Here is a 120,045-nt window from a genome sequence, read left to right as displayed (position 1 = left end):
GCTATATACTACTATTCCCCATGCTCAGTTGAAAGATCGACTACACCATCTCATAAAACAGAGCTTTTTCTATAAAAATGGAAATCGTAGATACAAATTTCTTGTTTTGGGTTACAATAATTCATATTTTGTGAAAAATCACACTGAATCTCCCAGAAAATATACAGAAGATGATATTATCAAAATGCTGGACTTTTTGATCGACAATATATTTGTTGAGTTTGGAGGATTTATATTTCAACAGACAGTCGGTATTCCAATGGGTACTAATTGTGCACCCCTGCTGGCTGATTTGTTTTTGTACTCGTATGAAGCAGAATTCATTCAGAACCTTCTAAAAGACAAAAAGAAAAAGCACCTTGCGAAATTCTTTAATTTTACTTTCCGATATATTGATGATGTTCTATCATTGAATAACCCATATTTCAGCCAATACTTACATCTCATATATCCAAGTGAACTTGAAATTAAGGATACCACTGATACTAGAAGGACTGCTTCATACCTTGATCTTTTCCTCAATATTGACGTAGATGGACGACTTCACACGAAAATCTATGATAAACGGGACGATTTCAACTTCCCAATTATCAATTTCCCATTTCTCAGCAGTAACATACCCTCTGCCCCTTCGTATGGTGTTTACATATCACAATTGATACGTTATTCACGTGCTTGTTCACACTATACGGACTTCATATACAGGAGTGTGCTCCTTACGCAGAAACTGCTCCAACAAAGTTATGAGGAGGACAGATTAAAATTGACACTCCGTAAATTTTATGGACACCATCACGATTTGGTGGATCCATACGATGTTTCGTTGACCAAACTAGCTAAGGATATTTTTACCACATGGTAGATTGTGTTTTGTCATAATGTCGTCTAATCTTTTAATTACCAAACGTGACTTATTCCCGATTGTGACTGTTTTGCCGAATGTGAACTCGCATTACTATAAGACGTGGTACGGTACTTATCCATCCCAAATTCATGTATTTAGTTTAAATGTTTAAAGTTATATTTGTAATTCTCATCGGATTTTGTCAAATGTGTTGACGTCTTTTCTATTATATTTATGTGTTATGGTAAAGAAAATTAATCACCGCCTTCATTTATCAGATTTGATTTCGTTCAAAGTAATCAGTACGATATTTTACGTTTGAAGTTAGATTCATAACAAACCTGACATAGTTTTATAATATAGTTAATTGCTACCTCAGTTTTATATTAATAAGAATTAAAATGTGCTTTGTTATTAAATGCAATATCAGTATTTAGTTCAAATATATAATCTTAAATTAATCCTAATTCTATCTTATTCATTCTTATGTGACGTCATTTTTCATTTTTTGATGCTCTGTTTTACTAATTCAAATGACGTCATTTTTTCGTCATTTTTCAGTTTCAAATAGGACGTCAATTGGCGTAGAGGTTTAAACGTATTCGGATGTGTCTACTTTTGTGTTTCAAATGTCTGGTTATGTAAATGTATTTCAGTTGTTTCCTGTAATTAGTTAATACTTCAGCTTTATCATGTACATCTTTTGAATATTCATTTTATTAAATTTACTGTTTGCAAAAGTATAAATTACTCTAAATTATAGGGATTTTCTGGTAACTTAACAGAAAACCCTTGCCGTTTTTGGCACAACCTTTTTGATCTTTTGGTCCTCGATGCTGTTCAACTTTGTACTCGTTTCGGCTTTCAAACTTTTGTATCTGTGCGTCACACATAGGTCTTGTGTGGACAAAATACACTTCTGGCGTATTAAAATTTTGAACTTGTTGCCTTTTGTTGGCTGTTGTTCGTGTGATTCTTTGTCAATTGTGTTCTCCAATTTATTTATATTGTAGTCCTGTGTTGTCATTTTGATGTTATATTTCACATGGCCATAAAAGTGCGAGGTTTGGCATGCCACAAAACCAGGTTCAACCCACCATTTTTTTCCTTTAAAAATGCCCTGTACCAAGTCAGGAATATGGTCATTGTTATATTATAGTTCGTTTCTGTGTGTATTACATTTTAACGTTGTGTCGTTTGTTTTCTCTTATTTTTGAGTGTAAATTCACATTGCGATAAGACGTGTCACGGTACTTGTCTATCCCAAATTCATGTATTTGGTTTTGATGTTATATATATATGTTATATTTGTTATTCTCGTGGGATTTTGTCTATATGTGTTACATTTTAGTGTTATGTCGTTGTTCTCCTCTTATATTTAATGCGTTTCCCTCAGTTTTAGTTTGTTATCCCGATTTTGTTTTTGTCCATGGATTTCTGAGTTTTGAACAGCGGTATACTACTGTTGCCTTTATTTATAGTTCGTTTGTGTTGTATTGTCTTTTGTTTTTTGTTGCACTTCAGTGTTTCTGTTGTTTCGTTGTTTTCCTCTTATAAGTGATGAGTTTCCCTCGGTTTTAGTTTTTTAAGCTATTTGCTTTTTCTCAATCGATTTATGACTTTCGAACAGCGGTACACTACTGTTGCCTTTATTGATTCCGAATACCTACTTCTTATGGCATTGCATCGCCAAAACGGATTAAATGATATTATCAAAAACGCATTATACAATATTTTGTTATATAACTTACTGCTAGTATCATCTGAACTGCGTCTGTCTTTACATCCCTCCCCAGTTCCCGATGAACTGCTCTTTCCTTGTATACTTTGTCTGGCTTGTATGAACTCTAAACATTTATTATGCATGTATTATTATGAATAAATATAAATAAGTAGATCTATGGTAAAGGGTAAATCATAAGTTCTTAACCATAATGAAACCTAAAAAAGACACAAGAAATTTAGCACAAGCGCTGACCAAACGTCCTTCCTATCTGGATCTGGAATTGTAACGGTATTTGAAAATAGTGACGAAACTATACTCGGAATTATCCAGAGACTAACCAAACTGTGAATGGAGTTAATATAGATAGATCTGTCACCATATACAAAGACGAAAACATGGACTAATATTTTACTTAATCTGCAACAGGAAGAAAAACTAAAATTTTAGAACTATTACACTGTATTTACTCTAGCTATAAAGAGATTGACTACATATTTTCATTTAACAATGCCTTTTCTATAAAAATGGGAATTAAAGATACAATTTCATTGTTTGAGGTTATAGATACTTTGTGAAGAAAAATATTTCCAACAACATAATATATACAGAGGATGATATCATCCACATGCTGGAAATTTGATTGACAACATATGTGTTGAGTTTGCTGGATTGTTTTTTTTTAACACATAATCAGCACTTCATTATGTTAACATAACTATACCATGACAATCTTCTGAATGATTTATAATATGTAGGCTTGCCTCCGATTGTATATAACATGTTCTGTTCTGATATACATATACATATTTATGATATACCTATAAGCTGTATTGCTTTTGGTTTGAAATAAACTATGTAACTATTAAAATCATAGATTACACTCTTGTGCATGTACAAATTACGCAAGAGTGTGTTCCTGCCACATCCACTGCCCCTATACGGTTACGTGGAAGAACAGCCATAATCGCCAATACATAATATTTACAATCACCATCCTAAATTTGTTTTCTAATCAATGTTTCTCTGTCTCAACTCACTAGCAATATGGAGTCTAAGATCATAATCTACCAGAATATAATTGATATATTTTACTGAATGTGGTTTGCCTTTTAATGAGGGACTTTTCGTTTTGAATTTTCCTCGGAGTTCAGTATTTATGTGATTTTACTTTTTGGCATGGCAGCTGATTCATGTATGGCCGACGACGCGCTTTATCTGTCGACGAACAGGTCTCGCTCATTATTGGAGTGTGAGCGATTTCTTCATCCACGTTTTGTTTTCATTTTGATTGTTTGTCCTGAATGAGTTCATATACATCGGCGAACTACTGTTATCTTTTATTATCTATTAGAGTATTATACAATGAAAAAAAATGTAACTTAAATACATTACGAATAAATTGTAAAAAAGCAATGACTTCTTGTTTTATATATATTTCTTTTTTATTTTGCCTGTACATTTTTTAATACAATATGTATGATTTAAAACTTTTCTAGAATGTGTCTTTTTAAATTTAATCTTGTTGACAATAAGTATGAACTAAACTGGTCGTAACTAAGGATTCACTATTCAATTGTTCGTTGTTGTTAATATTGGAAGCTAATTTGGCAATGATAACACTAAATACCTTCAGTAACCTTTGGCGATTTAAACGTTGACTCCTCCATTGAATTATAACATTGCACGTTTGGTTCGTTGCATACTAAAGTAAAACAAATAGCATTTATAAAGATGAGTGAATGGTTGACCTTTTCATTCATGAAGATAGCACACACCTCATAAAAACAAAAACAACAAATTACTTATTCAAAAATTCAGATTTGAAAGATTGAAATCGGTTGTTAAATATCGATGACCTACTGTTGTTATTCATTTATCGACATTATATTTTTCAAATGATATTTGTGAAACATAAACTACGAAAAATATTATTTAAAGCACCTTTTTTACAATCATTATCCTTTTCACTTGGACTCATACTGCGCTTCTTGCTTGTAGATGGTTCTGAAACATAGAGAAAATAGATTAGGAATGAAAACCGTATTCATCACAAATTCTTACTTGAAAGTAATTTCAATAATCAGGGATACATATATACTGGCTAAGAAACATTGCTGTTGAATTGTTCACTTGCAAGTTAATAATTCGACCTCCTTGAATCCATATTCGCGTGATCTTCAATTCAAACCCTCAGCTGGGTTACGTATGAATTATGCATGTTCAGTTATTGAAAGGAAAATATATGTCAACAGTGAAAGTGAACAAAGATGAACCATTTGTTTGACTGATTTAGACTACAAAAGAAAACCCTTCTTAGACAGGTAACAATGCTGAAAAACATACTTTTTAATTTACAATTTGAAATCACACAGAATAAGAACAATCCAATTGCAAGATGTCACCTTCTGTTTAAATTTGTATTTATATGACTGTCGGTTGTGGTTTAAAAAATGAGGTCCTGACAAAAATACACAGAAAATGTTAAAACATGCTATCAAGTCCATGCATTGTGAGTTGTTTATTTAGACTTTTCGTAATTTGGATAAACGTTTTGGTATGTAATAGATTAAAAACGAGAATTTGAGTAAAATAGTGGAAGATGAATTTGAAAGCTAAAGGCACTTTAAGTCAAGTATATTTACTACTTTAAGCTACACATTAATTGCCAGTCACTTTTCACTACATTTAAGGTTTAACTGAATAATTATAAACGTTAGTTATACATTCCATGCGTTTAGTTCTTTATCGTTAGTTCAATAACAACAATAAAATTAGAATGTAAATCAAATCAATTTCGGATCTGAAGTGAACTTTAAATGTCATTAATATACTATTAGGGACAAAGTAATAGGTTGTACCTAATACGACATTCGAAATGTGTTTGCCCTCAACCTGATCAACTGCGTTTTCATAGCACAACAACTCATTCATGGTTATGTCAATATGTTTTGTTCACACATTGTTGTCAATTGTGGAATTTACAACTGTCCAACAAGTGAGAGCTTAGGAAAGCTATAAAACCTTTAATCTACTATTTACTACATACAGATATGGAATATGACAGTTGTTTTCCATTTCATTTTTATGATTGAACTTTTCATTTAGCCATTTGATGAGAAACTTTCATTTTGTAATTTTCTTTGGAAATCTGGTCCTCGGAATTCGGTAGGTCACATTCATGAAAGGGAATATCATGCAAGAGTAAGATTATCAAATTTAAGGTCGTGGTATATATAAGCATACGGAAGGGTAGAAACTTATACATTTGTAATTTCGTATTTTTGATATATAACCAACAGAAACTGTTTACAAAATGGGAATCTTTCACGATTAATTACCAGTAATCGTACTATATTCTACCTTCCAAAATATTTAAACCCTTGAATATGTTTAATAAAAATTACAGTAAACATATAAAATCAGATTAGTCCTACCAGAATCATTATCGCTTTCCTCCATGTCTCTCTATATCCTGGATCTATAAATTCTTTAATAATTAAACATGAACGATTTAAAATACTTGTCAACAAACTATTGTAGAAATCGGTTAGAATGTCAGTTAACTCATGCGGAAATTTAAAAAACCTAATGATATTAAAGCTTTTGAAAAATTAATAATTAGTTTAGTCTTGACATACGATTGACGTATGATTTAAATATATATGTATGTGTGTATACTTGATCTTGAATATAGATTTTTTCATATTGACCTTATATTAACACTGACAAAGACTTGATCCTCTTGTCTATACATGCATGTATTGTGGATAACTCCGAAGCTTCCATATTATATTTTTCTCTTATTGTATTCTATCGAGGAATATATTTGTTCAAAAAATGAGTGAACATACTATTTTGGTCAAATACTAGTTTATTTATGGTATCAATTTGTACCATTCATAACTTTTTGGTGATATTGATATTTTCTGAGAAAGCTCAGAGGCAATAAATGATGAAGCGATCACTGGCAGAAATGCTTTTTTTAATTCTTCTAGAATTACTACGCCCATAGACTACCCAACTATAAGCACATAAGATTAATAAAAACCAAACTAAAGTTCAAATAGAATACCCACACGAAAGTGCCATGTGCTGAATCTTGAATAAAATACCAGTAACTTGAAATTGTGGTCAGAGGCAAACCAATCTACTTCATGCGGGCCCCATAAAGATTCTATCAATTGAAAAATGTAATATGATATTCCCCAATCATCATGATCAACGATACGACTCAGAAAATCAGCTTTTTCGTTTAGTGTCCTAGGTATCCAAACTATATCAATGTTGACATTGTACTTCAAACATGCGCTAAATATGTCCAACGTTAAATTCTGTAAAATAGTTTTTGTACTACCTTTGCTAACAATGCTCACAACATTTTGGTTATCTGTAAACCATTTAACCTTTTTTCCAGATATAATGTTAATTAAGGACAGCAAAACTTTCTTTACCGCTGAAAGTTCCTTCCAAGTGTAACTATTACTACGTTCTGATTCAACCCACATACCATGTGCAATGTTTTGTGGTGTTTCTACAATATATAGTTGTTGATATGTTTTCATCCGGAGGAAAATATTTCACTATAGTTAATAAAAAAAACTTAATCTTTACAAAAACTAAGGAATAATAATAGTTTATTTGAATATAAGCTAAATTAGTAAATATATATTATGATGGGGAATAATTTTACAAAGTATAATTGAAAATAATATCCAAAAATATTAAATTAAATATCGTTCTTTTAAAATGATAATTATAATGAAAGATATGCAAGAAAAATAGAAGTAATTTCACAGATCTTAATTGTGAAATAATATTCAGATGCAGTTCTGTGTCATGCCACATTGGGGAGGGCGGGCGGTTACTGACTGGCTTAGTGAGAAACATTTCAAGTCATAGCTTCAGTGATTCCCTTTATAATCAACAACAAAAAATCCCACAAAAGGGGGCACAGGGAACCCTGTCCCCTTTATCTGCCTCTTATTATTTCTTGTCCATCGTGTAATTCATTCTGAACTGGAAAATTGCTTTTTTATGTATTGTACTGAGAAAGTCATGATTGTAAGACTGTATAAGTGCTGTTACTTCTTCGGCAATATGCCGGCGTCACACATTGGCGTATAGACCAGCGTGCACTAAACCTACAGAGAAAATTGTCAATGTTGGTATACGTAAGTTGCACCCCAAAGGAACGCTAAGCAATCTTTAAACAAGCGTTCCATAAGTTTGAAGTACGTCGAAATACAAAGGTATACGCTTGGTGAACGCTGCGACTCGAAATTTTTATGCAGCATAAACATTTTTCATCCAGCCCAAGCGTGTGTCTAGCGTATACCTGTAAGCTACACACACGAAATACATACGCTACAAGCGCGTTGAAAACACTACAGATAAGTTTGAGACACGTTTAGGGTACGTTGTATACGCTACAAGCTCGTTCGACTTTAACTAAAACGTTTGAGGGTGTTTGTAACAAACACCCCATGATAGAACGTCCAAGATACGATCTGGACGCGTCTCAAATACTTTCAAGAAACTTTTTTCCTTGGTGGCGTGCATTCCATCTATGTTAGACAAACGCCAGGCATACGCCAACATACGTTTCTTGAATGCCCAATAAAGGCTTAGGTACACTTTACGTACGCCCAATACACGCTTAAAGGTCGTTATGCACACGTTACATATATGATTGACAGGTTGAATGCATCCAAAACTACTAGCGTATTGGCAGCGTACATGATTTTTTAACACGCCTGGAGTACGTCAGAGCTATATATACACTGATGTGTGACGCCGGTATTACACCAGGGCCGTAACTAGGGTTCGAATTCAGGGGAGGCAGGGGTTTATAGGCCGCCGATTGAGGCCCCCTTAGATAGGGGGTTGTTTTTTTCTCTCAGTCATTGGCTGAAAATGACCCGTTTCCTTTCGATTTCCTTACTTTAAGAAACATCAGTATTGCTTGAACCTGGAAGCAACTTTTATGCAAAAACAAGCTGAGATTGCTGTTCGGGGTGAGCCAAGGCTCCATCTTGAAGGCCGTACTTTGACCTATAATTGTTAACATTAAATACATTGTGACCGCGGATTTTTTTCTCACATGATAATCATATGGCTAAAAATTACCTGTTTTCCTTCGATTTCCTTACTTTAAGAAAGATCAGTTTTGCTGGATCCTTGTAGCAATTTTCATTTATTTCAATTATTATCTGTATTTAAGGATATTTTTTTAGAAACTGGTAAGTTCAAAAAACATATAAAGCAAGATTATAGAACGCAAGATAATTTTTTTTTATCGAGGATCTTGAATTTCAATATTGTTGAAAGCTGAACAGACATTTATATAACTACAACCAGGGACTTTCTATACTAGTCTAGTATATCTGTATCTGTATCTGTATTAGGAAATACCTCCTTCAAAGGAGCACTTCACAATGAATATATATGTCTATACACACTTAGTTTGAAAATATAAAAAATAAAAATATAAATGTACGCCCCGTGGGGTGTACGTTGGCTACAGTCTTTGACTCTTGCTCTTGCTAGACGGTAAGGTCTTTAAGAGTTCGTTTCTCTTGGCATGTAAAGCATAGCATAATTTTCTGGATATGTATTCTACCATAAAACAATTGTCAGTGCATTTGCATCTACAGCCACAAGCACATAATAAGTGACTCGGATCTAAAATGAGCTGTGCGTCTATTACAACGTTGGTAAGATTAAAGCATTTGGTACAGTTTCTAAAGCTACAAAGAAAGCTTTCAAGTTCATGCAGGTATGGTATGCGGATATCATGCAAAGTCTTACATTCCAGAAGGAAGTGATCTACCGTTTCTGCGGATTCTTTGCATAGTAAGCAGGTTGGATCTACGCTATTTTGATTAAATGAAGCTTTGTTGCTTTGAAGATAGTAGGTGACTGTAAGAAGCTTTAGTTTTGTTTGAAGACGACTTATATCCTGAGATGATGTGCCTACACTTGCAAGACAATGATGAGTGTTTCGCCAGAGTATATTGTTAGTGGATAGATAATTGAGAGAACTATATAGGGATACTTTTGTTCTCAATTGATCATGCCAGACACTGTCAACTGCTTTTTTTACTTGTGTTTTCCATCGATTTGTGTTGAGCGGATTGAGCATTAGATCATGAGCTGAAGGTAGATTATATTGGGCTAGAATACATCTTGCTTTTGAGAACCAGCTTTGAGAGTTGAAACCAGACATAAGTAGTTGTCGTTCAGCTAGATCCTTTTCTATTGAGGATTCCATTCCACATATTTTGTTATAGATATTTATGACAGCTTTGTGTATTGTTCCTTGTATTGGAATTACTCCTGTCATAGTTTAGACAGCTGCATTTGCAGTATTATTGATAAGTAGACGTCAGCGTGTGTTAATTTGTAATTCTAGAACCAATTCATGTCTTATTACCATACATATAGATACGGCTACTAAGAACCAAATTGTAAACAACAGGTATAAAACGTTGTTATTGGTTTGGTCGAGAAAGCGTGTTTGTATGTAAATATAATCATTGGTCTAGTCGGTATATCACTTTAGATGACTTACGAAAAGAAAATTATATTATAAAAAAACAATTAATGATTTTGAAGAAAAGTAAACAAAATACGCTTGGTGTATATTTGTATAAAAGTGTTATCTCCCTTTCACTGTTACTGTTACATGGCTTCACCTTTGTGATTTTCATTGTTTCATTGTCGTTTCCCTATTATTTACCAGTTAAAAAAGATCTTGAAAATAATTACTGATTGACAAACAATTTTGTTATCTGCTTGACCACAATATTTTTTCTCTCCATCAAAGAAAAATGCCCTAAACATTTAAAGAATACAGAAATTTAAGAACCCTATCCATACCATTTTACTTGGCTTCGTCCTTATTTTAATTAAGGGGACGGGCATTTGGTATTCTTGGTTTTTGTGGAATTGGCTATTTATTTACCACTGTTGGTAGGTATATGCAATTTTTTTTAACGGATTTCCTCCCCTAACTCTCCCCCGAAAATAAAATAGTCGTCCACTAAACAGAATTTAATAAAAAGTCGCTTTCGTTTTGACGTTTTAGTTATGTAGACATTACGTAGATAATCATATTATTTTTTTTGTCATTTAAAGATTTTAATCATTTACATGCCTACATAAATAAACTACGTCAAACTAATCTTTCTCTTTAAATTCCAACCTCTGTTTTACTCATATGCCAAAAAAAATCTGGTCGATAAAAGTAATTTTCACATGGGAGAAAATGCTTGTGTAATTGTAATCATATTTTGATATTTTAGAAATACCCATCATAAATGTAGTATTGTAGATCGTTGTACCTGATATCTATGAAAAAACACATATTACATTCTAATATTGAATAACTTATGAATATTTTAATATGTATGAAACTGGAACTAGTAAATAAATGTATTAATTAGTCCCAGATAAAAAATAAATACACATATATTTTTTACTTTACTGGCACAGTGAAGCGTTCATCAACACTAAGCTTTCAATAATTTCTTTTTCTTACAATTTTATCTTCAAAATTGAGGTCAACAAGCGTTTGTAATTAATTACGATAGAACTGGAATCAAATTCATGAGGGTCTGGATTGAAGGGGAGGGGCTTTTTTTTATGTCTTTATTCTTTGATTTTGAGTTCATTTTTTTCTAATATTTATTATTTATTTTGCATGCCCATTATTCTTTATTCTTTGTAAGTGTGCACCATACACTTGTTTATTAATTTTATTATCATTTTTGCTAATATTCTATATTTTTCATTCATTTTACCCTTTATTCTGCACTTTTTTTTAACCATTATTCCCTTTTCTGTAAACCCCATCCAGACTCCCATTCACGCCAAACAGATTATAAATTTATGTGCCTTTAACAGAGAAAAATATTTAAATGTTGCCATTTTATTCGTACATTTTATTATTATCAGTTCAACAGTTTAATGATGTCCAATGATAATTGTATACAAATGGTGTTGATTTCAGCTACTTAAAATTTGATAATAAATCCGGTATCGTGACAGTTCACATCATCTTTTGGGTAGATATATATATGTCTATTTGTCCATAAATAAGGACAGGTAGGATATATATTTGAAAGATATGTAGACAAGTAATTGGGTTGAGCCCATTCTTTCCGTGAAGACCAGCACCCATTAGGCTATACATTGTCCGTCTGGCTTTAGATATATTTCCTTCAATATGAATGTTGATTGTTTTCTTTAAGTCAGAGCTGTGTTTAATTCCTATATGAGGAGCCGAGCTTGGCTGAAGCATAGCTGTATTATTGATCTCAAATTCAAAGTCTTGTGGAGGGCACATTTTTCAGTACAAGACTCTTGGTGGGTTGGAGTTTATATTTTTCCTGAATACTGTAGTTTTCAACTGTACTTATCATTGACTGGAGATCTGAAGGTAAATTTGCAACCAGGGCGACATCATCAGCGCAGGTCGGCGAACCACAATATATATTCCCAATGTAGGAACCCAGACCGCTATTTTCCAGTTGGTCTAGAATGTCGTTTATATAAACTTTTTAGAGTTCGGTACTGATAATTCCACCTTGTCGTACTCCTTGGTGAACAGGGAATGGATTTGATATTAAACCATTCCATTTGATGGAGGTTATGGCATAAGTACTAAGTTGGCGTATTAAGAGCCAGAGTGTTCCACCTACTCCTGATAAGAAGAGTTTACGATGCAAGCTATCATGGTTGACGACATCGAAAGCAGCCTTAGCATCCAGTAGAGCTACAAAAATAGGTAGTTTTTGGTCCATGGATTCTGCAATTGATTCTAATAGTATGAGAGCACTGTATAGTGGAGAAACTCTGGGAGTAAAGCCTCTTTGTAGACGATTTTGAAGAATATCAATAATGTCTCTGATCAGCTGTCTGAGGAGTATTTTTAGTATTTTCCCGATAATTGGAAGTACAGTGATACCTCGGTAATTTTTTGCATCTGTTGGTAACCCTTTATTTTTGAAGATAGGGGTTAGTATTTCATGTTTTAGGCAATCTGGAACTGAGGCTTCCTTGCAAATGTTGTTAATAATTGCTGTTACTCCTTGTAGTAAAGCATCACCACCATATCTGATGTGTTCTGCTGTTATGCCATATATATCTGGCGCTTTGTTGGTGTTAAGCTGGTTTATAGCTTTGTCAACTTCTTCTGATGTAAAGACTAGAGGTTCCGCATTTTCTTTGCAAATTTCTTCAATGATATCAATATCAAATTTCTTGTTGGTATCAGATTTGAGATCAGTAGTTTCCGGTGTTGCAAGCTTGCTAAAATGCTCATTCCAGCCTTGGAGTATCTCTTCTCTTGTAGAATAAGTTTTATCTTCTACGCATAGATCTGATATGCCATTTCTTTTCGACTTCCTCTGTGCATTAACTAGTTTGTGGAAGATTTTACTGTCTTCTGGCTTTTCGCAGTTGTTTCTTGGTTCTTTTTCTGACTTGCATTGTTTCACCAATCTGTGGTTTCCCCTCCATTTTCCATTCATAGAGTGCTTTTTTGTTCGTTTTTAGGGAATTTTCAATCTCATCATTCCATATATGTTTGCTACGTTGTGATGACTTTTTTGATGTTGGTACAATACTTTCTTGAGTAGCTATGACGGTATCCATTAGTTTAGTTATTGCAGTTGAATCATTTTCGAAATCAATTATATTCTCTTGGAGGCTTTTGGTTAAACATTCTTGATATTGAAGTAAATCAATTTTATCCCATTTAATTTTGTTTGAAGTAAAATTTTTATCTTTTTCTTTCCCCGAATCCATTTCTATTTCAATTTCCGTTAATAAAGGATAATGGTCAGAGGTATTTTGTGGTAACATGTCTAGCCTAATGGTGTTGTTGATTTTGTCGGCCAAGTTGCTATGCACAAAGATATAATCAATTGTAGATGACTCATTGCCATTCGGATGGATGAATGTTAGAGGAGTAGGTTTAAATGCAAGTTTTTTAGAGTTGATAAATTCTTCCATCCAGATTAATCTTGCCGGTTTCTTTGAGGATTTCATCAAATCACAGTTCCAGTCGCCACATAAAACTGGGGTACATGTATCTGAGTATTTGGTAATTATCTCATGAAGTTGATCTAAACATTCTTTGAAATGGGTGTTTGCTTGTTTTGATCCATTACAGGGCATATAAGCACATATCAGTAAAATTGGTTTTGGTTTAACTTTCAGTTTAATACATATGATTCTTTCTAATCCATCCTCAATTTTTTCTACGAGATGATCCATGCTTTGCTTCCAAAGAATAGCTACTCCGCCATATCCTCTTGGTCTTTGTGTTGGTGGTATTGGATTGTTTTCATCAACAGATTTGCATGTCCATGAAGTTTTGCTAAACAGGTCACCAATATTTTCTTGTTCAAATTTAAACAGCCAATGTTCTTGGATACATATAAAATCACTAAAATCTAAAATATTCTTTATACACGCTTGAGAGTTATATACATTTTTACAGTTGAACGTAGCTATTCTTAGAAGCGCAGAATGTTCATGTGCTATGGGATCATCGGAGGTTTCTGGCAAAGTTCTAAAAAACAATTCGACTTAGTATCGGTAACATTTTCCAGTAAATGGGTATCGGACCTAGTAGCTTCTCCTTGAGGTTGTACCTCTTCCATATCCGAGTCATCAATAATGCAGATAGGTTTAGGAAGGTCAGGGACCAAGATATAAGACTCTTTTTTAGAATCTGTTTGGAGAATTTGCGGTAACTGAGCTTCTGATAGAGTCTTTTCCTGTTCTATCTTATTTAAAGTTATGATGACTTCCTTATCTAGGCTTGATGATGTTTTCTCTGTATAGGGTTTAGTTTGGATAGAAATTTCTTGATTCATGATATGACTGGATGGTGTAGAATGATCTAATTTGTGTTGAGTACTACTGTCGATGTTTTTGACACTCTCTTGTCCATATTGTAAATTTGCACCTTGCAAGTTTTGATGCGTTGAGTGCTGTTTGTTTGAAGTATCAGTTGTTTGTTGTCTGTACTGATAATTTGGAGGTGGTATATTCCATACATGTGGTGGTATTTGTGATTGGAGTGGCCTGTGTAGGTAAGGTTGATGAGTTGGCACCAATTGTGGTGAACCTGGCCAATATGGATGCATAGGTCTATGATTAGGAAGATGACTTGGCATTCTTGTCATGTATGTAGAACCAAGAGATGTAGGATGCTGCATTGAAAATGGATTGAAGTGACATGGTTGATATTCTGGTCTAAAGGATTGTTGCTGTAGAGATGCTTCTAAGTTTTTGAGTCTTTGCTGAATAGATTGAAGTTCCATGTCATGCATCTGTCTGTATAATTGACGGGTATTCTCTATGTGAGTTATACGATCGTTAATAATATTGTTCTCTAAAGTTGAGATATGTGTATTAAAGTTGGATGCATGCCCATTAGCAAAATTGGATGGATGTCCATTAGCACATGATGATGGACCATTGTCTTGTGTATTTGATGGTTTTTGTCCGGTTGTTGAATTGCTTACATCTAGTGGTTGTGTTCCTACAATCTTCATTCGTAAAATACGATTGGAATTTTCAAGTTCTTTTGCCTCTAGATTCAGGGAATAAGATTTGAGATGCGATTGATCTTTTATAGCATCATTAATTATGACCTTCTCCTTTTTCAGCTCTTCTTTCATTTTACGAAGCTTATTTTCTTTTTGTCGTAATTCTTTATCTGATTGAGAGCTTGATATATCTGTTTTATTTCTGATATTAGAGATCGGAGCTGCTAGAGTTGTTTTTGCTGCTATTGTCAGGGAGCAGCTCACGCTCTAGCCTGGCTCCTTTACTATCTGCTAGTAGTACTGGGGTTCTCCTTTTGATACCCTGGACCAAAGGTTGTTGACGAGAAATATATTTTCTTAATTTGTTTGATGTCATATAGGTGATTAGGTTTAATCAAAATTAATTGAAAGTTAATTTAGTTGTAGTATTCTAGTATGAAAATGTTCAATATAATATTCAAATAAAATGGCGCCAAAAATATCTCCACGGACTCTCACTGATCAGCCATATTGGATTTCCACAACAAAAGTTTGTAAATTAAAAGTTGAAAGAGTCACTTGAATTAATAAGCACACAACAGCACACCAATATAATGTTAATAAAAAGCAGCAAGATTTAAATATATAAGCGGAAGGGCAGACCAACTGTAGCCAACGCTCACTCCACGATGCGTGGATAAGCAAATTTACATGGACATAAATATTCGATAAAAAAGATGATTTTAACGCAAATGAGTCTATATACAGTTCAAGTAGTTGATTAAATCTTAATTAAAACTAAAACACTAGACGATTGTGAAACACTCAAAAAAATCAAAATCTGTGCAGCTAAAAATTCCCATCCACCATTCTATCCAACATGTGACAGTATATACTTAGTATAGAAAGTCCCCGCTACAACGAATGGAAGTGTTCACCTACTAAGGCATTGACCATAATGTTCTCGTACGATCGGGAGACTTAAAAAAAACGATCCAACAGCTGATTCAGCCGGTAACGAATTTCCGATACCTTAAAATATTCACAATACAAAAGGAACTTCCTCTGCTTAATTGAGCCCCCAAATAAATGTGAATAGTTAAGTTTTTATTCAAAATTATCGAAATCAAAGTTTCATATGTGTTCTCGTTCGAATACTGACCCCCTCAATACTGAATAACAGACGGACGGCCACACGAAAAAAAAGAAATACTGAAACGGTTCACTTTCGATCAAAAATCAGAAAAATGACAGACATATCACGTATCATGATAACACTGTTAAAACTGTAATCTTGTGTTGTTTATAATATAAATTCAAGTTTCTCGTGTACATACAGGGGCGGATCCAGCCATTTTAAAAAGGGGGGTTCCTAACCAAGGACAAAGGGGGGTTCCAACTATATGTCCCCATTCAAATGCATTGATCGTCCAAAAAAAAGGAGGGGTTCCAACCCTGGCACCCCCCCTCTGGATCTGCGCCTGACATATTGTCAATATTTTATTGTATTACTTCAAAAAAAAGTTTGGTGTAGAAAATTCAACTGCCTCCCCTGCCTCATAGGTAGTTACGGCCTTGTACACAGTTGTTAGTATTATTGAAGACTGAATTGATAATAAAATTTATGTCTCATGAAAAAAGGTAAAGAAATTTGTCGGACTTCCATTTTTTTTTAATTGCAGATTCAATTGGATCCATCCAAAAGGCATTTTGGACCTCCGTTTAACCCGGACCCTGTCGAATACCATAAGGTTATTGGGTAGAACTTATTGCTCATTGTTATCTTTTGACAAAAAATAAATTTAGCTGGGTAATTTACTAGACTGTTGCAGCGGTACTCTATTTTAGTTTAGAGATATCCTACACAATGTGTAACTGCTAAATGATATTCATCTTTTTTTTTATGATTAATTTTCGTGGTTTCGTAGATCCAGGGGAACCACAAAATCATATGTTCAATAAATAACAAATTTTCTTTTGGTTTTGCAAGCAGAGAATAGCAATACCACCAAATCAAATATCCTGGAAAATGTTTTTCTCAATCCAATAAAACTGATACCCACAAATACATTAATCCACAGTATTTCATGTTATGGCGTAGACTGTAGACTATGTCGAAGGTTCCCTTTGTTATCATATTTGGCTTAATTCCTTAATAGATATAGGAAGATGTGGTGTGAGTGCCAATGAGACAACTCTCCATCCAAATACCAATTTATTAAACCTTAAAACCTTTATCGGTAGGTCATACCACTTTACTCAGTACTCATACATAATATACCAAGGATTGTATAGCATGTATAGTAAAACTTAGATTCAAGCATTACTGATGAGTCTTTTGTAGACGAAACGCCTGTCTGGGGTAAATACAAAATTTAATCCTGGTATCTATGATGAGTTTATTTACTATACAAATCCTAAAATAGACATAATTGAGTTTCACTTTTTCATTGGAAGTATTGTTCAGTTGTCAGCCACATAAGCTGAGAATTGAAAGAGCAATATTTTTTTTTTATGATTAATTCTTAAACTTTACTTGGAATAAGAAAATATGTACAGAATACACTACCAACAATTTGACTAGCGTTTACATGTACATTAAATGCCGCTATAAAAACAGTACTTTTAGGAAACATTACTAATCAGTACATTAAATGCCGCTATATAAACAGTACTTTTAGGAAACATTACTAAACAGTACATTAAATGCCGCTATATAAACAGTACTATTAGGAAACATCACTAAACAGTACACTAAATGCCGCTATATAAACAGTACTTTTAGGAAACATTACTAAACAGTACATCAAATGCCGCTATATAAACAGTACTTTAAGGAAACATTACTATTCAGTACATAAATTTGTATATCATTTTCAGTAATGTTGAGAAAAAGTTGTTTACAGTACTGAAAATTTCAGTCATTTATCAGTACTGAAAATTTCAGCCATTTTTCAGTACTGAAAATTTCAGCCATTTTTCAGTACTGAAAATTTCAGCCATTTTTCAGTACTGAAAATTTCAGTCATTTTTCAGTACTGAAAATTTCAGTCATTTTTCAGTACTAAAATTTTTTGTCATCTTTAAGTACTTCTACACATACAATATAAGGTCAATGTCAGAAAAATATAAAATGTTTTTATACTGCAACTAGTTGTGTTTATTTTATATAAAATATTGTAACAAAGCTCTATTGTGTACGATGTCAATTTCATCATGGCACACTTTCTCCACAATCAGGGGTCCATGAAGGGATGAAAATAAGTCTTTCGTTTGTGTTACGATTTGAATAGCTATCAATTTATTAATTTATGTTGCAGTATAAAAGCAATATTAGGTCCATGACAGAAAAATATAAACTTTTTTTGTGCTTGGCGCAAAACTGGGGAAGGGCTCGGCAGAACCTCGTCCTTCCCCAGTTTCTTAGCCTCATACAAAAAATATGTATGAGACTGCGAAACTGGGATAGGGCAAGATTTAAATGCGCCCTTCCTTTCCCCAGTTTTATTCAGAATACTAAAAATTTTATATCTTTATGACATTGACCTAATATTGTTTTTTTCTTACTGCAACCTAAATTCAAATTGATTTTTAAATCGTAACTGTTATATATTATTAGCATGAATATCAAACTGTTTGTATCCCTTAATGAACCCCTGATTGCGGAGAAAGTATTGCATGATGAAATTGACATTGCATAAAATATAGAAATCAACGACAACGGAAGCCCACAATGAACGGTGTTTTAATCTTTTGCTGACGACAACTTCCAAATCTACATAGGACCAGGATTTTTTAAGGTAAAAAGTTACGAAATATATCAATGTAGTTCTCATTTCATTTGGTTAGTTTGGTGATCACGAAATCAAATAACGTGTTCAAACTTGGGGCATTTTAGTTAGTTGCAGAACATGTCCGTCCTGGGACAACTCGGACCGTCTAAAAAAGACAGCTAGGACCATCTATAATGACAACTCAGACAAAGACAAAAGGAACATGTTTACTTAGTTTCAAGTTGATTGGACTTCAACTTCATTAAAAACTACCTCGACCACAAACATTTACCTGAAGTGGGACAGACAGATGGAGGAGTGCACGCACAGACCAGAAAACATAATGCCCATAATTGAGGCATAAAAAATTGTAAAGTAACAACTTTAGAAAATTATGTATCAAGTATATTGCAGCAAAATAGGCTAGAAAGGGCTAAAGAGAAAAACAGTATCAGCGAATACACTGGTTGACAGAAAATTAGACTTTGAAATAAATAAATAAATAAATAAAAGATTTAAGGAAAAATAACGAGTCTGATGAGAAATATCTAAATTGATACTTCTTTTTTATTCCAATTTTGAGTATATATAAAATTATAACGTAAGCATAAAATTTGCCTCAATGTAGTTAGTGCCCTGTAATAAAAGTGAGGTATGTGTATCTGACACAATATAGCTCAAGTTAAATGAAACCTTTTTTCAGACATTTCAAGTATATTTTAAATAATATTAATAATTTTATTATATGAACTTTTCGGAAGTGTTTCACGACTTTTTTTAGGGAAAAAATGAATTTTATGAAGTATCTGTTGCCATCTAATACTTTCGAATAGACCTACAGAGTTTATTTTCAATGCATTGTAAGTCAGGTTATGTATTTTGAAACTACCACAGAACAAACCATTTATTTTTGTGATTATCAAGCCCCCCCCCCCCCCCCCCCGAATATTAAACAGTTGCCTCCTTAGAAGGACACTATATGGACAACTAGCTGGATAAATAATAAAACACACGGACAATAACAGTAAGGGTACGAACTTTTGTTATTCTAAGGATGGGAATGGGGCAGCACGATTTTTTGCGGATTTTTTTAATTATTTTTAAAGTCTTAACTTGTCGCTAAGCATGCCTATTGATTCCAGCTCTTACCAGGCCACCATATTTACATTCAAAGACCTCCTGGCACCTCCCCCTTTTAACTCCAAAAAATAATTGATTTTCTACTTATTAAACACGAGTTTAAATTGATTGATTGTTAGTTGTTTGCTTTTAATGTCAAGCGACTAATATTTCATATATAGTTAAGACAGGACGCGAAATTTAAAGTCATTTACGAAAAATGTATACAATATCATAACAAGTAAGGAGATGTGGTATGACTGCCAATTTGGCAACTATCAACTGGAGATCAATGAAGTAGTATTATCAATTATAACCAACCGTGCGGCCTTTGACAAAAAATGACAAAAACCCATACTGTATATCAGTTATAAAAAGCCACGACAAAAAAATGTGAAACAATTAAGACGAAATAAACTAACGGCCTAAGGGACGACATCAAAAGTTCAATGAAGTATAACTAGAGGCTCTTAAGAGCCTGTGTTGCGCACCTTGGTTTATGAGTGTATTAAACAAAGGAAAACGATGGATTCATGACAAAATTGTTTTTTGGTGATTGTGATCTGTTCGTAGATCATACTTTACTCATCATTCTTGCTACTTACAATTTTCTCTATCTGTAAGGAACTTGGCCCTTTAGTTACAGAGTAACACATTTTGTAAAAACTTACCCAAATTTACAAAATTAATGAAAATTGTTAAAAATTGACTATAAAGGGCAATAACTCCTAAAGGGGTCAATTGACCATTTCGGTCATGTTGAATTATATGTAGATCTTAATTTGCTGAACATTAATGCTATTTGCAGTTTATCTCTATATATAATAGCATTCAAGGAAATAACCAAAAACGGCTAAATTTCTTTAAAAATTACCAATTGGGGGACAGCAACCAACCAACCAGTTGTACAATTCATATGAAATTTTTTAGAGCAGATATATAAAAATATACTTTAATAATGAGTTTGGCTCAGTTTGGTTGAATTTGGTCCAGTAGTTTCAGAGGAGAAGATTTTGTAAAAAATTTACGAAAAATTGGTAAAAAAATGACTATTAAGTGCAATAACTCCTTAAGGGATCAACTTACCATTTCAATCATGTTGATTTTTTTGTAGATCTTACTTTGGTGAACATAATGGCTGTTTACAGTTGATCTCTATCTATAATAATTTTCAAGATAATAACAGAAAACGGACAAAATTTCCTTAAAATTACCAATTCAGGGACAGTAACCCAACAACCCATTGTCCGATTCATCTGAAAATTTCAGGGCAGATAGATCTTGACCTAGTTAACAATTTTACCCCTTGTCAGATTTGTTCAATGCTTTGGTTTCAGAGTGATAAGCAAAAATATACATTTAACCCCTATATTCTATTTTTAGCCATGGAGGCCATCTTGGTTAGTTTGGTTAGTTTGGCGGGTCACCGGACACAATTTTTAAACTAGATACCCCAATGATGGTTGTGGCTAAGTTTGGTAAAATTTGGCCCAGTAGTTTCAGAGGAGAAAAATTGTTTATAAGTTAACGACGACGGACGCTCAAAATTCGGATTTGTGGACATATTTTTCCTGTCGACAGGAATACATAACTTTTTTGTATTAAAAGATAAACAGATAAACATTATCTGTTTTATGTTAAATTATTTGTAAATTCTGTTTTATATATAATAAAATCAACGGTACCAATTTTGTTGCACCAGATGCGCATTTCGACAATATATGTCTCTTCAGTGATGCTCGTGGCCAAAATATTTGAAATCCAAAGCTTATATAAAAGATGAAGAGCTATAATCCAAAAGGTCAAAAAAGTATAGCCAAATTCGTGAAAGGAATCAGAGCTTTGCATGAGGGAGATACATTCCTTAATTTATAATAATTTCTAATATTTTGTAACAGCAAATTTTAATAACACAAAAAATCCGTATTTTCATGCCAGTACCGAAGTACTGGCTACTGGGCTGGTGATACCCTCGGGGACTAATAGTCCACCAGCAGAGGCATCGACCCAGTGGTAGTAATAAAATCAACGGTACCAATTTTGTTGCACCAGATGCGCATTTCGACAATATATGTCATAAAATGTTCTTTAAATGTGTGCAATTTGTTGTTTTTTTTTCTTTTCAAATAATCCATATTTTTTTAACGAAAGTTTACTTTTGAACACTATTTTTATTTGTTTTTTTAAACTGAAAAAAGTTTTAAATGTCTGAATATCTATATTATTTCTTTTTATTAAACATAATTTGGCTAATTTATAAACTCTGCACTTTCCCTCTTTTTTGCCAAATTGAGTCCTGTTACCAGGAAATGGTAAACATATGGGGCTAAGGGAAGTAATATTTTTTTGTTAAGCTCTTTAGCTCTATTCAACTAATAAAGTTTAATTCTGCGATCACACTAGGCAACGATCGCACTACGATCTGTGAAAAAATGCAAATATTGACGATCTTAGCGCGATCTTGAAGGTCACAGTGAGGTCGTATCACGGTCGTGGCGAGGTCTTCAAGTTCGTAATGAGCGTATACAACTTTGAACATGTTCAAAGCAATCGTGGTGGAATCAGGTATTAGTGAGTTCGCACTAAGGTCGTTGTAAGATCGCAAAGGTCGCTGTATCATTATAGCGAGATCGTAGTGAAAGCGTGATTCTATTCGAAATGACCAGTACCATAGTGTGGAAACGGAACTGTACGGTTTTCTTATAATTTGGTCATTCGGGAGACTGTCAAAAGGGGCCCCGACATTTGCAAAATAACAAGTTGCTTGAAGAAAATTGGATGAACTCTTATGTTACTATATATAGCTATGTAACGTTTCTGCTTCAGGTTTTGGTAGCTTAAATATTCTCATAAAGAACCAATAAAATAATAAGAAAGCTATGTGCATCCAAACGTTTTCCTTAGAATGATGGAGTTCCATGATGTGTGAAACGATCAAATTTGCCACACAACAGGGATCAAAAATGTATAAAAAAACCGACGAAAAATGTCTAAAAAAACATCGAAAAATCAATGTTTGCTACCTGAATTTCCACATGTACCTTTTCTGATATATAGTCGTACCTGTCTGAAAGTTTTGAAGTCATTGTTCCAGTAGAAATCCAAATATATTCATTTTCTCCATGTCGGATATTTTTATTGACTGTACAATCGCTTGCAAGTTTACTGTACAATCACTCTGAGCCTTCCTGGACAATATCAATGAGAAGAACATAAACCGTGTACTATCTCTTCTGCCACATTCATGATTAGTTTATGTTTTCCATGATACTTCTGTCATATAAATATTTATTAAAACTACTGTAATCCAATGCTGCAACACATGTCTGGAATGATTTTCTCTCCTTTTTGTGTTACAATTTAATATCAGTCATTTATTTTGTATTGTAATCAATTTTTTATACCTAAATTACACACTCAAAAGTTGAGTCTGACTGAGCGGATCCGGCATGAGGGGAGAGGGAGTGTTGGTGATTGAAACCCCATTCAAATTTTTCGATTTTATTTTTATTTTGTGGAATTTCAGGGTGTTCCGTGGTTTCGATCCGGCACCTGATCTGATATCGTCATTGATAGTATTGAATGATGATCCGATCATTCAACTGATTTTTTTTATAGTTTGGTCTTGTGTTGTGATAGGGTTTTTTTTTTAGAAATTGAGCGCAAACAGACATTTTTAACCCCGCCAAATTCTGTATGTACCTGTTTTAAGTCAAAAGCCCGTAGTTCAGTGTTTGTCGTTTTTTCGTGTATGTCATATATGTTTTTCGTAAATTGTTTTATTATGAATTAGGCCGTCAGTTTGTGTATTAATTCTTATTTTTCATGCCGGAACCTGTTATTGCCGACTATAATTGCTTAAATCCATTTATTTTTTTAACTTTGAAAATCCTATCACATCTCCTTCTTTTTATATTGAAGAAATAAATAATTATGGTTTGATAAAATGTTGTTCTCACTAAAAAAAAACTTTTCCGTTAATTTGTCGGATTCTATTTCCGTTAATTTGTCGGATTCTATAGTTGGGAATATTGAAAAGTTCCCGATATAAAAAAAATCATGTTGTTTTCTCTGTCTTTCAGATAACAAGGCCTCTCCAATCCTTGATAACATTTAATTTTACTTGAGCTTTTTCTTCCAGTAGTTATAGCTTGTAGTAAACAGAAATCTCATTGGAAATTATACCACATCTTCTTATTTTAATATCGTGTTTATTGACATATAATACGTGTCTTTTCTTGGATCCGTGGTTAGCTACCATCATTTCACATTCGAATTCCTTTATCAAGTTACAATATCCCGATCCTATGATGAAAAATTCTTTTTTTTATTGTTCAAATATGTATTTTTTTATTTTTAAATTGCTGGTCAAAAACATATTAAGTAAAATTCGAAATATGCTAATTACCCTTGCAGAGCATCTAGTTACCTTTTTTATATATAAATATTTATTTTGTACGAGGATAATTTCATTTTTATTTTAGATTAGATTCTTAACATATTTTGTACTGTCCTTTTCTTTTCGTCTTGTATACTTATTCAGTGGTTGTTTGTTTATGTGTTCAATTTGTTTTTCGTTCATTTTTTGTACATGAGTTAGCCGTTAGGTTTCTCGTTTTACATTGTTATTTCGGGGCCTTTAAAGTTTTATAGCTGACTATGCGGTATGGACTTTGCTCATAGTTGACGGCCGTGCGATGACCTATTGTTGGTAATTTCTGTCATTTTGGTCTCTTGTGGAGAGTTGTCTATTTGGCAATCATACCACATCTTCTTTTTTTATATCTATTGTATACATTTTGTTTTTGTCTCTGATATAGTCACATTAAAAGGGTTCCTTGATAGGATCTTAATTGTTAAAATGACTGGTTTTGTGCTTATTTTCATTTCAAATACCATATATGAATATAATAGGACAGACAAGGAATATGGAACGCCATAGCTGTGTCACAGTGGAAAAATGGACAAAAATTTATTTTGATACTTTTTGGACATTTTGTTAAAGATTTTGTAAAACCAGTGATTTTGTTATATTTGCAATATTTCACTAGGGATTTTGATATTTTTATTGTGCAAGATTTAGGTCAAGTTTAGAAGATTAAGCTAATATAATTTCATGTTTTAATTTGTTTTTTTTTCAAATGGCGACATTTTACTTCAAAATGATCTATTATTCCTGAGACTACTATAACAGTGTTATAGTAGTCTCAGATTATTCGTATTTGACAAGCCAAGGCTTTAATCCCATAAATAAGTCTGTATGTTCTATAATCGTTAATTATTATCTGCATGTATGTGTTAATTTTTCTGTTATCCCTTATTTGAATTTTCTCACTCATTTAGAGAAATATTTGTCAAGTACAAGTAGTTTTGGTTTGTTATATAAACTATGTTGTTATTTTGATGTGGCAAAATGGATTTAGTATTACACTGAGCAGTCCCAACTCTACTTCCATGCTTATTATACATCGCGCTAACCAGAGTCGTCTTTTGTTACAAGAGCTAGTCCCAGAGTCAGAGTCCGTACTGTTTATTGTGTGTGTGTGGTTCCAGACCAACACATTTCCCAGTCACAGATACACCCAGAATCTATTTGTGATAGCTGTCTTTCGTTGTTCATATTTAGTATATGCTGTGAAAGTTTAATTATTTTCAGCGTTTTTTCTCGATTATGAGTGCCCTTTTTATTATGTTCACATGGTTCAGTAGTATAACAATTATGTTGAGCAATAACATCATAATGATCAGTAGAATAATCATTATATTGTGCAGATCTGGTATTATATTCAGCTCTTTAATCAATATACTTTTGTCTTTATATTCAGTACTTTTGAAAATATCTTCTGTCAACATATTATTATATTATGTAGATTTCTCATTATGTTGATTACAGAAACCGAAATATTCAGTGGTCAAACACACTTTTTATACGCCCGCCGTCTTTAGACGGGACGTATTATGGTATACCGTTGTCCGTCCGTCTGTCCGTCGTCCACACTTCGGACAATAACTCAAAAACGCTTTCACCAATTTCCATGAAACTTAAGTGAATTGTTTATATCTATTGACGTAAGCTCCCTTTCGTTTTTTTTAATTTCAAATTTTAAGTTTTGGATTTATGGGGCTTTATTTATAAAAAAAGGGGATCCGTTGTCCACACTTCGGACAATAACTCAAAAACGCTTTCACCAATGTCCATGAAACTTTGGTGAATTGTTTATATCTATTGATGTAAGCAAGCTCCCTTTCAATTTTTATAAATTTCAGATTTTAAGTTTTGGATTTATGGGGCTTTATTCATAAAAAAGGGGGATTTTTAACACTTCGGACAATAACTCAAAAAGGCTTTCACCAATGTCCATGAGACTTTGGTGAATTGTTTATATATATTGATGTAAGCTCCCTTTCAATTTTTATAAATTTAAGATTTTACATTTCCGTGTTACGAATTTTTATTCTTAAAAAAGGGGGGATTTTCCAATTTTTGGACAATAACTAACACTTTTAAAAACAAGTTAAAAGAGCAACGGGCGTATCATGCGCTAAAGCGCAGCACTTTATTATCAGTACTGTTATCATTATGTTGAGTGAAATAAATATTTTGTTCTGTAGACTGATCATTATGTTCAGTAAAATAAATATTATGTTCAGTTCAAACAACTTTATGATCAGTGGTCAAAATGTTTTATGTTTGGTTCAAAAAATATTATACTAGGTGGTTAATCAATTACTTTCAGTGCTTTTTTTCATTATGTGGTGGTGGTAGACTTCCGAAAATAACCGAAAACATGTATATTTTTTTCGGGTTTATTTTCATACTGGCAACATGTCGTCTGCTATACAACGTGCTCTTGTAGAACTTAATCTGCAAATCTTTCAAATTAAAATTTTTAAAGATGATAGGATAGAAGATGACTCTTTTCAGCACCTTACTGATCAAGACTTGATCAGATTAGGTGTTGAAACTATTGGTGATAGAATAAAGATTGAGGGAAGCAATGAGGATGACTGTGACTATGACACAAACATTAGCAACTATAGGTCATCATAATGGCCCCAATAATTAGAAAAAGCCCCCGCATAGTCAGCTATAAAAGAGGGGGAATGATACCAGAGGGAGTGTCCCCGAAATGCTGTGTGGTAGACAGTGTTATTAATTAATTATTAGAGCCCTTGGTAAAACTTCAAATTTCATAATTAATGTATTTCATTGTTAAATAATTTACATGAAGCATATAAGTATATATTTGTTAATTGCATAGCTTTTGCTATTTGAATTCGTTGGTTAAAGATATTTATTTATATTGTAAAGTTTAATATTTGCATCGTCGCAAAATCTTTGGTTACCCTCTTTGTATATGTTCCGGACCATATGAGTATTTGGACCATATGCGTATACTCATATGGTCCGACCATACGCGTATGGTCCGACCGTACGCGTATGGTCGGACCATATGTGTATAATACTCGTTTGGTTATTAACGGGCCGGACCATATGAGTATTTGGACCATATAGGTATATTTATTTTTCCAAATTACATTATAAACGTTTCAATAATACAAGAACTTTATCTAAAAAAAACAGTGATGGTTTAAAACATGACAATTTTTTAATTTTATACATTCAGTGAGAAACTTATATATTTTATAGATCATACAGACACCAAAATAGGAAATTGATAATTCTTGTCTATCCTTTTATTGATGCGTTTTGTTATTTGATTTAGCCACGTGATTATGGATGTTCCGAATTGAGTTTTCTCTTATACCCCAGTCCCACTAAGCCACGATCGCACTACGATCTGTGGAAAAAATGCAAATTTTGATGATCGTGTAGGTCGCAGTAAGGTCGTACCACGGTTGTGGTGAGATCTTCAAGATCGTGAAGAGCGTGGCCATCTTTAAACATGTTCAAAACAATCTTGGTGCGGTCGTGGCGAAATTAGGTCATGGTAGAAGCGTAGTGGAAGCGCATTAAGATCGTATAAGATCGCAAAGGTCGCTGTACAATCGTTGCGAGAGCGTAGCGAAAGCGTGTTTCTATTCGGAGAGATTGCGCTACGATCTCACAGCGACGTTATCACGACCTTAAGTTCAGTATTTTTGTGATTTTACTCTCTACTCTGTTACCGGCCACAAAAGAGCTCATCAACCAGAGAATTAAGTTAATAAACACAAAGCTGTAATAAATTCCAGTAATTTTAAGTTTTGGAAGCTCTTTGGTATTGTATTAGGTACTTTAAATGAAAAGAAAAGTTACAAGTAACATGTCAAATTGATATTAGTTTAAACGAGTAAACACTAGGGACTATATTCGTGAACAACGAAGCGAAGAAGAACAGACAATTGTGGTCTCGGTCGTATATTGGTATGACGTTGCCGTCGTCGTCGTCGTCGTCCGAAAACATTAAGTATAAGTAAATAGAAACATGTGAAATTTAAACAAAAGGTTTATGACCATAAAAGCAAGGTTGGGATTGATTTTGGGAGTTCATCAGTTTAGGAATTAGGGACAAAAAGGGCCCAAAATACCATTTTACTTGGTTTTCGCACAAGAACTTTCAGTAAACAGAATTCTATTAAAGGAGTAGGTACCGGTAAGACTCCTTTTTGGCCCCAAAATATAGCAGTTTTACAAAATTGTGATAATGTAATCGTTAAGCCATTTTTTGGAAAGTAGAATGATTCTGGTACATAAATATGGGCTGTGTTTGACAATACAATGCACATATATCGGGTACTAGCATCATAAAGTCACGCTAAATTACTGAAATCTTCACAATTTCAGCATTTTAGACAAATTTTAGACGGTTTCTGTCTAAAATCATCTTCGCTAGCCAAGGGTTACGAAAGAGCGGGAGTGGTTCGTAACCCTTGGCTAGCGAAGATGCCTAAAATGAAAGTGGTCGCATTCGTGTTCATCCATAATATTGAAATGTAAGTTGTATTTGATGATAATACTATAATACTAAAATTACGAGGTCCAATTTATCAGCCAGCATCAGGTAAAAACGGCATATCAAAGAATTCAACTTTATATATAGCTAATATAGGACAATTGTGTAAATTAAAAATTACACCACTTCAGACCCTTTTGTTTTCCACATAATTAATATTGCCAATAATTAACAAGTTCCTGGTCGAATCCGGTACCGACACCAAAAGTATATTCACCTGTTACCCATTACCTTATCTGTACGTTCTGCATCTAACAGGCGCACCACCAAATGGTGTATTTGATTTTACTATATACACGGGTCATAATCACAAAGTCGACACAACTAAATTCAATCATTGTCAAATTGTTCCCTATTGTAGTTTTTTAATTAGTAAAGTTTCTAAGATAACAATACGAATACTAAAAATTTGGACTAAGGCGTATAGGTACAGTTTTCAATTTGTTAGCGGGCATGAAGCAAAACAGCGAATCAAAGATTTGAACTTTATTGGACAATGCTGTTGATTAAAAAATACTCAATTCCAGGACCTGAATATTACCAATTATTGAAAAGTTCCAGGTCGACGGGTTAAAACAGAAAGATTTGAAAGCAGAGAAGACTGTGTATCTTATAATCGGCACGACTTTATCAGATGACAATACCAATACTAAAATAAGGCTTACGCATAGTTATATACTTTGATTCAGTCACGGACCCGCGATATCACGGGTGTGTTCTAGTGATATATATATATATTACTATAACAAAGTTTCAAACTGGTGTACAGGAGTTCTACACCTTCGGGGCTATGGATAACACAGTCCATCGGGGAGGACGCCACTGTCTACCCTTTGTCTGGGAAAGGTTGGTACTTGTACTATATATAAAGGTTGAGGATGAACACGGATGCGGCCACTTTCATTTTTGACCAAAACCATCTGAAAAGTGACGATTTTTGGCGAATTTGATAGATTTTTCATGTTTAAGCTTGAATCAGAGCGTTTTTAATGACTTAATCAGTTGAAATCTTTCACAAAAACTAATTGAATCAATTGAAATAGACACTTAAGTGTTTAAAAAGTGTCTTAAATATTTCGTCAGATGAACTTGAAAATTGAGGCCAAAATCGGCCCTTACCGGACCTACGTCTTTTAACATAAGGTTTATGACCACAAAAAGAAGGTTGGGATTGATTTTGAGAGTTTTGGTCCCAACGGTTTAGGAATTAGGGGCCAAAAACGGTCCAAAACAAACATTTTTCTTAGTTTTTGCACAATATCTTTAGTATAAGAAAATAGAAATCTATGAAATTTTCACACGAGGTTTATGACGACAAAAGGAAGGTTGGGATTGATTTTGGGAGTTTTTGTTTTCGTATAAAGCTGCGCCCTGCGGAGCATCTGGTTCTTTTAGTGGCACAAAAGCGTGGAATTCATTATCCAGTGAAATAAAAAAAATATACTATAGGTGTTTTTTATACGACCTCAAACATTTTTTTGGATTGTATAATGGTATGATGTCGTTGTCGTCTGCGTCGTCCGAAGCCCAATTGGTTTCCGGACAGTTTCTTTAGTTTAACAAAATAGATCTTAATGATTTTTTTCTAAAGGGTCAATACCACAAAAGGAAGGTTGGGATCGATTTTGGGGATGGTTGTCCAACCGTTTTGGAATAAGAAGCCCAAAACAAGGATTTTTCTAGTAAGGATAATAACTTGTGTATAAGTATTTCATTTGCTCTGAAATTGTACCACAATGTTTAAACCCACAAGTAGAAGGTTTGGATTCGTTTACGGGGTTATGGGTCAAAAGTTTAGGAATAAAGGGCCAAAAAGGGACCAAAAGCCAGCATTTTTCTAGTTCCAAGACAATAAATTGTGTGTAATTGTATTGACTTCTCTAAAATTGTACCACAATGTTCCACATAACAAAGGGGAGGCTAGGATTAAGTTTTGGAATAATTGTCCAAAATATGTAGGAATTAGTGGGGCCAAAAAAGGGCAAAAAAGAAGCATGTTTCTAGTTTCCAAACAAAAATTGTTTAGGTGAATGAATCTCTCTGAAATCGTAATACAAGGTTCCATACTACAAGGGAAATGATGGGATTGAGTTGAAGGGGGTTTCAATAAGTTTTTTTTAGGGGGGGTTAAATTTTTTAAGGGATTCCTTTTTTTCAAATATTTTCGAAATTCGAATTTTGAAAAATTTCAAGAAGAAGCCTTCAATTGCACAGTATTGTATAGTAGATTTGTTAGATCTCTGGCCACATTTATTTTGTGACAAAAACCTTAATTATGACAAAAATTCGATCACAATCCAAATTCAGACAGTATGAAGCTTCAATATTGTGACCAAATTTTCCCCAACCGTTCAGGGTTGCACCACTGCGGTCGTATACAGATGTGCCCTGCGGAGCACCTGGTTGTTGTTGTAATTATAGTTTGTTTATTTAGATCTATTGTTTACATTTGTATATAAGTAAATTATTCATTTATGTAGTTGATATTTTATGTAGAGCGCCTTATTGAAATTTGGTTTAATCCTAATGAGTTTTATTATATTATTATTATAACTCGGGGTGAGGGTCCAGCCTCCCTTTTTGGGAAAAAAATCCTGCTTGCTTATAAAGGGAATCACCGAAGCTTGACTGGAGCGAGGCCCCTCTTAGACAGTCAGCGGGGCCCCACTCATGAAAATTACTGAATCCGCCACTGGATGTTGCCATCAAAACTGTGTCACTTAAAATAATTTGTCTCCGGGTATATTGTTATGCAATCTGTAACTTTACTACAATGGTTCTTTTATGGTTGCCATGGTTATGGTTGTTTTGTTTTAAGGGGACAATAATTTGATGGTTTTTTTTTTTGGGGGGGGGGGTTGACGAATAGATCTAATCATTTTGATCTGTTGCTACGCAAGTTTATATTTTACTACAGCAAAGCTTCATTTTGAGTCAGTTAAGTTGCCTTATGCGAGCACTCTGGATTTGTGTGCTACCCAATAAATGCTGAAATACGTGCCATATTGTTATAATCTAGCTGGCTACTATATTATTTGTAACTTATTGGACAGTTTTTTTATACTTTTCATTCTGAATTACAAAAAATATAACCAGAAAAACCTTAAATGATCGTCGATTTTCCCAAAAGTTTTGAAGTTGCACATAGGAAGTAGAGCACATTAGGAATCCTTATGTAGTTTATTATCCTCTGAGCTTTTGGCTAAGATGTCAAAGAACAAATGTATGAAATATCTAATCGCCGAAAATCTCTAAAGACAAGTAGTTAAGATTTCCCAAATTGCAAAAGTCGTAGGAATATTGTTTGTCGACAATACGTAGTCAACTACGTATACAAGTTCAACTGTTGGCGGCAAATTGAATTTAAAAGAAGACGAAATTTTCGTATCTTTTCAATTTGGACGCAGGGGTTTAAATTAGCGGTGGTCCAAGGTCTGTGACCTTCCACTTTTGCAGTCGGACTTTCTACTTTGTTACTAGCTACGCACGACATGCCCGACGGACCTTGAAATAATATAAAAAAATAACTTTGCAAACATTTTTACCAAAGTTTCCTAATAAACGATCTCAAACTTATATTCATCATTACTATTCATGACAGCCATGTTCAATTTGTTCTACCGCTAGCTTTATACATAAAATCGCCGATAAATAATGTGTAAATCCGAGTAAAATCGTATCTCACTATCTGTCAAAAACAACATTGAAACCAAAATGGCTGCCACGAGATTACAATATCGGATCCGATTCCGGAAGCGGATGAGGGTAATCCCGGATTTGGCTACTAAAAAAATCCAGACAGGTTACAAAATACATCTATGCATCTATGCATGTTAATAAATATAAACACTAGAATTAAAAACCAAAAGACTTATATGAAAAAGAAAGAAAAAGCAGAAAATATTTTGTACACCAATTTTAATGTGAAAATCCAATACATTGTGACAGCTGGGAACAGTTTATCTAACAATATATATGTTCCTGGTAACAGTATAATATTTTTTCATCAGTGATAAATGTTGGTAATGCATGTTAAATGCTTTTCAAGTTGAACATATTACTGCAATTTCAAGGGGTATTTTTTCCTTCTCAATTTTGATAGGTCAGTTAAAATAGCTGGAAGTTTCTGATATAAAAAAAAGATGTGGTATGATTGCCAATGAGACAACTATCCACAAGAGACAAAAATGACCAAAACTTGGTAAAGGACAAGATCCCACCCCTAAACCATATATATATATTCATGTATGGGACAATATAACAAATCATATGAAATATAGGTGGAGTTCGTGGGGCCACTCTGTTTGAGAATATATAATGGTCGAGATCCACAATCTTAAACAATATATATATTTATGTATGGGACAATATTACAAATCAAATGAATTATAAGGGGGTCCCTATGGTCACTGTACCCCCTCCTGTTTGAGAACTTGGAAACATTCGAGATCATCACCCCTTTACCATATATACTCATGTATAAGACTATATAACAAATCAAATGAAATATAGGGGAAGTCCCTGTTGTCACCCTACCCCTCATGTTGAAGAACTTTGAAACAGTTGGGATCCCCAACTCTAAATTAAATGAAATATAGGGGGAGTCCCTGCAGTCACCTGATTGAGAAATTGGAAAGAGTCGAGATCCCAACCTTTAAATGAAACCATATATATTCATGTATGAGCACTAATCAAATGAAATATAGGGAGGGTCCTTAAGGTACCCACTCCTGTTTGATAACTTAGAAACATTCATTCATTCATATCTTTATTTCCTTTATCCCCACCCCTCAACCATATATATTCATATATTGGACAATTTAACAAATCGAATGAAATATAGGGGAAGTCACTGGGGTCCCCCACCCCTCCTGTTGGAAAACTTGATAACGGCCGAGATCCCCACCCATAAACCATATAATTATATTCATATATGGGACAATATAAAAAATCAAATGAAAAATAGGGGTAGTCCCTAGGGTCACCCCACACCCTCTTGTGTGTGTTTTTAAAACTTGCAAAAGATTGAGATACCAACGCCTAAACCATATTCATTCCTGTTTGTCATTTCAGAAAAGATTGAATGACATACAAGGTCAATCTCATATGTGACACATATGCATATCACGTTGTTAGACCCTAACACCTGTCATTTTATTCCAAACTTAGACATCGTTGATTTGGGGTGAAGGTGGGAGTCGTTTACATTTACTATGGACAGGTCAGTCAGACCTCACCATTGATCCCTGTAGTAGTAAACATTTGTCTGATTTGTGTCTCATAACCTTTGTACTGTACAACACAAACTCAGTTTGCTTTCCAGGGAAGCAAGTCCATTCATACTTTTACAAGCTCGTACTAAAGTCATCTTGAACTACTAACAGTCAACTAATACGAACAATTACGATCAACTAGAAGAACTGCAATCATTGCAAATTTGTACCACTGCTGACTCATGAAAGACTCATGACCACGAATGGTCATGTGCGTTGCTAATGAAAACCTTAATAAAATATGAATTATTTGCCTTAATAATTAATTCATTAAATGAACATAAATGTACAATTATATATGAATGTTTAATGTTTGTTCTTTTAAATCTTTAAAAAATGTTGAAGCAACATTGCCACAGTTTTCGTAATTATGTTTGCCTTGGTTTTTGGTTAACTGCCTACAGTGCTTACAGCGCTTTGATTACTTTTTTATACGCCCGTCAAAATTTTGACGGGACGTATTATGTTATACAAATGTCCGGTGTCTGTCCGGCGTAAACATGTCGCGCCGTAACTTGAGAACGACTTATCCAAATTTCACGAAACTTATTGTAGTTGTTTCTTATGATAGTCAAATGATCTGTATACTTTTCGGTCAAAATAAGATGAAAACTTTTTGAGTTACGGCACTTTTTGGTGATGATTTAAAATATTGTTTTTCAGTTATTTAGTATTTTATAAAAAAGGGGAAGGGTATTTTTACATGTCACGCCATATCTCAAAATCAATTTATGATTGTTGCTTAAAACTTTACACACTTCTTTGTTATATTGATCTCAAGATCTGTATACTTTTTGGTGATGATTTAAAATTTCATTTTTCAGTTATTTAGTATTTTGTAAAAAAGGGGGAGGGTATTTTTACATGCATGTCACGCCGTATCTCAAAATCAATTTATGATTATTGCTTAAACTTTACATACTTCTTTGTAACATTAATCTTAAGATCTGTATACTTTTTGGTTTTAATTCAAAATTTTATTTTATATTATTTCATATTTGTTTTAGCCCACTTTGCTATAGTCATAAATTTTTATCCGTTATCATTGTCCGTTAACTTATCTAGAATTGTAAAAACTGGTTTCCTCTGCATACTAATGAGCTTAATTATTTTACCAAACTAGGGAACAAGAAATCTTCATAGGGATACATAGATTGAACATTTTCTACTTGAATCCACAGATCTCTGTGTCTCACCTGCAGTTGCTGCTGTTAGTGTAAAAGTGTGATGTTGACTATAAAAGTGAGTATATTTATCAGTAAAATACAGAATTTAAAAAAATATATATGTGCATGCATCATACTCCATCCATGAACTATGGATAATAAAAACAATGTTATAGCAATGACTAAAAAATATTCATAAATCTAATTTTAAGGGTTAACTTATTATAGCTCTTCATCTTTTATACACGCTTTGGATTTTAAATATTTTGGCCACGAGCATCACTGAAGAGACAAGTGTTGTCGAAATGCGCATCTGGTGCAGAAAAATTGGTACCGTTAATGTTATTATTAAATTTTTGTCGAGCCTGCAACTTTTGTTGCAGAAAGCTCGACATAGGGATAGTGATCCGGCGGCGGCGGCTACGGCGGCGGCGTTAGCTAACTTCTTAAAAGCTTTATATTTTAGAAGGTAGAAGACCTGGATGCTTCACAAATTGTATATAGATGCCTCATGCTACGAACTTTTGGTCAGTACCATGTCCAATGTCCTTGACCTCATTTTCATGGTTCAGTGACCACTTGAAAAAAAAGTTAATATTTTTTGTAATGTTAAATTCTCTCTTATTATAACTAATTGGATAACTATATTTGGTATGTGCATACCTTGCAAGTTCTTCATGCCCGTCAGACAGTTTTCACCTGACCTCGACCTCATTTCATGGATCAGTGAACAAGGTTAAGTTTTGGTGGTCAAGTCCATATCTCAGATACTATAATCAATAGGGCTAGTATATTCGGTGTATGGAAGGGCTGTAAGGTGTACATGTCCAACTGGCCGATGTCATCTGACCTTGACCTCATTTTCATGGTTCAGTGGTTATAGTTAGATTTTTGTGTTTTGGTCTGTTTTTCTCATAATTTATGCAATAGATCTTCTTTATTTGTTGTATGGAATGAATGTAAGGTGTACCTGTCTAGCGAGCAGATGTCATCTGACCATGACCTCATTTTCATGGTTCAGTGGTCAAAGTTAAGTTTTTGAGTTTTGGCCTTTTTATCTAATACTATATGCCATAGGTCAACTATATTTAGTGTATGGACATATTTTATGATCTATATGTCAGTCGTGCAGGTTTAATTTGACCTTGAACTCATTTTCATGGTTCATTGCTCAGTGTTAAGTTTTTGTGTTTTGGTCTGTTTTTCTTAAACTATAAGTTATAGGTCAACTATATTTGTTGTATGGAAGCATAGCTGTACATGTCTGCCTGGCATGGTTCATCTGACCTTGACCTCATTTTCATGGTTCATTGGTCTTTTTTTAGTTATCTTGGTTAATGTTAAGTTTATGTGACAGTCTTTAATAAAGCTTTATACTTAGGACTATCAACATAATATCAATGATAAGTAAAGAAGGCGAGATATTTCAGCGTGTGCACTCTTGTTTATCTTGTTCTAGTTTATCATGGAGACTGCAATGATAAATTATAAATCACAAAAAATCCTTAATCTCACCCTTGCACGTGTCAGAAATGCTAAATATATGGACTCATCTTAAAATTCCTTAATAATAACCCTGATTGGTAAGGTTACCGTAGTATTTGATGATTATTTAAGAAAATTGTACCCTGAATTTTATTTTTAGATTTCAGCAACAGAATGAAGAATTCCAAGAGTCTAATACGGTTTATTAAACAGGATTTTATCATTGAATCAACATCCTACAAGAATATAACATACAAATAAGTAATTATGTGCAGGGAAGAACATTTAAACAAAACTGTAAGAGACATACAGTGGTGGTGTATTTTTAAAGAGACCGAAAGAACCTATAATAACTTGCCATGAGTGTATATTTTCAAAACCAGAAGCTCGTTCATAATAATATACAATTTAAATTAAAATTATTGTATGAACATTACAGATAAAGTCCCAAAAGAGAAAATTTAGTTTTAAATGAAACATTTAAGTACAAAACATTGAAATAGTCCTTTCCATGTTGTGTGACATGTAGAAATTTTATGCTTTCACCATTCATGTAGCTCCATATAGAGGAATGGGTCCCTGTCCCCCTCCCCCCCCAAAAAAACGGATTCGTATCCGACAGCAATCAATCGATAAAAAACACCAAACAAAAATCAAAAGGGAAACATACCATCGACACTTGATACATGTAGCATGCTCTGCATTGTGAATGAAAACTAAATCAACAAAGATTTTTTTTATGTCTTTTTGGACATGAGACAAGCAATGAGAAGGTTCCTACCTTGGTACAGGCGTTTGAATAAATTATTTTTAGAATATTAAGTTGATAAATGGATTAGAAAAAAATCTTTCGTTCTGTCTTTTGCAAGTAAGACCCTTTTCCCTGAGTAATTTGTTTCAAAGTTGATCAACAAATACAACTAAAATCCAGGATTCGAGTCATCGATGTACATGACTTTGCTTGTCTTCTTGCTTTATTGTCATGCCTGTGACATGCGAAAGATACAGATAACAATCCTACGGCGTTAGCTATTTGTATTGAGCTTGATATTTTATATGGTAATTGACTTTAACTGGAGGCTTCATACCTTGTGGCTTATACATGTATAACGAAAGTCTGTATTATGTCTGTTGGCCTTGACCTCATTTTCATTGTCAAGCAACTGCTTGAAAACAAATTTCTATTTTTATTATGTTATTTTCCCACTTACCTATTAATGAACTACCGAATTGGACTATTTAACGGATTTGTAATAACATGAGCAACAGGATGGGTGCTACATTTATATGTGGAACAGGATCAGCATACCCTTCAGGAGCACCCGAGATCAAACCCATGGTGGGATTCGTGTTGCTTAGTCATTAGTTTTCTATGTGTCTTGTGAACTATTATTTGTCTAATTTGCACAGGTCATTAGTCAATGTTAAATTTAGTTTTTTTTGTCTATTTCTTTTAGCAATACTAGTATATAAAACTAGATATAGTGTATGAAATGATTTTAGGATTTAAATGTCTTGTCTAGCAGGGGTCATCTGACGAGTCACCTTGACTTTATTTTTTTCATGGTTCATTGGTCAATATGTAATTTTCATTGTTTTGGCTGTTTCTTGTATGAAATAAGCAATAGAAAAACTATATTACGCGTGTATAATGATTGTCAGCTATACATGTCTTTCTGACTTAAATTGGTTTATCTCACATTGACTTCATTTTCATGGATCTTTGACAATGTGTGATGTATGTGACACCTGTACTAAAACTAACCTTGGTCTATCAGCATAAAATAATTCGTGAATATAAAAGCAGGCGAAACGTTTCAGCTTGAGCATTCTCGTTGCATCTTATAAGTTGTATTTGTCTGAGACATTATTGGTTAGAGCTGACTGACTTTAATTGTTGAGGACCAATAAATTTGATCAACAAGAAAGAAATAAAGATAGGTTGTATAAAACATGCTCACGACCAAAAAAAGTCATATTTACTTTCTATAATATTATCTACAATATGTTCAGTTACCGTTAAATTCTTGTGAAGACTCGATTCGTGTTCATTTCCAATTAAAAAAAATCATGTGATAGATCGATTCATTTTGGGTTCATAGGTAGAAAATTTGTCTGTAGTTTAGATCTTTTACACTAACCGTGATTTTGAAAGTGCTTTAGGTCAAGGACAAAAAAATCATTTTTTTTGCACTTGAACACTCTTTTACTTGTAACGTAAAAGATGAAGAAAACCTAATAAGACTCCAATTAGTAATAGACTGAAATATCTTTTGTAGAAGTGTTACTGTTTGTGGAAATTTAACTAACATTTCTTTTCATATTTAGAATTATGTATTTTAATTGGATTCTGCCTTACTACCCTAAAAATTAGTCCAGATTTTCATTCAAAATCTACTGCTGTCAAAATTCTTATGCTATATTAAAACCACACAAAGAACAAATACAAGCAAAGTTCTATTTTCTTGCCGTTGAATAGAAAATATCAGTGTTGGTAAAAATAAGGAATGTTGTTATAATTTTCAATGATACAACTATAATAATTCACCAAAGTTTTAGGTAGATATACGCAATTGTAGTCGACTGTACGACCTTCATAGAGTGAGTAAAAGTCGCTATAAAAGGTTTAAACATGTGAAATATGAATATGAAACAATTCATATCAGAATATTAACTGCCTAATGTACATGTATAACAAAACAATTTACAAACAACAAATATTACCGAAATGAACCAACCACAACCACTAGACTACAGGTTCCTGACTTGATCCAAGCTTAATGTTATAAAAATATCTTGAAACGTGTGCTTATTCTTTTGAATTACTTTTAAATTATTACTGATAACAAACTGTCATGGTATCAACAGAATCTTTTCTATCTATAAGAGAAACGTGAACTATATTAAAGACGTCATTGCATTTCAAGTGCTACAAGAAAGTATGAAAGAGCAACAGTTTTAATATAGACGACTGCATATATATAATCTACATATTTAGTTCTATTAATAAAACAAGGAGATGTGGTATGCCTCCCAACGAACAACAACAGAACAAGGATACTATATAAATAACCATAATGTTCAACGTCAGACGTCGACAAAATCGGTTTAACCCACCATATTTATATGCACCTCTGTCCCAAGTCGGACGAAGTCATGTTATAGATATGTCTTTGTGTAGTTATACATTTAGTTTGATGAACGATATTCTGACATTGTGTTTTACATCTAGATGACATCTATTTTTTTTTCTCTCGGACCTATTCAGAACTTCTTGTATAGTGCTGACTGCTTAATATTGAAAAACTGTATTGGTGACCCCTGTCTGATAGTTTTGTATTTGTTGCTAATGTGATTGAATTTGACTGTTTTTATGACAGCTCCTTTTCCGCCTTTCACATAAATCATCAATGAAAACATCATTGCGCATGGAAAGCTGTAAAAGTCATCTTGATAACTAGCGAAACTAATCGTCAGGAAAAAAAACCCGCACTGGTTTACGCCAAAAACATTGAATAACACCAGTTATGACATACAACAAATAACAACAATCAAAAATGAGAAGTCGTGGCTTGAAACAGGCACATAACGAATGTGGTCATAAAGTTCATCAAAAGAATCCGCTTTAATGTATTAATGTGTTGAAATGAAAGATTAAATATAGCCATGGAGTTTTAAAATAAAATTCTTGTTTTTATCCCAAACCAACTTATGATATTTGTTGATGATTAATTTTTATTGATTGTTGATTGCTTTATGTCCAGTGGCAAATATTTCACGATGGTTCTGGACGAGAACAAGTTAACAATAAATACAACAGGTACTAGTAGGTCTTTTAATAATAGAGGCCCATCCCGATGATGATCAGGGGGAATTTCGACTTCCACTGGAAAATAAAGGTATATAAGTAAGGGACAAAAATTTTGCCATGCAACAAGAAGAGTTGTTGCAAGGGTTCTTAACAGAGATCTTGTCACTCTATTTACTCGAGGCATTGGATTAAACCTCGATATATGCATTCTGACAGGACGTAGCTGCAAATTTAATACATCTTTCACAGCCAGACGGACGCCCCACTTTAACAAGCTTTTTACTGCCGATCGGGACAGGACCAAGTGAGCATATTTCTATTCCCAACTCACCCTTGGGGCTTATGATATTTGTGATAGGGCCCCTTGTGATAGCATAACCGAGTTTTTTTTATTAGGTCTTGAATTTGACTACAACTTTCTGTACTTAAAAATGATTGAATTTTCAGTACTGTAAAATAATTAAATTTTCAGTACTGAAAAATGACTGAAATTTTCAGTACTGAAAATGACTGAAATTTTCAGTACTGAAAAATGACTGAAATTTTCAGTACTGAAAAATGACTGAAATTTTCAGTACTGAAAAATGACTGAAATTTTCAGTACTGAAAAATGGCTGAAATTTTCAGTACTGAAAAATGGCTGAAATTTTCAGTACTGAAAAATGGCTGAAATTTTCAGTACTGAAAAATGAGTGTAATTTTCAGTACTGAAAAATTACTGTAATTTTCAGTACTGTAATCAACTTTTTCCCAACATTACTGAAAATGATATAAAAGTTAATGTACTGAATAGTGATGTTTCCTAAAAGTACTGTTTATATAGCGGCATTTAATGTACTGTTTAGTAATGTTTACTAAACTTACTGTTTATATAGCGGCATTTAATGTACTGATTAGTAATGTTTCCTAAAAGTACTGTTTTTATAGCGGCATTTAATGTACATGTAAACGCTAGTCAAATTGTTGGTAGTGTAGTACCTGAAATCACTCCATTTTTTGTGAGATTTGTGTATAGTTTTTTATGTTCTCATTTTTTTTGTATACTGTTTTTCGTTTCAGTCATGCCATTGTCAGTATGTCATTTACATGATTGTGTGTTTTCAGAAACTACCTATTTATTGCATTAATTGTTAATTTGTTCTCATCCTGAATCTGCATGAACATTTGCCACTGCAATAACCAATCAATGAATCATCATCAAACAGCTTTTACAACACTTTTTTTTGTGCATCTGGTGCAACAAAATTGGTACCGTTGATTTTATTAAAGGATGTTGGAACAAGGTCAGGAATGAGAACTGCCAAATTATGAACAATCTTGACTAATTGACTTATACAAGCTTTAGAAATACTACATAGATCAACATTTCCTCAAGGGATATACCAACAGTTTTTGACAACAAGTTCAAACTTTATTTGGGTGTTTGTGTTCTATGTAAATTCAGCCAAAATATTCCTAAAACAGACCTTTATTTTGCTGTTGAAAATTTTAAATAAAGTTATCATTTAAATGATGTCCTAGACAAATCATGTGATCAAAGGTTGGCTAATACTCACATTTTGAGAAGACTTTTACTAATGCTTAAACCATGTATATAGTTATAGTTTCACATAAAGGCATGTTTTTAAGGAATTACCAGGGCCAAATAAGCACCAAAAGGTTAGACAAAAAAAGTAACAAACTGATTTTTTTAATTTTCTATTTCAATTATTCAATTTACATAACAATCAATGATTTTGTTTTATGAAATATATCATACAATAATAGAGATCTTAAAATGAATACACATGCTACATAGATAAATTAACTACGATAAAAAAAAACATGTTAATGGTAAAATTAAAATAACTCATTGTAATGTCATATTGACAAAAAGCACCTACACAAAGAAAAATTATTCCAGTTTTAGACTTTTGGATACAACTTTTATCTCATTTTATAATCAAATTAAGAATTATCATTTTTTTTTTTATAGTTATGACTAATGAACCATTAAATTTAGGTCAAAGTGTTCTTAGCCCTATATTTTAAGTCTATTCATACCTATTTGAAAATTAAGGCCTGTATTTTTGGATACCATGGATTCATTATCATTTGTTGGATACTAATTTTCGTGGTTTTCTTGGATCCAGGTGAGCCACAAAATCATATGTTCAATAAATAACAAATTTTCTTTTGGTTTTGCAAGCAGAGAATAGCAATACCACCAAATCAAATATCCTGGAAAATGTTTTTCTCAATCCAATAAAACTGATACCCACAAATACATTAAACCACAGTATTTCATGTTATGGCGTAGACTGTAGACTATGTCGAAGGTTCCCTTTGTTATCATATTTGGCTTAATTCCTTAATAGATATAGGAAGATGTGGTGTGAGTGCCAATGAGACAACTCTCCATCCAAATACCAATTTATTAAACCTTAAAACCTTTACCGTTAGGTCATACCACTTTACAATTTGTGTTCGAAAAACCAAACTTAGTGTTTTGATGGGTTGATTTCTGAGCGAGTCAAAAACTATACTCGAAAATTATATGACATTAAGGCCAGAAATTAAACCATTGTCTAAACAAAGAGATTAAATTAGGAATGGATTGACATACTTAAACAATATATAAACTATTGTTGTAGCTGGTCAGGAATGAAAATTATGCAATATTCGTGCTAGTTATCAAACTACAAAATATTCATAAATCTACATAGTCATTAATTATTATTATAATACAAAATATTTATAAATCTAACAGTAAAAATTATTATATTAATATATGTATCACAGTTAATATAAATATAAAATCTTTGTTCTTTACAATTAAAACTATGTTAAAATATGTCTAAAAGTAACAAATTAAAGATATAACAATTTATACAACTAATATTTTATTGCCTTTGGAAAACTAAAACACATTACATACAAGTGCCTAGTTACTACAACAAATAAGTGGAATGCTAATTCGATGTTGGAAAGTCAGATTTAAATTCATGAACATATAAATGACATATTTAAGGGGGTAGTCCTTGGTTCAGGGAGATAAATCTTTAAATCAGTTAAGCGTTTGTAAAAGTCAAGCTCATCAATGTTTTTTAAGCATTTACCTGAAACAGATTAAATATAATCTATGTAACCTAGAAGCTTAGAATATGTTTTTGAAAATGGTTGACACAAATGTACTGATGATTTTAAGAGTTATTTCCCTTAACCTGGTCTACCTCCTTAACCAACAATTAAAAGTTTAGATTGATAAATCATTTGTCCTCCAAATATGATTCACTTTTTTATTGCATTGTTCGTTCTGTCCATTTTAGTATTGAAAAAAAAAATGCATTTATTTCTTAATATACCTTTATTCTATTTTAAAATTTTTGTTTCTTAGAAACAGACTTTAGGTATCTAAGTCTTAAAATTAAAGTTAGTATTTATTTCTCAAATTTGTTTTTTCCAAAAGTTCTCAATAAACAAAAAGAAAACCGACCTGAAAATAAGTCCCTCTTACAATGATACGTCACAAATAAATAAACTTATAATCAATAGCACTTACATCAGATAAAACAAATAATGACATCATTGATCAACAATTAAATTTGGTATTTCTAAAAATAAACCAATTTTTTTTTTACATATATATAATATTTAAAACAAAAAAAATAAAAAAAAAAGTCATTTAACAATTCAATCAAGACAATATAATCACTTACGAACTGTTCATACAAATATGCTTTTACTTGAATTTACTACAAAAAGACAAAACTTACTTTTAACAAGGATCCTTCGGAAGGTTAGGGTTTGTTGTCATCAATTTGTAACCTAATCATATTTGTGTCAATATGATAAGTACAAATCTACAAATTCCTTTTTTCTAAACTCATCAAAATTAAGTATTTGTTCTGTTTACTATAATATTTACATTTTCTAAAATTCCAAATTGTTATTCAATTTTGATAATACATTTTATTTTTTTATTTTGACTCAATTGCCATGGTGTTTAATAAAAGGGAAAGTTTTAAAAAAAAGATATGATAATGTTGTACTACAATGCATAAGGCATCCTTCAGGAATTCAACTCTTAATGACAAGAATGCACAAATCCATAGTCTAAGATTATGACACTTAAAACAAAACACATCATGCTTATGGGAGCTAAGAAAATTAAAAACTTAAATTTGCTGGGGACTAAGGACAATGAGACAAGAATACCTCAGAAACAGTAAGTTAATGAACAACTCAAGAGATGTTTTTTTTCTGCTTTTTGATATATCATAACCCAAGTCTAATATATCAACTTCTTCATTCAAACTATTGTAAAATTTATCAAAATATGCTAATAAAGATGAAGCATACAATCCACTGGAATTAACAACAAATTAATTAAATCCTATAATTATTCATTTTCAGTTTTTCATTATCTTTAAAATGCCTAGATAATAAAAAAATATTTACAAATTGAAAAAAAAAATGTTTTGAAATATATCAGTTCATTATGTATTGACAAAATTCAACTCAAACTTTTACCAAATTTTACAGGGTGTCCTATGTTTTCATTCTCCCCCTATCAAAAAATAAAACAAACGATCAACATATTTAACCATACATAAAGTGATGATCCAATTTTTCACTGATTTTTTTTCAAGATGGCAGAATGCTGGGAATTATTCTTGCCTTTGTCACATGTTTTGTTTTGGATAACTCATGTGCTGTTGTTTTTTGTTTTTTTGGGGTTTTTGTTTGTTTTTTGTTTTTTTGGGGGGGGCTTTATATGAGAACAAGCTTCCCTGAATTGTTTTAAATAATAATTGTTCATTAAGCATGACACTGACCAATAATCATGGCTTTATGTATGACACATATTTCTCTTTGTGAATGATGCTTATTTAATGGCAAGACTTTGGCATATAAAATCATATAAATTCAATTTAATATTACTCACAAATGAAATGTAAAATTACAAAATCACTGAAGCATTATTAAGATCTGCAAAATATAATTATTTGTACTATTCTAGAAGCTAGAAATGCTGAAGTTAAAGTAAAATGACATCCCTGAAACTTTAGAGTCTTTTAGTACACTTAAAACTTAGTACACATGTTCCCTATGATATGGTCTTTCTAATTCTAAAGCCAAATAAGAGTTCTGACCCAAATATCATGGTCCACTGAACATAGAAAATGATAGTGCGAGTGAGGCATCCTTGTACTTTGGACACATTCTTTTGTTTAAACATGTAATTTCATACCCCTACTTAATATTACTGTTTCATGCATAAAATATAAAAAATAATCGTGAAAAGTTATACACTGTTTACGCTGGGTACAATATTTGTAGACAACGAAAACCAAAGGGCCATGACTGAGTCCTCAGAACTTTTGGGGGTATTAACAGTGCAAACTAAGCTCCTAAATTAAATAAAAATAAAAGCAACAAATAGATTATTTTAATTTGATTTTAATTATTTAATTTACATAACAATCAATGATTTTGTTTTATGAAATATATCTATAATGATACTGCAATAATAGAGATCTTAAAATGAAAACATATGCTACATAGATAAATTAACAACGATAAAAATACATGTTAATGGTAAAATTAAAATAACTCATTATAATGTCATACAGACAAAAAGCACCTACACAAAGTCAAATTATTCCCTTTTTGGGGATTTTTGGATACTACAACTTTTATCTCATTTTATAATTCAAATTGGGAGTCATCAAAATTCAGTTGTTGATAATAATGATTAAAAAAAACCATTTAAAAATAGTTCAAAGTGTTTTAGGCCCTATATTGAGTCTATTCATATCTAGTTGAAAATTAAGGCCTGTTTTTTGGGGAAAATGTGTGGATTCATTATTATTTGTTGGAAACCAATTATTGTAGGTTTTGTAGATCCAGGTGAACCACAAAATCATATGTTCAATAAATAACAAATTTTCTTTTGGTTTTGCAAGCAGAGAATAGCAATACCACCAAATCAAATATCCTGGAAAATGCAAGTTTTCCTCAATCCAATAAAATTGATACCCACAAATACATTAATCCACAGTATTTCATGTTATGGCGTAGACTGTAGACTATGTCAAAGGTTCACTTTGTTATCATATTTGGCTTACTTCCTTAATAGATATAGGAAGATGTGGTGTGAGTGCCAATGAGACAACTCTCCATCCAAATAACAATTTATTAAACCTTAAAACCTTTACCGGTAGGTCATACCACTTTACTCAGTACTCGGGAGTACAAAATTTGTGTTCGAAAAACCAAACTCAGTGTTTTGATGGGTTGATTTCTGAGCGAGTCAAAAACTATACTCGGAAATTATATGGCATTAAGGCCAGAAATTAAACCATTCTCTAAACAAAGAGCCTGACTTAAGGAAGGATAGACAAACTTAAACACTATATGAACTATTGTTGCAGCTGGTCAGGAATGAAAATTATGCAATATTCATGTTAGTTATCAAACTACAAAATATTCATAAATCTACATAGTCATTAATTATTATCATAATACAAAATATTTATAAATCTAACAGTAAAAATTATTATATTAATATATGTATCACAGTTAATATAAATATAAAATCTTTGTTCTTTACAATTAAAACTATGTTAAAATATGTCTAAAAGTAACAAATTAAAGATATAACAATTTATATAATTAATATTTTATTGCCTTTGGAAAACTAAAACACATTATTGCTTTCAGTATCATACAAGTGCCTAGTTACTACAACAAGTAAGTGGAATGCTAATTCGATGTTGGAACGTCAGATTTAAATTCATGAACATATAAGTGACATATTTAACCAACAATTAAAAGTTTAGATCGATAAATCATTTGTCCTCCAAATATGATTCATTTTTTTTATTGCATTGTTCGTTCTGTCCATTTTAGTATTGAAAAAAAAAATGCATTTAATTCTTAATATACATTAATTCTATTTTAAAAATTTTGTTTCTTAGAAACAGACTTTAGGTATCTAAGTTTTAAAATTAAAGTTAGTATTTATTTCTCAAATTTGTTTTTTCAAAAAGTTCTCAATAAACAAAAAGAAAACCGACCTGAAAATAAGTCCCTCTTACAATGATACGTAACAATTAAATAAACTTATAATCAATAGCACTTACATCAGATAAAACAAATAATGACATCTTTGATCAACAATTAAATTTGGTATTTCTAAAAATAAACCAATTTTTTTTTTACATATATATAATATTTAAAACAAAAAAGATAAAAAAAAAAGTCATTTAACAATTCAATCAAGACAATATAATCACTTACGAACTGTTCATACAAATATGCTTTTACTTGAATTTACTACAAAAAGACAAAACTTACTTTTAACAAGGATACTTCGGAAGGTTAGGGTTTGTTGTCATCAATTTGTAACCTAATCATATTTGTGTCAATATGATAAGTACAAATCTACAAATTCCTTTTTTCTAAACTCATCAAAATTAAGTATTTGTTCTGTTTACTATAATATTTACATTTTCTAAAATTCCAAATTGTTATTCAATTTTGATAATACATTTTATTTTTTCATTTTGACTCAATTGCCATGGTGTTTAATAAAAGGGAAAGTCTTAAAAAAAAGATATGATAATGTTGTACTACAATGCATAAGGCATCCTTCAGGAATTCAACTCTTAATGACAAGAATGCACAAATCCATAGTCTAAGATTATGACACTTTAAAAAACACATCATGCTAATGGGAGCTAAGAAAATTAAAAACATAAATTTGCTGGGGACTAAGGACAATGAGACAAGAATGAACAACTCAAGAGATGTTTTTTTTTCTGTTTTTTGATATATCATAACCCAAGTCTAATATATCAACTTCTTCATTCAAACTATTGTAAAACTTATCAAAATATGCTAATAAAGATGAAGCATACAATCCACTAGAATTAACAACAAATTAATTAAATCCTATAATTATTCATTTTCAGTTTTTCATTATCTTTAAAATGCCTAGATAATAAAAAAATATTTACAAATTGAAAAAAAAATGTTTTGAAATATATCAGTTGATTATGTATTGACAAAATTCAACTCAAACTTTTACCAAATTTTACAGGGTGTCCTATGTTTTCATTCTCCCCCTATCAAAAAACAAAACAAACGATCAACATATTTAACCATACATAAAGTGATGATCCAATTTTTCACTGAATTTTTTTTCAAGATGGCAGAATGCTGGGGATTATTCTTGCTTTTGTCACATGTTTTGTTTTGGATAACTCATGTGCTGTTGTTTTTTTTTGTTTTTTTGGGGTTTTTTTTTTTTGGGGGGGGGGGGGGGGTTAAAATGAGAACAAGCTTCCCTGAATTTTTTTAAATAATAATTGTTCATTAAGCATGACACTGACCAATAATCATGGCTTTATGTATGACACATATTTCTCTTTGTGAATGATGCTTATTTAATGGCAAGACTTTGGCATATTAAATCATATAAATTCAATTTAATATTACTCACAAATGAAATGTAAAATTACAAAATCACTGAAGCATTATTAAGAGCTGCAAAATATAATTATTTGTACTATTCTAGAAGCTAGAAATGTTGAAGTTAAAGTAAAATGACATCCCTAAAACTTTAGAGTCTTTTAGGCACAATTCTAATGAATAAAAACAAATTATTTAAAGCATATATACAGGTATGATAAAGACCTTGATGAATGTGAAATTAATCTTTTAAAGATTCATCAAATGAAATAAATTAAGGTTTGAATGAATGTGGAATGTTAGAAAAGCATTGATGAAGCTTCTTATTTACCAATGTAGTACTGATTTAAAGTCATCTAATTTAACCACAGTCTAATCATATGCACTAGTAAAGCAGAACATCTGTTCATGGAATGTTACAGAAACTAAACTTCTTTTTTTTCCATAATAGTTCAAACAACACATCTGAAGTAAAGCAGCCTTATTAAACTGCTTTAATTCCACGTTCTTTGAGGAGTAATCCAGTTTCAGTTTTCACAATTCAAAACTATTAAAGTATATACCTCTCCTTTAGAAAGACATGGTATAATAACATTTCATGTATAGTAAGACCTTTATAAATGGGTATCATTTGACATGAATATGCATATGTATGCTAGTGCAGTTCAAACTCATCTATGCAAACAAAAGGTTTTTATTTGATCATATTTCAAAATTAAAAACATCTTATAAGTATGTGTACCTACTGAATAAAAAATACATCTGTAATCTCTATGGTAACAATAACAAGTTTGTGGTGTAAACAACTAAACAGGTGCATACAAAAATTGAGTAGTCAATAAAAAATATTACATAAGAGAAATTTGGACAGCTAACTTAAGATTCTTCTAATGAAAGAATATAACATTGACAGAAAGAACAAAATAGATGTCAATTATATTAAGGATGTACTTAGGTGAGGTTTTGGAATTTGTGTCAAATGTTCGGACTCCTTGTTGTTTTTTTCCATATAATACAATGTAAAATATTTTGCCCCATAACACCCATTTATTTTTTCATATAAGGCTAAATAGCTCATGAAAGGTCATTTTCCAAATATTTATAATATTCTTAATTTTCTTTCTTTTGTTTTGAGACCCAAATAATACCAATGCAAATATAATGTAAAAATCCGAGTCACCCTTTTCCCGCCATATTTTAAACCTCAAATATCTCGAAAAGGAGGTCCATGACCTATCAATATTTTTAGCTCATCTTTATCCTAAATTGATGCTCTACCAGCTTATAGTATCAATTTTAATTTCTTAATTTCTTAATTTTTACCTAACCTCACCTAAGTACATCCTTAAACATTACAATTTATTCTGGGATGGAATCTACAAAAATATTACACATTGTGGTTAATACATTTAAGTGATGTCCTATTTAGGCAAATTCGACATAAAATATGAAAACTTTGCACTGTAAATATTTGAAATTGTGCTTAGAAAAAATAACCAAATTTCATATTTTATGATTTTCCTGAACAATAATAATGTTTGTTGGAATAAATTTACCTGTACTCATTTTAGAGAAAATTTAAAGAAGCATATATTTATTTGTATGCGGAAATAATTCAGTCAACAAGCGAGGATTGAAACAAAACAGAAAAGCCAGCTATAGAAGTAATACTAACAAGATTCTTAGAAAAATATTTGTATAAGACCACAGTGGACAATCTCTAAAATATCTTGGCAGCTGAACTGAATAAGACAAATATGTTGCAAATTATAAAGATCATGGTCTTGCTAATTGTATCACAAAAAAAAATATACTGATCAATAGATCATTCAAATGAGGTCAAAGACATTTGAATCCTTTTTGTCTGATACATTGTATGAACATCTGACAATAGGTCAAATAGTAAGTAGACCTTCTACTTACAATTAATATATAAGAAAATGATCTGTTCAGGAAGCTGAACATTTATCAATGACAGAAAATAAGGTTACAGTCAACTGAACTCTGTCAGATAGACATGCATATCTCTAAATTATTTATCAGAAAAATGTATTGTTGACCTACTACTTAAAGAAACTGTGAAACTGACCTCATCACACAAACTTAATATTAATTAAGGAACCTTCAAACTGAGATTATTGTACAAATAGTTCAGACACCTTAAAAGCATTTCTGCATGCAAGATAATAGCAGGAAAATTACAGCTATGTCAAGGTCAAAGAATGTAGATCAACAGACAGTGTGTATTCAATCTTCAAAGATAAATCACAAATCATAAAACTTGATATAGATTATACCATTATTACCAGAATTAACTTTATAAAAAATAACTTTTTGGTAAGGAAAGTTTGTATTTCTAATCAAAACTTATAAAGCCAAATTATTAAAGCAGCTTCTAAATTCTTAAAAGCAGACAAAGATTTCTTTCTCCAATCAATGTAACCATCCCCTCCCATTACAATCATAACAGAGTTACAGCCCCTTTTTGATAATGTATCAAGGGCACGTAACTTAGGCTCGTCTGTTGATACTCTGACTGAAGCATGTTTAGTGCTCCTGTTTTTAGAACTTCCTAGTTTAAAAGAGTTGAAGGAAGGTTTCCTCATAGACGATCTGGTTTGTTTCTCAACAACTGGTTTGACCGGTGATGTCATCGATTCATTTCTCATCAAGTCTCTGTAAACTTCATTGACATCGTCATCACCAGTACCCATAGATGGATCTAAAGTTTTCATTATATTTTGCCTTGAGGCTAATTTTGTAGGGTATTTTAATGTTTTCCCCCTTTGGCAACTCACTACAGCAGTTTTAGAAGGCAGCAGTGTTGTTATATCGTCTGCCGACCTTGACAATCTGTTTTCCTTGTCAACTCCTCCTAAAGTCTTGTCTCCTGTTTTTGAATTTTTTGGAGGTTTTTCCGGTGGCGTTGGTTTATGTGTCATTTTTATATAGTCACCTTCTAAAGAGATTTGTGATACTGTTTTTTCCAAATCACTACTGGAATGACGTTTTGATTCACATTGTTTCAAATCTGCTAATGGTTTCTTGTCAGATTCCAAATTAACCTGTCTCCTTAAATCAACAGTACTGTAATCCAGTCCTTTGGCTTTATGCCACAAATTTACAGTCCCACAATAAATTGGAATTAAAAATTGGACTGGTCCATTATGGCCATGATATGACACAAAAGGCCTGCCACTAATTATTGGGACTCCATCTTTGAGACGTGGCAGTGGGAATGTCAAAAGTATGCCTGAACTGGTTCCAACCCAGAGGAACCCTTTACTGACCATTAAACTACTAATAACACAACTGCTTTCCTGTCCTAATGACTGGTCAGTGTTGGCTGAAAATAAAGGATCAGTCTTTTATTGTTTTGAATAAGTTTAGAAAAAAAACAAATATTTCTAATACAAATCATTGCAACATGTAAATACAAATGTACCAATTTCTGCTAAAGTATTTTTATAATTTGGTCAAAAAAGATTTTCTGTTAGAAATGTATATTTAAGTTTAGACAACACAATAAATGCGTTGGATTAAATTTTAAATGCACCACTCACATTACAGGTAAAAAAAAAACATAAATTTATTAATCTACAGTAATATTTTCAATAAGTTTCACAAGCTGTGTCCAACTCTACAATCATAACAATTCATGTTACAAGTAAAAATCAGCAGGTGCAGCGAGTTATCTACCCTTCATTATAACAAAAGACTTAAACATAAACTAGATGACTCCTCCTAAATCAATTTTTTTTCGTTCTGAATTCTTTGAAGTTTAAGTCGTGTCAGGGCCTTTCACAGCTGACTTTACGGTATGGATTTTGCTCATTGTCAGGAGACCATACATTAACATGCTTAAATCCACAATATTTGGACTTTAGAAGACAGATAGCATTCATATCACATTTCCTTATTTCATATTGAGTCAGTCTCAACATTTCTTTACATGCAAATGTCTGACAAAGCCAAGTATAAATAAGACAGTTTCGTTCAATAACAAAATCGCATCATGCATGGTACTCCATCGCAAACCCTAAATTACCTTGGACTAGAACATTAACAGACTGAGCCACATTAATTTCCTGTATTTGTTTCTTGGTTTCTATATGATAGAGATGTATAGAAGAGCTGCCTTTGTGACTTATCCATAGTCCCACTCCAGATCTGACCATGTGGGAAATGTCACCACCATCTTTACAAGACATTTCTATCTGTTCCTAAAAATATAGAAAAATTGTCATTACTAATAATCATACATGTCATGGCTACAAACTATGGTCTTAGTTATTTTGAGTTTGATTAATCAGAAATATTATTATTAAAATGTAGATTTCTACACTATAACATTATTTATTTCCTCAAGTAATTAAAAAGTTGACCAGTACGTCTTTTATTTGAACTTGTTTAACAAGATTAATAATAGGGTGTAACGATGTGTGGCTCATCCTAGTCAAATGGCATCTTGAACAATGGTCAATCTCCAAAATTACAGACTACAATTTGTTGATCATTTTACTGTTCACAGTTTCTCTTTTGATGATGTTTGTTGTAAATTTAACTGAAAACTGACCCTAAGTGTAGAGCAAAGCTCATTTGCCAACTTGTCCTATAATGGTTTACTTTTACAGGTTGTGAATTGGATGGAAAGTTGTCTCATTGGCACTCATACTACATCTACTATATCTAATTAAAAGAAAGGAATATCAAGGTGACTTACCAAATAACAAGATTCTTCCACAGGTATAATGTATATGTGTGGTCCACATGCCACCCAGACCTCCTCATCTAGTGTAATGATACTATTTATAGGACTGGAGGCCAACTGTACCACATTGGGGGATTCAAAATTCCATACACCCTCTGAAAAATAAAGCAATACATTAACAAAGTTTAATGAAGACTATTTGTTAAATACCATACTACACAATAAACTAGAATGGTTCATTCCTTTTATATTAGCATAAACCTATAAAATCAATGAGAAAATCTAATTTTAGCACTTTTAATTGATTGATTGATTAATTGATTGATTAATTGATTGTTTTTTCCTTTAATTTACGCTGAATTAGCACAAAGAGGCTATATCGCGGCAAAAGCTAATTCGATTTAATTTAATTTAATTGTTTCTATTTCATACTTTGAAAGTTTATTTAAAGCAATCAGCATTATGGTCTTTTTCATTTATTTAGAATACAGTTTTTGTTATCTTTTCTTCTTTTTTTCAGTAAAAAAGCGCTGATTTGTTTTTATGCATTAATGGTTAAAACAAGATAAGACTTTATTTGATTGAGTATTTAACAATTGAGATAATTCCTAGCACACAGGCTGAGTAATTGTGTATTGATAGAAATTTTATTTTATATTTCTTCATATGTGACGTTTACTTTTTATGACGTCAAACAAGCAAAACAATGCATGTGGTTTTTAAAATTGATAGATGCTTTTTTTGTTTTTTTTGTTAAATATTTGTTTGTTTTGAGATTGTGACACAGTGATGACTGCTGTACCCATATTTTGACTATTTTACCTATTATGTCTGCTTTGTTCACGCATCGTTGTAAATAAAATGAAATTTGGTGCGACTGTCATACAAATGAGAGGTTTAGTGCTATAAAAGCAGGTTCAATCTACCATTTTCTACATTTGAAAATGCCTGTACCAAGTCAGGAATATGACAGTTGTCCATTCCTTTGATATGTTTTATCATTTGATTTTACCATTTGATTTCGGACTTTCCTTTTTGAATTTTTCTCGGGGTTCAGTATTTCTAAGATTTTACTTTTTGCAAGAATATTCTAAAACAAACACATCATTTCTATTTGGTTTTACACACTGGTTTTCAAGGTTCTTTAACTTTCAAGTGATAAATTCAAAGTATTTGAAAAACAAGAATGTGTCCTCAGTACACGAATGCCCCACTCGCACTATCATTTTCCATGTTCAGTGGACCGTGAAATTGGGGTAAAAACTCTAATTTGGCATTAAAATTAGAAAGATCATATCATAGGGGACATGTGTACTAAGTTTGAAGTCGATTGGACTTAAACTTCATCAAAAACTACCTTGACCAAAAACTTTAACCTGAAGCGGGACAGACGAACGGACAGACGGACGGACGGACGCACAGACCAGAAAACATAATGCCCCTCTACTATCGTAGGTGGGGCATAAAAATTCCCCAGACAAATGAAGATCAAGTCTACTGTGTACTTAAGTTTTTTTTCTTAAATAAAGTATTTTTACCAGACAGTAATAAATTATCATAGAAAACAATTACCAACACACAAACTATCTACTTGCAAACCCTTTTCCCATTTCAGAAGTCATTTTACTCACTATATTAAATATCATCTTAACCTACAACCAATATTCAAATAAGTGTAAAGTTATTGGTCTTCATTGGAATGGCTTCAGCAAAATTGATAATTTTTTTTTTTATTTTTCATCTTAAATGCTCTTTATAATATGACAAAAAGTTATTAAAGGAGTAGGGGCATTTAGCATGTTTAGGCCCAGTTTTGGCCCAAGAAAATAAAACATTTGACAAACTATTTCAAATTTGCACATTGTTTGGAAATACATAGAATCAAGAAATATAAATGAAAAATTTAAGATTTTTTATCTGATAACGTCACAAATACATCATAATAAGTACTGTTTTCATGAAAATGATGAAAAATACAGAATTTATGTGCAGTTTTCCATCTTTCTTTCCACTGTGGAAACATCGTGCACAGCCAAGAAACAACAAAATAATTTCAGAGAAGCTTTATTATAACTATTGACATAATCATACCAAATATAAAGTTGTTTCTTGTATTGCGCACATACTTTGCCAATCTAAAATATACTTAAAATTTGATGAAAAACAAGGAAAATCAAGAAATTTTGCATAACATACAAATTTCTTCATGTAACTTGTTAAACTTGACATTTGTTTTTATTTTCTGAATACCTGGTACCTTAGTCAAGTTATGACACATTTAAGTACATCTATGATGACCTTTAAATTTGAAGTAATATTTAGGCCAAACAAGGGCATTATTGCCCCTTCTTAAATTTTGAATTGCAAAAATTGGTCATACTTAGTGTTCCATAATAACAACTTGGAAAGTTATCTACTGATTTACACCATGTACAGCTGTTAGAACTAATTTTTTTTATGAAAAGCTGTCAATAGACATAAGATGAGAGTTTTATACATGGAAACTAATTTGGATTATTCTTGACCAAGACATACCTTGATCTCTGTCATAGATGACCAGTACCCCTTCATCTGTTCCTATAAATACTCGCTCTATCGTATAATGTATCTGTTGACCAATACCATGGCAGTGAAATTTTTTCTTTGGAACACGATTCAGTTTTGTCTGATCTCGTAATCCTTGTTCATTGAACACACTAAATATCAACACTCTGAAATGACAAAAAAATATATTGCTAATAGTCCATTTTTTTTTAAGAAACAATGTCAGTTTTGTTTTTTAAGGTTTATTTATCAGCAAAGTAATCATGCACCTAAGTATTTGTTGGGACAGTAGACTATGTAAAACTATAAATGATACAATAAGGACGAGCAGAATAATCGATAGAAGGAATGTCGACAAATGAAAAGACAAGGAAATATAATGCCTCCTACTATAGTAGACTGGGCATAAAAACTTATTTAAGAATGATAATAAAATCTTGTAATTTTGAGCAGAATAAAAAGGAATTATAATGAAATTTTGAATTTTGAGCAAAGCAAAAAAGAATAACAAAATCTTGAATTCTTAGCAGAACAAAAATATATTACTGAAGTGATAAATTTCCTGGCATTGCCTCATTTCAAAATCTCTTCTTTGTTTGATGATTGCTGTATATATTGCCCTTTTCCTTTTACCAAACTAAGCATTGTATCAACTTTTCCAGGAACTCTTATTTCCCTCATCAATTGACCACTTTTCAGTTTGTCTGTCACTGGGAAAGTTTGTCAATTATGCGTGCCTTTATGACGTCATTTACCAGATATAGGGGATCGCCTGTATCCCTGCACTATTAATGTTCATCAAGCATCTTAGTGATCTTCATTGTGCAGGATAAACTAGAAATAATATTTCTTCCGTAGGTACCTAATCACAATTCCCTTATGATAGCAGTGCTGAATATCAATTATAAGAATTTAATTTCCTGAATAATTCTTGCAATATAGCATTATCTTTTTTTCCACCAATCACTCAACAAAGGAACAGATGTGACGACGCCCATAAACTCACAAGTTGTTCATTAAAACAAATGTTTTAGACAAATTTGCAATGAACTCGAAAATTGTCTATTACATTTTTAAAAGTCCATCGTATATTAAACTTACTCTTTTTTGACTGTAGACATCCAGACAGTATCTTCCATGAAAGCATCACCACTCTCCTTGACAGCATAACCTGGAACTGTTTCTACTGCTACCACTTCCTCACTGCATGCTTGAAAGGACTCAACCAATGATGGCCTTGTATTCTGTACTGACACTAGCGCCACCTGTGTCCTCAAATCTGTTGTCATAACAACCCATAAATGTTGTATGCCAATATCTGAAGATCCATGTGAGGCTAAATACACAGGAACAGCACACTTCATCTAAATTAAGTTGAATTAAACATAAAAATCTATTGGGGGAAATATTTATTTATTGTTTTCTATTCAATGAGTCAAAAGATTGATTAAAATGGTTTCTAAATTAAATATAGCTTGTAGTGCTTATTTGATGACTTTTTATTTCAATAGTTTTGGGGGTCTCGGTTGCAGAGTGGTTGAAATAGTTCTTCTGCAGTATCACTTGCCTTTCTTCATTGAGATTGTGAGTACAAATTCCATATATTGAAGGGGCATTCAACTTTCAATTAAAATGAAATGAATTGCAAGTTTTCATGTTTTGATCACTGTGACTCCCTCCATCAATAAAAACGTTTCTGCAATGATATAGCTAATAGTGCTAATAAGGGGTGTTAAACACGAAGAAACAATCAATCAAATGTGTTTCGATAATCTTCAAGACACGAACTTACAGTATAATACAGATTGAGTATAAGGTTTTGATAATTGGGACTATCTAGTATTATATTTAATGTTATTTCATGAATATCTCAGAGAAGGGGAATGGGGGTTGTTTTCTTTTTGTTGTTATTTTTTTGTGAATTTGCAGAATAAGAGAAATAAAGGGCTGCGCTTGAGCGCATGATACGCCTGTTGCTCTTTTAACTTGTCTTTTATGCTTTAAATGAATTTATATGATCAACTAGAAATATATATACAAATCAAAAGGGATGTTACATTAATATATTCACCAAAGTTTCATAAAATCCCCCTTTTTTAAGTATAAAAATTCATTACTTAAGAAAACGTAAAATCTAAAATTTATAAAAATGGAAAGGGAGCTTATGTCAATAGATTTAAACAATTTATCAAAGTTGCATAAAATTTTGTGAAAGTGTTAGTTACTGTCCCAAAATTGGAAAATCCCCCCTTTTTTAAGCATAAAAATTCATAACACGGAAATGTAAAATCTGAAATTTATAAAAATTGAAAGGGAGCTTACATCAATAGATATAAACAATTCACCAAAGTTTCATGGATATTGGTGAAAGCCTTTTTGAGTTATTGTCCGAAGTGTTGAAAATCTACCTTTTTTTATGAATAAAGCCCCATAAATCCAAAACTTAAAATCTAAAATTTATAAAAATTAAAAGGGAGCTTACATCAAAAGATATAAACAATTCACCAAAGTTTCATGGACATTGGTGAAAGCCTTTTTGAGTTATTGTCCGAAGTGTTGAAAATCCCCCTTTTTTTATGAATAAAGCCCAATAAATCCAAAACTTAAAATCTGAAATTTATAAAAATTGAAAGGGAGCTTACATCAATAGATATAAACAATTCACCAAAGTTTCATGGACATTGGTGAAAGCCTTTTTGAGTTATTGTCCGAAGTGTTGAAAATCCCCCCTTTTTTATGAATAAAGCCCCATAAATCCAAAACTTAAAATCTGAAATTAAAAAAAAACGAAAGGGAGCTTACGTCAATAGATATAAACAATTCACTGAAGTTTCATGGAAATTGGTGAAAGTGTTTTTGAGTTATTGTCCGAAGTGTGGACGACGGACGGACAACGGTATACCATAATACGTCCCGTCTAAAAGACGACGGGCGTATAAAAACAGTAATCTTTTTTACAGGCAAGGGTCTATCTTAAATAAGTTATTAGAGAAAAATAACATACATGTTGTTATTGTGGGCTAAAATATAAAAAAACTGTGATAACATATGTATGTTACATGTAGCAAAGGGAGTATATACAACCTTTATTTTGTTAAATTTTTCTCAAATTATATTGATATTATAATTTTCTTTATGCATGTTATGTATAATAATCTTTGCAAAGATATAACAGCTCATAGTTTACTAATCATGCATAGTACACCTATGTTCTTACAGAAAATATATTCCTGCAATAACAAAAGGGTGTTATTACAGCTTCTCTATATCTCTTTAAATGCTTTGCCCTGACTTGCATAACAATTTCTTTCAATTCATTGTAAGAAATGGAATAGGATCCCAGTTAGGGCAAACCAGTCCGGTACCCACGAATGTAGTTCTTAAAAAAAATATATAACTTTCGTTATAAATTGTGTAGTGTTATTATTTCACTATTTCTGTAACTGAATGTAGATTTATTTGAAAGGGTAGGCTTTCTAGTTTGAATTTCTGTAAAAATTTTGATTGATTTAAATGTAATCTGGCGTCTGTACATAAAGTAAATTGCCTAAATTCTAGCCTTTATTCTTCCCTGGAAGTAGACAGACTGATCCTGTTGTCAATAAAAACAAATTTTTGCAACAGAATGCTGGTCATTAGACACTTCAAAATGAATGCTTAACATGAACCAGAAGTCCCAAGGTGGCTATCAAAACTATTAATTGAACAGGACCCTATGTATTTACTATGATTTTCAATGCGTTCCAATGGGGCAAATAATTGGGTCCCCGTTTCAAATGATGATCAGAGCTTGTAATGAGGCACTGCGCAAGATTCCAAGTGTCTCATTTACTCTCATACAATTAGTTACATGCTTGTAATAACTTAAGCCTTGTTATTACAGCTAAGTTTGCCCTTAAATGCCTTGCCTCATTGATTTACCATGGTTGATCAAAATTGTATTAATAGAATTAGAAAATTAGTTATCAAGGTAATATATTAAGCTACTGCGCAAAGTTTTAACAATTCCCAAGTGCCCATTAAAGATAAAACATTTATGATATATTTAACTGATAACATTCATATGTTATTATAGATTAAGGAAAAAAGAGTAGACAACTCATGAAAGTGTCTGTAATAACACATGCATGTTATTTTTCTCTGATAACTTATTTAAGATAGACCCTTGACTGTTTTAAGATTGTTTAAATATTTGTGCCTTACCTTAGTAAAATATCTAGGCATATCTACTGGTAAATGTTTCATAAACAAAGCTGGTTGCATAGTAACATCTTCTCCAAGGCTTAATGATGTCCATGACGGATTGTTGATAGGATCTGTCAATCAAATATTGGTTAATTAAAAATCATTATTTGCAATTATAGCTTGGTTTAATGTGGTTAATAATGGCAAAATCTTAAGTCTGTTTTGGTAAGTATTTTTTCTAGTTCTTTACAATTTTGACTGGAGATTGGAACAGGTTTAATGCCATGTTAAAGACTGTACTTAAATTGGACATGGAAGAAAGTGCACAGAATATATCTACTGTTTTCTTTAATGCATGCCAAACAATAATAATTTTTCTTTGATTGATAACTGTTCCAATTTGCTGTTTTATAATGTGTAAAGAATTTTATCCTCTAAATCTTTCAAATGGCATTTTAAGATTAATTATCAATAATTTTCTGTTTTGAAACCATGAACAAAATGTACAGTATAATAAACCTATCAGATAATATGGCATTTGAAATGTGATAACAGTATTCTTTTATTATTTACCTAGAGCAAGCTTTGATAGTAAGAAATCTGTAGACCATTCTTGTTTAAGTTCTGGAGAAATGGTCTGGAATGTATATCTTTCTTTCCTGTAAAATATAAGTAAACAGTATTGTACATACCAATGTGTTTCAAACATCATTATGTGTTTTCTTATAGCATAACAAATGTCAATTAAAAAAGTACAAGTAAATATTGAACAAACACTGTAAATCAACTAATTTTCACAAAAGATGCAAGTAGAAAAATAATGTGAACAAAATTTGTAACACTTGTGTCTTCCCATATATAAAAACCCAAAGAAAATAAGAAAACTGTAAAAAAATAAATCATCAAAAGTTGGACCAAAATGATGGAATAAGTTGATTGATACTATTCTAAATTTAACTTTTCCTTCATGTTTACTTCATACCCAATTTCAATTGATGTTTGTACTTTGACTTTCTGTTTTAAAGCTTAATTTGCACTCTAAATCTGGTCAAGACAAATAACATTTTATCAATTGTTGCAAACAATCAAATTAAAAGAGGCAGGACTTATTCAGAGATAAACAATATAGGATATATTTTTCAAACCTTGAACACAAAGCAAAATTAGAGACAAGGAAGGACAGACAGGGCTAAAACAGTATAACTCCCCTCTTTCAGTAGCTGTAAAGGTATAAAATAGTGCTGCTTTACATGCAATACCCTAGAGGTGTTTTAAAAGAATAAATATTTGCTGCAAAAAAGTTAACTTTTAGACTTAGAAAATAAGTTGTCTTTTTGTATGTCCCGACTTTGTAATTGAAAGTCAAAATGAGGAAATAAAAGTTAATGGACCTTGTATCTGCAAAATTTTCAACCCCTGACCTTGTAACATGTGACTTGTTTCTTTCTTTTTTTTGTGTATGTACTTTTTGTTCTTCCTGCATTCTATATACTTACTTATTATTGGTACTATTGGTATGTTCAACAACAACTGTACAACTATTGATAATCTGTAATTGTTGGTTTTTAACTTGTATCTTTCTCTGTAGGTCACTGATAACTTCACAACACGTTTCTTCAGATAGATTATCATGGGCACATTTCAGAGTAGACACCAATGATGATATCTGGCTTAATATATTGTAATCGTAAACCATATCATCTAGGTCAGTCTGAAGGTTCAGGGGATCAGTTTCTTGGTAAATAGACTCTGAAAAATAGCAAATATGTATTTTATACATGGTTATTATATTAAGAATATATAAATATTAGGTTAATATAATTTCATAAGAAATGAAAACACAACAAATGGTAAAGCATGGTCACATAAAGTTTGATAAATTTTATTTAGGAATCAGTGATTTGTATCTCCTGAGAAAAATTGGTGCAGTCCTTAACGGGGGTCTCATTGGGGGATTCTGATCCCAGATCCCGCTTATTGTTTTGTCAGATTCCTGTATCCTGCTTACACTATATACGTAAGCAATTCTCATTTTTTGTAATTTCCTGTGTCCCGTTAGACTTCATTTCCCATTTTCACGGCACAATAATTTGACTTTCACCTGTCGCGCTTACAAAAAATCGGCAATCCCGTGTCACACTTAGACCCCAAATGAGACCCACCTTAACTAGTTTCTATTTTTTTATTTTTTAAGTCTTATCTGAATTTCACATAAAGCCTCTGTTAATATAACATAAGGAGAAGTGGAATGATTACCTCCTCAGCATGTAACACAACATGTTTTTCTTTATTTGTGTGTGTACTTCTAGTTCTCCCGGTATTTTTTATACCTACCGGTACCTATTATTTGTAAACCGAGGTAAACTAGTATACCATTCTGTCCGTCTTCGGAATATACAATTAACATCCCTTGAAGAATTGATCTTATTCATAAAGTTTAATATAATATAACTTTTTATTTCTTATTATATAATTATATTCAAAAAAATATGTTTTAAATCAAGCGCAGTTATTTCTTTTTTTACCTTTTCTTGTATGTATACTTAGTATGCCCCCATTAGACTTGACAGAACAGGACATTTCAGGAGATATAGCATTGTCCTTTAACTCCAGTTCTGATATTGGTATAGCCCACTTTGATCTTATCCTATCCACTGGTCTGCCATCTTGCTCCCTTTAAAAATAAACAAGTAACAATAATTACTAATAGAAATAAGAAGATGAGGTATGTGTGCCAATGAGACAACTCTCCATCTAAGTCACAATGTGTAAAAAGTAAACAATTATTTTATTACTAATGACCTTTAAGAAGAATATCATAATTTTAAAAAACAAAACAAATAAACCTACTGTATAGTACTTATGTTTTTGTGTCTATTGGATTATCTTTCATATACAATTTGTGTTTTTTATTTTGTTGTTTATTGTTTGTTTAAACTTGTATTACCACAAACATTGTAAATGTTTAATGACAATTAATAAAATAATGATAAATTATGTTACAATATTCACTATCCGTTTTACAATAAGACCTCTGTCCTCAGTTCTAATGACCTTTTAATAAAGAAGCCAATAATTCTAACATGTCTAAATGTGGTTTAAGATAGTACAGTATATCTTTCATGTTTTGGGCAAGACACAAATGTAGGCAGACATTTATATTTATCAACTGACTCAACTGTAATCTTCACTTAATGCATTATATGACCTGAAAAACCACAAAGATGTAGCTAGCCCACAAATTTATAAAATTATTTTTTTCATCTTTGAATTTTCTCTGCAAACATCAGAAATAACTCAAGTATACAATATAAAAACATTATAATTTGATATTATTATGAACTTTTGCAGATGGCATATTGACCTATATATTGTGGTTTTTTATATGGATCTCATAGGATTGCTATATCCAGATACAGGCATTGTCTTTGATTTTTATGCCACAAAAAAAGTACCTTATCAATGATTCACAACATAAAGTTTATTAGTGGGAGTTATTAGTGGGAGCACTAGATACTATAACAGCATTACATTAATACTTTATTACTTTATGAAAAATAAATATACAATATTAGGTCAATGTCAGAAAAATATAAACTTTTTTGTATGAGGCTGAGAAACTGGGTAAGGGTGAGGTTGTACCGAGCCCTTCCACAGTTTTGTGACGAGTCCAACAAAGTTTATATTTTTATGATATTGACCTAATATTGTTTTTATACTGCAACTTAAATAAATGCATTGATAGCTATTCAAATGTAAAACAAATTTCAAACTTATTTTCATCCCTTAATGAACCCTGATTGTGGGATAAAGTGTTCCATGATGAAATTGACATTGCACAAACTATAGCTGTGTTATATATTTAGGAAATAAACACAACTAGTTGCAGTAAAAATAACCATTGATCCAGCAATTGTCAATTCCTTCTTTATTCCTTGTTGCCAATGCATCAAAATTTGCCAAAGCAGGACATAGCTACTTGATTCCCTTATCTACTCTGTTAAAATTCTTAAAATAAAATAAAATATCAATAACTTTTTCAAACTTTCATGCAATTTCTTTAACTTTATCGAGAGCAAAATTTCTAAAATATTATTCAGTTTTCTGTATTTTCTGCTGAACCTTTTTTATCTTTATTACTGATTCAAATCTGATATGCGTTATTTTCCCCGGGTGTAAAATTTTGCGATTTTCATTGAATAAGGTATAAGAAATATTTTAGCGGTTATTATTTTGGCGGATTCAAAATTTTATCAATACCTTTGCACGTACACTTATAAATTGGTGGAATTTATTTTTGTGATTTTATTCTATCTGTGAAAATAAGCAAAAATTTACACCCCGCGAAAATAACCCGCTATATGGTAGTTTTAAAACCAACAAACCTGGTTGTTACAGTGGTACAGATAAGATAAGCATCTGTAAGGAACAGTCTTCTGACCTTTGTCCTATTGTTCCCCGTTTCCTATAAATAAAATTTGATACATTTAGTTTCTCAAACTTATATAAATAGATTAATAAAATTTTTAAATAGATGAAGGCAAATCCAGATCATATTAATTTTGATGAAAAAGCATACTTGTCTGTTTGTGGACTATAAAACTCAGAACTGGAATCTGAAGGAAAGTTAGATCACATGGTATAATATGTAATACATACAGTAGAGGTGCAGTTTGTTTGCCATAATTTTTCCAAAATTTTTAAATAACATATCCATGCAGCTTATAACAGGGTTGCCACTCTTTTTCAGACATGAAATTCCAAGTTTTATCCAGGACTATCAGTAATTTTCAAGGAAAGCAGTTTTTGCATTGTGGTTGAAATTGAACCTCATAAATAACATTTCAAGACCATTTGCATCAAGCGTTATCAAGACCAGAATTCACTTTCATCTAGTGGCCCCATTCTTCTTGTCCAACAAAATTCACTAATGAGTACCTGTTTCAGATACTGATATCAATTTTTGAGGAGCTAATCAACGAGCACAAGAAACTGTTTTCTAACTTCTGGTATTACAACTTTCAAGGATTTTTCCTTGATTGTTATTTCTTCCAAGTTTTCCTGGACTAAAGTACCTGGAATTAAAATCACAGCTTTTTCCAGTTTCCTGGTAGCATGCCATCCACAAATTTCAATACAAAATTGAAACATACATGTTAGAATCATCCAGACCTTCAGATGATAGTAAAATACATCCATAATTTAGGCCTGAAATTGCTTTAAAATAAAAAAATCCTGCCAAACAGATTTTTTCAATGATTTCAATTATCAAGACTATTCTAAAATTCTATATTGCCTTTAAAAGGAACTCACTGCGATAAACTTTGTATTTCAAACCTTTAGGGAACTAACTAGGTAGAATTTTAGATTTCAAAAAACCCTACTTACACAGATCTGATCTAAGTCATCTTGTCTCAATAATCTTAGTGTTGGTCTGAGGTTCTTGATGTTCAGTTCTTTCATCACCTTCTTTGCCTGAAGTTTCTGTTCTGCCAGACGTTTTGACTCATTTAATTTGTGTGCCACATTTTCAAGATCAGTCAGGGCTGTCTGTAATGATGACCTGTCATGGTGTTGATGTGGTGTGTACTTCAGTAAATCCTAAAAGAAAAATATTAATGTGAATAATATGTACATTTATGGCAACATTGATCATGTTAATTTACTGATGTTGAAATTCTATAAATCCTCTATGACGAAACAATCGAGGAAAAAAATTGTTTTCATATAACCAAAATCAACCATTTATCTGCTTATAATTACTTGTTTAGAAAATTTACTAAAACGGCTTTCATTCACAATCATGTTGTAATTCAACAGTATATGTATTTGAATAGTCAAAAGCTTCCTAAATAATATAATTGTAAACTTTGTAACAGTATTTTATCATATGGCATTCATATTTTATTCTCCCCACAAGATTAAGTTAATTTTTTCAAGTTTTTTAAGATGTTTTTTTTTTTGCCTTTTGTAGTTACCATGACAATTCCCTAGATAAGTGCACTGCAACACTTAAAGCAATCACAATACTGTGTTTTATAGTAATGCTGACCAAAGGGACATAACACTAAGGGATATAACACTATCCCTCTAACAACACAAAGTCAATAAAATTTCAAGAAGTAGTAGCACAACATACCACCAACTCTTTTGCATAAGTGTGGTAAATTTCAGAATGATAATTTTTAACTTTTATATACTTTGCTCCAGCTACATGTATATGGAACCTGTCTAAACCAAACCTCTTCAGGACATAATATTTTGTTTGGTTTTTGCAGTTGTTGCAGTTTTATCATGTCCACAATGCATTAAATATGATACAATTTCACCAATGTGTGGTTTCGACAGGTTTTTGGTATCTGCAAGATCCAGTTTATACAGGTTTCACTTTATTTCAAAATGCTACTCATATAGTACCAACCTGCATCATTGTGATGAATTGTGGGAATCTTTGTACTGGTTTGACCAATAACCCAAAAAGTGGAAGTCTATCTGGACTCTTCATTGCTTTTTCCTAGTAAATAAATACATCCATAAATGTAAACATATGTTAATGTAAACTATCTCCATTTTCACCGATACTTTATTTCACATTTAATTCTTCTAGCCCACTTTGCGACCATTAAATTTCAAGAATTCCAAGTTTGTTTGGATGTATATCATGTATATATATAAGGAATTATCAAAGTTTTAAAAAATTTATGAAGATTTTATTTGCGTTATTTTTTTCTACTGGCAAAAGGCAAAAAATGAAGTGCGTCAGATATTTTTTGGTTTACACTATGCAGACAAAAATTCTTGTCAAATGACGTTAAAAGTAATTTTTGGTACATGACAATAAAATTTACACTTCTCTTTAGAAGGTAAAGGGTATTAATACCCTCAAATAAATTTCAAAATCATAAAGATTGAATATGAAGACAGCATATCATTTTTCACTTGAAACTTTGATCTTTCAATATTATCATTTCAAAAATAAACTAAATATCAATTGATTATATTTATTATACTTGTTATGGCATTACCCCAGTCGGAAACCAGGTTGAAATAGAACAAAAGAATCGAAGCTCTCTATTAGAGAAGGCGATAAATGTTTACTGTATTGTTTACTATAGTGACAAATTTTTAAAAAGTTAATAGAAACAAACAAAACTGTAATTTTCTTCTCAATTACGAGGTGTTTTATTTCAAAAACACCATTTGCATAAGTTTTCAATTTATCTAGTACATAGTTAAGCAGAACAATTAGATATCAAGTCGACGACATGGGTATCTTTCAAGTTGGATGACAAAAATGCATAACCTCCGATTTTTTTGAAAAAATTACCACGGACGGAAAAGATATCAATCTATTAGTTCAGTAATTTTCGTGTCTGCCCTTCCATTATGTGACTGAAGAAAAAATTCCAAAAAATAGGTAACAATTGTATCGAAAAGAGAAAATCGAGTGCACCTTTTTATGTTAGGGCGTGTTTGAGTTGAGTATTTTGTCTTGATATCGTTCAAAGTAAGAATATTTCATATATCGTCTCGCTTCAGATTCTATCATTTTTATAAATTAAAGCTACAGGTTGACTTTATAGCACAAAAAAATAACAGTACTAAAAGATGAAATATATGGGTCAAGTGAAATACCTATCTAATGAGTCACACAAACAGGGAAGGTGTGTTCGAATAGCTATTTTTTTACTGAAAGTACTTGACGACAGTCTTACAAGTTGGATGATGAAAATGCATATCTTCGAAAAATTCTAATTTTTTGTGTTTGATAACTAGGGTTTATAGTCTTCAACCACTAAAAAAATCTAGTCTGCCCTTCCACGAAATATTTAATTAGATTTTTTTTAAATGTTTATGATTTTTCGAAAATTCCACCTAACAACCGATCAGACAATAGTTTTAAGTTGAATCAATACAGACAAGATCATTAACTGATGATCATTAGCTAGTTGATACATTTGTCTTTTAAAATATAACTGACATATAAGGATCGTATTGGTGCAATGTGGATAAATTTATCGGTTTCCAAGAGCAAAATTGGTAGCGCGTCATCGCTACAATGGCTTCCATTTTTACGATTGTGAAAATGAACTGGCGTAATGGGGAGATAATTTTGACGAAGTAGGATCCTGACTGTACCCTAGCTACTGTGGGTTCATTAATTTTCATTTGATACAACTTTTGTGGGTTTTGTGGGTACAATGGAACCATAAATTTAAATGTTCAATCAATAACAAATTTTCTATAGAAATATATGTCATCTTTGACAAAACAATGAAAATTAATCATACACGAAACTGCAAGTTTTCCCAATCCTCAAAAAACCATGAAAAATAAATGAATCCACACTAAGGAAACTAAACATTTGGCATAATAATCACCGGCAATGCCCACACAAGAAAAATAAAACAACAAAATCTTTGATCTGAACCAAGGGTTCGGAAACGGTCTTATATGCCAGACTTGTCCTGTACTGAAAGGGTTTGTTCTAAACGTGTAACTGGGATATGGGACAAATTTTATTTTTTAACAGAAATAATTTCGGTCATATCGTTGAGATCAAGTTTCTAAATCGCCATTTTGACCTTGTTTTTGTTTAGATATCCCTTTAAATTTCCTGTAATAAAAGTGCCACTCGAGTGTTGTGTATAATCCTGAGGGCCCTCCTAATAACTATATTAATGCCTCTGGGAAATATTGGCTAATGATGGTTTATCTCTTCGCCTGTGTTTTTAATTCACACCTGGCTATAATATTGATAACAAGTTCAGAACTAATATTATAAAGAAATTAAAATTCCATAACAACTGTCTTCATTATTTAATTACAATTGTCAATTCTTATTTAAAATTTAAATTAAAATTTGATTTAATTTATGTAGAACTAAGTATTTTGTCACTACTAACACACTGCTTTGTTTTCTATGTAATACGCATGTCGAAATTGTCTTCCGCAGATAAGACACTAAATTGTAAATTCAAAATGATTTCATGCTAAATTAAGCAAGATCAACTATTATCATTAATATTCAAACACTATCAAAGTTAAAAAAAATAAAGGGCTGATGATTTTCTGTGAATTTGATCATCAAAACTAATTCCAGAAACGAGTCTGGAATTGCTTGTTTAAGTATTTCGCAAAACATCTGGTTTTAATTTGGTCTTCAAAACAAAAACGAAAGAAACGTTAGCGATGTCTGAGAAATTCATCGTTTTGAGTAATCAAAATCATTTCATTTTTAAACTGTTGCCTTCCCTTAATTGCTCTTGATCAATTTTAGAAAAACTATGTTCAGTGGACCATGAAAATGGTGTCAAAAGTCTAATTTTGTTTTAAAATAAGAAAGATCATATCATAAGGAACATGTGTACTAAGTTTCAAGTTGATTGGACTTCAGCTTCATCAAAAACTACCTTGACCAAAAACTTTAACCTGAAGTGGGAAGAACGGACGGACAGACGGAAGGACGCACAGACCAGAAAACATAATGCCCCTCTACTATCGTAGGTGGGGCATTAAAACCTGATTATTGAGCTATAAATGGTGACTTAATATTCAAAGGTACCTCAAAGAACATGTTCTTCAAATACCCAACCATGTTAAAATGAATGCTATTGTTAATTGTGGGTGAACAATGAGAAAGGGCATGTAAAAGATTGATGTTATATGTTATCCACTGCAAATCAACACATTAAAAGATATTATTGTGTCAACACAATTTTAGGAAATAAATTCAGAAAAGAGTATATTAGCAAACTGAGTGTATTTCTTGAATATTTAAAAACTAAACTAACTAATAGTATGATCCTGTTTGCTAGCGAGTAGACTGTGAATAGTAAGTTTAATACAAGTGAAAAATACTTGCATATACTGTGGATAAAAAAGATACAAAATTTCAAACATAATTTAATAAATATTTAAGGATTTAATAGAGTTATATATAATGTAACATTATTAAAATTGATATTTATGAGTTTGTGGAATAATCACCTTTCATACATTTCTATATGCAATATTTCTGATTGATTTGTTATAGAAAATTTGAACCACTTTTTTTTAGTTTTAAACACAACAATTTCCAAGAATTTTGCAAAAGTCAAAACTTTTTATGTACTTGCTTTTTTGTTCTCATATACTTTTCATATTTTCTATATGAAAGGATGTCTTTTAAAAAAATTAAAACTCCAACCTCATTAACACAGAGTAGGTGAGACCTTGTGGACTTTAATTTTTTTTCTTCTGTTTATAACTTCCAATCATTCTTGATGGAGAGAGAGTTCTATTTTGAACTAAAGTGAGTGTTTTTGTCAATACTTCAATAATATATATTCTGTAAAATCAAATATTCTGAGAATACTGACAAAATTCAAGCTTCATTCAAGTAGATGTTAATTTTCTAAACTTCCAAATATTTTCTTTTCTTATTTAAAGAACTGTTTAGTATTGTAAATAATATAAATATAGGCAATGAGAGTCCCATTATAGAACTAGAAATTAGGATTAAGACTTTTGGTTCCATATGAGGTGGTATTAAAGGACTGAGCAATGTTTACTAAATCTCTATTGATGTATGTGTGTGCAATGAGAAATGGCATTTTCAGGATTTAAAAACAAAACTTAGAATAAGGTTTTATCTATTTTACACTCCACCACTTTCTACATTTGAGAATGCCTGTACTAAGTCAGAAATATGATAGTTGTTGTTGATTCGTTTGATCTGTTTTATTATCTGATTTTGCCATTTGATTAGGGACTTTCCGTTTTGAATTTTCCTCTGAGTTCAGTATTTTTGTTATTTTATTTTTTACACAAAATTTCACTCAGAGCAATATGTTGACTGCATCTCCGTTCTATAAAATAATGGTGTTCCATTATTTGCAAGATTGAGGAATGATTAATTCATGAATATTTTGAAGTATGCTATCTTCTAGTAACCAAAATATTGTTTTTTTAACTAATAAAACTTACAGTAAGAAAGTTTGCCAATGCAGGCTTGGTATTCTGCAAGGCTTTTAGTTCTTCCATAGCACTAGAGAAGTTGTTGACATAGCCACTGTATAGTTCTATCACCATCTCCCTGGAAAACTACAATAGCCAATTGCATTTGATTATTAAACAAGAGTGCACACGCTGAAATGTCTCGCCTTCTTTACTAATCATTGATATTATGTTGATAGTCCTAAGTATAAAGCTAAGCTTTATAACAACTGTCACATAAACTTAACATTAACCAAGATAACTAAACATAGACCAATGAACCTTGAAAATGAGGTCAAGGTAAGATGAACCATGCCAGGCAGACATGTACAGCTAACAATGCTTCTACACAACATATATAGTTGACCGATTACTTATAGTTTAAGAAAAATAGACCAAAACACAAAACTTAACACTGTGCAATGAACCGTGAAAATGAGGTCACGGTCAAATAAAACCTGTGCGACTGACATAAAGATCATAAAATATTTCCTTACACCAAATATAGTTGACCTATGACATATATAGTATTAGATAAAAAGACCAAAACTCAAAAACTTAACTTTGACCACTGAACCATGAAAATGAGGTCAAGGTCACATGACATCTGCCCGCTAGACATGTACACCTTACAATCCTTCCATACAACAAATATAGTAGACCTATTGCATATAGTATGAGAAAAACAGACCAAAACACAAAAATTTAACTTTGACCACTGAACCATGAAAATGAGGTCAAGGTCACATGACATCTGCCCGCTAGACATGAACACCTTACAATCGTTCCATACAACAATTATAGTAGATCTATTGCATATAGTATGAGAAAAACAGACCAAAACGCAAAAATTTAACTATAACCACTGAACCATGAAAATGAGTTCAAGGTCAGATGACACCTGCCAGTTGGACATGTACACCTTACAGTCCTTCCATACACTGAATATACTAGCCCTATTGCTTATAGTATCTGAGATATGGACTTGACCACCAAAACTTAACCTTGTTCACTGATCCATGAAATGAGGTCGAGGTCAAGTGAAAACTGTCTGACAGACATGAGGACCTTGCAAGGTATGCACATATCAAATATAGTTATCCTATTACTTATAATAAGAGAGAATTCAACATTACAAAAAATTTGAACTTTTTTTTCAAGTGGTCACTGAACCATGAAAATGAGGTTAAGGACATTGGACATGTGACTGACGGAAACTTCGTAACATGAGGCATCTATATACAAAGTATGAAGCATCCAGGTCTTCCACCTTCTAAAATATAAAGCTTTTAAGAAGTTAGCTAACGCTGCCGCCGCCGCCGCCGGATCTCTTTCCCTATGTCAAGCTTTCTGCAACAAAAGTTGCAGGCTCGACAATAAAAATTGAATACAACACGTTTAATAATTTCTTGCGTCTGAAGCGCTTTTCTGGATTTACCTTCATCAGGAACGCTCAAAGCCAAACATTTGAAATCCGAAGATGTATAAGTACCGAAACCGTTGAAGAGCTATATGTCAAAAATACCTAATATAGCCACTGTATAGTTCTATCACCATCTCTTTATAATCATGCTACTACCTTTCTTGAAAACTGCAAAAACCAATGACAGGGAATCTTAATTGTCATTTTCTTATATTGAAAAATCAAATGCATACACAGTATATATTACTCAAGGCAGATCACTTCTTTTGTAAATAAGACCAGCCCAAATATTGTACAGCCCTATGTTCTCTGGTGATAACAGGAGGACCCTTTAAGAGATGGTATTAGAAACTGGCTTGATAGAGAAAACTCATAAATAATCTAACAAAAGTATCACTTTAAACTTCTACATGTATTATAAAATCTCAAAAAAAGATGTAAAAAGAATTAAGTGTTTCAAAATTAAAATACGAAACATATACATAATACATGATTGTAGTAGATAAACCATTTTTAAGACGTTTCCACCATTCCCCTTATTCAGTATAATTATCCTTCTTAACTACATGGTAATTTTTTTTCTTTCACAATCATTTACAGTGAGTTGACTGTTAGTGTTGCTCTCCACCAATTGCAACTCATTCAAAATTTTGACCAAATTGCAATTTGTTTTATTAAACCAAATTGTTCAACTGGTCAGAAAATTGAACAAATTGTTCAGTCAAAATGTTTAATTCACATAATGTCTGATTCTTATAAATATAGAATACTTTTTTGAATTGCTATTAAATTGTCGAAACTAAGCTTTCATATAGTTTTTCTTTCTAAAAGTATTCTATATTTATAAGAATCAGACATTATGTGAATTAAAACATTTCATATTCAGTAAAATATGTGTAAAATTGCTATATATGTTTGTAGGAAGTTTCCATTGGGGGAGATAATAACTTTTCTTTCAAAAAGTCTTTATTCAAAAGAATAATATTTTAGGTTATCTCCCCTGAAAATTTATCAATAGCATATTGTTATTTCACACATATTTTACTGAATATATGATGTTTTATTTAAAATGATATCTGATTCTTATAAATATAGAATACTTTTAGAAAGAAAAACTATATGAAAGCTTAGTTTGGACAATTTAATAGCAATTCAAAATAAACAGTTCCCCTTCAGCATGGAAATAAATATAATATAACTATACAAACTGATAAACTAATTTTGTCACAACATCATTAACACTGGTATTAAAGAGATAATAGTAACTACAATTACGATTATCCCAATATGGCGACGGTAGATATAGGTAAAATCTTTACACTCATTTTTCTTAAATGTAGCATGCTTTTGTCAATAGTTACTCAGCTGCAAGGTTTATCTATACCAGTACATCATATTTGAATCGTAAAGGTGCACTGGATTAGTCTAAGCGCTTTGAAAATTGCCGTCGAAAAATTCGGGATGATAATCGTAACTCGGAAAAAAGATAATCGTAATTATGATATTTAAAAATGGAAAGATAATCGTAACTGGAAAGTGTTTTATTGATATTGACACTTAAAACATATATCTAATAGCATATAATGAAGTTATGTCGATGAATTATTTACGAAATGTTCCAACATCTTATGACATTTCTTTTTATGCATATATTATTAACAGTTCTTAGGAAAACAGCTACATATGTGTATTAATTTATGTTTTTTGATTGAGTTAAGTCTGCCAATTGATATTTTAACGTGTGTTTTTCTATGTTGTGATGTTATGCTATTGTTTTTTTACACTAGTAATTTTGGGGCCCTTTATAGCTTGTTGTTTGGTGTGAGCCAAGGCTCCGTGTTGAAGGCCGTACATTGACCTATAATGGTTTACCTTTTTATAAATTGTTATTTGGATAGAGAGTTGCATGTCTCATTGGCACTCACACCACATATTCTTATATCTACATACTAGTATATCATAAAATTTAGTTTTTTTAATAAATAATGCCGTTAGTTTTCTCGTCTAAAGTGTGTTACATTGTCATTTCGGAGCCTTTTATAGCTGTCTATGCCGTATGGTCTTTGCTCATTGTTGAAGGCCGTACGGTGACCTATTTTTGTTAATATCTGAGTCATATTGGTCTCTTGTGGAAAGTTGTCTCGTTGTTAATCATACCATATTTTTTTGGCATTTTAGCTACTTCATGACTGTCACTGAAATTTCGATATCTCAGAAAATAACTATAAACAACACAAATTTAATTTTGAATTATAACAATATGACATCCTTTAAACAGTTAATGCTATATAAGAATAGGGAAAGGTTGGGATTTTTTTGTGTATTATGAAATTAAGTAACGTGGAGTTCTTTGACAAACATGGATTTGTGTTCTCTTATAGTTTGGCCAAAAGCCCGAAAATGAAGAATTGAAGTTGATGTGGCTTTAAATTGTCTTACAAGGAATACTTATTCAAAGAATGACTGCAAAGTGGAGAATAAAATAACGCATATTCCGCAATATTAGAAACAAACTAATTCAAAAATTCATAAATACTCGGTATATGAAAAGTATGATGCATACATATGCATGGAAGATATTGTAGAGACAAATATTGAAGGTACTAAACAAGGAACATTTTTGTATTTGCATACTTGCCATACAATAAGTTATTTTCTATTAAATGATAACAAAAATTAGCCTAACCTAATAGTCATGTATTTTCTGAAGCACAAAATATTTGTTGTAAAATCTATAAAAATCTTTGTAATTAAACAAGTTCCGACTGTGATGATGTACATGTTATGCCTTCTGATGTAATTTATCAATATACATATTTGTGTGTGTTTTTTTCAGTCCGTCAAGTGCTTCGTATTAAGACTATAGGTAAGGCTAAAAAAACAAAAAACAAAAGTAACTATAAACAAAAGTAACAATAAACAAAAGTAACAATAAACAATAGTAACAATAAACTGTAACTATTTTAGATCCTTTACCGTACACACTGTTTAAAGAAACGTCATAAAATACATGGGTATTTGATCAAAACATTTGAAGTAAATTTTTAAAATCATATATTATATCAGTATAAAATAGAAAAAAAGGGAATCAAAGGGGAAAAAATGGACGGCTATATTTATTGAATTATAAGGAAAAGGGAAATATGAACACTCATATCTACCGATAAAGGTATCAACTGTTAAATCCAATAATGCAGTTATAAAGTTATTGACGGAAACTTTTGTTCATTTCGCGCAGAATTTTAATATAAACGTGATATTGGAGGCAAAACATATATATGACATATGAAAATGTGGTATACGTGACTTTCATTTTGAGCAATGAATTGAAAGGATTGCACTTTTGGGATATGGGATATAGCTAATCCCCCCTCCCCCTCCCCCCTAAAAAAAACCAAACAAAAACGGACTTAAACGCGCACACAACATTGAAAAATCTAAATATCTACTTACCACAATAGCTGTCTCGACAGCTGCTTCATTTTCCGTATCTTTAACAGGTACATGTATATATCAAAAGGTTCACCAGCTAATAGAAATTTATTATAGGATATGCATGTCACTTGATGATCGCTGTATAACATCTCTTATATTATGTGATACCTCGAAAGCTTTTGATAGGGTATGGCATAGTGGCCTCTTAATAAAACTAAAAGCGTATGGTATTGATGGAAATCTGTATAAATGGTTTGAAAGTTATATTTCAAATAGAAAACAAAGCGTTTTCGTTTCAAATGCCTATTCGCCTTTTGATAATACTAATGCAGGAGTTCCGCAAGGCTCTATATTAGGTCCCCTACTATTTCTTATTTATGTAAATGACATAGCTGATAATTTGACAAGTCTAATTCGATTGTTTGCTTATGATACATCTCTTTCTTATTCCAGCAATAACCCTTACACTATAGAGGATGTCTTAAACAGCGATTTAGAACAAATTTCAGTATGGTCTAAAGATTGGCTTATTAACTTTAACCCTAATAAGACAAAGGCTATGATATTCTCCTGCCATACTTCCCCAGATGATATTGAAATAGAATTTCAAAACCAATTAGTAGAATTTGTCTCCTGTCATAAACACTTAGGGATTACTTTTGATTCCAATGATAAATTCCATACACATATAGAAAATATTTTAAAGTGTGCAAGCACGAGATTAAATGTTCTTAAAAAATTGAAATATGTATTGAATAGAAATTATCTTGCTCGTATATATTTAACTTTTATAAGACCCGTTATGGAATATGCATGTGAGTTATGGGATGGTTGTACTCAACAAGAAGCCGACAATTTAGAACATGTTCAGTTAGAAGCAGGGAGGTTAGTAACTGGGTTGCCCGTGTTTGCTAGTCGGGAAGCTATATATTTTGAAACTGGCTGGCAATTGCTTGTGAACAGAAGAAAATCCAGAATGCTCAATATGTTCTATTCTATACATAATGAGACTGCCCCTGATTATCTCTGTGATTTAATGCCCCCGCTTGTTGGTCAAGTATCTAACTACGATTTGCGAAACAGTAATAATTATGTAGTACCCGGTTATAGACTAGACATAACTAGAAAATCCTTTTTCCCATCCACTACTTTTGAATGGAATAGCCTTCCCCCCGACATACGTACGTCCAAAACATAAATATTTTTAAACGAAAGATGAAGTCCAAATTGATACAGCCACCTTCCTATTTTAGTTGTGGGGATAGAAAATTAATATCATTCATACACGTTTGAGAAATATGTGCAGTTCTTTAAATTCAGATTTACATCGTGTTAATATTAAACCCAGTCCCGCATGCAGCTGTGGCCACCCTGTTGAGGATAGTATACACTATTTTTTACAGTGCGCTCTTCACAACGAAGCCAGAGAAATACTGTTTTCAAAATTAGAAAGTTATGCTATATCCATTGAGCTTCTTTTAGCTGGTGACGGTGACCTTTCTTTTCAGCAAAACAAAGACATTTTGAGTCCGTACAATCTTATATCAGAATAACACAAAGATTTAAAGCAGTCAATTAACATTCTAAATTTCTACTTTACAACCTTTCACTTAAGTCTAGTTGTTTCATTATTATTCCTTATTATATTGTATTTTTTCCCCTTTTTTCTTTTTATTTCTAATTTTTGTTTGAAGTATGTATTACATGCATTACTACTATGTTGTGTTATTTTTCGCCATTATCTAATGTACTTTGTGTTTATATTTATATTGGGAGAGGACGTCTCTAATGTTGTTATAACTTGTGTCCAATCCCTTTTGCTACTTTTGCAAGTAAAATATGTTTAAACTAAAAGGTTATGCATATTGTTGTCAGTTATAAATAGATATACAAGTTGAAATGATAGGACTTTTTTTTTACTGGGAACTCACTTTAGTCCCATGACTGTATATATATATTATATATATAGGTAAATTTGTCCTAGATATTAACCTGTAAGTTTCTTCATTTATTTTTATATGCGTTTATGTCATCGTTAAACTTGACATTTGCATTTTAACACACAAAATACCATTGAAATGCTGAAAGACACATTTATTATGTTTCAGTTACTATTATCCGATAAAGAAAATTACGATTATCAAAGAAGAAAAATACCATAGAGTTACGATTATCATACCGATTTTTTCAACGGCAATTTTCAAAGCGCTCAGACGATTCCAGTGCACCGTTACGATTCAAATATAATGTAATGGTATAGATAAACCTTGCAGCTGAGTAACTATTGACAAAAGCATGCTACATTTAAGAAAAATGAGTGTAAAGATTTTACCTATATCTACCGTCGCCATATTGGGATAATCGTAATTGCAGTTACTATTATCTCTTTAATACCAGTGATTAAAGTGGAGTTAAAGGCTTCTAGGATTGATAAAGATAATAAAAAAAAAAAAAGTCTTATAGGATTGTATGTTTTATTTTATCACCTTGCACTTTCATGACTTGGCTGTGGTTTTCTACAGCAGTTGGTTCAAATTCTGACCAGTTGAACAATTTGATTTTAAAAAACAAATTGCAATTTGGTCAAAATTTTGAATGAGTTGCAATTGGTGGAGAGCAACACTAACAGTCAACTCACTGTAACAAGAATGCAGTAAAAATATCACTTTAATCCAATTGATTGTCTACGAAAATCTACAGATACAAGATGCTATTTAAAGAAAATCACTTATATAATATGATTAGACTTGATCTCATTGTTTCCAATATATTCACCTTTTCCTTTTTTTATGTTTTTTTTTTGGCATTGTCAGCATAATTGCTGTAGGTACTTTTTTTTTTTTTTTTAGATGTGAATGAATTAAGAGTCAAACATCCTGGAAGTAATGGCAAATTTGCAATGGATATATCAAAACTACTGAGCCCACTTTTTATACAAATAACTTATTCATATTTCATGTTTCACTTACAAATCCAATGAAACAAGTTCCAATTTCTTCTTCCTTGTCCCAATTTTTGACCTTATCAGCCAACTCTATCTGGAACATTTTATGTATATCTAAGATCTGTTCAGCTTTACTTAGTATCACATCTACAATACTGCCTTGTAACCCATACGTAGTTAGTAGAGGCTCCTTGTATTCCTACAAAATAAATTGAAATCTATGATTATGAAGGAGGCTAGCTCAAAAAATCAAGCATCTGAACTAATAGTTCAGACATCTATTAGTTCAGATGTAAATAGTTGAAATATCAAAATCATTTTTTTTTTATTTAACAGATACCCTTTTAAAATTCTATTTTATTTTGTGGTCATTGCTATGATGAAAAAAACTATTGTGTCTGGTGAAAATATTCAAAAATTGGGAGAAAAATAAATCAAGATGAATGAATAATAATAATTTTGCCATTATAAATGACTTTTACATACCTCAGAGAGTCTCCTTAGTGTATCTATGAAAGACTTTTCACTATCTATCAAGGACTGTATGGCAAATCTTCTTTTCATCTACAATAAAACAAAATATTGGATGTGCCTATATTAAACACATCACCTGCTTTGAATAAATAAATAAGGGCTATTCCAGAAAAAAATGTATGGGGGTTGAAAGGCAGTTTTTGTCAGCATCCGCCACCCAGACAATTGTAATTGAGAATTATAGTGCATTATAGCGTGAAAAGTTGCTCTGATACCCATCACCCATGTATTATTAATATAATGTGCCTTTCAACCCCCTCATAGATTTTTTTTCTGGAATAGCCCTAAACCAAAGTTACATTTGCATCACTCAAACCAATCAATTCAAATATATAAATAAGGAAGACCAAAATGTACTGAAACATGGTTTAGCAAAGAAATGAATTTAATAACATAATATCAGTGATATATTGTAGCATTAAAGATGGACACTCTCCACCATTGCAGACTAGAACTTAATTCATGACAAAAATCTCTTTTTTGTTGATCTTGTTTTACTGATCATTTTTCCTTTTACAAATCCTCTCTTCATGCTCTTTCTTAAACTTTTTGCCAAAAACACAAAACAAGGTACCAAAAATCATCATTTAAATGCAATCCCTCCTTCACAGTCTTCTAATAACTTAAGCAAAATTTGTCTTATTTGTAGATGAAATAAAACATACCTGATGATTTTCCATACTCTCTGGAGCAGGAGGAAGACAGGGAGGGGGGTGCTTCTCTAGGTTGACCTTTACTGGCAGTATCTGACTTATTCTTCCACTAGAAGCAGCTTCTTCCTTCTTCTTTACTTTCTGTCAATCAAATGGAACAAAGAAATTGTATAATAAGTCAGTTTGTAATGATGCTATTATTTCGGTTTAACATCTTGAGCGTTTTGTGGTACTCAGGTTTCTGTTTCAAAATATGAAATATCAAAGATTTTACTGCAACTTAATTAAAATGGAATAATGAGCCCAGTCATCACTCCTGTGCCACTGTTATATTTAATTGTACAAAATTAAATAAAACAACATTAGATACTGTAAAATGGTACATTTATTGTTATTTCAATAGCAAAGTGTTTTGTGATGTTTTATTTTCACGCTTTTCTTTCAGAATTCTCCTTATAACAAAATTTATATCATGGAATTTTTACACAATTTTATCTTATTTGTATAATTATCAATGTAAAAATAAACCCTAGGGGAAATTTCCCACTTTAAATCACATAAAATGCATGGATAACGAAGCAGTGCATGTATAGTCAAGTAAAAATCATGCATTCTCTGAATTACAATAAATTGAGTATGGTACGTACTCTTACCTTACCATTTAAACTTTCAATAAGGATAATGTGAAAGGTTTTTTGTAAAAAAAAAGGGGAGTGGAGTATGAGTAGTCAATGCATTGAATGTGGAACTCTTTTAAACAGATTTTTAATGCGCAGTGAAAAAATAAAAAAATAAAATCTTTTGAATTGGTAAATAAGGATATCTTATTTATAACTGAGAAGGGTAATGGGTGTGCTGTAAGAAACAAGGGGAACTGAACAGGAAATCTGATACATATCTGAGACGTGTCATTAGTAAGCTGTGGTGTTACTGGGTAACAAGGGCCAACCAGGTGCTCCACAGGGAGCAGCTTTATACGACTGCAGAGGTCGAACCCTGAACAGTTGACACAAGTATGGACATAACTTTCAAGCGTGATACAGCTCTGAATTTGGATTATGATCAATTTTTTTACATAATATGGGTTTCTGACACAAAACAATTTTCAAGATCTAACAAATCTATTGTGCAATATTGTTAAATTAAAGATTTCTTCTTCAAACTTTTAAAAATTTGGAATTTGAGAAATTTGGGGGGGGGGGGGGGGGGAATTTAAACTACTACCACCCCCCTTTTTTGCCAATTAGTCCAAAACCTGACATTTCTTTATACATAATTTACAAGTAGTGTAAAGGAGGTAAATGCGAAACATACCTAACATGGTATGTCAAATGTTTTTGAGTTACGCCAGCTTTTAAATTGTTTTTATTGTCCATTGACCAGAAAATCCTAGTTTCTTCCCCTTTTTTTGTCCCTAATACCAAGATATTTTGAGCCATAACCCTACCCACCCAGTCAGTACTAACCATCCCTTCATGGTATGGAAAATTGTGGTATAATTTCAGAGAGATTCATACACTTAAACACATGTTATTGTTTGAAAAATACAAAAATGCTAATTTAGGGCCCCTTTTCTGGTGGTACATGTATTGAACCTTCTGGTAAAAATTTATAGAAATACATTCACTAAAACTAAAGTTATTGTCCGGAAACTAAATGTGCAGATACAGACGACGACATGATAGCATTATATGACACAAAATTTTTTTTGCAGTCAAAAAAAAAAGGCACTCTGATTTTTATCTGATATGTGTCATGGGTGAGCTGTGAGGGTAGTGGGTACCAGGGTTAATGAGAAGTCTGATTTATAAATGAAAGGTGTCATGGTTATGCTATGACAGGAACTGAGGTCCATAAGGAAATCTGATTTATAACTGAGAAGCGTCTTGGGAAAGCTGTTAGGGCACTTAACTCACCATTCTTAGAGTCTCCTCGGTATGATAAATAAGATTAGCTAAATGTTCCAGATAATCATTCGGGTTATGTGAAAATGATCTCACCATTTCCCAATTTAACTGAAGATCCTGAATTATAATGGAGTATTTGATGTTAAACTGCTAGTACTATTCCTAAATTCTGACTGTGAACACTAGTTTGAAGACAATCCAGTACTTTTGTACAAAAGTGCATAATGCTTTTAAAATTTATTGCTAACAGCTGAATGTGAATTTTCATTTCTTATGGGTTACTTATTTTTGCTGATTTTGCTTTTTATGTTAATGTTAATCTGAAATCTTGTAATACAGAGTTGTTCTGTAAATTACATTAATCTTTTACCCAATCTTATGCAATGTTAATTTTTATTTACAATATATATATGAAAGATGAATATCATCAGGAATTATCTAATTCCATTTTATATCTGATAATCAAAATCAAATATTGTTCATATCTTACCTCTTATATGCTTGTAGATAAAAATCAAAATTATGTATTACCTACTTCAATCAAGGAAATATTCAATTAATTGTAGAAATTCAATGTTTAAAATCACTCTGTAATCCAATAGTTTAAGCTTTATCAAATATGAAAAAGAGGCTCCAAAAAGCTTGAATTGCTCACCTTGCATTTTTTTATTTTGATATGTATTTTATTTTTATTGCAATTAATTATGTTTGCTTATTTGTCCATCTCAGTAAGTGACATATTTGTAGATTTTTGAATTGATGATAATTTTTACTGTTAAACATTTGCCTACTTTACATGTTGTAGCTACCCGATATATAAAAAATATGAAATATGATTTTCTGTTTTGACTTTTCTTCAATCATTTATGAAAGTAAAATAATGAAATAATATATTGCTTTTAACATACAATATGGTTCAATTTTGTCAAAATAAGCATAGAAACATCAATGATGAATTATTCACTTACAAGGGAATAATGTGACCTCATTGAATTCAAATTCATATTCATATGAACTTCAATTTAACCCCTTAGCTAGAGATGGATACTGTATGCATTGTGGTGTTCAATTATTTAAAGTAAAAGAATGTCGACATTGAAAGCGAAACAAAGGTAAATCATTGATCATGTTGATTGACTGATTCGATCCTCTAATTAATCATTCTTATACAGGTAAAAACAATGATAATCATTTATTTCTAATATATAATAAGAAATTAAACCGACATAGAAAAATTGAAATGCAAGAGTCTGATATTTATATTTTTGTTTGTATCACTTATATGACAATTGGAGGTCTTCAGGGGTCAACTCAACACTTAATTAGATAGCGGACTAAAATACACACAAAAGAAATCTGCATATTTTCGAGCCTATGCTGGTATATTGTTTATTTTAGACTATTTATAATTTGGATAAATGTTTTACATTGTTATAAATCAAATATGAGAACTTGAGTTAAATCGGTGAACATGAATTTGACAGCAAGTGCCCCTTTTACAGTTTACACCTATCTATTGTAATTGTTAAAATTATAGGCATTACTAAAATAAAGCACCACTCATGACCAGCAAAGACTTATAAGTCTTATTTTGCTGATATTTTATGATTTTTCAAATGTGTCCTTGCTCTGATCATGTTATTTACAGAGGAACTAACTCAGAATTCTTGTTGGTAGGGCATAGTCCAGTTGTCTATGGCAATACAGTTGATAGTCAAGAAAACAAGAAGTTAGATGTTCATCATTCATATATTAATTATTCACAAATATATATATATTACATTATCACTGTATAGCATATTTGTATTGAATGACTCTAACATGTCCAAGTTCACTATGATTTAATATATCCTTTAACACAAAAACTGCCAGGAAAAATGTTCATATATTAATCCATGCTTTTTAGAATAACACTTTTTTTCAGATTTATGTTTTTTTTTCTTGAACTTGAAAAACAACCCTTTTTAAACAATGACATATATTCAATACTACTAGCTTAGTTACCTAACCAATCAAAATACATAAATCCCCAAAAGGGAAGGGGTTCCTAGAGATATTTTTTTCTCTTAAGAAGACTTTTATTGAAAAGAATTGATTTTGTAAGAAAAAAACACACCTATATTCCCAGTTTACAATAGAAAATGGAATATATGCCATAGCATACAAGTGCCATTTCTAAACATGTGACAACCTTGTCAAATAACAACTGGAGATTAGATAATCCTCAGCAGTGGTTTGGGCCTCATTACTAAGTGTCTGATAGGGGGAAATTTATACAGGATAGAAAATAATGGAAAAAAAATAAAGATAAACAAGAATGTGTCCCAAGTACACGGATGCCCCATTCGCACTATCATTTTCTATGTTCAGTGGACCGTGAAATTGGGGTCAAATCTCTTATTTGGCATTAAAATTAGAAAGATCATAGCATACGGAACATGTGTACTAAGTTTCAAGTTGATTGGACTTCAAATTCATCCAAAACTACCTTGACCAAAAACTTTAACCTGAAGCGGGATGAATGGAAGAACAAACAGACTGACGGACGAATGGACGTACAGACCAGAAAACATAATGCCCCACTACTATTGTAGGTGGGGCATAAAACTAGAGGCTCTAAAGAGCCTGTGTCGCTCACCTTGGTCTATGTGAATATTAAACAAAGGAAGCAGATTGAAAATTGACTACAAAGGTCAATAACTCCTACAGGGGTCAATTGACCATTTCGTTCATGTTGACTTATTTGTAGATCTTACTTTGCTGAACATTATTGCTGTTTACAGTTTACCTATATCTATAATAATATTCAATATAAAACAGCAAAATTTCCTTAAAATTACCAATTCAGGGGCCGCAACCCAAAAACAGGTTGTCCAATTCATCTGAAAATTTCAGGGCAGATAGATCTTGACCTGATTAACAATTTTACTTTATGTCAGATTTTCTCTAAATTATTTGGTTTTTGAGTTATAAGCCAAAAACTGCATTTTACCCCTATGTTCTATTTTTAGCCGTGGCGGCCATCTTGGTTTGATGGCCAGGTCACCGGACACATTTTTTAAACAAAAAACCCCAAAGATGATTGTGGCCAAGTTTGGATCAATTTGGCACAGCAGTTTCAGAGAAGAAGATTTTAGTAAAAGATATATAAAATTTACGAAAAATGGTTAAAAATTGACTTTAAAGGGCAATAACTCCTAAAGAGGTCAACTGACCATTTTGGTCATGTTGACTTATTTGTAAATCTGACCTTGCTGAACATTATTGCTGTTTACAGTTTACCTATATCTATAATAATATTCAATATAATAACCAAAAACAGCAAAATTTCCTTAAAATTACCAATTCAGGGGCCGCAACCCAAAAACAGGTTGTCCAATTCATCTGAAAATTTCAGGGCAGATAGATCTTCACCTGATTAACAATTTTACCCAATGTCAGATTTGCTCTAAATGCTTTGGTTTTTGAGTTATAAGCCAAAAACTGCATTGTACCCCTATGTTCTATTTATAGCCATGGCGGTCATCTTGGTTAGTTGGCGGGGTCACCGGACACAATTTTTAAACTAGATACCCCAATGATGATTGTGGCCAAGTTTCAAATAATTTGGCCCAGCAGTTTCAGAGGAGAAGATTTTTCTAAAAGATTACTAAGATTTACGAAAAATGGTTAAAAATTGACTATAAAGGGCAATAACTCCTAAAGTGGTCAACTGATCATTTTGGTCATGTTGACTTATTTGTAGATCTTACTTTGCTGAACATTATTGCTTTTTACAGTTTATCTCTATCTGAAACTAGAGGGTCCAAGGACCCTGTGTCGCTCACCTGATATTTTTATTTACAATTGATGCATGATAAATGCAACTGTTGTACTGTCGTTTAGTTTCAGAGATATAATACTAAAAAGTGCATTTGAAACCTGTTTTATTTCAGCCATGTGGGCAGGCAGGGTCATCATACACAGTGGTCCCTGGATATCCTAGTGGTGATTTAAACCAAGTTTGTTTAAATTTGACAGTTGTTTCAAGGGAGAATTTTGTAAAATTTATCTAACGAGAAATGCAAAGTAATGAGAAAGTTGTGAAGTTGTTTTGTTGTTGCGCAACCCCCTGCTCCCCCCTTTGCCAAATAAAACAAAAAGGTAATAAAAAATTATCATATAAGGGCAATCTATCCTATTAATGATTTCTGCAAAATTCAGTTGATTGTGCAAGGGTTGTATAGCCAGCTGAGGTCGTTAAAAACTCTCTTTTGTTGTTGCAGATAGATCTTGACCTGATAAACAATTTACCCCATGTCAGATTTGCTCTAAATGCTTTGGTTTTTGAGTGATAAGCCAAAAACTGCATTTTACCCCTATGTTCTATTTTTAGCCATGGCAGCCATCTTGGTTAGTTGGCCAGGTCACCGGACACAATTTTTAAACTAGATACCCGAATGATGATTGTGGCCAAGTTTGGTTTAATTTGGTCCAGTGGTTTCAGAGGAGAAGATTTTTGTAAAAGATAACTAAGATTTACAAAAAATGGTTAAAAATTGACTATAAAGGGCAATAACTCCTAAAGGGGTCAACAGATCATTTTGGTCATGTTGACTTATTTGTAGATCTTACTTTGCTGAACATTTTTCCTGTTACAGTTTATCTCTATCTATAATAATATTCAAGATAATAACCAAAAACAGCAAAATTTCCTTAAAATTACCAATTCAGGGGCAGCAACCTATCAACGGGTTGTCCGATTCATCTCAAAATTTCAGGGCAGATAGATCTTGACCTGATTAACAATTTTACCTCATGTCAGATTTGCTCTAAATGCTTTGGTTTTTGAGTTATAAGCCAAAAACTGCATTTGACCCCTATGTTCTATTTTTAGCCATGGCAGCCATCTTGGTTGGTTGGCTGGGTCACCGGACACAATTTTTAAACTAGATACCCCAATGATGATTGTGGCTAAGTTTGGTAAAAATTGGCCTAGTAGTTTCAGAGGAGAAGATTTTTGTAAAAGCTAACGACGGACGACGACGACGACGGACGACGGACGCCGGACGCCAAGTGATGAGAAAAGCTCACTTGGCCCTTCGGGCCAGGTGAGCTAATAATATTCAAGATAATAACCAAAAACAACAAAATTTCCTTAAAATTACCAATTCAGGGGCAGCAACCTAACAACGGAATGTCAGATTCATCTGAAAATATCAGGGCAGATAGATCTTAACCTGATTAACAATATTTCCCCATGTCAGATTTGCCCTAAATGCTTTGGTTTTTGAGTTATAAGCCAAAAACTGCATTTTACCCCTATGTTCTATTTATAGCCATGGCGGCCATCTTGGTTAGTTGGCGGGGTCACCGGACACAATTTTTAAACTAGATACCCCAATGATGATTGTGGCCAAGTTTGGTTAAATTTGGCCCAGTAGTTTCAGAGGAGAAGATTTTTGTAAAAGTTAACGCCGGATGCAGGACGACGATGGACGACGACGACGGACGACGCCGGACGCCGGACGCCAAGTGATGAGAAAAGCTCACTTGGCCCTTCGGGCCAGGTGAGCTAAAAATATAAATAATAATAAAGAACAATGGTATGCAAAAGTTTTAAAAAATAACAAAAAAGGTAAAAGAATTCAGTTAAATGTACTATATGTTACAGAAATAAACCATGTACAACATAAATAAACAATTTACAGAAAAGTTTAATAGTAAAACCATTTTCGAGAGAAATTTAAAGAAGGAGGGTTATTTAAAAAGATATTGTTAAAATTTAAATACAGATATTATTGACCCCCCTTTCCAGACCCTTATTAACTATATTAATGATTTTTTTTAATTTGACTGATAGTTAATTTTTCATTCAATACTTTAAAGGCGTTAAAAACAATTTCACAAGTATAACTTAATCCCTTCTCTAAAATTATATAGAAATGAATGCCTAATTAAGGCATTCTTGATACATGTAATACATGCATCAAGTTGACTCTAAGTTTTGACATATATATTTCATCTCAATCATCACTGAAATTAAGCATTATACACTTACTAGGAAAATACAGATTCATTCAACACAGTTATGAATTATTGCCTATGAAAATACATAAACATTCTCAGTTAAGATATTTATTATTAAATATTTAATGAATGGTTTTAAGTTTAACTGCATCACAACTTCTTCATTGTTCTGATTTAGACATTTCTCTTTCTTTTTAATTTTCTTTTTCATTATTAATTTTGTTGTGTTAATTTATGAAATATTTGCCACTGGACATAAATCAACCAACAATCAATCGTCATTAATTTGTTTATTTGTTATTATTTCTATTTGAACCACTGTTTTCGTTAATAATCTACTAATAATTTTTACTGATAATGATCATACAGAACTTTACTATACCTCCTCTATTGTCCAAATCTTCCTAAAATTAGCACTTATTCTCCCTGAATTTTGAGTCAACAAAGTCATTTTTTTCGCATGAAGACAAATGCAGCTTTATAAACTTTAATTAACACACATTTCAATTACATTACACGTTTACTATAAGGAGGGATAATCTTAGTGTATTCAACACTTTTAGAAAATTGACGACTTCCTGATTAGAAGTTAATTCTTAAAAGATACTTATAGAGTATTTGTGTCATATATATATTTATAACAAGCTTACAGCTTTTCATGATTTATATTTTTTATTTTTAGATAAAGGAAATTATTATCTAAATTCCGTTTTAGCATCTGATGTACTTGAAAAATTATGTCATATATCAAAATGATATTTTATTAACCAATGAAGCTGAATATGTACAATTTTCACATAAATAGTTACTAATTATAGAGGTATATAAATCCAAATAATTATAACGTCTTGAAAGGCTATATCCAAGATCTTTCGATTTTGGAGAGTATAAAACAAATGTTCAAATCAAACCTTGTAAAATTTGACAGATCAAAAATTCTAGTTCAATATACTAAGCTGAAACTTTCTTAAGAAATTTGCGAAACCATTTTAAAAATAAATATATCATTGATACATAGGATGGAATTGTAACTTATTCTATCATTACTTTTAATACTTTAAGGGGGTACCCAACACTTTCACTAACATTAATTTGGCTCGTTTAATTTTCATTAAATTTTGACTAAGTATTTACTTTGACCCTTTGACAAAAATATAAAAATTTCAAAAAATTGAACCAACCATTTTATCAGAAAAATTACACTGGTTACATTTCAATTTGATAAACACTAATTTCGATCATTGAGCATGTTGAGAAGCTTAATATTCCCTTAACAACACAACGTAATTAAAACGTTTAGCTGATTTTACAGAGTTATCTCCCTGTAGTGTTAGGTACATGTACCACCTTAAGAGGTATTTATATTAAAATTAATACATCTAGGTAAAATCTAGATATTTTCTTAAGTTACAATGAATTAAAACAAAATTTAGCATTATTTTTTTCAACAAAAAAATAAGAAAAGAATTTTGAATAAAGCTTAGCAATAAAAATTTGACGTCCACGAGTAACAAATTTTTTAATGAAATTTGAAACATTTTCCTCATAGTGATAGTGAAATCTTTTACAAATGTAGTATCTTCTGATAATCTCGGCCAATAACATTAACTTGTGAAAGTATATCTGAATAATCTTGTCACTCTTTAATACATAGATATAGGAAGATGTGGTATGAGTCGCAATGAGACAACTCTCCATCCAAATAACAATTTATAAAAGTAAACCATTATAGGTCAAGGTACAGCCTTCAACATGAAGTCTTGGCTCACACCGAACAGCAAGCTATGAAGGGCCCCATAAATTACTAAGGTAAAATCATTCAAATGGGAAAACCAACGATCTAATCTATATATGTTATACATGCATGTATAAGTATACCTCAGGAGTTAATTTTGCCAGTTCTTTTGGTGTTGGTGGTAAAGGCTTGTCAAATATTGCATCTTCTGGTCCAGGAGCATTCTCAAAGTCTGTATCACTCCCAGAACTTTCAAATTCAGAACTATTCCAGCCAACATCTTCACTGGCGCGACTATGGACATCTTCATATGGATTTTCCTGGCTACGTATAGTGGCTGAACTACGCATACTAGAGGTGAAGTTACCTTCATAGGCTGTTAAATACAGGTAAAAATATACAATCATTGTTAATTGTTCAAAAGATCAGGATAAAATGAAAAACTGAAGATTAAAGTTTGTCAAAAAATCTGTGTCTTGGCCTTTGTTTCCTAGAATAATTTTCCAAAGCTAAAACAAAAAATTTGTTATTTCAAATTACATATTTCCGCAGTATCTTTCAACTGAAGTGAAATATCAGCAAGCCTATAATTAGTAAAAAAAATATTAAAACCACCTTAATGCTGCTCTGTTTAATGATACAACTCTAATGTATCATCAAAATAATGTTTATTAAAAAACATAGATATGCTTTCATTTACAAAACATTATAAATATATATATATAGATGGTTAACTATTGGACTGAATATTAACCCTAAACCAATCATAAAGCTACAATTTCCTGTTTAAGTCATTAATAAAATTTAGTTTGTTGTCAGACGTTCATGACTATTTATATCATGTGCTCATTGCACTTAAAACCTGTGCGGTCATCTTTCTGGCCAATGACTTTCGCTTTAGACTCAAGAAGACACTTGTTCATTGACACATCATGTAATAAGAACTTGTACTGTAATTCTTGTTATTATTATTATACTGTGAAACTGTGTTGTATTTGATATATATATATATAAGATTTAATATCAAGGGTCATATCAATTTTAGGCTTAATTTAGTAGGAGTATGAAACATTCGGAATAATTTTATTCAACCACAATACCGTTAAAAGGCTTGTTACATAATAGTCCACAGTTTTATTCTCCAAAAACGACCTTGCATTATTTGAAATTACTGGAGTTTCATGAGACCTTTTCTAACAGGTACAAAAAGTTTTTTTACCTAAAATTTGAAGGGGAGAAGGGGGTGCGAACTATTACAGTAATCAGCATGATCATAAATTAAAGCTTTAACGAGATGCAGGGATTTACCATTTAAACTAACCTTCAATGCTTGTATGTGACAACAAAAAACAAGTATCTATGAAAAACATTGTTTTCTTTTGGGCCAATTCAAGAACATTGGTACCCCCCGAACTAAGGGAGGACATCAAAAGATCGATGTAGGATAAAAAACTTAAATCAAATAGTTTGGGGGTGGGGGGGGTTAAAATTCTGTAAGTTTTGTATATATCTAAAATCGATTTTTACATATATCCCTATTGGTAAATCAATTTTTCCCAAATTGAGTTAAGAGAGGGGGGGGGGGGGGTCGTGAAAAAACTATGTAAATTAAGTTTTTTATCCTTCATTGAACTTTTGATGTCGTCCCTAAATCAATCCAGATTTCATCACTTTTCTGAGATTTTCAAGGGAATTACAAGGATATTAAAGTAGAAAACTGTTTTTTAAGACTTACAGAAGCTGATGTTATTATTTTCTGTTCATTTTATGGATTGATTTGAATAAGTATTTATGTGATTTTCTTTCAATGCTAAACATTTGTTTCACCATATTGCCCTTGGTCTGGACACTTTTCCAAATAATCTGTCCACATACAAAACAAATAAAAGAAAGTTTTGACAAATTATAGATTAAGTATTGAATATATGAATATGATACATTTATAGAAGTATTTTAAACTTGAATATTTATCAAATATTACCTGTTGTTTAAAAATTCATCCAAAATATTCCCATCATCTAATAATAAATAGCTTTGGCCGTACTTTGAAGATTCGTTTTATTTTTACCTAGATTCTTAACCTTGTTATGACAAGGACTCAGTATGAAGTTACTAAAAGTGTTATACTATTTGGCAACATAGTCATCTAATTTGTCATGCTATGTATATTTTTACTGACAGATCACATCAGCCGGATTTATCTATTACCCTGGTGGTTGATTAAATCAATCTTAATTAGTGAATACTATAACTATTTACATATTTTAAGGCTATATAGATATTAAATGACCTACAAGGATATTTTTATCTTTTGTTAATCATTTTTTCTTCTTCTCAATTTACTTCAGTCAAATGTTAGTCTTTTTGTACCATAGTACCACCATACCATAACACATATATATACCATATACCATTTTTTACAGCATGCAGCATAAAATTATGTCATTTCAAACTATATAATTCTTATATCATTTGAATATCTATAAATACTTGAATTGGATTGGTCAATTAGAATATTTATCTTGGTTTACACTTCGATAAACCATGTTTCCGAAACTACTTTCGTAATCTATTCATGCGCGATACACATTCTTGCTAGGATACTGGGATTTTCAGCAAATTGAGATTATAAAACAATTGCATACCAGTTGTTTCCATTCAAATGCATATATAACAACAACAAAAAAGAAATGCTCTAAAGCTTCGAAAATGTATAAAATAAAATTTTAATAAAATTCCGCGAAATTTCATGAAGGATTTGGCGAATTTACGTCATGGCAAAAGACGACGTCACAAGAATGAAAGTTTTCAACCACAGAGTGAATATTTGTGGACGCAGCCGACGACGCCGACACCAATGCCTACACCGACGCCGACGGAATGTAGGATCGCTATGTCTTGCTTTTCGACAAAAGTTGAAGGCTCGACAAAAAAGAAAACATAGTGCAGGAAATGGGAGATAACTTTTACAATTCATCAAAAAAGAGTATCTAATCTATATACAATAACATGTACCTACCATTTGAATAGACTCCAGATGATATCAGTATAGGTAATGCTGGAACTCTCTGTGCATCCTGTATGTCTGCAACAGAAATTAACTCAAATCCTAAGTATGCACTCATTGTTTACTCATGTATCTTAGCAACTACAGCTCTTACAGTGTGTTCAAAAAACATCATCTATGCAGCATTTATATGATTATTTGTAATTGAAATAACTGGTAAATCCATTCTTTTCATCTCTTTCCCAGATGACATTTCTGTTAGAAATATTCTTTGTCATACATGTAACCGTGGTAACGTTTTGAATTTGGATGTTGATCGAACAATAATTTCAAAAGAAAGAACATGTTTAGACCAAATGTTGTTTTAAACCATAATATTTCCTTATTTTGAATTCTTTTTTTCCTCGTGAATAATAACTTTCATATCATATAATAGCTCTTCATATGCCCAGTTAATCACAACAGTTTCATGTTTTATAAAAACTTCAGGATTGTCTTCTCTAAATATAAACATATTCCATTTTTTGTGCTTATTAGGATGCCAAAAATGAAACACATAACATATATCACTTAATGAAATCTTGGATTGGTCATCAGTAAGTGTTAAACATCTCAAATCAATTATAACTGTTACACAATTATATTAGCAGGAAGAATTTGTTGACAAAAAATGACAAAAAAATAAACAGAGGAAGTGTGGATAGGAAATTCAAAAGGTTAAATTCTCAAAGATAGCTATCTAAGGAGATATGTTGTGATTATCACGTATTTGTTACCAATACGTTGGGTTTTGCATATGCAATAACCTCAAAATTGCCCGGGGCAAAAAAGACGATATTGATATTGTGCCCTGATTCCAAATGACGTCACGTCATTGCGTCCTTAACGACACTTTTGTGATACAAAATTAAAAATTTTACCTGTCATGTTTCATTAAATTGTAATAATTGAACTTTGTGTCTCTATTCTGCAGAACTTAGATATGTAATAAATAGATTATAACATGTCTTTTCCATATTGGCCCTGGTATCATCCCTCGACCCATATCGGCCCTCGGCTAAAGCCTTGAGGCCGATATGGGAGTCTCGGGATGATACCAGGGCCAATATGGAAAAGGCCATGTTATAATCTATACTTACATAATGGTGCCAATATCTGATTCAATGCTTGCATGTGTATTGGTCTACAGCTTTAAATGTATGGGGTAAACTTGCACATTATTTTTTATCCATTACATTGTATATATGCATCAGAGACACGTGCACCTTCTTAAGCATTTTAAGTGTTTAAGATTTATCAGTTATTCAATCTTCATAGGTCATTGTAGGTCAAATTTAATCTATTAACATATGATTCAATTCAATTTGAAATCACTGTTACTGCAAATATTTTTTATCTTTCAATATTTCATATTTAAGGATCCTTTTGTTCAGAATTATCATTCAATTTGGATGAATTTAAATATAATAAACTCATCATAGATACCAGGACTAAATTTTGTATATACGCCAGACGCACGTTTCGTCTACAAAAGACTCATCAGTGACGCTCGAATCCAAAAATGTTAAAAAAGCCAAATAAAGTACGAAGTTGATTAGCATTGAGGACCAAAATTCCTAAAAGTTTTGCCAAATCCAGCTAAGGTAATCTATGCCTGAGGTAGAAAAGCCTTAGTATTTCAAAAATTCTAAATTTTGTAAACATATAATTTATAAATATAACCTGTAATGTCACACTCCGGAATTTTACGAATCTGTTCCGTCATTATGTTGAATTTTATTATGATGTCTGCCAATCGGCAACAGCGGCAAAGCCAAACAAACTTTTTTTATGGTATTCAACCCTCCACAGGGTGAGTTTTCTGTTAAACTGTAGTTTATAACCTTTATTTGTATGTCCGATTTATGTATTTAAAGTCTAAGGTCAGTCCTTTGGATTTAAATTGTGATTTCAAACGATTCTCAGGAGTCATATCTCACGTCACACTTATTTCGTATTTTACATGTTAAATTAAGCATTCCGATGTTTATTTGATGATTATTTTTATTCCCACATTTATTATACACAATTCCTAGTCAATTTAAGCTTCTTAATTTGCGATTTTTGATTTTACTCCGTCAGTTTGTCAAAATATTTTTTGTATGGAACGCCATTAGAGCCATATATTTTGGCGTACGTTTTTTCTTAAAACTGAGTATGTGTATGGAACGCTTTTTGTGTTATAATTTTGTTATTCAAAATGTAATTTTATGGCATTTTTAGATCATTTTTTGTTGTTTCATAAGATAGACATATTTTTCAATGTATGGAGAACATTGTTTACACTAATTGTACTATTATTTTGTGAAAATTGTTGATTGTGAACATTGTGTTTATTAGATTCATTTTTGTATATTTTCAGTTTTTTACCCTCTCTGGAGGTCTGAAATAAAAGATAGTAACAACTCAGGTTCAGCTTATCTTTGACATTACAGTAAAAAACCTCGGTATCGGGAAGAAAAACCATGGATTCAGAAAGAACTTTTCGTGAGGCAAGGAGACTTACTCCAGAAGGACAATTGATGTTCGAGGAGAATGTAAGACAGTTTACTTCAAAACTACGAATTCAACACAGATATATAGACATGATTTTTGGAGATATACATGAGCACACCCATATGACTAAACCATTAGCTTGTACTTATAAACAAGAACTAGTGAAACATTTTAAGGAATATGAAGAAATTTCTCGCAAATATGACGACTATTTGGTTTCTCAACGATGTGATGAAAGTTCTCGTGAACGATCTTCACATAATTTGATTGCTAGTTCGTTACAACAGCAAGTCTCTAAAGCAATAGAAAAACTGGAAGCAATGTTGCAAACCTTTGATATGGAAGAACTAAATAAAATTAAAAGTGAACAATTAACAGAAATCATTCAACCACCGGACGCATTTAGAGAACCGTCAAATATTGGTGACGATAGAAAATCTAAATGTTCAAGAGGAAGCTCACATCTTTCTCGACAAAGAGCCAAAGTTGAAGTCGCAAAGACCAGAGCAAAATTTGCACAAGAAGAAGTTGAACTTATGCGTAAACAAACAGCCATACAAGCAGACATGAAACTTCTAAGTGTGAAACGCGATATAGAGGAAGCGGAATGTGAACTCAGAGTCTTGAATGATAATTTTGATGAAGATTGTGCTATTTCAGAGCCAAATAAAGAAGACGTCCAAAGACGTACTGCAGAATTCATACTAAAACAAACCGATCAAAATGCAAATACGCCTAAAACTCAAAATTTAAATGTTGATGCACCTACATTTAAACCAGCAGTAGTAAATCAAATGCCTACTGCCACATTTACTCAGACAGACGCCTGTAGAGAGTTTACACAATTCATTGTTAAAAAGGACTTGTTGTTATCACGGCTCTGTAAATATGATGACACACCTGGTTATTTCTTAGCTTGGAAAGCAAGTTTTACAAATGTAATGCGTGAATTAAACGTTACTCCGTCTGAAGAAATAGACTTATTGGTAAAATGGTTGGGACCCGAAAGTTGCAAACAAGCATTGAGCATTCGAGCAGCTAATGCAGGAAACGCATCTCAAGGTGTAGCCAGAATTTGGGCTAGACTTCAAGACAGATTTGGAAGTCCCGAAATTGTAGAAAGTGCTTTGCGTAAGAAACTTGATAACTTTGCCAAAATCGGCAATAAAGACAACAAACGTTTATTCGAACTTTTTGATATAGTGTCAGAAATAGAAGCAGTTAAAGAGAATGACATGTATAGAAGTATTTTTAGTGTTTATGACTCATCGGCTGGTGTAAACATTATTATAGCAAAACTGCCATATAATATCCAAGAAAAATGGACAACAGAGGCCACCAGATATAAGACTCAGAACCACATGGTATATCCACCATTCACAGTATTTACCCAGTTTTTGCAAAGGATTGCAAAAATGAAAAATGACCCCAGTTTTTTCTTTGAGGATTGTCGAGAAGTCAAAGTACAGAAAACTACAAATACAACAAACAATCGTTATGGAAACACAAGAAATCAGTTATCTTGTGCACGTACTGAAACCTCATTGTTGAAACCATTCGCTGAGAAAGTAAAAATTTCAGACTCGGTATGTCCTGTGCATGGAACAAGTCATATACTGAATGAATGTAGAGGATTTCGAATGAAACCAATTTCAGAACGAAGGGAGTTCTTAAAAAAGAATGGAATTTGTTTTCGCTGTTGTGGGCCTAAGCGCCATCTTAGAAGAGACTGCAAAGAGTTCTTGAAATGTTCAGTCTGTCAAAGTCGGGAACACCCTTCTGCTTTACATACCGATATAGGAAATATTAGAAAGAACGAACCCCCAGAATCTCACGAGGGGGAGAATGAATCAGGAGAAGTTAAAACAGCATGCACACAAATATGTGGTCAAGTATCTGGCACCAGTAAGTCATGTTCAAAACTTATGTTAGTAAGAGTGTATCCAAAAGGACAACCTGAACAATCACACATGATGTATTCTTTAATAGATGATCAAAGCAACAAGTCATTGGCCACTTCCAACTTCTTTTATTTGTTTTCTGATAATGGACCAGAAACTGAATATGTTTTGTCGTCTTGTGCTGGAAAATTTACAACATCTGGACGTTTAGCAAAGGACTACGTGATAGAAGCTTTAGATGGGTCATGTGCTTTTGACTTACCAACTATCATAGAATGTAATGACATTCCGAACAATAGACAGGAAATAGCGTCCCCTAATGTGGCTATTCAATATCCTCATCTTGTAGACATTGCTCCTTACATTCCTGAAATCAATGAGCATGCACAGATTGATCTTTTGATAGGAAGAGATTTGATATCAGTACACCATGTACTCGATCAGCGTCTTGGCAAAGGTAACCTCCCATATGCACAAAAGCTGCCTTTAGGTTGGGCTATAATTGGTGAAGTGTGTCTCGGGAAAACTCATCCGCCTGACATTCTAGATTTCGTTAATGTGAACAAGACTACCATTTTGAGTAATGGCCGTGCTACTTTTCTTAAACCTTGCCAAAGTGAATTACAAGTAGGTACAAACATTTTCCGTACAACTGACAACGATGAAAAAATTGGAGCATCAATCGAAGACGATACATTCTTGAAGATCATGAACTCAGGTTTTGTTAAAAATTCAGATGGTTGTTGGGTTGCTCCATTGCCCTTCCGTGAGCATCGGCCAATATTAGAAAACAACAAACAAGTAGCTTTGAAGAGAGCAAAATCTTTCAATTACAGCTTGAAAATTAATTCTACAAAACGAGAACATGTCATACAATTCATGCAGAAAATCATCGAAAACGGTCATGCTGAAATAGCGCCACCAATGGCTATATCGTCTGAATGTTGGTACTTACCTATGTTTGGGGTATATCACCCCAGAAAACCTGACAATATCCGAGTGGTATTTGATGCGTCCGCAGTGTGTAATGGTCATTCATTAAATAACGTTCTGTTAAAAGGACCAGACCTCACAAACAGCCTGTTAGGGATATTACTACGTTTTCGAAAAGAGGCTATAGCAGTAACTGCTGACGTCGAACAAATGTTCTATAATTTCAAAGTGAGTGAAGAGCATCGTAATTACCTTCGTTTCATTTGGCATTCTAATAATGACATAGAAAAACCATTGATTGATTACCGTATGACTGTTCACGTATTTGGCAACAGTCCCTCGCCGTCAGTGGCAACTTATGGACTTCGAAAATCTGCTGAGACTGCTGATCAAGATGTGAAGGATTTTGTAAATCGCAACTTTTACGTAGACGATGGTCTGTTGTCGTGTCAAAATGTTGAGACAGCTGTTGATTTAGTTAAGAGAACACAAAGTGCATTGTCAAGTGGTGGTAATCTTAGGTTACATAAAATAGCCTCAAATAGCAAACATTTGTTAAGCCAGTTTCCCGTTGATGATCTGGCTAAAAATCTCAAAGATCTGAAATTTGAAAATGACTGCTTACCTTTGCAAAGAAGCCTAGGTATGGCTTGGGATATTAACAATGACTGTTTTACCTTTCAAGTAGCGCATGACATCAAGCCATTTAGCAAGCGTGGTGTATTATCAACGATCAACTCACTGTTTGATCCGATTGGCTTCACAGCCCCTGTTTCAGTTCGTGGTAAACTTCTCTTACGTGATATGATGACTTCACTAGGACACACTGAATGGGATGAACCATTACCTGATACTTACCTACATCCATGGAAGCAGTGGATTAATACGTTACCTGATCTTGAACAATGCTGTATTCCGCGTATGTATAGTGACATCTCATATGCAGAAGCTTCAAACAGAGAAGTTCATATCTTTTGTGATGCTTCAAAAGAGGCAATAGGTGCAGTGGCTTATTTGAGATTAATTGACTCACACCATGTAACAGTTAGTTTTTTATTGGGAAAAGCGAAGGTTGCGCCTTCACATGGGAATACTATTCCTCGATTAGAACTGTGCGCTTCTGTTCTTGCCGCAGAATTATCAGATCTTGTCAAAGAGCATTTAGGTATAGATCAAAGTGAAATGTACTTTTACTCAGACAGCAAAATAGTGTTAGGTTACTTGTCAAATGAGTCAAAGAGGTTTCATGTATACGTTGGAAACCGAGTGCGACGAATTCGAGTCTCTTGTGATCCAAAACGATGGAGTCATGTTTCAACTGAAAATAATCCAGCAGATATTGCAACACGAGGAATTAACCCTGCAGAGTTATCAGATAGTTTATGGATAAAGGGACCAGCATTTCTTTATGACATATCCCTTGAAAATACAGATAACGGTCCACATCAGTTGGTTGATGCTGATAGTGACAAGGAGATTCGCCCAGAGGTGCAAGTAGCTAAAACACAAACTGTAGATCAAAATAATGTACATAGACTAGGGACACATAGATTTTCAAAGTTTTCAGAATGGAGAACTTTAGTCAGAGCAATTTCCTTATTGAAACAACGTGTTAGAAATCGAGCACATCATAACGATAAACCTGAACATTTAGATGCATACAAACAACCAGATGCTTTGAAACAAGCTCAACAATTCATAATTCATGAGGTTCAAATGGAAAATTATAGAGACGAAATAGACAGTATCAAACATGGAACATCGTTACATAACAACAGTTCTCTCTCGCAACTATCTCCAATACTTGATGTTGATGATACCTTAAGAGTTGGTGGTCGCTTACGAAACTACAAAGATTGTTCAGATCTTTCAAAACATCCTATTATCTTACCAAAACATAACCATATATCATTACTTATAGTTCGACACTTCCATGAAAAAGTTGCTCATCAGGGCAGAAGCCTCACAGATGGTGCTATCCGTACAGCAGGTTTTTGGATTTTAGGCAGTCGTCGTTTAGTTTCTTCAGTGCTGCATAAATGTGTGATATGTCGTAAGCTTCGTGGTTGTTTTGGTTGGCAGCAAATGGCAGATTTGCCTCAGGACAGATTAAAACCATCACCGCCATTTACATTTGTCGGTGTTGATACTTTTGGCCCATGGCCCATAGCTTATAGACGCACTCGTGGAATACAAGCTAATCAGAAAAGATGGGCACTTATGTTTACGTGCCTCGTCAGTAGAGCAATTCATATAGAGGTCATAGAGGAGCTCAGCAGTGCTTCATTTATAAATGCGTTGCGACGTTTCATTGCCTTAAGGGGTGAAGTTAAACAGTTCCGTTCAGATAGGGGAACGAATTTTGTTGGCAGTTCAAAAGAGTTAAATATGATCACTGAATTTGTTGAAAAAGACTCTGTGAAAAGTTTTCTCTCAAAAAATGACGTCTTGTGGCAATTTAATCCTCCACACGCTTCCCACATGGGAGGAGTGTGGGAAAGGATGATTGGCGTTTCACGTAAGATTCTCGATTCAATGTTATTACGGGAAGGTTCGAAAAATCTTACGCATGAAGTTCTAACTACCTTGTTATCGGAGGTAACAGCAATAGTGAATGCAAGACCCTTGGTTCCAGTGTCAACGGACCCAGAATCACCATGCGTTCTTTGTCCGGCAATGCTTCTAACACATAAAACAAATCAGGACAATGTTTCTTTCCAAACGTTTGAAAAGAAAGACATGTTGAAATCTCAATGGAAGCACACTCAGTTTCTAGCAGAAGAGTTTTGGAACCGCTGGCGTAACGAATATTTAAACCGTCTACAAACTCGACAAAAATGGACTCATGGAAACAGTAATATGAAGGAAGGCGATTTAGTACTTTTAAGAGATAATGAATGTGCTCGCAACTATTGGCCAGTCGCAATTGTTGAAAAGACATTCCCTAGTTCTGATCAGAAAATCAGAAAGGTTCAAATTCGTGTTGTGCGTGATGGGAAACCGGTTAGTTATGTTAGACCAATCAACGAACTCGTAATGTTGGTAGAGCATGTGGAACTAAAAGAAAGTGAAATAGACTAATGATTATAATTTTAATTTGTTGAATCTTCAAATAGTCAGAACATTTAATAACAGTTATAACATTTTGCATTGATAATTTGTTCATGTTATTTCAAATTTGTTTATAAATTGGTGATTTCTGTTTGAAATCAGAGGGGGAGTGTAATGTCACACTCCGGAATTTTACGGATCTGTTCCGTCATTATGTTGAATTTTATTATGATGTCTGCCAATCGGCAACAGCGGCAAAGCCAAACAAACTTTTTTTATGGTATTCAACCCTCCACAGGGTGAGTTTTCTGTTAAACTGTAGTTTATAACCTTTATTTGTATGTCCGATTTATGTATTTAAAGTCTAAGGTCAGTCCTTTGGATTTAAATTGTGATTTCAAACGATTCTCAGGAGTCATATCTCACGTCACACTTATTTCGTATTTTACATGTTAAATTAAGCATTCCGATGTTTATTTGATGATTATTTTTATTCCCACATTTATTATACACAATTCCTAGTCAATTTAAGCTTCTTAATTTGCGATTTTTGATTTTACTCCGTCAGTTTGTCAAAATATTTTTTGTATGGAACGCCATTAGAGCCATATATTTTGGCGTACGTTTTTTCTTAAAACAGTATGTGTATGGAACGCTTTTTGTGTTATAATTTTGTTATTCAAAATGTAATTTTATGGCATTTTTAGATCATTTTTTGTTGTTTCATAAGATAGACATATTTTTCAATGTATGGAGAACATTGTTTACACTAATTGTACTATTATTTTGTGAAAATTGTTGATTGTGAACATTGTGTTTATTAGATTCATTGTATATTTTCAGTTTTTTACCCTCTCTGGAGGTCTGAAATAAAAGATAGTAACAACTCAGGTTCAGCTTATCTTTGACATTACATAACCATATAAATGATAATTCATGTCAGCACAAAAAGTGCTGACTACTGGGCTGGTGATACCCTCGGGGAAAAATAAAGTAGTTTAAAATAAAATAAAAGTCTAATTTTAAGTTTAATGCAGTACCTTTGTCAAGAACACGCATGCTTAATTTCTCATATGGGAGCAAATTAAATGGGTAAGAAATAAGTTAAATAACAATTGAACTGCTTATCGCAATCTAATTTCTGCTTTTTTGGACACAAAATTTAAACCCACTATTTTTATCTAGCTAGTAAATTAGGGTATAATTGTAACTAAATCTGTTCCTTACAATTTCTTGTGACCTCACATGTAAATTTATTTTTGATAAGATGGTTTTGCTTCCTGAATTACCATGATAACAGTATCAAATGATTGCATAAATAATCTGTAAATCTATACAAGATAAAGCTTTTCAATTATTGATGAATGCGCCCAAATTTTGTACTGAAAATTAAAAGATTAGAAAATCAACTTTTATTGTTTGTTTTGGGGTTTTTTTTCTTCTATGTATGCAAATAGTAATACATGTAGTTGTAATCTTGCTGTTTTCTATTTTTGTTAAGAATTTGATGTGATTCGTCAAGAAAAGTCAAATTTTTTATTGTCTTAAAGACAGTATATATTTTATTGACATACACCAAATGTTGCGGTTAATGTCATTTGGGCAGATTTTTTACTTTAATTCATTACAAATGTACCACCATTAGGAGCCACATGAAATGCTCGTTTTGTAATAAACATACTTCAAAGAAAGCAGGTTATAACATTTTACGCATATATATAGGATAGAGAATGCCACTTTGTACATTTATAAAGTTTATGTTGGTACAATGAATATATTATAATTCAACATCATGTACATTGAACAACATCTCCCTGATATCTATGTAATGCATAACCTCAGTGTCAAGACAGATCTTCATGCATTAACATACATATACTAGTCTAGTACCAGTAAGTAGTTCGTTGTCAATTAACTACTTGTACTAGTCTATACCAATATTTTTGTAAGGTACATTGCACTTAGCCACCACTTAGCATCCCTCGACCTTAAAAGTACTAGAGTACATCAAAACAATACAATATATAATTTCATCATAATTTTAGCACATGCTGCGAATCCATGCTGTAAAACATTGCTCTATCTAAGAAATTGTCATTTCTGAACATTTAAATTTGTGGTACTCACAGTTCACTTTTTAAACAATCTAATCAAAATTGAATCCATTAACACTACAGGGAGATAACTCTGTAAAATCAGCTAAACGTTTTAATTACGTTGCGTTGTTAAGGGAATATTAAGCTTTTCAATGATCAAAATTAGTGTTTGTCAAACTGCTATATAACCAGTGTATTTTTTCTGATCAAATGGTTGGTTCAAAATTTTTGAAATTTATATATTTTTGTTAAAGGGTCAAAAGTAAATACTTTGACAAAATTTTATGAAAATTAAACGAGCCAAATTAATTTTAGTGAAAGTGTTGGGTACCACCTTAATTGCCACTTTCTAAAATGTTGCGCACCTAGATGTGCAACATATCAGAAAGGGAGTAAATAATTTTAATAAGATTGTCAAAAACAATAACAAATGTTGAACACTTCTCAGAATAACGGACTTCTGATTATATACATGTACATGCATGAAGGGAAATGTTTCTGTTTTGTCTCTTAAAAGTATGGTGGTACGTATACCTACCTACTTCAAATCTGATCATCATTTTTTTCCAAAATTAACCGTGTTTCAGGAATGTTTTTAAGCAATAGAGTAATAGGTAATCTGTGTCAATACATATATATATTCTACATTTAATTCATGTAGGCATAAGCATGATAAGCAAAGCTTTGATCTTTTAAAATTTGTATACAAAATACCTTTTTGTGTTGTTTTGGCTTTCAAACTAGTACGGACACCTATAATTTGAGAAAAGATATAAAATACTAAATGTATGCATTTACAACAATTGTCTTAGAAAAACAAACATGACTAAATCAGAAATTTAAGCCTTTCACAATAATTTCTACTTGAAAAACTTAAGAATTAAGAAGATGCATGATATGCCAAGTGCTATGTAGATAAATATACTTAGTTGTACAATGATAATTACCTTCTTCTTGTGGTTGGTCAGTTTCCTCCTCTGGTGGAGAAGTATAAATCCCATACAAATTACTCATTACTGGCTCTTCTGATACTGATCCTTCAAATAAATGATTGTACTTTCCACTTCTCTCTAATTCTCCACTTGTAACAAAGTCAGGTTTCACTTCTGTAAACACTTCATTTTGTTTGTCTCCTTGAACTAATTCAGTTTTCTTTTGAGAAGTTTTTTTTTGTTCGCCCTGATCTACTTTCCCAGGAACCATAACCATGGGAAACTCACTGTTCCACGGGGGGTCATATTTGTATTTGGCTGGTTTTCGTACCAATGATTTGTTTACTTTGTTTGCCTTTATGTAGCCTTCTCCGTCAGGGTCCTCAGTCACAGGCTTTGCCAAACAATATTGGTCTGAGTCTAATTTAAGAGGTTTTGCTAAACAGTATGTACCCCTAGTGTCATCTTCAACTTTAAATTTCTTACTCAATTCTTTCACGCTTACTTTACTTGTTTGTCCTTTTACACCAACCTGACCAAATGACAGTTTTACACTACTGACTAAATCTGACTTTTGTTTAACTTCCTTTGTCTGTTCAGTTTCATTTGTGTAATCTGACTGTTCAACTACATTTGACTGTTCATTAAGAAGTTTGGAATCTGACTGTCGTTTACTCAAGTCTGACAGCTCAGGAACATTAGTGTAAATTGGCTGCTCAACTACATTTGACTGTTCTGTAAGAAGTTTTGAATCTGACTGTTTTTTAACTAAATCTAACTGTTCAGTTTCATTAGCATAAACTGGCTGTTTAACTATGTTTGACTGTTCAGGTTCAAGTAAATCTGACTGTCTAAGTGCTTCCTCCAAGTCCTCATCTGTAATCTTTAATTCTATTAAATTTTCAGAATCAGTATCTTCTTTGACTGTCTCAACAGATGCTTCAAAGAAATTACTGACAGTCACCGGTTCCACATTCGTTGGAGAATCAGGTTCAGTGGAGTCATCAGTCAAGTCTAGAGCTGAGGTTGTAGATATAGCATCGTAATAAATCCCACGATCAGTATCATCATCACTGCTATCCTATAAATAATCACATACATTGACAACTATAAAAAATTCTATCAAAATACATTAAGCAATTATAATTAAGTAAGTACTGTTGATTTTATTTTTTGTTGTACCAATTTTTTCGTGGCTTACATTTTCATGAATATTTAATTTCGTGGTTTGTTAAAGACTGCATACAAACCTATAGAAAATAAGTATTTCTTTGAACATTTGAAATCTTGATTCGCCTGTATCCATGAAATTCCCACAAATAGTTTATTCCAACAAAAAATAAATCCACAGTAAGCAATTAAAAATATTTCTTTTTTCAACACTTATTGCTGTGACTTGTACAAGATATATATTTTATTTGTATTTCACTTACTCATAAATATTAAACTTACCCTTACCTTAGGAATAATATCATATATGTGTAGTAAAATAAGTCTTTCCAACCTTTTTAGAAAGCGTTATCCTTTAAAAAAAAAAGATCCAATCCATGTTCAAAATCCAAAGATACAGAACTCAACGGAAGTGGATCAGCATCAACCATCATTATAATTGTACTCAAAATTAAAGTCTAGTTTAGTTATCAACCAAGAAGTTCCTGTCCTGGTCTCATATAACTCCATTCGGATTTAATGAAGATGGTTATATTTCATACACTTAAATTCTTAAGGTTTCAGTACAGAATAAATACGATCTAAGTATCTATACTAATTAAAGAAATACAGAACTTGAAGTCAACTGTTTTAGATTGCATGAAAATATTCAAGTTTCAAAAACAAAAACTTACATACACGTACATATGTATCAGGATTCAAACAAAGAAAGTATATAAGAATTAGTAAAAAAAAAACAGTTTCTAGTCTTTTTGTAAGGGTTTTTGTGTGCAAATTTAATTCTATTCAATGACAGGTCCGATTTTTTCCAACTGATTTTTAAAGTTTGTTCTTAGGATCTTTCCTTGCTTTCTCTGTCACCGTCACAATTTTTATGTGTTAATTCTGCTCATTGTGAAGACTGTACAGAGCTATGTAAAAAATCATTGTTTAGATCCTTATCTTACATGTCCTATGTCTCTTGTGGATCGTTATCTCATTAGAGATAAAACCCCATCTCCTAATCTTGACATACATGAAGTGCATACATGTATATTGTTGTTCAGTAAATTCTAATATTTTTAAAACATAAAAATTAAACAGAATCTCATGAACTGCATAAGGAGTTGGTTCAGGTTCTTTGACAGGGATGTATCACCAGTTTATAATACATGCATAACAAGTCACATGATTCCAATGTCACATGATGTGAACTTGTAGCTGATCAAGCACACAAATGATAAAGCAAAGCTAAATTATGTATAGCTAATAGACTGATAATGAAACATCTTTCTTTTTCTTACAAAAAAAAAAAGAAAAAAAAAGATACAATGTAGATGTGTTAAAAACACAGTTTCACATTCAATGCAGACATTCCCCTCACCCCCTATGCCTACCAACCACCCTCATAATCAATCATTATACAGACTGTTTTGAAAAACAAAGAATCAAAAATTTGATTCATTATAATGTAACAAATGAACCACATTTAAAACTTTTAAAAGAAACAATACTTGACAATTACAAGTACCTTCTTAAGTTTATATATTTGAAGGAAGTATATATCTGAATGGATCATTTTCATTGACCTTCATCTGTAAACAATGAAATAATTGAATCTGGAATAATTTTGAATTCTGGAAAATTTATTAGAAATATATGATGAAAACTACCCCAACCAAATAGGGTTAGCCATGCTTGTTAGCCATGTACACCTGGCTAAGGTTAATTTTACTATCACTATCATTTCAGTATTAACTAACCAACCCCTTTAGCCATCAGTGCATGGCCAAACCTTATTTGTTGGGTTAGTTTTTATCATACTTGTTTCATCATTTTTTCAGAATTCAATATTATTCCAGAATTAAATAATTCCTTGTTTGTAATGTTTGTTATTGAAAATAAATGCAAAATGTAATTTCTAATTAAAGATTTCAATGAAAAAGCTGACCATAGTTGCTATTGGCAGCCGATTTAAACTTCCAACCAGCATCCGAAAACTCAAGAATAACAGAAGATGGACACCAATGCAAGTTATAGCAAAATTTGATATGGGCCTTTGTCTAAGAGAGCAAACAAGTTGATTTAACAGAGACTTTTATAAGAGAGGGGTCCTCTGTCATAAAACTTAACTCAGTACTCAGAGTACAAGTTTTGTGCTGGAAACACCTAATCCAGTATTTTGATTGGTTAATTTCTTAGTCTGAGTATGATAGTTTTTTTTACTACCAGGTATCAAATAAAATTACTGACATAAAAAATGTTATACCAAAATGACATGAGTGTGTAGGTAAAGGTAATATCTTTGGATAGCTTGCTTGCTAGCTGAACTGTGAAATCTTTATACGTTAAGGTATTCTACCTGGGCCTCCTTTTTGAGTAGTCTAGTCCTACATACAGATAGATTGGTTATCTGGCTTGTCTGACTAGTCTAATCTTTAAAGAGGATAGTCACACCTAACCTACACAAGAGTGCACACACTGAAATGTCTCGCCTTCTTTACTAATCATTGATATTATGTTGAAAGTCCTAAGTATAAAGCTTTATTACAACTGTCACATAAACTTAACATTGACCAAGATAGCTAAACAAAGACCAACGAACCATGAAAATGAGGTCAAGGTCAGATGAACCATGCCAGGCAGACATGTACAGCTAACAAAGCTTCCATACAACAAATATTGTTGACCTATTACTTATAGTTTAAGAAAAATAGACCAAAACACAACCAGATGCTCCGCAGGGCGTAGCTTTATACGACCGCAGAGGTTGAACCCTGAACGGTTAGGGCAAGTATGGACACAACATTCAAGCTGGATTCAGCTCTAAATTTGGATTGTGATTAAATAGTTGACACAGCATAGGTTTCTGACACAGAATGAATGTGTTCTAATGAACTTAAAATTTTTGTTTCTCTTAGAGCAATTCACTATGCTGTTGAATATTAATCCTCTCAAAAAAATGTTTGAAGAAATTTTCTTTTTTATTTATGAAATTTCAAATGAGAAAAATTGAACCCAATTTTTTTAATCACATCCCCCTTTCCCTTATTCCAAAACTAATTTCAATTAAAATTTCTAATGGAGTTTGCAACAATAACTACTCATTTAAATACATCATAAAATATTAAGATGTAAAAAAACTGCTTGTTATCACTGAATGGTAAAGATTATTTTAATTTATCAGTTGGTAGTAAAAAGTGAATATACATTGTATATTGTATATAACAAAGATTTAAGTTGATTCTGGACAAAGAAAGATAACTCCAATTAAAAAAAAATCTTGCTATTGCACAATATTTTGCAATTAGATATTTCTTGCTTACTATTCTGGACAAAGAAAGATAACTCTAATTAAAAAAAAAATTGATATTTCACAATATTGTGCAATTAGATATTTCTTGCCATTGCGCAATACTGTGCAATTGAAAAGACTTGCTATTGCACAATACTTAATATAATAATTTTAGATCCTGATTTGGACCAACTTGAAAACTGGGCCCATAATAAAAAATCTAAGTACATTTTTGGATTCAGCATATCAAAGAACTTCAAGATTTCAATTTTTGTTAAAATCAGACTAAGTTTAATTTTGGACCCTTTGGACTTTAGTGTAGACCAATTTGAAAACAGGACCAAAAATGAAGAATCTACATACACAGTTAGATTTGGTATATCAAAGAACCCCATTTATTCAATTTTTGATGAAATCAAACAAAGTTTAATTTTGGACCCCGATTTGGACCAACTTGAAAACTGGGCCAATAATCAAGAATCTAAGTACATTTTTAGATTCAGCATATCAAAGAACCTAACTGATTCATTTTTTGTCAAAATCAAACTAAGTTTAATTTTGGACCCTTTGGACCTTAATGTAGACCAATTTGAAAACGGGACCAAAAGTTAAGAATCTACATACACAGTCATGACAGTTAGATTCAGCATATCAAAGAACCCCAATTATTCAATTTTGATGAAATCAAACAAAAGTTTAATTTTGGACCCTTTGGGCCCCTTATTATGTTGGGACCAAAACTCCCAAAATCAAACCCAACCTTTCTTTTATGGTCATAAACCTTGTGTTTAAATTTCATAGATTTCTATTTACTTATACTAACGTTATGGTGCGAAAACCAAGAAAAATGCTTATTTGGGTCCCTTTTTGGCCCCTAATTCCTAAACTGTTGGGACCTAAACTCCCAAAATCAATACCAACCTTCCTTTTGTAGTCATTAACATTGTGTTTAAATTTCATTGATTTCTATTTACTTAAACTAATGTTATTGTGCGAAAACCAAGAATAATGCTTATTTGGGCCCTTTTTTGGCCCCTAATTCCTAAACTGTTGAGACCAAAACTCCCAAAATCAATCCCAACCGTTCTTTTGTGGTCATAAACCTTGTGTCAAAATTTCACAGATTTCTATTAACTTAAACTAAAGTTATAGTGCGAAAACCAAGAAAATGCTTATTTGGGCCCTTTTTGGCCCCTAATTCCTAAAATGTTGGGACCAAAACTCCCAAAATCAATACCAACCTTCCTTTTGTGGTCATAAACCTTGTGTTAAAATTTCATAGATTTCCATTCACTTTTACTAAAGTTAGAGTGCGAAAACTAAAAGTATTCGGACGCCAGACGACGACGACGACGCCTACGCCAACGTGATAGCAATATACGACGAAAATTTTTTCAAAATTTGCGGTCATATAAAAACTTAACACTGTGCAATGAACTGTGCAATTGAGGTCATGGTCAAATAAACCTGCACAACTGACATATAGATCATAATATATTTCCATACACCAAATATAGCTGACCTTTGGCATATAATATTAGATAAAAAGACCAAAACTTAAAAACTTAACTTTGACCACTGAACCATGAAAATGAGGTCAAGGTCAGATGACATCTGCCAGCTAGACATGCACACCTTACAATCATTCCATACAACAAATATAGTAGACCTATTGCATAAAGTATGAGAAAAACAGACCAAAACACAAAAACTTAACTATAACCACTGGACCATGAAAATGAGGTCAAGGTCAGATGACACCTGCCAGTTGGACATGTACACCTTCCAGTCCTTCCATACACCAAATATAATAGCCCTATTGCTTATAGTATCTGAGATATGGACTTGACCACCAAAACTTAACCTTGTTCACTGATCCATGAAATGAGGTCGAGGTCAAGTGAAAACTGTCTGACGGGCATGAGGACCTTGCAAGGTACGCACATACCAAATATAGTTATCCTATTACTTATTATAAGAAAGAATTCAACATTATAAAAATTCTGAACTTTTTTTTCAAGTGGTCACTGAACCATGAAAATGAGGTCAAGGACATTGGACATGTGACTGACGGAAACTTCGTAACATGAGGCATCTATATACAAAGTATGAAGCATCCAGGTCTTTCACCTTCTAAAATATAAACCTTTTAAGAAGTTAGCTAACGCCGCCGCCGTAGCCGCCGCCGCCGCCGCCGCCGCCGGATCACTATCCCTATGTCGAGCTTTCTGCAACAAAAGTTGCAGGCTCGACAAAAATGACTTCACGGTTCTGAGCTAGCAAGCTAACCAAAGATATTACCTTTACCTACACACTAGGCATTTTGCTGTACTGGGTTAATCTCTTTTCTGGATAATACTAGAAATAAATGATAATACATGTACCAATGTTTTTATTTCCTAATTTTTATTTCATTTGTCTGTACATTTGCATTGGTGTACTTAAATTAATAATGTACCTATTTATCCACATAAGATAATTGGATCATGATGAATATTAAGGATTCATTATACTCAAATTGCCTTTAAATAACAAATGTTTAAGCACTTTCATTAATACACATGCTTATTCCAGTAAAGATAACAAAAATCATATTGAACATGTATGTTTCAAAGATTCAAAACATTCTTTTATGATGATAGCATGTGTATAATTACAACATCAATAAGACATCAAAACATACATTTTAAATGAAAATAATTCACAACATAATCACCTTCTCAATACAGTATTATACCGTTTACATGTACATGCATGTATACCTACCTTTTAAGATTGTCTGCATGAAAAATATGTCCCCATTAAATTAAAAACGATTATATTTATTGCAGCACATGTATGTGTATTATTATTGGCAAACTTCAAAAAGAGTTCAATAAGGCCAGTCAAATTTAATTATTTGTTGCGACGTTACATAAAGTGTGATTTTCTACTTGACCTAATCATTTTACACATGTATTGTGCTTGTAGATTAATGCTTGCAATAAATGCATTTGATGTATGTAATTATGATAACATATATGTCAGATAAATTACAAATAGTAGGCTCCATCAATTCTTTTCAAGAGGAATATCTAGTTAAAAGGATGAGCCTAGAATTAAGCATTTAGTTATCATTGATATTAAGAAGGAGTTATGAAAATATTAAGCTAGGCCCTGACCTGTATTAAACTCTGTGTGATTATATAAATGATGTACATTTTTAAGTGTATTCCTGGTTATTTTTGTTGTTTGGTTGCTGTATCATTGAAGTTTGACCCATATCTCCTTTTATATTTTATCAAACTGTAAAAACAGACTGTAATTGTTATACTTAATTTTGTAACCCATTTGCCAAGTTATATGTTAGTTCAAAATGATTATCCGAGTTTTAAACATCAATTTGGCCTTGATTCTGTACTTGAAATGTGTATAGATACACACAGGAAATATTCACTTTCTATTGTTAATAAAATGTTCTGGTATATAAAGTACTAATTCCATATATGTAATTTACAATTCAAAAGGCTAAAACAGGAGACACTGAATTGATTGATTGATGGTTGCTTAATGTCCAGTGGCAAATATTTCATGCATATTCAGGAGGAGACACTGAAGCTTGCAAACCAAAATTCCACCTAACTAATACATTGGGCTGATGATTCTATTTCTTTACATGTTTTATGTCAATCTCCTCTTGGAGAATATCAAATTTACTTTATAAAAAAAGACATTTGGTAGTTTTCTGAAGGCAAGATGTTGAGGTTTTCATTTATACAGATCTCATATAGTATTCAAGGATTCAGAAGTAGGTTTCACAAAAGAAACTGACAGCTTATATCCATTGTAAGTCATGAATGAACATTTCAGTGTACTTAGGATCATTCATAGTCATACAATTTTTTTTGTGAATCTGACTCCTGGCCTCACGGTCATAAAACTTTTGAGCATGATTTTTGTACTCAAGACTCGAAAATCAACCAATCAAATTGCTGGATTTCATGTTTCTAGCATGATTTTTGTGCTCCAAGCACTGAGCAAAAGTGTTATGCCTTCAAGGCCAGGTAAAGAAACCCAGTAACTGTGGATTCATTAATTTCCCTTACCAACTTTTTCGAGGATGGAGGGAAACTTGCATTTTGGTGGATTTTTAATTTCGTGGTTTTCATCAAAGTCTACATACAAACTTATAGAAAATGTGTCTATTGATAAGTATTTATATTAATGGTTTACCTGTAACAGAGAAATTCACAAAAAAATGGTATCCCACAGTACACAGAAAATCTGGATGCTTTGTAGAATGCCATACATTATGGTATTTAATTTGTCTTGTTATAAGTTACAAATTCCATTTATAATGACAATTGGGTAAGACTGACCATATTTTAACAACATGCTTTGATTGATTGATTTTTGATGTTTTAACGCCACTTTTAAGCACTGCATTTAGGCTACTCATGGCGGCCAGTTTTTATTGGTGGAGGAAGCCAGGGCGGGAGTGCCCGGAGGAAACAACAGAGCTTCGATAGGAAAACTGACAATCCTAGTCAATAAAGATCGGATTGGAGTGCACCCGCACGAGCGAAGTTCAAACTCACAACCACAGCAGTGTTGACTGGCTAGTGATTACAGTAGTAACTACTTAGACCACTTGGCCACCCCCTACTACATGCTTTGATATTCATGATATTGACAATGATTCTCACAGCTATGCAAGTGCAAGATATGTCAAACATTGATCCTTTGAATTTTAACCCAGTCTATAAATTACACAACACAACATAAGATGACAATTATGACTCATTTTAAATTTATTAATAAAAGTACAAAAATGTTTGTAATGAGATTTAATGATTTTCATGTTGAGATGACAAGAGCTCCATGTCTTTCATAACACTTGAATACCTGTACTTATATCCCTCTTCCAAACATTTGTGTCAAACAGAAATCAAAGTGCTACATTGTGTAAAAGTTAAGAAATGTTTAGTTTATGAGATAAGAGAAATATCCATCCTAACAGTATAATGCTGGCCACTAATTTCAGTCATCATATATAAGTCCTTTCATTTACAGTACTGAAATTGACTTACTTATAAATCAGACACACCGTTTACTATACTTAACTGTATACAAAATCTTATTGGAATCCTTATTTAAATTGCACTAGGAGCAGGGTAAACATCTTAAATAAAATTTCTTACTTCTTTTTCTATCAGAACTTAACATCCTTAATGTCCTTTGCTTTGACACTGTTTGATAAAAAATTATATCTCAACTAAAATTGTTATTAAAAATTTAAGTCAAAATAAGGTTAAATCTTATTGTATTGTGTTTTTGTTAGAAGTCTACTAGAAGCCAGTTAAGTTTGTCGTCTTCTTCTTTATTTTGGGGTCTTTTCCTACCAATCAAAATTTCACTAATAATGAAACTCTGCTTTCTACATTTGATTTTAAGCTTACTAGTATATATATATAAATGTGATCTTTATATCTCTTTTCATTTAAATTTCTTAATTTTCAATTCAAATAATGAATGAACTGCATCACAACAAGAATGTTTCCATTGGATACCATATGTCCTCCCTGCACTAAATCCTATGTCTATGTTTAGTAAACTGTAAAATTAGGGTCAAAACTGTAATTTGGCAAATGATTTTAAATCTTAAATAAATATACATCAAAATCATTATCAGTACTCATTTTTTTAAATGATGTGATGTCAACTTCCTTGTAAAAAATCCTAACCAAAACCTTGAACCTGATACTAGATACCTGATAACCTAAAATTTAACCTTAGAATGAACTGGTTTCACACCATCACAATTCTTTGCTCAGGGAATCAGGGGATCAGGGTAAAAATAGTACACTCATAATTAGTTTAAAAAGCTCTTGTGTAATACTTTTAAAAGTTCATATCGTAATGAATATGTGCACTATCTTTCAAGTTGATGTGACATCAACTTCCTTGTCAACTGTAACCTTAATCAATAACTTAAACCTGATACATCATACATGTATCTTATCAGACTGGACGGATGGAATAACAGACCAATACACAAACCAGAAAATATAATTCTCCTTACTTTTAGGGCCTGGAAAGAGGGGTCTACACAGACCAGAAAATATAATTCTCCTTACTTTTAGGGCCTGGAAAGAGGGGTCTACACAGACCAGAAAATATAATTCTCCTTACTTTTAGGGCCTGGAAAGGGGGGGTCTTCCTTTCTGTATTGTTTAAATTATAAGGTTGTTATTCTCTATTCTTTGTAATGTTTTGGGCTTTTTTCATATTCTTATTTTCTGGCCCTTTAGTCTATATTCTATAAACCCCATTCAAACTCTCTACTATTGCAAGAGTGGCATTATAGATATCGTTAAATTTTTGTGGCTACTTTTTTTTTTTGTGAATTATGTATAACAGGAAATAAGTAGTCATCATTGAACTGTTACATGATGTTAATAAGCATTTAAGCATTTTGTACCATTGTTTACCCAAGGAAACATTAAAATCAAAGCATTGAGATGAGATGTGGTATGATTGCCAATAAAACAATATTTACCCGATGTCATGCAATTGTATGCAATTATAGGACATAAGGCCTTTAACAATAAAGAAAATTCCATGCTGTCAGATATAAAAGGTGTCAACACAAAAAATGGGAAATAATTTCTGCATCACTCAATAATTCTTTAATTTTCTCTTGGTTTAATAGAGATTAAATTTGAAAAGATCGATACAATTTTGTAGTGGATATCTGGAAAATGATTGATAGCTTACTGTCAAGTGGCAAATATTTCATGCAAATTTTGGCCAATGATATCTGAACAAGGGAAATTAAACCTTAAGATTACAGGATTTTTTTCTTCAATCAAAAAGACTGACTAGATACAGCATGTACAGTGATCCATAATGTTCATAAAAATAAAACATTGATTTTTTTTTTGCATATACATGTATTATTAAAACCAGATAATAGATCTTACATGTAATAACAGTGTATAACCTTTTTAAAAATAAAAAGAACCTCCATTTATGAAACTAAACAACTGTTTTAACAATGTATACAGCAGTAAAAATCTGTGGAGAAATTTGAAGAATTTTCATTTTTATCATCCTAAGAAAAGTTTGTTTTTCAGCAAACGAAAATTGTAATAAACTTTCATATCATGTTCATTAGATTTGCAGTGACCATAAAAATTGAACATGTTAAATGAAAACAATGAACTAAAAAGATTTCTATGTATATGAGCCTAAGAGATAGTATTTTGAACCTCTTACCTGAATTTTACCCTCAGCCTCAGTCGCCATATTCAATAGGGTGTAACTTGACACATCTGTAATCTGGCAATTAAATAATAATATAAAAATTTATATATAAGTAGGATTATACCGATGTTTCACCTTTCCTGATTAAAACTAATTTGGAGTAAAGTATGAGTGTAATACTATTCTACACCTTATCATGCTTATATAATGTAATTAATCAAACCAAGAGTCTTGAAGAGATCAGGATTCATGGTTGTGATGGTCATTAATTTCACTGTCATATTTACATTTCAAACAAAAGTTAAAATGGACAATAGTAAAGCAACTTACACATTAAAGATCTAAATTTTGTGAAAAAAGTCAGTATAAAGTACTGTAAACAAATTCTTGTAATGAAAAGAAGATATGGTGGACCATAAGTTATAACATATGTGTATGTAATATAACCATTCATGTGTGCATGTTTTTCTACCTATTTTGGTTCCTCAAATGTTGTGAATTGCTGAGTTTGAGTATAAAGAGATGATCAGACATAATGAATGTTATTGTCTAAATCTAGGAATTCCTTTCACAAGGACTCTTCAGACTTTCAGCTTGTACACGAATGCTCAACTTGGAGTTTTTATGAGGGTTCCTATCATTGTCAATCATAATCATAATTGTTTTGGGTACCAATGGAAAAAAAACAGACAACGATATTCCAGTGAACACTCACATATCTCCGACCCACAAAAATATTATAACAGTGGTAGAATCTTCCGTATACAATGCAATGGGACAGAGTTCATTTCTATAATGGGAATCTGAGGTCAGAGCATCCAGGCTTAATTTAAATGTGATTTCTTAAGGCATAACTTGTCATCTCAGGTCTTTTCCTTGTGCAATTGTCAAAGAGTAAATCATGTATGACGAACAGGTACCAAACTTATTGTATTCAACCCTTAAATGAGAAATGTAATATTATTTATTTTTACCTGTCAAAAATAAAGTAAAACGGAAGTCACAGGAGCAGCGAATGACACTTTTGTAAACGTTGATTTGATTGGTTGATAATTTCTGCAATAAGTTTTTGAAGCGGGTCTTTTAAAATAATATTTAATACAAAACCCCTAGGGTACCCTAGATCTAAATACATAGGCGGATCCAAGGGGGGCCCGGGCCCCCCTTTCGTGGGAAAAATTTGGTTGATTATTTAGTAGGGATCGAGTCATTGCAGCAGCTGCATGACTGGAGCGGGCCCCCTTAGGTCAGTCAGCCCCCCTCCCTTTTGGGCTTTAGGGAAAAGTTTTGGATCCGCCACTGAAATAAGGAGGAATATATGTTCTTTAGGCAGCAACCATTTGATTTTCTGGGGGGGGCTATGTTTTTTTTTTCTGTGCAAACTTTTTTTTTCGCCTGCAGCGAAAAACAATCTATTTTTTTCGCGACAAGTCGAAAACAATTTTTTTTTCAATTTTAGCATTACATACAGTGGCAGCTGAGGGTGAAACAAACAATTTTTTTTTTCTCAGAATCAAAAACAAATTTTTTTTTTCTCCAAAAACTGGAAACAAACTTTTTTTTCCAAAAAAAAACCATAGCCCCCCCCCCCCCCCCCCCCCCCCCAGAAAATCAAATGGTTGCTGCCTTATTAATTATCACTATGATTCAAACAAAATATTCTCTGAACCTGACATATTTTACTTGGATAAAAAGTTGACTCATTGCCATTGGCACTCATATACCACATGCATCTTCCTATATCTATATATTATCAAGATGCTTGATTTCTTGATTCAGTTGATAACATATTTGTAACGTTTCAGGACGTGTTTTTCAACAAATAATTGGCATTCCCATGGGAACCAACTGTGCTCTTCTTGTCGACTTGTTCCTTGCGGCTGACTTCATAAAACTGAACAAAACATCTTAAGTTAAGACGAAAGAACAGAAGTTAGCAATATCCTTTAACTTCACTTTCCGCTATATCAGGGGCGGATCCAGTCATATTAAAAAGGGGGGGTTCCCAACCCAGAGTAAAGGGGGGGGGGGTTCCAGCTATATGCTCCCATTCAAATGCATTGATCGGCCCAAAAAAAGGGAGGTTCCAACCCCCGGAACCCCCCCCCCCCCTCTGGATCCGCGCCTGTATATAGATGATGTTCTCTGATCTTCTCTATTAACTAAGCTGGTGATTAAAGGGGAGGGCATAAAAAGGTAACTATGTTGAAGAAGATATATACTCCAGGAATATCTGACCATGACATGATCATAACAGACTGTGATACAAAACCACACTACCAGAGGACATGACCACGTAAATGCTTCATTTACTGAAAAGCTAAATGGGATTATCTCCATCAAGAACAAGATACATATTATCCAACAAAATCAGAGATATGTACCTAAATGACGCGGCACAGTACAAGAACTATGGGACACATTAAAAAACGAACTCTACTGAAATTTGGACACGAATATACCACCAAAACTCATCCGCTCTAAAACATTAAGCTTTAATACCCTGGATAAATCACAAAATAAGGAAAATGTTCAAAAAGAACATCAGGCTATACCAACCAGAAAATTTGAAAGAGAACCAAGAACTGCATAATCAAATTACAGGCACTTTCAAAAGAGAATGCAAAAGACAAGTCCGAAAGGCTAAATGGGCACCGAGAACACCATAATGGAGGGACTAGAAGACAACAGTCCAAAACCTTTTGGGAAATATATAAAATCCAGAAAACAAAACAACATAGGAGTTTCACCGTTGAAAATTAAAGCAATGGCCAATTAGTGAATGATACTTAAAGGGAAGGCAGAACTGTACTGATAAAATTTTCTTTATTTGTAAAGCTAGGGTCACTCAATTAGAACTACAAACGTAGTTTAATTTTCATTGAGGCCCTCAAACAAAATACATGTAATAAGCATACAATTTACATTCATACATTAATTAAAATACAGTACATATACATGACCAATTCAATCATTCAATCATTCAATCATACAAAAGGCAATAAATGGCAATATTTGATAAATAAAATTGAGAATGGAAATGGGGAATGTGTCAAAGAGACAACAACCAGCCCAAATAAAAAACAACAGCAGAGGGTCACCAACAGGTCTTCAATGTAGCGAGAAATTCCCGCACCCGGAGGCGTCCTTCAGCTGGCCCCTAAACAAATATATACTAGTCCAGTGATAATGAACGCCATACTAATTTCCAAATTGTACACAAGAAACTAAAATTAAAATAATACAAGAAGACTTTTTTATTTGAGCCAGTAGTTTCAGAGGAAAAGATTTTTGTAAAAGTTAACGACGACGGACGACGACAACGGACGCCGGACGCAGAGTGATGAGAAAGGCTCACTTGGCCCTTCTGGCCAGGTGAGCTAAAAAGGAGACAAACAAGCACCAGAAAATTAAAGACCAACAACAACAGCATAGGCGGATCCAGGGGGCCCTGGGGGGAGGGGCCCAGGCCCCCCTTTCATGGGAAAAATTTGGTTGATTATATAGGGAATCATTGAAGCATGACTGGAGCCCCCCCCCCCCCCCCCCCTTAGGTCAGTCAGCCTCCCCCCCCCAATTTTTAGGAAAAGTTTTGGATCCGCCACTGAACAGTTTCGCACTTGATACAGGTTTGAATTTAGATTGTAATTTAAATATTTGACACACAATAGGTTTCTGACACAGAATAACT

At 32.3% G+C, this 120,045-nt stretch overlaps 3 protein-coding genes and 1 long non-coding RNA gene across 5 annotated transcripts in view; 2 read left to right on the top strand and 2 right to left on the bottom strand.

The window, feature by feature from the left end:
• The window catches only part of LOC139500665 (uncharacterized), a 14,941-nt gene extending 8,843 nt beyond the window's left edge, over positions 1-6,098 (bottom strand). The window contains exons 1-4 of the mRNA XM_071289444.1: positions 6,005-6,098; positions 4,512-4,574; positions 4,198-4,272; positions 2,596-2,691 (exon numbers count right to left, since the gene is read on the bottom strand). Coding sequence (XP_071145545.1) covers positions 2,596-2,691; positions 4,198-4,272; positions 4,512-4,574; positions 6,005-6,029 — 259 coding nt within the window. The 5' untranslated portion in view covers positions 6,030-6,098. The remainder of the gene's footprint in view (positions 1-2,595; positions 2,692-4,197; positions 4,273-4,511; positions 4,575-6,004) is intronic.
• A 12,658-nt stretch (positions 6,099-18,756) lies between these two features.
• On the top strand, positions 18,757-37,345 carry LOC139500880 (uncharacterized). Its single transcript, XR_011658390.1, has 3 exons — positions 18,757-18,912; positions 35,358-35,476; positions 37,046-37,345. It is a non-coding gene; the product is annotated as an uncharacterized lncRNA (long non-coding RNA).
• A 14,139-nt stretch (positions 37,346-51,484) lies between these two features.
• On the bottom strand, positions 51,485-117,362 carry LOC139501450 (rho guanine nucleotide exchange factor 10-like). The gene is made up of 23 exons (XM_071290526.1): positions 117,329-117,362; positions 116,367-116,422; positions 104,681-105,746; positions 104,448-104,486; positions 93,230-93,295; positions 90,354-90,586; positions 82,476-82,583; positions 80,572-80,700; positions 79,859-79,936; positions 79,398-79,571; positions 71,562-71,678; positions 67,015-67,107; positions 65,982-66,194; positions 64,979-65,058; positions 63,119-63,267; positions 62,090-62,342; positions 61,167-61,252; positions 60,612-60,724; positions 57,510-57,772; positions 56,400-56,575; positions 53,877-54,019; positions 53,202-53,376; positions 51,485-52,499 (listed from the first exon to the last, which is right to left on the bottom strand). The coding sequence occupies exons 2-23, from the start codon at positions 116,394-116,396 to the stop codon at positions 51,514-51,516; spliced, it is 4,770 nt and encodes a 1,589-aa protein (XP_071146627.1). The 5' UTR covers positions 116,397-116,422; positions 117,329-117,362; the 3' UTR covers positions 51,485-51,513.
• On the top strand, positions 94,981-102,553 carry LOC139502271 (uncharacterized). Of its 2 annotated transcripts, XR_011658769.1 has the most exons (3): positions 94,981-95,069; positions 95,619-101,936; positions 102,481-102,553. XR_011658769.1 is itself a non-coding variant. In XM_071291702.1 (2 exons), the coding sequence occupies exon 2, from the start codon at positions 95,722-95,724 to the stop codon at positions 101,665-101,667; it is 5,946 nt and encodes a 1,981-aa protein (XP_071147803.1). In that variant the 5' UTR covers positions 94,981-95,069; positions 95,619-95,721; the 3' UTR covers positions 101,668-102,448. The 2 variants fall into 2 exon arrangements, 1 of the variants encoding a protein (XP_071147803.1); XM_071291702.1 differs by lacking the exon at positions 102,481-102,553 and having other exon boundaries at positions 95,619-102,448.
• Positions 117,363-120,045: the final 2,683 nt, after the last annotated feature.

Source organism: Mytilus edulis, chromosome 13 (genome assembly GCF_963676685.1).
Source record: "Mytilus edulis chromosome 13, xbMytEdul2.2, whole genome shotgun sequence".
Lineage (NCBI taxonomy): Eukaryota > Metazoa > Mollusca > Bivalvia > Mytilida > Mytilidae > Mytilus > Mytilus edulis.
This window is presented reverse-complemented; position numbering and strand designations above follow the sequence as displayed.

Coding starts and splice junctions, on each gene's coding strand:
- LOC139501450 (XM_071290526.1), bottom strand. CDS start 116,396: ATGGCGACTGAGGCTGAGGGTAAAATTCAG. Junction 67,108..71,561: donor CATTGGCAAACTTTCTTACT/GTAAGTTTTATT, acceptor TTTATTTACTAG/GAAAAAGCAATGAAGAGTCC. Junction 53,377..53,876: donor TGGAAGAATCTTGTTATTTG/GTAAGTCACCTT, acceptor CTATATTTTTAG/GAACAGATAGAAATGTCTTG.
- LOC139502271 (XM_071291702.1), top strand. CDS start 95,722: ATGGATTCAGAAAGAACTTTTCGTGAGGCAAGGAGACTTACTCCAGAA.